The sequence below is a fragment of the Homarus americanus genome, unplaced genomic scaffold, assembly GCF_018991925.1.
Source record: "Homarus americanus isolate GMGI-L3 unplaced genomic scaffold, GMGI_Hamer_2.0 scaffold48681, whole genome shotgun sequence".
NCBI lineage: Eukaryota > Metazoa > Arthropoda > Malacostraca > Decapoda > Nephropidae > Homarus > Homarus americanus.
The window spans coordinates 13405-157583 of record NW_024743462.1 but is presented as its reverse complement, the minus strand read 5'-3'; the positions used below and the strand labels follow the sequence as shown (position 1 = coordinate 157583).

Here is a 144179-nt window from a genome sequence, read left to right as displayed (position 1 = left end):
GGCCCGCGGGATTGGTAATAATGCAACAGTGTCGGTATGGCTACTGTGGCTGGCATGTTGACGACGACCACAAAAACAAACGTACGTGTGTGTGTGTGTGTGTGTGTGTGTGTCGCCTGGACGATGAACCAGAAGGCGAGGGTCATATAGGTGTGGCGACCAAGGAAAGGATTTAGCTACTGTACTCACCTGATGTACTCACTTGTACTCACTTGGACTCACCTATGTACTCACCCCCACAACACTCACCTGAATCACACCTGATCCCTTGTACTCAGACCAAATTTGACCTCATGTACTCATACTTGACCTATACCTGATATCCCTCAGTCTTACACCTGATCTCAAACACTGTCCAGTATTTAATTAAAGTATTCTACCTGTATATGTTATCACTAATTGGCTTCTCATGTCTTCAAGTGCACACAGTGTTAACAGCAAACTTCACCATGTACCATAAATGCATCACGAATATAAAAACAAATTATTTAAAATGAAAATTATAATCGATAATTTATATAAAAAAAAAAGAAGTTGAATATTAAGCAATTATATTTACATTAGCTTAACCAACGTATTGAATACCTGAGTACCTGAATACCTGTCTCAATATACCCTTAAGGTAAACCTATCTAAAGAACGATTCATTAACCACATTAACAGAATATCTTTAAAAAAAAAATACAGTAAAAAAAATAAACGATAATGAACGCTAATTTGGGTTGGTTCAATAATGTAAGATAATAAGAAGTTAGTATCACCGTCATCACTGCATTAACTTCACCGTGAATGGAGTTTTATTTTCGCGTTGGCAGAGACTGAATCAACGAATTAAGAGAAGGTTAAAGCTGCTTCTTTATTATGACTGGATACAATGAGTGAGTGGGTGGGTGAGTGAGTGAGTGGGTGGGTGGGTGAGTGAGTGAGTGAGTGAGTGAGTGGGTGAGTGAGTGGGTGGGTGTGAGTGGGTGAGTGAGTGGGTGGGTGGGTGGGTGGGTGAGTGAATGGGTGAGTGGGTGGGTGAATGGGTGGGTGGGGTGAATGGGTGGGTGAGTGAGTGGGTGGGTGAGTGAGTGGGTGGGTGAATGGGTGGGTGAGTGAGTGGGTGGGTGAGTATTTCTGATTTTAACCTGGGATATAAGTTGATATTTGAAGTATATAGATGTAGAGAGGGTGGTATAGAGGGGGTGTTGGGGGGTGTAGGGAGTAGGTGTAGGGGGTGTAGAGTGGGTGTAGAGGGGGTGTAGATCGGATGTAGAGGGGGTGTAGCGGTGTAGAAATGGGTGTAGCGGTGTAGAAATGTAGAAATGGGTGTAGCGGTGTAGAAAGGGTGTGGGTTATGATTAAATGGTAGGTAGCAAAATATGATATGTTTATTTTCCTTATATATCTCATTTCCTCGTTTTCCTGTACTTGAGAGAGAGAGAGAGAGAGAGAGAGAGAGAGAGAGAGAGAGAGAGAGACAAAACTACAAATCACAAAAAATAAATAAATAAAAAAACCAGAGGCATCACCCCACACTAGCGCTCACTGAAGGAGAGTTTGTCAGGGGGCGCCATTAAGGTCGTGTTATCACTTACCTCCCATCTTATACTCGACCATATTTCCACTTATTGTCTTGTATTGATCAGATAAAACACACTGGCCCGCCCCTTAAATCTCATTATTTCCAGCTCTCGATACCTACTCTCCCCTGTATCTATCAACCCACTGATACCAGGTACCATTCCCAGTAACATAGAGCATTATATTAAAACCCAGTGAGTCAAAATTATGCTGTAGATTGTGATATAAATTCGCCCCGAGGGATGGACGAGCATGAATCAAAGCTAAACCGTATGGCAACACCCCTGCTTAGAGATAGACGTTCCTTAGTGTGACAGTGAACGAAATTTATTTATTTTTTTCATCAACTTTTCGCATATTTTCTTCACAATATCACTTTCTATCCTAATTATACTTGTTTAAATAATTAATTAACCTCATAACCGCTAAAAGACATCTAGAATCACTTAATAGAAGGGATTTTCGATACAGATTAAAAATTCTTGTTCGTTTCTGTCAGGGGAAGAGACGGCAACAGAGGGAGACGGGTAAAGGACGGGGGTATACAGTATATCCCTTTTGTAATTAAATCCGTTGGCGGCCAGACCAAAAGACAAATTGCTAATCCTTTATTCGAGTCTATGTGGGAACGATTAGTTGGTGGTACTCTAGCATAGTACTCTAGGCTAGTAATTTTATGTAGTACTCTAGATCTAGATTGGTACTCTTATATAATACTTTAAGTTAGTATTCTTATAGTACTCTAGGTTATTAATTTTATATTATACTCTGGTTAGTATCCTTATATAGTACTCTAGGTTAGTACTCTTATATAGTACTCTACATTAGTACTCTTATAGTACTCTAGGCTATGAATCTAAAAAAAAAGCTTACTGTAAGCCTAAACATTTTATTTATCGAACAGTTGTCTAAACTATCTGTAATATGTCTTTGTATACCTAACAAACCTACCCTAACCTACCATACCCTACCCTACCCTAACCTACCCTGCCCTACAAGACTTTCAACACGTAAAAAAAAAATCAGTCACAAATTCAACTCTGAGACTTCCATGACAAAAAATAATAATAATTCACCTTGTCGACAAATCAGACGTTTATTTAAATAGACGTCACTGGTGGACTACACAGAGTAATAACCATTATACTATCTATTTGCCCTGTGAATATCCTTCCTCCCATAGAATTTCTACAATAATTCCATGTTCTGGTACAGTACCGTGGGAACTTTGTGGATCCACTTCTTGTTGCGACAATTCAAGCTGAAGAAAGCGATTTTCCGAGGTTGATTTGGGAACGGGTCGAGAGGAAGAAAGCAATTGGTGGCGTGACAGTATCGAGTGAATTAAATTGAAGAAATGAAACGGTATGTGTGAGTGTAATAATAATAATAATAATAATAATTAACGGTTTATTGAAAGAGCTTGGCAGCCAGAAGGCTGAAAATATACAGTTACATATTTGGGGAATGGGTTACGAATTACAAATAATATACAAGTGACATAAGTGACACAAATAAGACATATAGTAACTTAGATGGGGATCAGCTCAAAATACAGTGTGTGTGTGTGTGTGTGTGTGTGTGTGTCCATTATAAATCTGCTCCCGTTCACTTCAATTAACAATCCCCTTCCCCATCCCCCCTTCCCTTCCTCCCCTCCCTCCCTTCATCACATCAATGAACTATCCCCACCATCTCCCCTTCTACCACTACCTCCTCCCCCCCTCTAACGATGCCACTTCCCCAGGAGGACAGTCAACCCCTTAGATAATTTCCCCCTACCTCGTCACATTCCCTTTATCCTAGTGAAGAAAGGGAGGGGGAGTGGGAAGGAGGGGATAATGGAATGGGGAAGAAGGGGGGAATAGGGGCTAAGGAGGGGAAGGAAAATGGAGGAGGAGGAGGAAGGGTGGGGGGTTGAGGAATAGGGAGGGTGAAGGAGAGGGGAGAGGGAAGGGGGGGAGGGGGAGAGGGGAGAGAAAGGGGATGGAGAATAGAGAGAGAAGAGAGGGAGAGAGATAGACAGAGAGAGATTGACAGACACAGAGATAGACCAATAGAGACAGAGACAGACAGATGTATATAGAGACAGACAGACAGACACAGAATGGGAGGAGAAAATTAAGGAATAGGAGAGAAGAAAAACGAGAGAAGAGACAGACAAAGGAAAAAAAGTATGAGAGGGAGAAAGGAAGGAAGATGGGGAGGGAGGAGAAAGACAGAAGAAAGGTAGATGAGGAAGAGGAGAAGATGGAGGAGAAGAAGAAGAAGGACGAGGAGTGGGAAAAGGAAAGGCATTAAAAAAAATAAAAAATAGAAGTAAAAATAATATAAACAAAATCCTAACCTCACAACAAAATATAATCAATACCTCACTGAAAGACATTATCAGTCAGGTCAGTAACAATGGGTTGAGCAAACACAGCCAAGAGGTTTTTTAGGGTTCAATATGTTGTTAGGTAGGGGGGGGGGTTGTTTGTTTACGTTTATTTCACCCCAAAGTTACAAACAAATATTATTTTTTTAACTGGTAATAATATTCTCATATATCATAAAATTCTCACAAGAACAAGAATTTACTTATGAATACTATACATGTATATCAAAATGCATATATGATAAAAAAGTATGTACATTGGTCAAGAAATATGTCACCTATACACAATGGCTAGACGAGGCCAAACAAGCCATCAGGGTCAGTCTGTCTACACACACAGCCCAAACAGGTCAATTAATCACCGCGTCACTTGACCTAAACACAGAAACATCCCGACAGAACCGCAAATGGAAATCCTCTATTGAAAATCTTAACTCGGGGACGTATCCTTAGGTTTAGATTCCCTTTGTGTTGTGTGAGGGGGAGGTTTTGATGCGAGGCTCGTATGGCAAAAAGTCGCAACCAGTAGATCCTTTTAAATGGGGAAGGGGAGGGATTCAGTCATCTATTGTGTGTGTGTGTGTGTGTGTGTGTGTGTGTGTGTGTGTGTGTGTAATTACGAAATGTATAGTATTAGATAAACAGATAATAATAATAATAATAATAGTAATAATAACCAACACACACACACACACACAGGTTAACAAGGAGAGGTAGACATTAGATAAATTAAATAGACAGGTAGATGTTGTAGACTTAAACAGGGAAGAATGTCAACGACCGTCATGGAAGGATTAACTAAATATAATCACCCTCTCAATCACGCCTCTTTAATACTTCGGTGTCTCCTCTCTGGTGATTAACTGCCCAATCCAAGGAGCTAACTACCTTCCGTGGGTTGTTAGGTGGAGCAGGGGTGAGGAGATAGATGCAGGTGTGTGTGTGTGTGTGTGTGTGTGTGTGTGTGTGTGTGTGTGTGTGTGTGTGAGTGTGTGTGTGTGTATACAGGTGTGTTTGCGTGTATATTATGTTAGTACTTGTATATATGTACTGTATAATATGCGTTCGTGTATGCCAAATTATATCTATCTACCTATATTTAACTCTCTATCTCCGGAGAATGTGACACACACACATACACACACTTAAAGAGACAACATCTGCAGTTGAGAGCTCATGAAGGCAGGTCCCTAATCACCCTTCCCTCCCTCCCTCCCTAAACTCCCTAGAGGGTCAACGAGCGAAGGTCAGGTAAGGTCAAATAGGGTCAAGGAAGTGGGTGTGAGAATCTCAGCAAATCGCCTTAGTTGACTCAGAATATAATCAGGGAGTGTATGGTGTTTTGTTTACGGTTCTTCGGGGTGGGGGGGTAATAGTGTTAATCATAGTGGTGTTAATACTACTACTCTAATACTACTACTACTACTACTACTACTACTTAAATAAAACGTGGCCTCCAGCCTCCCCCAATAGCCACACCTTCGCCACCATTTAATTACCTTAACATTAAATATCCTAATACATAAGAAGCTATCCTATCTGTGTTAAATTAGTTGAGCCGCAGATCTATGCGGCATTCAGTGACAGTAGTCTCATAGTCAATATCTGCAGCAGTTGTTGGAGTTGGGGCAGAAGCTCTCGTTCCCCTGAGGCAGAGCAAAGCCGACCGAAGGAGAGAGAAAGACAGTCGACATCTCATCCAGGCTGTAACATAACTTCTGGGCTGCTGCTTCTGTTCGGAGATCAACTCCGCGAGTCTGGCGTAGAAACATCTTGCACTTGGTCCCATCCCACCAGAGGTTGTGAACACTAGAGGAATGAAGCTGCCTTGATCAACGTTTTGAATTCTCTCCCCATATGCCCTTCTCTTGTCGTTCTCGTTCCTCCTATGTGCAGCATCGAGAGCTAGGTTACGGTGACATGCGGCCATGGAATCAAAAATCCTGTCGAAGAAAGCTCGCTGTCCCGGCGTCCAGAATCCTGGAGCACTGACGTCCACACGGGCTTCGTTAGATGTGTTTGAAGTCCTGTGTTGGAAGATCTCACCATCCAATGGAAGGAGGGTCGGTTCTACAATGACATCCCGGCAGATTTCCTTCAACATATTTGCTGTGAGATCCCTTACCTCGTCATGCCTCATGCATATGAAGCCCCCCTTCTTGCACACCATGGCGTGGTCGCCATCATAAGAAGAGCCACACACGCATTGGGAGGGCAAACCTTCTACTGGCCGACCGTACCTTAGAGCAATGGCATCTGTCAATTCTTGTTTACTAAGACTGAAACCATTTGCCCTTATCGGTAACGTAGTTAACTAGTTCGAGGCGCCCACCTCCTGCACTATAGCTACTTTTTTTTTCAATTTTCTGGTACCTGCAGCAATAGTTCCTGCAACTTTTCATTTTGGCAGTGCTGTCGATCTGTCGTAATGGACCTACGAATCTTATTTACTTTGCTGGTATCCACTTCCCTTGTTGCATTCTGGGCTATTATGTGGTCCATGAGGGCTGCCGTGAGCTTAAGTGAATTTTGATGTTCAGTGGCAGCAATCTCCTCTGGATTTGTTAGTCCCATCCCTCCCAGTCTTGATGGAAGTGCAAGAAGTGCTCTTTCTGCTGGGGTTAAGTCAGGGTGTTTCACTAATTTGGGAATGAACTTGACACTGATAGCTTCTTCCAGAGGGTGAAGGAGGGGTCCGATATCAGGGATAGTACGCATCAGGTAGTTCCAACGATGTTTGACTCCATGGGTGAATGCAGCAAAGGCCGCATGTGGCTCTGTGTTTGCAATCTCAGACAGAGCTTGGATTTCACTAACCCACTCATTCACCTTTCCCGCTACGTCCTCGGTCTTGAAGTCCGCAATGCCAATTACTGCGCCTAGATGTCTTTGGCCGTCTTTAGTTATTTTGACCTCACTTCCGCCAAAAACCTCCATTGCCCGTTCATAATGTTCTGGCTTCACGATGAGGAAGGACTTGCTGGCGTTTGGGTGGTACCCTATTTGTGGGCCTCGTGATGTTACCAAGTCCCACCACTTTTTGATGCCCTCCACTTTTCCTGCTCCTGTAAGGTCATCAGCATATGCCCCTTGTTTGATCCCAGTTGTTTCAAATTATATTTCTTGTTGGAGCACTGATAGGCCAGCCTGGTGGCCAGCACACACTTGTAGGTTCCCGGCTGCTGCCCTGACATCGTCCTTTACCACCTCCATTATGCATTTTCCGATGATCCGCCTCAGCACTTCCCCCACCCCTAAAGGTCTACATCCTGGTTTCTTTTCCAGAGGAATAAGGCGGCAGGCCGTCAGGGCCTGGAGGTGATGGCAGCAAGAGGATGCAAGCTACTACTACTACTGCTACTCTAATAATAATAATATCATAAAATAGCTAAACCTTCATCAAAGACAACACCCTCACAACCCACCCTCCACACACACACACACTTAACCCACCTTCCACACCCTCACACCCACTTACCCCAATCACCAAACCCATTCTCCACACCCACGTAACCCACCCTCCACACCCACCAGCCACACCTTAATCCCCCCACCCCCACTTGGTATAGCCTCCACTCATTCACCCACCAAACTGCCTCCTGACCCCAGGTAAATGGCCCGTCCATCCCTGAATAATTAAGGGATTAAGGGATGAACTGGACGATGTTTGGGGGAGATAAAGATGCCCTGTGTGTGTGTGTGTGTGTGTGTGTGTCCTCTCCCCCTCTGTCGACACTAGCACCCAAACGTACACCTGACCCCGCCCCCCAGGTCATGTCGGGTCAAAGGTCAAACAATCACCACACATTAATCTCGTACCATTATAATCCTATCCGTCATAAATACCTACTTAGCAACAACAAGGAAGGTTAAAGCAATATGTGTGATGATAATAATAATAATAATAATAATAATAATAATAATAATATATGCATGTAGGTTGTTCTTCATATTATTATTATTATTATTATTATTATTATTATTATTATTATATTTTTATATTATTATTGTTATTATGAATTTATATACGATATTTATTTAACATATATTTTTAACAATTATAAAAGGAAGAAGATATGAAAGGGAGAGGAGTCGGGAATCAATTGAATAAAAGAGAGGAATGAGGGGGAGAAAGAGAGGGAAGGAGAGAAGAGAGGGAGTGAGAAGAGAGACAATGAGGCTCCCGGGGTCAATTGGGGTCACAGAAGACGAGCTGACCTTAATTAGAGGTAATTAGCTAGTCGAAAAACTATGGTATTTCCTGTCATATATATTGATGTTAACTTGTTGGGGACTATTGTTGTTGTTTTTGTTTTGTTGTTGTTTTATTTTGCTGTTGATTTTGGTGTTTTTGTTGTCGATTTTGTCATTGTTTTTGTTGATGCTTTTGTGACTATTATTATACATCCATGGTTGTAAGTTCTTAATTACTTACTCTAAATTATACAGTATGTAAATTATACTGGTTACATGTGTGTGTGTGTGTGTGTGTGTGTGTGTGTGTGTGTGTGTGTGTGTGTGTGTGTGTGTGTGTGTGTGTATAAGTGCCTGTGTTTGAGGTTGCTGATATAGTACGTGCTTGAAGAACGTTTGTGTATAAATATATGTTTGCATGTGTAAGCTGGCGCGTGTGTGTTCGTGCCCGTGTGCGTGTTAACAAGTCCAGCGTTAGCAGCAGTGCATGTCGCCTCAGAGTACAACACCTACTACTAATACAGATCAACGTAAGAAACATTCGGTTATAGACACTATCGAAACGTCCGGTATAAGAAACACAAAGCGGGTCAAAACGTTTATACTGGCTCTTGAAACAAAAGAAAGTCGTAAGGTTCGGTAATCAACAGATTTTAGGTATCATTAGAAACGTATATTAATAAATAATGTATATTTTGTTGATCACGAAAGATAATAGGGATTTTCAGACTCTTTCGTGTATAAACGCCATCAAAATTAGAAGCTACTGTTGACGATTTACCTTCTCCTGAAAAAAAAAACGAATTGAACAAACAAAAGAACATCGGACACCATCATCTTGAGCGTGAGAATACGAGACGGAGAGGATTCCAAGGGGGTAATTTGTTGGTGCCCCCTCCTGTTGTGTCGAATGGTGAGGTACCTCTACCTGTCTACCAACCTCCACACACACACACACACCTCTTGCCATCCAGGGAGTCCTTCTTTACGCCTCCTTCTTCTTTTTATCCCCTATTAAATCGACTCTCAAACCCTCTGTTGTTCGCGGTCCATAATGCTACACTTCATTTGTTTTGGTCGAGGAGAAAGTATTGACGCCTCGTGTAGAAAAAAAACAAAAGAGTGTGGGAGAAATGCTCTTGGAGACACTAAAGATATCTTGAGTATAAATAGAGAAGGTAAAGCAGGGGAGGGTAGGGGGGAGGTAAGGGTGAGGAAGGGAGTATAAGTAGCAAGGGTTAAGACAAGGAGTAAGGCAGGTAGGTAAGAGAGGTAAGTTAGGTCGGGAAACTGACCCACCACCCACCTGCTTATTACACCTCTCCCTTCACTATGAACACCGACCATCACCTCGTTCCTACTGTAGTGATTGTTGACGCCGGCGACCACTGCAGCGCCCTCCCTGCTCCCTCGCCCCGAACTTCGTCAGGAGGTGGACGCATTAGATGTGTCAAAAGGTGTTAAATGAGTCCAGAGTTGCTATCTGAGTCCATAGCTGCCAAGTGAGTCTAAACGTGCTAGGCAAGTCCAGAAGTGCTAGGTGATTCCAGAGGTACTAGGTAAGTCCATAGGGAACCACAGGAGTCAGGTGTGCTCACTAGATGATTCCACACTGTTAAAATAATCAAATCCTGCTGGGTACTAAGGTGAATCAAGAACCCACAGATGAAGGAACTCGGGTGGTATATCGATGGTTAGTTGTCAAGGAAGGGTACTGTCACAACCCTTACAGCAGGCGAGTCGTGAGAACCCCTTTGTCCTTCCTCCAACATCAGCCTCTCACCCACCGCCAGAAGCACTTTTCCCTCCGACCCTTTGATTCCTACCCCCCCTTATTTTATTATTATAATTTTTTTTTTGGCCCCAATGCTAATGAAGGGGAAGAAAGTAAGGGTTTGTTTGACAGGTGGATGATTCATGGGGTGTCTGTTGTCCCCTGTTTCAAAGTGTGTTACGAGGTGTGTTGTGTAGTGTTGTGTTGAGTTGTGTCTCTGGTGTTCTGAGCTGAGAGAGAGAGAGAGAGAGAGAGAGAGAGAGACACTCACTTTTAACAGACATCTACATTCTTTCTTCTGTATCTATCTATTTAGATATCTAATCAAACCAACGATCTTTTAATATATCTATCTATCTATCTATCTATCTATCCACATCCGGAATACCTCAGTACACCTAGACGAGTGTTTAAGATGGATGAGTTGTGGTAGTAGGGGAAGGGGTGGTGGGGATGGGGTGGGGAGGTGGTGGAAGGGGTGGGGATGGGGTGGTGTAGGAGGAGGGGTGGTGGGGATGGGGTGGTGGGGGATGGGGTGGGAGGGGGTGGTGAGGAGGTGGGGGAGAGCTGGAGTGGTGGGGAACAGACATAATAGGGGAGGTGAGCGGTAATTGACAACATCTTGGAATTTGGGTGATATGACGTCCACTGAGGGCCAGCAGCTCCGCCTATATATAATTAGGTGGGCCACTCAGGCGCATTAGTCCCTTCCCCCAAAAAAAAAAAAAAATATACGAACGTTTTCTTAAGAGGATTTGTTTTCCTACAGTTAAACACAATAAGTAAAATATTAGCAAAATTATATCATATTTGGTAAAGTATTTTTTTTTTGAAGAGGAAATATCGATTTCATGCTTAGCTAAGGGCCACAATAGCACCATCACGCTCAGTTAAGGGCCACAATAGCACCATCACGCTCAGTTACAGGCCACAATAGCACCATCACGCCTCAAGTTACAGGCCACAATTGCACCACCATGCTCAGTTAAGGGCCACAATAGCACCATCACGCTTAATTAAGGGCCACAATAGCACCATCATGCTCAGTTAAGGGCCACCATAGCACCATCATGCTCAGTTAAGGGCCACCATAGCACCATCACGCTCAGTTAAGGGCCACAATAGCACCATCAAGCTTAGTTAAGGGCCGCCAATAGCACCATCACGCTTAGTTGGGCCACAATAGCACCATCATGCTCAGTTAAGGCCACCATAGCACCATCATGCTCAGTTGGGCCACCATAGCACCATCACGCTCAGTTAAGGGCCACAATAGCACCACCATGCTCAGTTAAGGGCCACCATAGCACCATCATGCTCAGTTAAGGGCCACAATAGCACCACCATGCTCAGTTAAGGGCCACCATAGCACCATCATGCTCAGTTAAGGGCCACAATAGCGCCTTGATGCTCAGTTAAGGGCCACAATAGCACCACCATGCTCAGTTAAGGGCCACAATAGCACCATCACGCTCAGTTAAGGGCCACAATAGCACCATCATGCTTAGTTAAGGGCCACATCCATCAGTGTTTCCCTCCCTGGGTTCATTTGTAAGGTGTGATGGGAGGAAAACCAGACAAGGTACAGGGGAGGCGGACAAGTCCCTCACTAACACAGCTATTTCCCTCCAGATGTGTGAACGACGATGATGTTTATCCATTAGTCATTTTTTCTTCTTCTTGTAGTTGTTGTGAAGAGTAGATGTGACTTAAATACTAAGAAAAGTGAATATATTTCTCTAAGTTAATAATTTCAACTAATTATCCATACTCAAACATCAGTTGCCACTTACAAATATCATAAACGTAGGTATTTTTCTTTTAATGTAAGTAGTTATTAAATACCAGTTGAATAAAAGAGAAATCAGTAACATAACCCCGGACCGAGGTGGTAAAATTCAGCAGTGACACTCTCTCCCAACACCCGAGGCTGATGGCCAGACAAACATGAGGTGAGTTAAGAATCCCTGGCCATCTGATAATTACCCCCGTCTGTCCCACCCTCTGTCTATCTGTCTGTTCGTCGAATTCGTCACCTTGGAGAGCTTAAGGTGTAAACAGACGGTGGTAATGGGGGGTTTTGCTTATTGTTTACCTCTACTTGTGTGTGTGTGTGCGTGTGTGTGTGTGTGTAGTCAAATTCCTACATGTGTATGTCTGTACGTTTTTATTATCAATAGACAACAATTCGGCACACACACACACACACACACACTGCTGGGAACGACAATGACGATAATACAGGAAATAATAACATTGAACAGGAAACAGGAAACAAGTAAAGGAACACAAAACATGAGACCTCTACCCCTGAGAGAGAGAGAGAGAGAGAGAGATGTATAATTCCCTTACCTTCTTTGCTGTTATCGTATACTCAATGTTCTGAAGCACAGAGCAACATTAGGAGGAGGAGGAGGAGGAGAAGGAAGAAGTGGAGGAGGAGGAGACGACAAAGGAAAAGAAGGAGATGGAAGAGAATGAGAAAGAGGAGAAGAAGAAAAAGAAGAAGGAGGAGAAGGAAGAAGAGGAGGAAGAAGAGGATGAAGATGAGAAAAATACGAAGCAAAAGAAGATGAAAGAAGAAGGAAGAGGAGGAAGACGAAAACATAACCAGAACAGAAAGAATTGGAGGTGGAAGGGAGAGTCAGGGGGAACACGGTAGCCTTATCTTAGAGAAGAAGAAGAAGGAGGAAAATAAAGGAGTGAGTGAGTGAGTGAAGGAGAGACTGAAGTAGAGATGAGGGAAGGAGAGAGGGGGGTGGTCTTATCGTGGGTATCTGTTAAAGATGTTTACGCGGCACACCCGGCTACCCCTGGCGACACCCTCACTAAGAGAAGGAGGGCAGCCAACTTCCTCAACCGTATATTGATAAACTCAGGATAGTGAGAGAGAGAGAGAGAGAGAGAGAGAGAGAGAGAGAGAGAGAGATGCCATTGTTCTCTCTCTCCATTTCATAATCGGAATTTACGCCATAATCCACACGGTACGTACAGTAATTTACACCTGTTTACAATCCAATTAACCAGTTACCTTACACAGTGATCCAATTAACCAGTTACCTTACACAGTGCTCCAATTAACCAGTTACCTTACACAGTGCTCCAATTAACCAGTTACCTTACACAGTGCTCCAATTAACCAGTTACCTTACACAGTGCTCCAATTAACCAGTTACCTTACACAGTGCTCCAATTAACCAGTTACCTTACACAGTGCTCCAATTAACCAGTTACCTTACACAGTACTCCAATTAACCAGTTACCTTACACAGTACTCCAATTAACCAGTTACCTTACACAGTGATCCAATTAACCAGTTACCTTACACAGTGATCCAATTAACCAGTTACCTTACACAGTGCTCCAATTAAGCAGTTACCTTACACAGTACTCCAATTACCCAGTTACCTTACACAGTGATCCAATTAACCAGTTACCTTACACAGTGCTCCAATTAACCAGTTACCTTACACAGTACTCCAATTACCCAGTTACCTTACACAGTGATCCAATTAACCAGTTACCTTACACAGTGATCCAATTAACCAGTTACCTTACACATTACCCAGTTACCTTACACAGTGATCCAATTAACCAGTTACCTTACACAGTGCTCCAATTAAGCAGTTACCTTACACAGTGCTCCAATTAACCAGTTACCTTACACAGTGCTCCAATTAACCAGTTACCTTACACAGTGCTCCAATTAACCAGTTACCTTACACAGTGCTCCAATTAACCAGTTACCTTACACAGTGCTCCAATTAACCAGTTACCTTACACAGTGATCCAATTAACCAGTTACCTTACATAGTACTCCAATTAACCAGTTACCTTACACAGTACTCCAATTAACCAGTTACCTTACACAGTACTCCAATTAACCAGTTACCTTACACAGTACTCCAATTAACCAGTTACCTTACACAATGCTCCAATTAACCAGTTACCTTACACAGTGCTCCAATTAACCAGTTATCTTACACAGTGCTCCAATTAACCAGTTACCTTACACAGTGCTCCAATTAACCAGTTACCCTACACAGTGCTCCAATTAACCAGTTACCTTACACAGTACTCCAATTAACCAGTTACCTTACATAATGCTCCAATTAACCAGTTACCTTACATAATGTCCTAATTAACCAATAATTTTTTCTTAAGGGATAATTTTGTCATTAATATACCGGTCCAATTACCCATTTACCCAACCTCAGTAATACTCCAATAACCTCAATGGCTGTGTCCCTATTATCCGGAGGGTCGATTAGCCATACACAAGGAAAATGTTTGTTGGGGCAGTAATGGATTAATGGGTAATGGGATGGGTTTTATGGGCACCTAACTTTATATACTGTGCTAGTGGTCCTGTGAGAGAGAGAGAGAGAGAGAGAGAGAGACCTGCCAATGTTTACATCACCAAAACCAAAAAAAAATGAGTTATCTTTCTCCACAAACAACAAAACGAGTCTCAACTTAGAATTCCTTCCTTGCGGTCTGAACGCACGCGATCTAAAAAAAACCCGCCGTAACTGCACACCCAAACGAGCCTTAACTACCCAATAAAGACTAAATCACCGCCTTTAACACAAAGTTGACCGTCCAGTGGCTGTCTCGCGTGTGTGTGTGTGTGTGTGTGTGTGTGTGTGTGTGTGTGTGTGTGTGTCACCTTGAAACCTCCCTGTCCTGATTCTACTGTACATTCCTGTCTAACCGTTCCTATCTGTCTGTGCCTGTCTAATTGGTAGGTTCCTGTCTAATTTTAATACATTCCTGTCAATGAAATTCGTTCTTGTCTGACTCAACGTTCCCGTCTAAGTGACAATAACCAATTACCTGTCTAACTGTACCACTTTCCCGTCTAACCAACACAGTCCGATCCCTGTCTAAGTGAGATATTAACAGTCCACGTTATCCGTATAGCCCGTCTAAGTAAAACGTTCGTGTCTTACTCAACTACCTTGTTCCCGTACAACCCTTTAACGAGCGGCAGATCTGCAGACCACCTCATTTTGTGGCCTAACTACAGGGTTTAGTCTCTTCACTGGCGGAGTCCTGAGGCTAATGGTAGTTGTTGAGAGTCGTGACAGATGTGGCGGGGTGGTCAGCCTCGTGTTGTCGTGGTGTGGTGGTTATGTTTTGAGAGGGGTGGTTGTTGTCGTGTTAAGAGGAAGGGGGTGGCGGTGGTGGTGGTTGTTGTCGTGTTAGGAGGAAGGGGGTGGTGGTGGTGGTGGTTGTTGTCGTGTTAAGAGGAAGGGGGTGGTGGTGGCGGTGGTTGTTGTCGTGTTAGGGGGAAGGAATGGTGGTGGTGTTGTCGTGTTAGGGGGAAGGAAGGTGGTATGAGGTAATGGTTGTTGTTGTCGTTGTGTTGGGTGGTGGTGGTTGTCGTTAGGAGGAGAGGTGGTATGAGGTAATGGTTGTTGTTGTTGTCGTCGTCGTGTAGGAGGAAGGGTTGGTGGTGGTGGTGGTTGTCGTGTTAGGAGGGAGGGTGGTATGAGGTAATGGTTGTTGTTGTTGTTGTCGTTGTGTTGGGTGGTGGTGGTCGTGTTAGGTGGGAGAATTGGTATGAGGTAATGGTTGTTGTTGTTGTCGTCGTGTAGGAGGAAGGATTGGTGGTGGTGGTGGTGGTTGTCGTGTTGGGAGGGGTGGTATGAGATAATGTGTTGCTGTCGTTGTGTTGGGTGGTGGTGGTTGTCGTGGGGGGAGGGTAGTTAGGTAATGGTTGTTGTTGTCGTTGTGTTGGGTGGTGGTGGCTGTCGTGTTAGAGTGTGGTGGTGGTTGTCGTGTTAGGGGGAGTGGGTATGAGTGTGGTTGTTGTTGTTGTGTTGTGGTGGTGGTTGTCGTGTTAGGAGGAGGTGGTATGAGGTAATGGTTGTTGTTGTTGTTGTCGTTGTGTTGGGTGGTGGTGGTTGTCGTGTTGGGGAGGTGGTATGGGTAATGGTTGTTGTTGTTGCTGTCGTTGTGTTGGGTGGTGGTGGTTGTCGTGTTAGGAGGGAGGGGGTAAGGGTAATGGTTGTTGTTGTTGTTGTCGTTGTGTTGGGTGGTGGTGGTTGTCGTGTTAGGGAGGGTGGTGGTGGTGGTTGTCGTGTTGGGAGGAGGGGTATGAGGTAATGGTTGTTGTTGTCGTTGTGTTGGGTGGTGGTTGTCGTTGTGGTGGTGGTGGTTGTCGTGTTAGGAGGGGGGGGTGGTATGAGGGTAATGGTTGTTGCTGTCGTTGTGTTGGGTGGTGGTGGTTGTCGTGTTAGGGGATGGTATGGGGTAATGGTTGTTGTTGTTGTTGTCGTTGTGTTGGGTGGTGGTGGTTGTCGTGTTAGGAGGGAGAATTGGTGGTGGTGGTTGTCGTGTTAGGAAGGAGGGGTATGAGGTAATGGTTGTTGTTGTCGTTGTGTTGGGTGGTGGTGGTTGTCGTGTTAGGGAGGAGGTGGTATGAGGTAATGGTTGTTGTTGTTGTTGTCGTTGTGTTGGGTGGTGGTGGTTGTCGTGTTAGGGAGTGGAGGGTGGTATGAGGTAATGGTTGTTGTTGTTGCTGTCGTTGTGTTGGGTGGTAGGTTTGTCGTGTTAGGAGGGAGGGGTGGTGGTGGTTGTCGTGTTAGGAGGGTGGTAGGAGGTAATGGTTGTTGTTGTCGTTGTGTTGGGTGGTGGTGGTCGTCGTGTTAGGAGGGAGGGGTGGTATGAGGTAATGGTTGTTGCTGTCGTTTGTGTTGGGTGGTGGTGGTTGTCGTGTTAGGGAGGGGGTGGTATGAGGTAATGGTTGTTGTTGTTGTTGTCGTTGTGTTGGGTGGTGGTGGTTGTCGTGTTAGGAGGAGGGGGTGGTGGTGGTGGTCGTGTTAGGAGGGAGTATGAGGTAATGGTTGTTGTTGTCGTTGTGTTGGGTGGTGGTGGTTGTCGTGTTAGGAAGGAGGGGGTATGATTAATGGTTGTTGTTGTTGTTGTCGTTGTGTTGGGTGGTGGTGGTTGTCGTTGGGTGGTGGTGGTTGTCGTGTTAGGGTGGTATGAGGTAATGGTTGTTGTTGTTGTCGTTGTGTTGGGTGGTGGTGGTTGTCGTGTTAGGAAGGAGGGGGTGGTATGAGGTAATGGTTGTTGTTGTTGTTGTCGTTGTGTTGGGTGGTGGTGGTTGTCGTGTTAGGAAGGGAGGGTGGTATGGGTAATGGTTGTTGTTGTTGTTGTCGTTGTGTTGGGTGGTGGTGGTTGTCGTGTTAGGAGGAGGGTGGTATGGAGTAATGGTTGTTGTTGGTGTGTTGGGTGGTGGTGTTGTCGTGTTAGAGGGAGGGGGTGGTGGTGGTGGTTGTCGTGTTAGGAGGGTGAGTAGGAGTGGTATGAGGTAATGGTTGTTGTTGTCGTTGTGTTGGGTGGTGGTGGTCGTCGTTTGGGAGGAGAGTAATGGTTGTTGCTGTCGTTGTGTTGGGTGGTGGTGGTTGGTCGTGTTAGGGAGGGGTGGTATGAGGTAATGGTTGTTGTTGTTGTTGTCGTTGTGTTGGGTGGTGGTTGTCGTGTTAGGAGGGAGGTGGTGGTGGTTGTCGTGTTGGTGGTTGTTGTCGTTGTGTTGTGGTGGTGTTAGGAGGAGGGTGGTATGAGGTAATGTTGTTGTTGTTGTCGTTGTGTTGGGTGGTGGTGGTTGTCGTGTTAGGAGGGAGGGGTGGTATGAGGTAATGGTTGTTGTTGTTGCTGTCGTTGTGTTGGGTGGTGGTGGTTGTCGTGTTAGGAGGGAGGGGGGTGGTGGTGGTGGTTGTCGTGTTAGGAGGGAGGGTGGTATGAGGTAATGGTTGTTGTTGTCGTTGTGTTGGGTGGTGGTGGTTGTCGTGTTAGGAGGGGGGTGGTATGAGGTAATGGTTGTTGTTGTTGTTGTCGTTGTGTTGGGTGGTGGTGGTTGTCGTGTTAGGGGGGGTGGTATGAGGTAATGGTTGTTGTTGTTGTCGTCGTGTGGGATGGTGGTGGTGGTTGTCGTGTTAGGAGGGAGGGTGGTATGAGGTAATGGTTGTTGCTGTCGTTTGTGTGGTGGTGGTTGTCGTGTTAGGGGGGTGGTATGAGGTAATGGTTGTTGTTGTTGTTGTCGTTGTGTTGGGTGGTGGTGTTGTCGTGTTTAGGGGAGGGGGAGGGGGGTGGTGGTGGTGGTTGTTGTCGTGTTCTGAGAGGGAGGAGAGGGTGATTGCTGTCTTATAGCAAATCCTCTCCCTCCCTCCCTCCCTCTTTCCCTCCCACACACTCTTCCACTTTCTCTCTCTCCCATCCACCATCTCTCCCCTTCCCACCCTCACTCCCTTCCACCATTCCTCCCTCTCTCCCTTATCTCCCCACTAGCCTCCCCAAGCCATATTTACCCCAAAGCTTCCCTTAGTATTTACCTAACGCCCACTGCCTGTGAGTGACACTCTACCCCGCCCACCAGGAGGCACTCATAACACACTTAGCTGGGGCAATCACGCAGGTGGCTTGTGAGAGGGGAAGAGAGGGAAGGGGGGGGGAGGGTGAGGGAGAGGGGGGAGAGGGGAGACGGGGAGAGAGAAGAAACGGGAGAGATAGTGGGAGAGAGGAGATAGGGGGGGAGATATGAAATGAGAGAAGGAAGAGAGAAAGAGGCGAGTAAGGGAGAAAGGGGGATAGAGAACGAGGGGAATGAGAGAGAGATGAAAAGAGGAATAACAGTAAGGATTCCACAAATGTTAATAACCATAACAATGACGAAAATAATAATAATAATAAAAACAACAAAAGGAGCAACGAAGAATAACAAAGGCCCCTCAGTAAGCATAATCACAGCCTGACCAACACGACAAACACCCACACACCACAACGACAGAAGGGTGATAATGGCGTCTCTCACACCTCCTCTCACACCATTAACCATGCTCATTGATGGGTTAAGTAGCGTTTCCCTGTCTCCCGCCACTGTAAAATATAACCTTATTTGACTCACATAATGAACACACGAGTTATGAGTCTGGTCATATGAGAAGGGGTGGGTGGGTGGGTGTGGTGGGTGTGTGTGTGTGTGTGGGGTGGGTGTGGGATGGGTTTGGGGTGGGCTCTCACACAGGAAGGGCCTAATGATGTAAGGTCTCATCATAGGACTGCCCTAGAGTAGTCGTCTGGAAGTCTTGTCCTAATGTATTGGGGGAGGGAGGGAGGAGGGGAGGGAGGGAGGGAGGAGGGGGAGAGGGAGGGAGGGTCATGTATGTATGTAGGGCGATGGAGAGAAATGTGGTAAATGGACAGATTAGACAGGCAAAAACTGATAGACAGAAAGGGTAGAAAGAGAAAAGAGATAGAAAGAAAGACAGGAATAGATAAATAAATAAATATATAGATAGAAGTGTTATTGAATTTTTGGATGGGGTTACGTCATATTAACACGTGGTTTTTGTTTACTTAATGACGTCATATTAACACGTGGTTTTTGTTTACTCAATAACGTCATATTAACACGTGGTTTTTGTTTACTTAATGACGTCATATTAACACGTGGTTTTTGTTTACTTAATGACGTCATATTAACACGTGGTTTTTGTTTACTCAATAACGTCATATTAACACGTGGTTTTTGTTTACTTAATGACGTCATATTAACACGTGGTTTTTGTTTACTTAATGACGTCATATTAACACGTGGTTCCTCATACTGTACTGCCTCCTCTATTGCTTTATCAACTTATCTCCCTCTCTTCTTCTTCTCCTTTTTCTCTCTTTCTCTTTATCCCTTTTCATCTTTCTCTACCCTTTTTATTCATCCTCTTCATTATTCCTTCCCTCCCTCTTTCCTTCATTCCCCATCCTCCCACTTCTCTCTCGTTATCCTCACCTTCCTTCTATGTTTCTCCCTTCATCCTTCCCTCTCCACATTTTCCTCTCTCTTTCCTCCTATCCTCCTCCCCCATCTCTTTTTCCCCTTTTCCTCTACTTGTTCCCCCTCCCATCTCCCTCCCCTTCTCTCTCTTCTGCACCTTGTCTCACACACACAGACCCTCCCTCCCTCCCTCCCAGCCACTGTTGCCTCACCAAACAGAACTGCTGTATCAACCAACCACTGGCATTCATACGGATACACTCATTATCTCTTCCTATGTACGTCTTTCCCTCTCATTCCTATCCTCTTTCCCTTTCCCATCTTCTCTACGTTCCATTTATTCATGTCATTTCTCTATTCCCTTCTCGCTAATTCTTCTGTTCTTCTTCTCCTCCTATCCTTTCTTTTGTGCGTTTGTGGTCCTCTCTCTCTCTCTCTCCAACCTTACCAATCCCTCCTCTTTCTTTCTTTCTCTAACTCTTCCAATTATCCCTCTCTCTATATGTCTGGGATGGGAAGGAGTCTGAAAGATGGAATGGGATGGATGCTTGTGGAGAGAGAAACGATGGCACTGTGGGATGAACGGGTGCCAGTGTCATTCTAATCCCGCTAATGGCACTCTTCCGCTAGAGTCGACGGGAGTGCCACTGTTGCTGTCTGTGAGCCGGGTTGAAGGGGGAGAGAGAGAGAGAGAGAGAGAGAGAGAGAGAGAGAGAGAGAGAGAGAGAGAGAGACCACAAAGAAACACAAAACCAATAGATAGAAAGACAGACAGACAGACGGGCACGCAGACAGACAGACGGGCAGACAGAGAGTAACCAGCTTAAACCCTTCGTTCACTCGGCCGTAACAACCAGTACCAAGAACTACAATGAATAGGTCTGTGTGCGTCCCACCAATCAACGACCAGCTTACGAACTCCTCCCCACCAATCAACGACCAGTTTACGACCTCCTCCCCACCAATCAACAACCAGCGTACGACCTCCTCCCCACCAATCAACGATCAGCGTCCGATCTCCTCCCCACCAATCAACGACCAGCTCCTCTCCCCACCAATCAACGATCAGCGTCCGATATCCTCCCCACCAATCAACGACGACCTCCTCCTCACTAATCAACGACCAGGGTACGACCTCCCCACCAATCAACGACCAGCGTACGATCTCCTCCCCACCAATCAACGACCAGCTTATGACCTCCTCCCCACCAATCAACAGACTAGTTTATGAAGTCCTGTAGACCAATCAACAACCAGCTAGTTAACTCCCTCTCCCGCCCAATCAAAGAACACCTTGTTGACTCCCGACCAATCAAAGAGCAGGTTGTTGACTCCCGACCACCAATTAACACGGGGAAAGGCTCTGAATGATGCTTATTATGAGGTGTCTAATACGGTAATGAAAGAGTCTATGTCATTCTTTGAAGGGTTGCTCCACTTTTTTTTTTGGAGGGGGGAGCGGGGAGGGGGAGGAGGAAGGGGGGGGAGGGGGTGTTAGACAAGAGTTGCTTTAATGTTGCTCATTCGTCTTACACTCTCTCTCTCTCTCTCTCTCACACTACCTCCCACATAACCCCCCCACCCGAGGTTGTGTAAAGTTGGAGTTTGTCTTCTTGATCTTCTTCTTCACAAACTCTATGGTGTAATACCAACTCTATACATACTTGCTTCACTCACCCACAGGAAAAAAATATACCTGTTTTATTATATTACCGTTCTGAAATCTTATCGTGTGTGTGTGTGTATCTGTCTAATCTATCTATCTATCTATCTATCTATCTATCTTTCCATCCAACATATATCTATCACTATCTATCTATCTCTATATTTATCTATCTATCTATCTATCTATCTTTCCATCCATCTATATATCTATCACTCTATCCATCTATCTATCTATCTTTCCATCCATCTATATATCTATCACTATATCCATCTATCTATCTATCTATCTATGTATCTATCTATCTCCACCTTAGCGTGTCTCTCAAACGCCATAATAGCCGCCACACCTGTAATCAAGGTGGACACGAACGAAGATCAGGAAATTCCATAACAACTATGTAGGTAATTCCTCCCTCACAATGGAGGAAATCTCTCCCTCACATTATACCATCACCCTCACAGATCAGCGATGGAGCGATAGAGATTATTGAACCATTTCCTGCCTGCCGGAAATCACTGTATGGATAATGCCATAGTAACATAACCTAACCTAACCAAATATAGAATAACCTAATCTAACCTAACCTAACCTAACCCAATCCAATCAAACCTAACCAAACAATACAGCATAACCTAACCTAACCAAACAATACAGCATAACCTAACCTAACCTAACCTAACCAAACAATACAGCATAACCTAACCTAACCTAACCTAAACTATATAGGAAATTTATCATCAATTATTATTTCTCACTTAAGTTATAACAATAAAGTGTTGTCTCTTATAACTGACGACCCGGGAGACTCACTTGTAAACAGATACCCTGGCACTCACCCAACCAGAGTCCAGTGTCACAGTGCCACCTCCACGACCACACTACACGACCACCTCCACGACCACCTCCACGACCACACTACACGACCACCTCCACGACCACACTACACGACCACTTCCACGACCACACTACACGACCACCTCCACGACCACCTCCACGACCACACTACACGACCACCTCCACGACCACACTACACGACCACTTCCACGACCACACTACACGACCACACTACATGACTGCCTACAGGACCACATTCATGACCACACTACACCACCTCCACGACCACACTACACGACCACCTCTGCGACCACACTACATGACTGCCTACAGGACCACCTCCACGACCACACTACACGACCACATCCACGACCACACTACACCATATACTTCCCCCACGAAAACAAATATTAACCCCCCTTAAAAAAATTATAGATAACAAGGAAAATACATTGGCTTCACAACTAAACATTCCAAAAGTTATCAAAATGTTGTGTAAATATTTAAGTGAAAGTGACGAGTGAAAGTGACAAGCGAAAGTGGCGAGTGAAAGTGACAAGTGAAAGTGACAAGATAAAGACAGTCACTTACGTTCATTTTCGCAACTTAAATCAGGTATAATTGCCCTTTACACACCATGGTCGACTGTGGGTACCTCGAGTGTCAACAAACCATCTATGAGGCATGAAGTGAGTGCTATATCCCTTGTCTATAGATAGGTCAATGATGATGATGATGGTGATGATGGTGATTGATGATGGTGATTTATGATGGTGATGATGATGATTGATGATGGTGATAATTGATTATTACTAATATTATTATTGTTGGGGAGAGTGATATTGGTCGAAACAGCTCATTGTTGACATTAGTTAGTAGGGACAAGAGACCAGGGGGTGAGGGGGTGGAGGAAAGGGGTGAGGGGTGAAGGGAAATAAGAGGGAGGAGGGAGACGAATGGGCGGGGTGGGGGTGGAGGGGGAGGGGAGGGGTTGAATATGTTTATTTTCACATGTCTATTATCAGGAGAGAGGAAGATCAGAAGGGATCATTGTGTGGGAGAGGAACAACGCCCAGTGTGTTGTATGTATACGACCCTCCTGTATGTATACTGCCCACTGCCCTTGTATGTGTTGCGTGTATACATTGTCTTGTGTTGCATATATACTCTACCAAGGTGTGTGTGTGTGTGGTCACTCAGCGGTACCAACCAGCGAGCCATTTGTGGTTTCTGGTAGTGTATGGTGAACGGTGTTGTGGTAGAGGTAGTGCTGGTGGTGGTGTTGGTAGTGGTGGTAGTGGTGGGTGTAGTGGTGGTGGTAGTGGTGGTGTGGTAGTGGTGTTGGTGGTGGTGGTAGGGTGGTGTGTGTGGTATGGTGGTGGTGTGTGGTAGTGGTGGTGGTGGTGTTGATGGTGGTGGTGTTGGTAGTGGTGGTAGTGGTGTTGTTGGTGATGGTGGTAGTAGTGGTGGTAGTGGTGGTAGTGGTGTTGTTGGTAATGGTGGTGGTAGTGGTGAAAGTGGTGGTAGTGGTAGTGGTGTGGTAGTGGTGGTGTTGATGGTGGTGTTGATGGCGGTGGTGTTGATGGGTGGGAGGTCAGAGAGTGTCGCCAGCCTCCCGCTGTCGTCACCAGGCTTGGGCATCAGGTGTCGCACCCTCTCACATCCCTCCCCTAGTTCTTCCGGAGGACGCCAGGCTCATGTTCCACCACCCTCCCCCACCACACACACTAAGACCTGTTGCTCCTGATAGGACTCACTAAAGACCTATAATTACTAAATAAGACCTACTAGTAACATTCATCACACGAGCCTTTGAGAATGTAGTCCCAAACTCAGTAAACTTATTCAGAAAAAACAAAACATCAGTATAACATCGGGTCAACCAGCTGCTGCAGTCATACCCACAAAGTGACAGAAGCATATGAGAGGCGTCTTATTCACCTCGACCTGAGAGAGAACCGTACCACCAGACCCCGCTAGAATTAAGTCGTAAACGCATTGTAATGAGACAAACCTGCTCTGTCATCATCTTACACACAAAAGAAACCTGAATCATTTATGCCCTGAACCTGATTATAGCTCCGTGTACTCTTTAAGCTCTAAAAACCCGTTAAAATATGCCTGCAACTCTGGTTTTATCGAGTTGCCCATCTTTAAGGAGGCATCGTGTCAATAATTTGTTTGAGAAGAGTGTTTAGGGGTGGTCTGGGGAGAGTGTCAGGGGGGTCGCGTCTCAAACCTTCTGTTGGTGAGTTAAGATGTTTGGGAAACGTTTTCTCAAGGCCCTGAGTTGTTTACTTTTGAATACGAGGAACGAGAACACACACACACACACACACACACACACACACACACACACACACAGGGTGATTTCCGCCCTCATCCAGATGCACGAACATATAATATCCTTCCACATATGCCGACTGTCTTCATTTTAGCTACATTTTCCTCTCTCTCTCTCTCTCTCTCTCTCTCTCTCTCTCTCTCTCTCCCCATATATATCTTTATTATTATACAAACTGTAAAATTACTTTTCAAGGAATTTAATTTAGTATAATCAGATCACGTGAAGATTAGACACTCCAGCTTATTTCACCAGATGATTGCGGCCTCTAACGCTATCTGGGAGGTATAGATTTAGGTTAGGTTAGGTTAGGGCGGTTAATCTTAATTTGAAATAAACTGGGGTGTTTATTCTTCAGGTGATCTCTTCCCCGCCCTAAGAGAGTGCTTAAGCTTAACTCACAACCCTATATGACTATTGTATTTCCTGGTCTTAAACGAACACACATGATATCACTAAAAGGTCAAGGCGTCCCTCCGTGTTTCTTCTCTAGCCCTCTCACCGCCGGAAACCAGACTATCACCCCTCCTCCTCCTTCCACCCCGTCCTAAATACCCCCTAACACACACACACAGACACACACACACTCACACCGTCGCTAAAGATTTAGTTTAGGCGACACCCGAGCCTTGTAGCACGTCAGGCAGTAAGACGCCACCGAGTCACTACCACCATCTCCCTAATCCTGACAAATTCCGAGAGTGGTAACAAAAACCGGATTCCCTTAGACTCGTAAATCAAGTTTTTTCTCCTTAACTAAGAAACTGAGAATGTACATAACTAGTTAACTCAGTCTATGACACAAAAAAATGAAGCCACAGTACATTAATATGGCATTAAGACTGCTTTGAGACTCTACCATAACAAGAAACCTTCTGTGACATCCCCCATTTAAGGTGAGGAAGTTAACTTATAAATTTATAACTCACTTACGACAAATAATGACTTACAAAACTTTAAGAATACGAAGAAAGGGAAAGGAATGTACAGAAGCGGGAGGGGGGGTGGTGTGAGAGGGGGGGTTGGGGGTTTGAGAGGGTGTTCGCTGTCAAGTTTGCCGGGTTGACAGTAGACGGTTGTGACGGTCAAATAGCCTCCTTCCCTCCCCCTCCTCACCACAACTAAACCATCCCGGGTGACTGGTGACAGGGGAGTTAAGTGGTGCTCCAGTGGTGATATTGGTGACACCTTCCTGGCGGTCTGCCCCTGTGAAGTGTGACCACCTCATTGGTTTGTTCTTGTTGGTTCTGTGAGCGTTTATGATTATTATTATTATTATTAGAAGTAGTAGGAGGATATTTAGGTAATAAAATGGTGGCGAAGGTGAGGCTACAGTCACTGAATGCCGCATAGATCTGCGGCTCAACTAATTCAACACAGATAGGATAACTACTTATGTATTAGGATATTTAATATTAAGGTAATAAAATGGCGGCGAAGGTGTGGCTATTGGGGGAAGCTGGAGGCCATTGTAGTAGTAATAATAGTAGTAGTAGTAAATGCCGAATTGTACTGTTGTTTCTGAATTAATGGGCAGAAATAAATAATACTTATGAGATTACTGACACCTTTGAATCTGTTCGTATATCTACACTTATGTCTAAACCACTTGTATTTGTACCTGCACCTCCTCTCATTCTCTCCACCTTTCCTCTCTCCTGTTTCCTTTCCCCTCATTCTAGTTTCTATCCTTCTCACGCTCCCCCTTTTTTTCATTCTCTTCACCACCTTCCTTTTCTCTTTCTTCCACTTCCTCTCACTCTCCCCTCACCGGCTACTTGAGGGAGAGTGATGACCAGCTTCCTGAGGGGAGAGACCCAGGCTCTGAGGGGAACACTGAACAAATAAACAACAACATCAGGAGTGCAGTCTCTCTCTCTCTCTCTCTCTCCCTCTCTCTCTCTCTCTCTCTCTCTCTCTCTTTACTCTGTCTCTCGTTCTATCTTTGTCTCACTCTGTTTTGGTTCAGACACAAGAGCAGAAGTAAAGAAATGAATACATTAACTCTTTCTGTAGGTCAGTCATTCTGTCTCTCTGTTACTGCATCTGTCTTTCAGTCTATCTCTATCCTCTCTCTATTTCAGAAACATGGGAATAAGTAGTGAATTTGATGGCTTTCTCGGCTATCCTTGATCAAATTGCCTTACTGTTTACTCTTGCTGGATACCTACACCGCCAAGGTACAACTATATACTGTACACAATATACCTACATTGTTTATATACATACTGAGTTGCATACCTGCCTTGTCTATATACATGCCAAACCAATTGTAAACTTGTGTGATGATAATTTTACTGAATTATTATGATTAATATTATTATTATTATTATTAGTTTTATTATTCTTGTTATTATTGTGTATACGAAAACTTTAAAGGAAAAACTCACTGAAAATCTGCTCGTGTGAGGACTCCTTAAGCCGTTGTTGATTATGGAAGCTCAAGTAATTAGTGTTCATGACTAATTGAATTAAAATCACCTACAGTACTTTGAAATGCTAGTTATATCATTGTTGTAAATCTTAATTACTGTTATTATGACTTTGTGTTGTTGATTACTAAATATCTAGTTTAACTGAGGAAGGCTATAAGCATATAATCTCCTTGCATTGTTTACTATAGATTCCCCAAGAAGTCTTTACGTTTTCTATGGTGATTTTTTTTAACGTTCTCTCTTACATTCGTATCACCCCCAAGAGTCACACCTGCCCCCGACCCCACACACAGCTTGTTTCACGCAGATCACAGGGTCAAGCATTTATGTCTGGTTAGATGAGGTGAGGTTAGGAGAGGTAAGGTTAGGTTAAGTGTTCACTCTTGCTAGGAGGACCACACTGGGCCGTAGAGTTTAGCTGGTCATGGACGCCAGGAGCCGACCTTCTTGACAGCTTCACTCGTCGGTCTCTCCTTCAGGCGGTTCCTGACGGCCAGACCTCCATCGTGCTCTCTCTCCTGACTCATCGCGTGTGGATGTTATTGTTAGGTGTTGCTGACGAGAGAGAGAGAGAGAGAGAGAGAGAGGATGAATGGCAAAACGTAAAGACGAATTAAAACTAAACAATGGGAAATACATAAGAAACGTAAATTAAAATGACATACGACAGAAGAGAGCGAGATAACTCCCCCCCCCCCACACACACACACACGCTTAGGCATGCACGCACAGACAGACAGACAGACAGACAGACAAACGCCACCGACCCCTTGTTTGTCGGCGGCGCCTCCAGAGTTATTATGATATAATTAGACTCCCGACACTCTGGGGTCTGATCCATCATAATATTCCCACTTGCCCTCGGTCCCCCTCCCTCACTTCCTGCCTCCCTCTCTCTCCCTCTCCTCCCCCCCTCATCCACCTCACCGCTGTCATCACTCGCCTCTCTTCCCACCCCTCATTTAAACTAACCTCCCTCACTTTTCTACCCGACATTTCCCCTATCCTTTCCCATCGCTGTCATCACTCCTCTCTCCTCCCTCCATTCCCTTCTTCATTATTTTTTTTCACGTTTGTCTTCCCTCTGTTCCCCTCCTTTCATCCCCTTAGCCTATCTTCCTCCCCCTATACCATCTCTTCCCTCCCTTCTTCCCTCTCCTTTACCTCCCTATCCCTCCCTTCCTCCCTCTAATTCTCTCCTTTACCCCCCCCTCCTCCCCTCCATTACCTCATTACTGTCATCACTCCCTCACACACACACACACCCATAACTCAAGCGCCCACACACTCCCTTATACACGCAATTTTACATAAGCGTTCACACACACACACACACACACACACAACCTGACCCACAACCTATTTACTAATATTGCAGTTTCCTGAAGGCATCCTAAAACCCTTAATATATATTTCAACACCACACAAAATATCACAGAACCTGATCCTATTAACAGCTTTAGGAATCTATGGAATTATGAATGAGGAAATAGAAATTCTGATTAAATAACAATGGGCCAGTAATCACCATGGTTGAGGTCACAGTATTCCTCCTCAACTGCTTTATATTAAGTTTCTCTCCTTTTAAGAGAAAAATGCTCTTTTTAACGTGGCCTCCAGCCTCCCCCAATAGTCACACCTTCGCCACCATTTTTCTTACCTTAATATTAAGTCTCCTAATACATAAGTAGCTATCCTAGGAATGTTGAATTAGTTGAGCCGCAGGTCTATGCGGCATTCAGTGACTGTAGCCTCATAGTCAATATCTGCAGCTGTTGTCGGCTTTGAGGCAGAAGCTCTCGTTCCCCTGAGGCAAAGCAAAGCCGACCGTAGGAGAGAGGAATACAGTCGACATCTCATCCAGGCTGTAACGTAGCTTCTGGGCTGCTGCTTCTGTTCGGAGATCACCTCACTTGGTCCCATCCCCCCAGAGGTTGTGAACACTAGAGGAGTGAAGCTGCCTTGATCAACGTTCTGAATTCTCTCCCAGTTTGCCCTTATCTTCTCGTTCTCGTTCCTCCTGTGTGCAGCATCGAGAGCTAAGTTACGGTGACATGCGGCCATGGGATAAAAAATCCTGATTTCGAAGAAGGCTCGCTGTCCCCGCGTCCAGAATCCTCGAGCACTGACGTCAACACGGGCTTCGTTGGATGTGTTTGAAGTCCTATGTTGGAAAGTCTCACCGTCCTACTACTACTACTACTACTTACAATACTACTACGACTAATGCTAATAATAATAATAATAATAATAATAATAATAAGTCTCTTCAATTCACATAATTAATGGAAAGATCCCTTGTAAAAATAGCCTTATATAACGCGACTGTCAACAATAATATTAAGGAATAATTAGGAAAAATGAGAAACAGATGAAGAGAGAAAGGGGATACAAACTACTATAGTATATAATGAAACAGAATGAGACTCAAAAAGAGAAAAACGGATAAGAAGAGTGACTCCAGTGAGGAAGGATAGAGTAGATTATAAAGTAAAGTGATTAAAACTACAACAGTACGAGTGAAGGATAGAAAACTTTCACCCTGCATCCTTCCCCCTCTCCACCATCTCCTTTCTTTATAAATAATTCCTATCATGTATAAAATGAATGACATTGAGCAAATGAAGCAGTTTATGGTTACACACCGATGCGTTTTCTTTGAATCCCTTATATTTTTAGGGGCTAACTACAGTATTGTGCCACGCCATAGGCCTACCACAATCCGCATATTTATTATTTAATGCCTCTTACGGTCTGTATACTATGATTATCGGTTTCCCACGAGTATAATAAAATTCGCGGCTAAGATTCGGCTTATGCCAGAACAGGAAATTTATAAAACTGTCAAATTTGACGCATATTGTTACGCCGTCTCTTAATTTACTTAAATATCCAGGTTCTAGGCGTAACCAAACAAAAAGTGAAGTAAATTAAGAGAGAATAAAAATAAATATAGTAAACCTTTAAGAATTTAATTGATTAAATATTAACACAATAAAGAGCCTCATAGGCTGTCACAACAAATTGATTCACCATCGAAACTTTTAAGACACAAGTGATACAAAACATCGAAACATCAAAAGAATAAAAATAAAGCATTGGATTACGTTAACACTGCATAAACATATAAAAACTATCACTGAAATTAACTAACGTGAAACAACACTGAATTACTTGAATACAACTAAGCAAATACTGATGGACACAAACAGAGACACAAATAGGTACTCACATAGATATACCACATTGGTGGCGACAGAAACAACACAAATAAATTAAGTATAAGTAACAGGTGACAAGTGTCACTCAAAGGATGTGAACTGTATGACAAGAGGGCTGAACTCACTACGTTAGTTGGTGGGTCCTAAATATAAGGTCGGCTCCCGCCACGCGACCCGCCGGTGGGTCGTTTAACGATGCAGATGGTCGTTAGAGAACAAAGAATGCTGGTTACAATACAAAATAAAGAAACAAGATGGGCTTGAACAAATAATGACAGTTAAAACCTTAACAACACAGGGTAAGGTGACTAGAATATATAATAGTAAATTTAACACATCATTACAGGAATAATATGGAACATGGGAGCACGTTATATATATAAAAAAATAGAAAATACGACACGGTCGTAACAATATACAGTATACCAAGTGACTTTTAAGGGAAGCGTAAAAAAAGTATTGGAAAACGTAACAAGGCAATCTCTTATATCCCATGATCTATTTCGACTGTCATTATATGCATACACATAAACTCAAGTTAGTTGGGGTAGTATTTATAACCAATTGCAAGTGTTTAAGGCCAACTATTTAGCGCACATTGTTACATCGATGTACAGTAATTAGTTTTAGAGCTATAAAAAGCTTATCTTATTCGTGTTTTCATTGTTTAGTATGAAATGGAAGACTTTAGCATGAAAGCTGGTTTGCGCGTGTGTGTTTAGTTGGATTCATACTTCATTTCTAAGTCATGTGCTAAAACACTTATATATTAATATTAACTTACCTTTATTTCATCTCTGGGAAAACAATGGAATTTCAGATGGTTGTAATTCCTCTTGTCTTTTCCACACGTAACAATCAGAACCAGTGGCGGCTCGTGAAAAATAAAATGGAGGAACTGGCGTGTATATTCTTTGTTCCTGCTTGTACTGTTCTGTTCAATGGATAAAACTGGTGTAGGTCTTCCTCTTGCTTTGATTTCAGTCTTTTCATTTAATGTCAGCTGGGAAAAGTTGATGTTTTGCAAATACTTCACTCGATTTTCCATCGTCAAAGGGTAATTAAAGAAAGCACGATTTAACCACACCGTCCACACGCAATGTAAACACGAGACTGAGCGGCGCCAATTAATAACAAACATGAATCGTACAGCATTGACAGCAACTATGAAAGTAACTTAAATTTTGGTCTGATTTTAATGAAAATTCACTTAGCAACGTATTGAAAATAATTAAATAACATATAAAATGATATATTTGTTGGTAGTGTATTATTCAGCTCTCTCTCTAAAGGAATCATACGCCTGGCAGTGAGTGTCTGGGGGGACTGCAGCCCTATGCACGAGCCGCCACTGATCAGAACTATTTTTCTTTTTTTTTTTACACATGACAGATTAAACATGTCGGCGTCTTCTTCCCAATTGTCATCCAACAGCTGACAGTGCCGATGAGCAGCTCGGATCAGCGCCCGTACTCCGAGGCAGCTACACTGATATGCGGGAGTTATAGTTCCTTCCACTTTTTTGTTGTGTGTGTGTGTAATGCTAATGAAACACGCCCCAGGAGGAGTGATTATTTAACACGCCAAAGAGTCGCGAATTTTCTAATACCTCGTAATAAATTATATTATAAAATTGACAAACCTGTAACATAGCGCTCGGTAGTTTCCTGCTATACGGTAGGGGGTGGTGGAGGAATACGAAACAAATAAAATAAATTAATATATAAATTTATAAATATATAAAGTACTATACTGCTCCAGCAAAATTCTCATATTTTCTACAAAATTGCGGTGGGGACATGAAAGCTTATTCAGACATCGAATGTTACAATGAAAAAATTTTGAAAATGAAAATTCAAATTTCAACATGATCAGCATCTTGCATATATTTACTTATTATATGTGCCTTCAAAGTGGGATCAAATTTATTTTGAATGATATATAACAATTTTCGTTTATAAAAGCCATTGTTAAGGAACACATTACTGTCGTGTAGTCACACACAAAAATGCTTTTAGAATAGGCGACTAATAACTATAGTCATCCACGAAATAAATATCTACCTGATTCATTTTCTATGAGGCTCACGCTCCAGTGTTGCCATAGTAATATTAACTTGGTTCAATAACATTAGCAGAAAACACTGCTACGGAAATAATAGTAATATCATTATTCCAAGTATAAAACTGAGAAATAAATAAAAAATAAATCCCAATAAATACTAATATATATTCAGAGCTTAAGTCATAAGCACTTTACTGCCAAAGTAGCAAAACTTGCTATAACATTTAGGTATATATATCTTTAGTTGATGAGTGTATTTCATTAATTCAGTCTTCAGAATTTATCTTAAGACACGGATAAGAAGGCAACAATATGTTTATGCTCACCCCGTAGCGTAATAATACTCGCTGTGTTCGCTTTAAGGTGTCGTCTTCAGGATGTAGTTGGCAACACCAGCCGCCATAACTTTTGTTTACGTTTGGATCTGTCAAGGTAATTGGGATGCTGTAGGCTGTTGCTCTCCCAGGTAATAGTTAACAAGCATGGGCATCTTAGCCACTTTTTCACCGTGACATGTCAAATTTACGGTATAGCATCTTAAAGAAAGGATAAACTTAAGCTGCCAGGGTTTTTTTGACTGGAAAGTTTAACTTGAGAAAATCCTTGGCTTGGTTGCATCAGGTGAGCAGCCGTATACGAGTGTATTACAAATGAGTAAAAAAATCAATAACAGCCGTGACCTTGGAATTCACATAGGCATGGTCACAGAGTATGAGGCATAGTTAATCACAGGTCCAGTTTGGTATCTCAGGCAGTCATTTACCTTGATGAATGATCTTAACACATTTTGAGGATGTTATGACATACCGATAAAGTCAAAGGTAGTTTACTAATGTAGGTCGTGTGTAGCGTTACTTAATAACTGTGTTAAAATTTAGTTTTGAGGTAAGGTTGATGACTTTCTTACAACACTGAGAACAGCAACACAAGACATGGGTTAGGTTACAGACCATGGTTGTGTTTCTTTACAGTAACATCAAAGAAGCCTGTAATATTACCTTGGTTCTCGCCCATGAGCTATAAAATGTGAGATTAAATTATTGAAAACGGCTATTTTTTTCTGGAGGGGGGGGGAGGGCATCATCTTGACCTCTAGGTTTTCAACTAACCTAGCCTAAATTCCTAAGCTTCCTCGAATGACCGAAACTAAAATAATACCAATGAAAGAAATCACTGATCTTTGCAGGAATGAACAAAATCATATATACTGATCACTACATAGTTTGTTTCTGCTAAAGTCATATATTTCAGGTATGGTTTTGAAATATAACTGAAGGTACTTAGGTAGTGACATAAGTGAATTTGTCAATTACAAATACTGTACGGTAGAATTAAATTACTTACATTAAAATATGATTCCAAACCAATTACAGTACCAGTACTGTAGTTATTTATGATGCAATGTGGCAGTTTATCTAAGAGTTCCCTCCCGTAATGTGTGATAGACTGAAAATGTTAATGAGAACCTGCTAATTGTGTGGCTACAGTAAAATGGGGCTTCAAATTAGCCCATTTCTTAATCGATATTAGACTGACATAGAGTTCGAACATTCACTCGGACACTCAACACAGTGAATACTCGAACTCAAAGTACTGTATATGTTTCCTATATTATTTGTTGCTATATATGTAGAAACAACTGAAAACTGTCCATTTGGGCTGGAAAATGCTGTACAGATGCCATAGCTACTTCACTCCTGAGCAGTTGCTTCAGGTTTATAAGGGATTCATTCGCCCTAACTTGGAGTACTGCTCTCATATCTAGGTTGGCTCTCCTTCTGTCCAACTGTTAGATAGGGTGGAATCAAAGGTATTTTGTCTTATTAACTCTCCTCCTTTAGTTGATAACCTTTCTTCCCTTTCTCTTCCCTGCAATGTTGCTTCACTCTCTCTCTTTTACAGGTACTTTAACTGGCAATGTTCAGTGGATTTGGCATCCTGTGTACCGCCGGCAAGGCCGTGGGCTCATAACACTCGTCTTGGCCGCTGTGCCTACAGTTTCTCTGTGGATGTCGGTCACACTAGAATAACCCGTTATAGTACATCCTTCTTTCCTCACACAGCCAACCTGTGGAATGCGGTGCCTTCTTCTGTGTTTCCATTCTCATACAATGTCTCACCTCAAAAAGCTGGTTTTCCTGCATCTTCGTGGTGTAGATTAATATAATCTTCTTTTCTATTTTTAATTTCTTTTTACTCTTATTTTTTTGCCCCCTAGGCCCCGTTGTGGGTCGATGACCTGTGCCCAGATGGGCTATTCCCTGTAAAAACAACAAAAACAAAACTGTCCGTTCCAGCCAAAAAATGCTGTATACTGTACTGGGACTGTTCCATTATGGCAGTTCTGTAATTGCACTGTACAGCATAACATTCTTAATTGCCCTACAAAGATTTTCAAATTTTTCTGTTGTTTTCTGGAGAGCTGTTCTTAGACATTTTTAATAAGAATAAAAATGGAATTCAATTTCAATTTCAATTGTTTATCTAAAAATGGAATTGGTGAAGTTTTGCTACGGCTGCTACTGGGTTGAGGTAAGGGACTTGTATATAAATGCTTCTCTTCTCAAGTCACTACAGTACTGTACTTTGATGTTGCATTGTTTTACAGTAGATTTTAATGATGATAAATTAATGTGCCTGTATATTGTTTAATAACTCCTAGGGTATAATAACTCCTGGCCAGCTGCTTTTCCATTTACGGCACTGTATAGTCAGGCCGAGATGTAAAAATGTTTCCACTTACATATTGACTCCACATGATACATTTAGACCCCAAGGCAATTTTTAATGAAATATTTGAGCCCCAGCAATAACTGTACCTCCCTCCTAAACTCTAGATAAAAGTAGGATATTATGAGACAACCTTTGAATCTCCATCTTTAAGTTCCAAAATAAATACCTGGTAAGTGAATCAGTTTTGGTTAGGTATAATTTTGTGGTTAGGAAGCAATGGCTTTATTGTTTTGATAGTTTTCAGTTTGCACAACTAATTATACAGTAAACCCCAGCCACATCATAGTTACGTATCCTGATAATTGATTTAGTTTTAATTATTTAGTGCAATTAATTTTTTTTTATGGTAACCTGTATTTATTTCAAATCAGAATTCATTATGTTACAATTTTAGTTATTTAACAAATGTTCAGGATATTTAGCTGTGATCATGGTCAAAAATCCACAGGCAGTTAGGACTGTAACTGATAGTTGTTAAAACATCCATAATTCGGAGAGTGGAGCAGCAAGGTAACACGTGTCTTGGTGGCCTTCCATAGATCACAGTAATATGAGAACTCCACTTAGATAAGTTCTAAAATTAGTCTGCAATGAAATAGTTAACTCTGATAGTCATGGCTGTGATGTAATGAGGGCCTACTGTACCGCACTGTACTTTATATTGTTAAATAAAATACTGTACTGTATTGTGACCTGACCCAATAAAGCACTACAGAGTTAAAATATTTCAGAATTATTAGTGTTAGGGATCAAACTCAGTTTCCTTTGTTGCATGTGATGCGAGCCTCTATAAATCCTTCACAAGACTACCCCAGTAGCACCCAGACTAAAGTTTTTAGTGCCTGGACATAAACATCCTCAACCCTGCAGGAAGGTCTTATAAGCTAAAACAAAAATATTGATACAGTGCAGAGTACATATTTGACTTTGCACTTTTTGACATAGGTTTTGTACCATAATCACTTGATTGTCACACAATATTGAGATCTTAGACATCAGTCATAGCTCAAATATTACAATAACATTCTTTTCAGATCTTTCTGTTCAAAATCACTTAAAAAAATCTTGAAGTGATGCCGAGAGCTTGTTATGGTGAATAATCTAGTTGATTAAATGAAAAAAAAAAGCAGCACCGGTAACACCAGTCACCAATAATGACAATACACATTACACAGTCGAAGAGATGTCTAATCACATTCCCTGTTCAATTGAAACTATAGTACCAGAGTAACTGCTCTGATGCACTACATACAATAGGGCCACTACTTCACACCTATCATCACCGTATGTGGGTGCCTGGGAGAGCCCATGCCTTTTTTTTTTTCAACAATCTGTCCTTCAGAACCCGAGCCTACCAAAGTTCATTTAGTAATACAGTACATAATGTGATTTAGCTAATATGATATGTTTGATATATTTATACTGGTTGGCTCAATTAGTTAAGCCTAGCTGTTATCCTGAGAGGTCTAGTGGGGCCATCCTTCATAGGTCCAGTGCCTGTGGCAATGCAAGTTGGACAGTGTTTTACGTACATCATATAACTTAAAACGGCTCAAAATTTCCTGTTGCAGATATATTTTGTGTCTGGGAAGGATCACTCTTCATGAACAGAATTGGCAATAATGTTTGTCTGGTTTCTTTTCACACCATTTGAAAGATAACAAATGAAAGGTATTAAGATGTATGTTAATTAATAACCTACATATCTTAAATCCATTCAAATAATACTCATCAACTTTATAAAGTTCCATATTGTCATTTACATTTATATAATGAAATAAATACTGCAATTAAAACAAGCCTCTATGTGGTGTGTCTGGCTTGAGTGCATGAAACAAGTGATGACTTACCATATTGTATAGCATTTTCGACTTTCAATACCCAGTTTGGAAGCTGTATGTTAGATTTTAATATAAAAACTAATGTTACATTGGAGACTGAGAATTAGCTTGCATGTAAACAAATAAAAAAGTGACAAAGCAATTATCATTGATCACTGGTCTCGTGATTGGACAGTGTACGAGAACAGAAAAATGTAATAAAAATCATTTGTATAAAACAGTGTGGGAAGTATTATACTGTATGCAGTTGTATACCGAGTGTTTTTATACCCTTTTAGATTGCATTTAGGAGTACGTACAGTATAAATTGGAAATTTAACTTTAAAGTATTTGAAAACAACTTAAAAGAAATGTTTTTTTATAAGATAATGCTGTATATTACTGTAATTAGAATTAAGTGGAAAATACAAAGCTATGTTAATATTTTTTAAATTTTGTATATCACTACTGTACAGTATAGTATTTGCACATTGTTTATCTGGTATTTTCTCCATTTTCAGGTGACCATGGACTCTTCTCAGTATCATTAGCTGTGACCGTCAGTTGGTAAGTACTGTACTGTGTACTGTATTTATTTTTAATAAAAAATCCAAGGTGTTTGCTAAATAATTAGTTTTAAGACCCAAAGAGGGTCACCAAATAAATGAGACAAAAAATACCAACTCTGAGTAGAGAGATGAATGCAGATACTGTATGCTTTAAGATTAACTGTGGCTGAGTCAGCTTTATGTCCAGCTGTACACCATTAGGCAGCTTGAGTATAATGTCACAACCTAGGTGACCTGACATTAGTGGTTAGGACTAATTTAAATAATTATGACACCTCCCCATTGCAACCAACGGTCCAATACCCTTTAATAAAGTGAGATTTTAAAAGCAAAGGTTTACCATTTAAAGTATGAGGCTGAGTGAACATACCCACTGTAAACCTTTATTTACTCCATCTACTGGTCCCAAGTTAGTAATGTAATTTAGCAATTAGGTGCTTTGGTTGCTCCATTGAGTTTTTACTGTTAAGATAATGTACAGTACAGTATACTGTATTTTATTACGATACTGTATATCTTTACATACAGAGTGTTGTTTTTCATTTTCCAGTAATCCAACTACTGTAGTACACTAGTTTGGGGCCAGTGTGTCAGTTGGGGTCAATACCATCTGCCTGTGTTAAGGCTTCACCCAACTCCATGGTGAATAACTAACCTGTAGTTTATTTCATGGTACAGTAGTTGTTTCTTAAAGACTCTGCTTGTGGTTAAGAGAAAATTCTCTGGTGTACTTAGAAACAGAATTTCTGTACAGTATTTAATATTTTATAAATGGTTTGTGTAATTCTGAGTTTTCTGCATCAGGGTTATATACCGGGTACGGGTATGGATAAGCATGTTATATTATACTGTACTGGTATTTTCTTTTGAGAGAATATTCCATGTATTTCCTTGTACAAGACAGTACTATAAAACAAGAGGATCTGTTAGCTGGTTGGTATTATATTGGTGTTACAGTACTATATACGGGCCACCCACTACACCCATGGCCGCTTACATATAATCACCAACCGCCTACACCCATAACATACTAGTTCCCACAGGCTGGCACTCCTGTCAAACTTAATTGCTCCAAAATTTGTCATGCTAACTTAACCGTCCCTTCAGTAGATTAGGTAAGGTGATTTTGGTAGGGGTAGGGGTATGTGAATTAAGTTATCCGTACATATTTGACCTCCTGTGGATATCATTGGGAAGGGTGGTTCAAGTTGTTTGTATGTGGAAACAGATTCAGACACCTGATGACTCTTCTTGATTGTTAACTTTTTTGGCCCAGACCAACACTTTGAGGAAGCAATTTTTACTCTGTTGAATGCATTTTCTGAACATTTTGGGTAAGAGCTTCAGTAAGTAGTGGATGACGATTTGTTGAAAGTACCAGTGTGTTCTACTTCCTCTTCCTGTGGTTTGTTTAGGTTACCAGCTTGGAATGAAGATTTTTTTGCAGTCCAGTGCTTTTAATCTAGAGGTGCAAACCTTATTTATGAAAGCATAGTACATTATAGGATAGTAACATGATACTGTACAAGGTACAGTAAATTTATTCAGTACTGTACCCTACACTGTAGTGTCATCAATTAAAGAAGTAATATAGGTATGCAGTATGAATATGAATTTCCCAAAAGTAAATAAAAGTGACTGATGGGGTCTTTTAGCACACCCTAAATTAAAACATGCTTCAATCCCAGTTTTGTGGATGGCACTAGAAAATGTCACCCGTAATTTGATTTCATAAGGGATTTAATTTGCATTGTAATTGGTGAATTTGTTAGAACTGGACAGACTTTGTGCGTGATAACTGGATGCACTGTAGGAGTGGCTGATCTTGATGTATGGTATAATAGACTAACTGGGAGAATGATGGAGTGACGTTTTACGTGGTGTAGGGTCTGATGAGGTAGGGGTTTGGGGGGGAGGGTGATGAGAACGCCAAGCAGAGTTTGGTTATTGGTTGATTGTGTGTTTGGCCGAGTAGGAATGGTAAGTGATGCTGTAGCTCTGCTGAATAAACAATTGATAGGTGTTAGATTAATGTAGAGTTAGGATTTTGAAGAGTATGGGTGTAGTTGTGTTTGGGTTAGTATGGGATTACTACAGTGGTGACCTACACTACTTGATTTGTGACCTGGCAGTCTGTGTTTAATTTATTTTGGGGCTTGATAGAGGAACGAAGCAGTTTATTGAACTGGGGCAGATTTTCAACAGAATGGGTCTTCACAGAGTACTGTATGTGTGGGTAAATAGGGTAGGAGTGTCGTGACACTATAGGGGCTTAGTAGAACAGGGTTAAAGCTTAAGAGAATTTGGGCTTAATATTACTGTATCAGAGATTAGTGGAGAGGATGCATATATGAGTTGGACCTTAGTAGTGTGAGGCTTGACAAAGTACAAGTAGGAGCATAACAGATTAATTTCATTGTGATGCACCGTATTTGACGAACTCGGCACACTTTTACTTGAATGTTTTAAGTGATACAAAACAGTACAGTAATGACATTTGTGATATTCTTGTTCATAGGGAAAGACTTCTTAGTTTTCACAATTTGCACTGAAGACAAGAATGTACAACAGGTATACTCTGGTTAAGTTTTTACGTCACTCATTTCTGCAGGAGTACAGTACAGTTACTAGACAGGCTTTCTCTCCATTCAAGGGGAGTCTTTTAATGCTGACTACAGCTGAAAGATACTATTATGTTAAGTGCTAATGTGTGTACAGTCACCCACAAAACTTCTGTTGCCTCTTCCCCTGAACCACGAACCCCGAGATTCAGACTCGTGAATCTGAATCAGTCTATTGCTTCAGGTTGACAAGTCTGGATCTCGTGGTTCGTGGAACAGCAGGAGAGGCAACAGGACTTTTGTGGGTGACTGTACATTTATTACATTGTTTTTATTGCTAGGTAAAGTCCCCAGCTTCGCACAAGTTGCAGTAATAATTTTTTAACAATAATATTTTATCCATCTTTCCCTCTACTAATAAACTGTGATCTTGTGTTAGTTTTTACCCTATCTTGCACACTGTACATGATGCAGCCTAAAACTCTGAGCTTTTTATCATACCAAAATCCCATGAAAGTTGAGCATTTAAACATTTAAAAAATAATAATTTTGAGCTTCTATGAGGTCTAACCAAACTCACTTAATGTAATATGATATACCCTTCCATAACCTAACTTAACCTAACCTAACCTAATCTAATCTAAATCTAAACTAAACTAAACTAAACTAAACTAAACTAAACTAAACTAAACTAAACTAACCTAACCTAACCCGAACCAAACTCGACCTGAAGTAACCCAACCTAACCTAATACCTAAATTAACCCAAACTAACCCACCTGAACTAACCCACCCCTACCCAACCTGACTAACCTAACCCAAACTGACCTAACCTAACCAAACAACTATATTTTACTTGGTGGATCAGCATTCATGTAAGGCTTCCGTGATGTGATGACTGCTACTGTTTTTTTTTTTACGTTTTCTCATTGTTTGAGGAGTTATGCACCTATTTTAATGGTATTTTAGGGGTTATGTACCTATTTTAATGGTGTTTTAGGGGTTATTTACCTATTTTTAATGGTGTTTTAGGGGTTATGTACCTATTTTGATGGTATTTTAGGGGTTATGTACCTATTTTAATGGTATTTTAGGAGTTATGTACCTATTTTAATGGTGTTTTAGGGGTTATGTACCTATTTTAATGGTATTTTAGGAGTTATGTACCTATTTTAATGGTATTTTAGGGTTATGTACCTATTTTAATGGTGTTTTAGGGGTTATTTACCTATTTTTAATGGTGTTTTGGGGTTATGTACCTATTTTGATATTTTAGGGGTTATGTACCTATTTTAATGGTATTTTAGGAGTTATGTACCTATTTTAATGGTGTTTTAGGGGTTATGTACCTATTTTAATGGTATTTTAGGAGTTATGTACCTATTTTAATGGTATTTTAGGAGTTATGTACCTATTTTAATGGTTTTTAGGGGTTATTTACCTATTTTTAATGGTGTTTGGGTTTAATATTATGAAAGTTTTAATTTACAGTGGTGGTTATAAACTGTTGAGGTGGTGGGAATGATTTATTTTTGGTGGGAGGTAAGTGCTGGTGGTGCAGTTGGAAGTGTTTCTATGTTTTAAAGGTAACACTCAAGTTCCCCTAAGTATATAAGACAAGGTTTAATTATCTAGCTTTCATAGTCTTGGAGATACGATACACACACACACACACACACACACACACACATAGATCCAACGTGTCAGTGATCAATGAATAACCTGGCCAACTTATAACTTACAGTATTTAAGTTGATGGAGGTAAAGTTATTTATAATATGTTGACCGAGGGCTCTTCCATCACTTGTGTTTATCTACGTGTTTGATTGTTGGTTGTTTCTGGTGTAATGAAACAGACGTAACCCTCAGAGTACCAGAGACAATAATATGCGGAGCTGTTGTTGTTTTAATTATAACTGTAATTTTTGTTATGTAATGAACCTGTTAATAAGGATACTGGTAGAATAGTTGAATTATTAGTCATTTGTTCTATCCCAGTGTATTGGTAACGTGTGTGTGTGTGAAATCTTGTGTATATTTGTGTAATGTTTCCTCCCAACCAAAGTGTGTAAATTTGTGGGTAATATTTTGTTGCACTCCGTTGGATGAGCTGCTCTCTCTCCCTCACCTCCTAACCCCAAGAGAAAATATTTTTTTGGGTTACAACCGACCACTCGTATATTTCCCTCCATAAGCTCTGTTTTTTATATCTATCAATTTCATCCATCATTTTAGACAATCAGATGTAGTTTGGATCAAGTTAAACCGCAATATATTTTTCGGGCACTTTTCTTCAATTTCATTACATTCATTAACTAAAGTATATAACTCTACCTCCACTATTTTATACGACTGATCATATATGTTAAGAATTACATAGATTACAGCGATGTTACGAGACGCAGTAAACTATTCAACTAGGTTATGCTACTCTAAGCCGTCGTGTGTGTGTGTGTGTAAAACAAACATTTGTATGTGGGGTGGCTATAAGGGAGAAAATAGAAAAGTGCTTGCATGCATACGTGTGCTTGGATATGTGCCATCGTACTGTATGCTTGCTATAGTGTGACTTGAGGCAGACATGACTTTTAAAATGACGCTGAAAATGTCGGGGTTCCGGCATGGATGGATAGTTTTCGCGGAAATTCCCGATAGACATTCTTAAACCCGAGCCGCTCAAGTCTTTCCCAATACTCTGTTGGCTTTTGCAGTATATCCCTGGCTATAACAAATATATATCTATACGTATATACTGTATATATTTTTTACCCAGAAATCCTGAATGCATGAACTCGATTTTTATTTAACGTGTTGGACTTAAAAACAAAAAACCTGCCAGTTATTTTTCAACTGCATTTTATCAAACTTTAACCGGATGGGTTTGTGTGTGTTGGTAACTAATGTATTACAAGACACGTCACCCACCTACCTACCATACCTAATTCGCCATCCAGTCACCCACCTATTCACTACCCAGTCACCCACCCACCTACCTAATTCACCACACCCACTCACCCACTGACCCACTTAATTCACCTAAAGCACCCGGCCAAATTGGACATGTATCTACGTGTGTGTGTGTGTGTGTGCGCGCGCGCGGTGTTATCATCTGAAATTGCTTAGTTTGTGTGTTTAGGGCTGGAGGGTTGAAAGTCATCTGTTAATTGAAGGATCCAGGATTTTCCACTGAGGGAGAAACTCATTAATGAAGGAGGTGTACTCGTCAGTGCTCGTTAATGAGGGTGAGGGCTCGTCAATGAAGGAAAAGAACTCGTTAATGAGGGTGTTCGTTCGCAGATCCAGCTTATAGTAGACGATGGTGAATGGGGAAGGGGAAATGTCGACGCGGGTGATGGTCGCTTAATATCACTCATTAACTGCCGTATATATATATTAAGAGGGAGGAACGTGTGGGGGAGATGAGGTGATAATGGTGGTGGTTGATGTGAGTTGCTGCTGGCCACACGGGTACATTTAACACACACGGGGGAAGGTTGGCAATGTCCAATGAGTATAAGCAAGGGTGTATTAAGAGGAATATCATTGGTTATTAGATGGTGACGTAGACCAGGGAGTATAGTGAAAGTAATATAATTGGTTATCAGTGACGTCATAAGATCAGAGTGTTATCGTCTTGGTTGTTAAATTTAGACTAGTTTAGGTATCCTCCCAGGCGTTAATAATCCGATATCGTAATGTTATCCTTTGTTAATATTACGGCGATGAGGTTGAAACGCCGATAACTACCAAGAGATGTTTTGTAATCGGGTTCCAAGTCGTTAATGCTCCGATATCGTAACGTTATATCCAATGGGCCTCCTTTTTTTTCCTATACAGAGAGACGGTGTTGATTTAAGGCTGTCCGTCCGTCCGTTCGTTCATATTTTGTGCTTATGTCCGTGTTTTTCGCTTCACCAACATTTATTAGCGAAAACAATAAGTACTTAACGTAAATCAATGACATTATTTAGCCTTTTATTAGGTATGTCTTTGCAGAACCTGATTAAATTTGTCAAGATATTTAATTATTTTAATTTTTTGTTTTTTATAATTTTTATGCAAGTTTTGGGTTTAGATTTTAGTAGCCTCTGTAGTCATTGCCCCCCCTTGAGTACAATGCATTAATCTGTTGAGTACGATGACTTATCCACTTGAGGACAATGAATTAATTCTTGCAACATAGAGATTAAATCGTCACATTCAAGGGGGATAAGCTCCGCCAATCACATCTCTGGGTGGACTAACAGAGCTACAATCATTGGCTGGAAGGAGGGGAGGGGGACGTCGCTATACATCTGAAGCCTTCACGAGTTCAGTTCTCCCAACCAATGATAATATCTTTGATAATCACTCAGGGATTTGATTGGCGGAGGTTACATACCCCCTTCCACCCCCCCCCATGGCTTATCTACGCAGTTGATTGGTTAGTTTATACTGATTGATGCCACTTTATAAAGAGGGAGGAAAGTTAGGGTGGACAGTTGATCGGCATTACTGAAGGATTGTTTTTGATGATCAGGGTGTAATTTGGTTTTACTGTACCCTCTTCTCTTCTCCCTCCTCTTCTCTTCTCCCTCTCTTCTCCCTTTCTCCTACTCTCTTCCCTCTCTTTCCCTCCAGCATCTCGTCTTCTCCCCAGTAAAGGTTTGGTTAGGTTAAGTTTGGTTAGATTAGGTTACTTGAAAGTGAGGTGCACAAGTTATAACATTGTTCTCTCTCCCGGTGCATAAGTTATGGCAGTGTTCTCCTTGGTAGGGAACATATAACAATGTTCTGGGCCCCTCTACTCTATGCACAAGTTACGAAGCAGTTGGAAGTTTGGGAGAATTCTCTGGAGGGGTGAGGGGTGAGAGGATGGGGTGAGGGGTGAGAGGATGGGGTGAGGGTGAGGATGGGGTGACGGGGTGAGAGGATGGGGTGACGGGGTGAGAGGATGGGGTGACGGGGTGGGGGGAGGGGATTCTCGGCTTAACTTTGACGCCTTTTCAGTATTTGTTTTTATTTTGAGTCGTGTTTTAGGTAATTAGTTCAGTGCCCTGTCGACTTATGTGGGTTATGACGTCACCACCACGATGATGCGGGTTATGACGTCACCACCACGATGATGCGGGTTATGACGTCACCACCACGATGATGCGGGTTATGACGTCACCACCACGATGATGCGGGTTATGACGTCACCACCACGATGATGCGGGTTGCGTCACCACCACGATGATGCGGGTTATGACGTCACCACCACGATGATGCGGGTTATGACGTCACCACCACGATGATGCGGGTTATGACGTCACCACCACGATGATGCGGGTTATGACGTCACCACCACGATGATGCGGGTTATGACGTCACCACCACGATGATGCGGGTTATGACGTCACCACCACGATGATGCGGGTTATGACGTCACCTCCACGATGGCGTAGACATTCGACCTTTAGCTGTGCCAGTTGATTGGTTGATTAAATGTGATCCGTGAAGAGGAGCTTTTAATTGGTTGAATGATTGGTTGGTTGGGCGGGGAGGAATAGGAGGAAAACGAGGAGGAGAGGGGAAGAAGGAAGACAAGGAGGAGGAGGAGGAGGAGGTAAGAGCCAGGTGATAATCAGGTTACTATCGGCTCTCAGGTAACCAAGTACACTCACCATTGCTCCCTCACCATTGCTCCCTCATCACCACCCTCACCATAGCTCCCTCATCACCACCCTTACCATAGCTCCCTCATCACCACCCTCACCATAGCTCCCCTTACCATAGCTCCCTCATCACCACCCTCACCATAGCTCCCTCATCACCACCCTCACCATAGCTCCCTCATCACCACCCTTACCTCCCAGCAACCGGATAGTAATGACCAATTAGTGTTTATTTGATTCATTTTTTAAAGATTATTTTGTCCTCTCGAAATAATAGCGCCGGTGTAAGCACAGGTAAAAGTACAGGTGTAGGCGATTATGTTCATGTACAGGTAGAGACGCAAATACAGTCACAGAAGTACATTCATACACAGGTACATGTACGTGGTTTGGTATTACGCAGAGAGAGAGAGAGAGAGAGAGAGAGAGAGAGAGAGAGAGAGAGAGAGATTAAATGGGAACCTGGTGGGGTCACTTTGTTCCCTGTCCACCGCAGGAAACCCTCTTATTATTTATTCCTTTGTCCGCTACATCAACATTCACTCGTGTCCCATGTGTGTGTGTATCTCTCTCTGACATACTCGTTGGGGCGGGGGCGGGGACAGGGGGGTTTTGGTTTATGTGGTGAAGGAGGAGGGGGGGAAGAAGAGAGGGAAGAATAGAAATAAGAGGGAAGGGGAAAATGAGAGGGGAAAATAGTAAGATGTGGAAAGAGGAATAGTAAAGGGAAAGAAAGAGGAGGAAAAGAGGAAAGTAAGAAGAAAAGGAGGGGGAATGAGGAATGGGAAAGGGATGGGGCAGAAAGAGGAGTAAGAGGAAAAGGAGAGAGGAGGAGGAGGTGCAGGTAATGAAGTAGGAGACAGTTGTTACATGCAGAGATCAGGGATATGTCGTGTCTATCTAAAGCCCTTCAACCTGACCTACAACTTAAGAAGAGGAAGAAGGAAGAGGAGGAGATACACTTCAGGTACATAGTGACCACACCTGGAGGAGAGAGAGAGAGAGAGAGAGAGAGAGAGAGAGTTAAATAATTGTTGATAATCTAGTTAAATATGAAATGTCTTTTTTATGTGACTATAGAGAGGGAGGGGGAGGGAGTTAAGGGGTATTGAAGGAAGACATTTGATGGTCATTCTCCAACGCCTTTATGTTCGTATATTTGGTTTTGGAGGAGTAAAATGAGGAAGAGAGAGAGAGGGAGTTGATGATGAAGTAGGGACATTGAGGAGTTCCCACGTGGTCCACAGTAGCTATAAAAGGGGAAGAAGAGGAGGACGAGTGGTCAGGTGGGTTAAAACAAAAGGAGGAATTGATAATGTGTTTACATGTTTCCTGAATCACAACCAAGAAGGAGGAAGAACACCAGCAGGAGGATGACAGACCAGGAAGGCACTGGTAACCTTTCCAAACCTCACGAGCTCTACACGTGACTTCGAATGAGGGAGACGCGGAAGAGGAGGAAGACGAGAGGGAGGAAGAGCAAGAGGAGAAGAAGGAAGATGAGAGGTTGGTTGGGTAGGAGGGATGGGCGTGTTGTAGACAAAGCCCTGGCTAAGCTGACCATCCTCCTCCACGGTCCTTCACCACCACACTTGACACACTCACCATTGTGAAAATCGTTACCATGTGATCGAGAGTTGGGCGTCGATAGTCTCGTGTGGATTACCAGACGTTCGCACGATTCTATTTTCTCTCCTGTGCTGGAGACGTGAGAATTGGTCTAAACTGGTCCGCAGAGAATCAAACGTTCATTTGTTTATATTTGGAAATCTGATAACTCATCTAAATGGCTGCCTTGAGTTGAGAAACACCGTGGATTTCTCAAATATTTCCACGTTAAATTTTCTTAATAACTGGAGATGTAAAAACACAACTAGCTCACGTAAGTCAAGGCACACAGATGGCACTTCAAAGACTTTTACAAAACAAAAAAATCCTCATAACTAAAGGTGTAAAGAAGACCTCTTACAGACTCGCTCAAGCCAGTGCACAAAAGAAAAGAAAATTCCCAATGGTCCCAACTTCGAAATTCCTTCAACTTTTACCACGAGATGTGAGAATGCATATAGCTGGACTCGTTAATCCACCACACCAAAAATAGCTTACCAAATTGTCATCGGAATTGCCTTGGGACTCGACCCCCTAAACTGGAAGTGTTCTCTTAACCCAGCAGGAGAGAAGAAGATCAACACACGAAACTTCTGCTGAGAATTTGAACCCTCGGTGAGTGTTGGCGAGTTTCAGAGAGTCACGATGAAGGTTTCCCGCCTCAAGTTGGCACGATATTGGACATTAGGATCTTCACACGACGTATATCTGACCCCCAGTACCTACCTTCCTACCTACCCCCTCCCTAAGTCATTTCTTTGATTCAACATAAGTAGGGGGGAAGTGGGGAGGGATTTAGGGGAAGGGGGTGATTGAGGAGGGGGAAGGGAGATGTGGATGAGGGATTAGATGGAGGGGAAGAGGTGTGTGATGGGTGAACAGAGGGTTGGTGTTGATTTAGTTACAGCAACACCATGAGTAACCACAACTCTCTCTCTCTCTCTCTCTCTCTCTCTCTCTCTCTTAAAGTTACAGTTCCATTTAAAATTGCCTCGACACCTGGCTATGATCTGACCTGAACTGGTTTATAGCTGACGTCTGTGTAGTCAGAATAACACGAAGAAAAAAGAAAAACACTGAATTATATAAAATGAGTGAATGTTAATAGATGTTCAAATCCCTGCGTACAATTTTTTAACATTAAGACTCTCAAGTATAAGATGCCAGATATTACCAAAAGTGTCCGGGGAATTACGTTCGGATGTTGTGTGTTTCCAGTTCTGTACTCTAGCTCTTCGCTAAACTTTACGAGAATTAAAAGTTAGCGAGGTTTATTTTTTTTTGCGTGTTATCCTCCGCGAAAAAGAGAACGTGTTATTATGTGTTTTCTCTAGAATTAATGGCGGAAATACAAAAGTCGATATAAATGTTTGGTTTACTCTTAGTGGTTTTTTAAGAAGTTAACTTAAAGGATATATTTGGAATCCGGGTAATTGAAATGTAACTCTTGAAAAAAATCACCTCTCAGAATCCGGTTAAAGGAAACATTACCTTGGAGTATCTCTGTATGTGTGTGTTGCGTCACCTCACCTCACCTGTTCCAGCGAGCAAGTGTTTGGGCGTTGGCGGTAATGTTAGCACTCTGTCTTGCTCGCGGGCTTAATGCTTCCACTTTGTTCTGCCTCAACGCGCCATTGTGCTGGTGGGCCGCTGTGCCGTGTACGCAAATTAGCTCCCCAGACAAGGATCCCGCGACCGTTTACATCGCGCCGGAATTACTCTCGATTTTAGGTTAAAGTGAAATATTTAAAGATCAGGAAACAGTGAAGTAAATTTTATGTAATATTATGGAAGTGCAGGTTTATTAAGAATGAAAACAAACGATAGAAGAGGTTAGTATTAGTGTGTGTGTGTGTGTGTGTGTGTACACTTCCCAGCAGATGCAACATTAGGCATTAATAAGTGGTTCATTAGTTACAGGCATAATGGTAGAGAGAGATAATGAGCCCCTCTCTCTCTCTCTCTCTCTCTCCACACACACACACCAGGAACAAAAAAAGTGAACAATTAACTTTAGAGAGAGAGAGAGAGAGAGAGAGAGAGAGAGGAAGTGATAGATGCGGCCTATAAACTGGACAACACAGGAAGCTAGTGAGAAGGGGGGGGGGACCTGCCTCGCCCTCTCACTGTGTTTACTCTAGCCAGTCTCTCCCCTCTCACTCACCCACTCACCTTGTTTACTCTCCTCTCACTCACTCATATAGTCATTTATTCACTTATTTCCTCCCCCTCACTCTTGCTCACTCGTTCACTCGCTTACCATAGATTGGGTTGGTTAAGTTAGGTTTCTGTAGGCTTTACTAGGGGTAGATTAAGTTTAGTTTGGTTACAGTTAGGTTAGGTTGGACTAGGTTAGGTTAGATTGGACTAGGTTAGGTTAATTATGTGGTTAGGTTAAGTTATTTACCCCCTTTTTATTTCCTTTATAAATGTTTTGGTTTTTGGTTTTTATGTCGTTTTCGTCGTCTCATTGGTTCGGAAATTTAATAACGAACGTTCAGACATTTTGCTACTAGTACGGAAACGAACGCTTATTGGTTGAGCGAACGTGACGTCATTTCTCTCTCTCTCTCTCTCTCTCTCTCTCTCTCTCTCTCTCTCTCTCTTTTGTCAGTACCGATTTCCATGTTCTGGTCACCTCTCCAGCCTTTGCTTCTTCCTTCTTTATTCTCTCCTCTTCATCTGCTTCTTCTTCTTCTTTCCCTTGATCTTCGTCTCCTTCATCATCTTCCTCGTTATCTTTATTTTCGTCTTCGCCATTTTTGTCTTTTCTTCATCCTTTCTCTCTCTTTCTAATCTCTCCCTTATCCTCATTCCTTCTTTTTATTCTCCTTTCCTCCTCGTCTTCCTTGACTATCCCTCCTCCTCCATCGCTTCTCTTCCGTCCTTCTGTCCCATCGTCTCTCTTCTTCCTCCTCCTCCTTTTCCTTTCCTCTTATCCTCCTTACTTACAACATCTTTCCTCCTTTCTCTCTCCCTCCTTTCCTCCTCCTCCTCTTTCGGCTGAACTAAAGGGTTTAAGACAGGAGGGTAGGTGAAAGGCTGGGTGGAGGGATAGGTGGCACTGTGGAGGGATAGGTGAGGGGTAGGTGAGGAATAGGTGGGTAGCGGTGTTGGTGGGTAATGAAGACACAGAGAGAGGTTAGGATCTGGGTGCTGGGTATGCAAATGAGGAAGGTGGGGAGGGAGAGAGGAGGTGAGAGGGGGGAGGGGAGGTGAGAGGGGAGGTAGAGAGGTGAGAGGGGGGAGGGGAAGTAGGGAGGTGAGAGGGGGGAGGGGAGGGGAGGTAGAGGAAGGGAGGAGGAGTGAGAGATTCAAGGTTTGGTTTTGGAAGGGAAGGAGGGTGTATAAATTTGATCTCGACAACATCAACAATAATAATAACAACAACAACAATAAACAAATAAATAAACAAATTCTCAAAATGAACCCCAGACGCAAACACCAGATTTACATAATGCAAACACTCAAAAGTAAACAATCTTTTGGTGGGAAATAATTTTTAGGCTCTGAATCATTAATATATTACACACTATTAATGGAGTGAATACGGCGTTAAAGGCGGGTTATATTCTGTTAATAATTAGGGTAACTGTGAGAAGGGGGCGGGGGTATAGTTTGAGATATGAGTATAAATATGTTTGGTGTTTGTGCTTGATTGTGTGTTTGTGTGTTTGGGAGAGATAGATATAGTTGGATGGGCAGGCAGGCAGGTACACGTAGGTTCAGGTATATAGACACAAGAGAGAGAGAGAGAGAGAGAGAGAGAGAGAGAGAGAGAGAGTCTATATCCTCGAATAAAACGACGACTGTAACAACAAGAGATGATGATAAACAAGGCTTCCCCACACACACACACACACACACACACACACACACACTACAGAATACAATAATCACTAATACACTATAAACTATCTTTTCACGGCTCTTATTTCAACCTTCCCCGGGGCTGCAGTGTGTGTGGGGGTGGGGCATGGGCGGGGGTGGGGCATGGGTGGGGGTGGGGCATGGGTTGGGGTGGGGCATGGGCGGGGGTGTATTCAGTGCAGGCAGGGAAGAAAGGAGGAAAAAAATCGGTGATGATGGCGTAAAAAAGCACTTTGGACACCTCGACTGGAATGTAATCCAATATTGCCTTACGGTTGCGTGACCTTACAGTTGCGTGACCTTACAGTTACTTGACCTTACATCTACGTGACCTTACATCTGCGTGACCTTACATCTCTGCATGACCTTACAGCTGCATGACATTTCGACCCAGGATAAAATTGTTCACCCAAAAATTATTCAGAAAAACATTTAAGCTTTGTATTTAATTCCACCAAAGGCCGCTATACTGAGAATGATTCTGTGTGTGTGTGTGTGTGTGTGTGTGTGTGTGTGTGTCAGAATATTACTACAGGGACGAGGGCGTGAGAAATGCCTGATTGAATAACACGATAAGGATCATTTAAACTTTGGTGTCTAATTTACAATACGTTAATAATAATAATAATAATAATAATAATAATAATACGTGGGAGACTTTTTAGGTAGTTTAGAAATAAGTATATATTAGATTACGAGATTATGAAGTATTAGGTTAGGTTAGGTTGTCTTCAGTATAATTAGAGAATTTGTTTTTATCATAGAAAGACCAGGGACTATTCTTAAGAAACCTTGGCCCAGTGTTGTTTAAGAAAGCTTGACAATGTCCCTCTGTAAATGTACTAAAGCAGTTTGAGTGTAATAGCTGGACACACACACACACACACACACACACACACATACACATACACATAAAGAAATAATCCATCTTTCTTTTAACTCCTTCCCCTGAACACGAAACAGTGAACCTTGGCTTGACATATCCGTAGACTGGCTCTGGGGGTTTTGGCTTATACGCGAGTCGAGGAGAACTCTTGGTTGGTATGTCAGGCTAGGACACAGGCTTAGTAGTGTCACCCCTCTTTGTTTTATACCCACAGTTGGTACATCATTTAAGACTATAGTGAGAGATATTAAAGTACAGCCACTAGTATAAGAGTTGTAGAAAGCAACATTATCTGGGCCAAAGTTATAACCACCAGTGAAGGTTGTTAGAAAGGGACGGTAAAATGGCAAAAGATAATCACAGCCTGGTTGTGTCTTTTCACTGTCCCTCTCACACACTCTTTTAGTCATTTTCTGAACGCTAGCAGGGTCGTAGCGTCGGTTAATGGAGCTATTTCTGTATATGTCGTCTATTGTGTTCTCTTTGCTGGTGACCTTTTGACCTCGGGCGATGGTGACCTTTTGACCTCGGGTGATGGTGACCTTTGGCGAAGAGCTTGGGTAATGTAACAAGCGTGGGAAGATCATTGTGTACATTCTCTTAAAGGTCAGCTTTTTTGTGCTCCTGTGTGGACGTTTACTTACTGACGCGCATATACATCTCTCTCTCTCTCTCTCTCTCTCTCTCTCTCTCTCCATACCCCCTGCCTCACCCTTTCTAACCCCCCCCTCTCCCCTTGCTGTGGGCTCCTCAGGCGACGTGGAGGCAGCAGCTGGACCCCGGGATTGCAATGGTAAATATTTGCCCAGGAAATTACCTTGGACGCCATGGGTGAGCCAGCGAGATCTGGTTCATGAGAGAGAGAGAGAGAGAGAGAGAGAGAGAGAGAGAGAGAGAGAGCTATGTCAACAGCCTCCTCATACGCGCCGTTGTCGAGTTTAATTGCTTCTTGTTGAAACTTGGGGAAAGCTAATGTCAGAAACTTGTATGTCACGGCTAAGTCACAGGGACACGAATAACAAGAACATTACGTCACTGATAAGTCATAGGAATCGCCTAGGTCAGCGCTAAGTCGCAATAACGCTTGTCAGATGAAGATGTCTTCAGGTCATGGGAACAGTTGCCTGAACATCGTGTACATAACAGGTAAATCTCAGGTAAATCACAACTATTCCACATTTAATCACAGGCAAATTAAAGATATATAAAAAATATAGATAAATTACAGCTATATTTTTGTTTTAAATCACAGGTATAATTTATTTAAATCACAATTAAATCACGGGTAAAAGTATTGGTGGTTGGGCCGAGAGTCTTAGGGGGCAGATAGACCGTGGTGGCCAGCCCTCCTGAGTGTCGGCTTTGTCCTGACATGTCACGTGGACTTCCGGATGCTGGTTTTGGGTAAGATAGCGAGGTGATAGCGCACGGTGGTCCTCCTCGACTCACTGGGTGGGAGAGGGAGGAGGAGAGAGGGACGTGCGCATCACCTGGTGGAGGTAGGAGGTTAGGTGAGGTAGGCAAGAGGACGCGTTCCCAGTACCCACCGGTTCTCCGGGTCGAGGCGAGTCGATAACTGCAGCTCTGGCCGCCTGCGGTGTTCTGTGAGGTCCTCCCGCGCTACCTCTTGGCCCCCCTCGCTCATCCACGTGTCAGCACCCAGACTCCTGCTGTGTGGCCGCCTTCTGGCCCACACCGCCCCCTTCCCCCCAGGGCGAGGGTAATTTACTCTCGTAAACGGCGGCCATGACTCTTTATGGTACAGCCGCTAAAACACATAGACATACTCCTTTGTAAGGAGACAGACTCGGCTCGCTTCAAGTTGACGGAAGTGCTTGAGACTTTAAGAGTGGAGAAAAAATCAAGTTAAAAAGAAAGGAGGTTAATGATGTGGCAGTTGCAGCAAGAATGACGGAAGCAGCAGAAGTGTAAGCAGTAAGCAGCGCCATTTTTATCTTCAAAAACAACAGAAACGGGAGGAGCATTATCAGGCATTGACAAAGGTGAGGAGCAGCAGCAGCAGTAGGCAACACCGACCTTAGCAACAGAAACAGCAGTAGAAGGAGGAGGAGGAGAAGAGAGAGAGAGTAACTGTGTGGAGGGAACATTAGATAATCTGTTACGTCTTGTCATGGTGACCGCGACACGTGAAGGCTGTAGCCAGTCATAGAAGAGGTGACCCACAACTAATGTGGCGGCGGCCGACACATGATCAGAAGACTGTCGTAATCCACCTGCACAAAATGTTCTCCTCCCGACGCAAGAGTCTCCCGGACCCCTCTACCATCTCGACCACCACTACCAACCGCACCAGCAAGAGACGTGCCTCCAATGGCTTCCTCAACCCAGGTATGTCACCATAAGTACCTCACCCTGCCTCTCTCTCAACCCAAGTACCTCACCCTGCCTCTATCTCAACCCAAGTACCTCACCCTGCCTCTATCTCAACCCAAGTACCTCACCCTGCCTCTCTCTCAACCCAAGTACCTCACCCTGCTTCTATCTCAACCCAAGTACCTCACCCTGCCTCTACCTTACTCTCTCTATCTCACCCAAGTACTTCACCCTGCCTCTATCTCCTCTATCTCACCCTGCCTCTATCTCAAAGCAACCCAACCCTCTCTATCTAAGCCTCCTCACCCTGCCTCTATCTCAACCCTTCACCCTGCCTCTATCTCAAGTACTTCACCCTGTCTCTATCTCAACCCAAGTACCTCACCCTGCCTCTATCTCAACCCAAGTACCTCACCCTGCCTCTATCTCAACCCAAGTACTTCACCCTGCCTCTATCTCAACCCAAGTACTTCACCCTGCCTCTATCTCAACCCAAATCGTCGTGGGGCATCACAGAGCCACACCTACGTTACCCCCCACTACATTCAATTCAAGTTGGATTTTAGGAACGCAATCTTCCCTTCTTTCATTTAATTTATTCTTGATTATGATATTTGTTATTCTTTTAGGTTTTTAAACACAAGATCTTCAATTACCGTAATGTCCCCTTTTTCGCGTGATATTAGCATTATTTTCAAAGGTGATTGGTGGAACTATTAGTAAATTGGTAATGATCTTATTGGTCCTCACAGGAACAGCTATACACACACACACACACACACACACACACACACACACACACACACACACACACACACACACACACACACACACACACACACACACGAAGATAAGTAAAACCATGAGTGGATGGTTTAAGAAATGGATAGAGTTTGGTTTAGGTTTAGAAACAGGTCTTATGTGCATTACATTCTCGTTGCTGAAGAAAAAACCCTGAAGAAATTGGAATACGTTTATACTCATGAATTAACGTGAAGTTTTTTTGTCCCAGATCGTGAAAGACGGAAGAAATTAATTGAAAAATGTCTAATTGGGATTTGGCAGAGTTGGCTAGAGTTTAAAATGTTTGAGTGTTTTATAAGGATATTTTTGTGTAAAGAGAGAGAGAGATGCATAGAGGAAGAGAAACAGAAGAGAAAGGATAGGGGAGAGATACAGAGAGGACGAAAAAGAATGGAAGGGATACAGATAGTGTAAAGGAAGAGAGAAAGAAATTGGGGTTAATGAGTCGAGGGCGAGATATAATGAGGTCCTTAAGGGCTGAGACTAGACGATATTACAAGAAGCCTTATACTTGACAAGGTGTTGGAACATGATTGGATTGACAAGTTGTCCTTAGTCAGTTTACCTTCACATTTTATATTTTTCTTTGGCCTACATATGTTGTCACTATACCACCAACTGCCACCAATTACCACCTCTGCCATCATCAGCCGCCATATCACCACCTTCTGTACCTGCCATCACTACCACTACCTTCCGTACTTGCCATCACTACCACCACCATCACCTCCTTACCGGCCACTACAACTACCAGCACCTCCCGTATCTGCCACCACCACTACCTGCACCTTCCTTAACCACCATAACAACCACCGCCATCATCACCTTTCAAGCTACTACTACCTCCACCCACAGATCACCAACCACTAACTTCACCACAACTAATACCACTTCCATCAACCACCACCATCAACTGGCGATCTCTACAACCATAACTACCACCACAACCACCACCTTCACAAACCACAATCCATTACCAAGCACCAACACCCCCACCCCCCCACCCACCCAACACCACAATAACCACCCTCACTAACCACAATCCATTACCAATTACCCACTCCCCCACCCTACCAAACACCACATTTACCACAACCACCACACGGAACCAAACTTTCTATGCTGCACACAGCCCTTTAAACACGCCCCGAAACACAATGAAAAAAATATAAAAAAAAGGGTTCGGTTTCCATTCCAGTTGATGTGCCGAAGCTTGAAAACAATGTTGCATATATATCAACGAATTTGTGTTCTATAAGTTTTATGCTAGTGAAATATTTATATATATTTTTGGGTACAGATAACACTTATTTTATATGTAGGAAAATAAGGCTTATTTCCCATTTCCTGAATGTTGTGAACGTGTTTTAAGGTTATTGTGCTTAAGGCTGACAAAGATTTATTATTTTAGGTTGGTAGGCGCCCTGTAGTCTTCCATTTTTGTGTTTACGTAAGGTTAGGAGGTCCAAGTTGGTATGGTGTTGATTTTGATAAACTGTTAGACATTGAATTTTTTTTTTTTTTGGGGGGGTCAGGGTTTAAAGATACGAGGGTTGATTTTTAGGTTTATAGACACTGTAAACGTTTCCTTTATACACACACACACACACACCTATCTCATTCTCTCTTTGAACCCTTCTTTCCCTTTCTCTTTGGACCCCAGATATGACCCTTCATGAACTTAAGAGCATAGTTCAGGGAGAAGGAGGGGTATTTGTTATTATATTCAGTATACATAAGCAAAGGTTTGTACCAACACCCCACATTTCGGCGAATTAAATTTTAAAAGCACTCCTTTAATATTACCTTCAGGGAGTATTACAGTACTTATAAATAGCACAGTCTCTTTAATTTTTCACTGAATATATTTATTTTACTATTAATATAATGCGAGTTGGTTGAATAGTTCAGTGAATTCATGGAGGCTGTTACGTTACTTACCGTTTTTATATTTCAGTTAATCCGTCTACTGAACGTATTATTGCCTGATTTTACTTCTATTTCTGTGGATAAGTTGTAATAGCAACTCACTTTCTGGCTTTAGCGAATTACTTTGTTTAAAAAATGAGGTCTTTTTAATGTGTAATGATTATCCGTATTTAAAAGTCGATCATTTTTTTTTTACAATTAATGATTATTCGTGCTTAAAATATCAATTTTATGCATAGTGAATAAGTCCTTAGACAACATTTTAGTGGGATATAAATTGTCAAATCCGTTGTTGTGATACACTCCGGGCACATAGGTCGTTCTTACATTGTCGGTGTGTTGGGGAAAATAAACGCACCGAATTATTTTAATAATCAATGATCGTTCGTGCTTAAAAGAACGTACTTATATTTTCTGGTGAATTAAGTCCATGAAACACATCTGCCGAGTATAACGTGTAAAGCAGGGACTTGACTAAGTATATTTCTAACATACGGAATATTTTTGTGTATCACGGAATTCCGACTCATAAACACACAAGATATTCAATAATTATTTGTACTCCAAACATTATTAATAATTTATATATAAAGGAAAACACTATCATCAAGTTCTATATGAAGGAACAGTCGTATTAAACATAAAGTTCTGGTACGCGCAAGTGAGGAGTGAAGGGTACTGTATATTATTTTCGCTCCAACACTCGACTCTCTGCGGTGTAAAACTTTTCATTTCCGCCTTCCAACTCCTGTGACAGTAGACGCCGTCGAGCGGATGTAAAACCGTAGGCACTCGACTTTACTCGTCTCCTCCCTTAAAGCATTATATAGTACCATTAATTAGTGATCATTGACTGCGCTATACTCTGCATTAGATGACGAAATATAAATAAATAAATCACTCACAACGGGAAGAACGCAATAACTCATATCAGTAAAGATAGTTAGTTCATTGGGTTAATTAACTTAGCCCCTAAAAATATATATTAATTAGGCAGATATGAGCTTTTTATTATTGACTGAGTTATTTATTACCGATAACAATTAATTATACACTGTAGCGAATATGAATCTGATTACGGGAAGGAATTTAAATTCCCTGAGGTTAATGACAATCCCATGAGTATGATGACTTAAACACTTTGAGTATGATGACTTAAACCCTTTGAGTGTGATGTCTTAACCCTTTGAATACAATGACCTATAAGCCTCGAGTACGATGATGTTATATTTAAGGGGTTAAGTTATCGTATTCAAGAGGTTAAGTCATCGTACTCAGGCAGGGTTAAAAAAGAAGTGTCTAACAAACGGACAGACAGACGGATTAAGCCCTTTGCAACCACCATACCTGTTAAAAGTTATTGCTTCACCGGAGAAGTATCATAGACAGACAATATTCTCTTCCCCCTACGCCTCCCCTACCTTCATCCCCTCCCTATCCCCCTTCCTGGTGATGGTAGGGCGTTGAGAGATCTAGAGATAGAGAGAAAGATAAATAAAGAAAGGAATAGATAAATAAATAACCCGAGACACATGAGACAGTAACAGACAGACAGCCAGAATAGACAATGAGAGATTAAATAAGGAGAATAGACGAACAGAAGCAAAGATGGAGAGAAAGATAGGAAAGAGAGAGTGCAGATGGGCAGAAACAAATATTGATTGAGAAAGAGAGAGAGATAAAACAGTTAAAAAAATTCAACATTTTACTCACTGGATTCTTCTGACAATAATCTTATACCTACGCATGATATTAGAGCCGCTCGTCTCTTTGTCTGAGAGTTCTCCCACCATCGACTATCGGAGAGATAGAGAGAGAACACCAAGAGATATGCTCATTCACTGGGAGCTGCTGGTATCACTCCATGTATTAGTTATGAGAGACAGATAGAGACAGATATGCAGGGGAGAAGAGAAGAGAGACGCAGGTACAGAGTGACACATAAAGATACGCAGAGAGAGAGAGAGAGAGGCGATACATCATCCACCACAGGCCCCATCCTCTTTACACCCCACCACTACCTCCTCACTCTTACCTCCCCCTCTCTCCTTGCCCCCTTGCAATGTGATATTTTTAAACCTCTTGGGTACGAGGGCCAAGTTACCCCTTGGGAGTATCATGGATTCCCCCTCCCCTGAGAACTTTACCCCCTAAGTATGATGGATTTACTCACTGGAGAACTTTGCCCTTTTGGGTATGATGGATTTACCCCTTGAGTATGGTGGATTAACCCCTTAGGATGGATTTACCCCTTGAGTATGATGGATTAACCTCTTAGGATGGATTTACCCCTTGAGCATGGTGGATTAACCCCTTAGGATGGATTTACCCCTTGAGTATGATGGATTAACCCCTTAGGATGGATTTACCCTTTGAGTATGATGGATTTCACTACTAAAACACAATGATCCTTCCTGGAGTACCCTTTGAATACGATGTCATTCAAGTATGGCGCCAATTTACAACTCTCGATTTACAACACTTCTAGTCTACAACACCCTTCCAATTTACAAGTCCCAATTTACAACACTCATGATTTACACCACCTCCAATTTACAATACTACCACAATTAACAGTTCTATATCAACTTAATTTATAGGTCCTTTATCACTCTGTTTATAGCTCCTTATGAGTCTGATTTACACTCTATATAACTTAAGTTTACAGCTATATAAATTAGAATTACAGCTATATAACCTCAATTTACACCTCCACGGAAGTTCAGTTTTACGGCTGTGTAAACAATATACACCTCCCCGGAAGGTAAACAATTTACAGCTTCCAGGAATTGCAATTTACTGCTGTGTGTAAGCTGCATTTTTTCGGCGACTTTATCACTCACGGTTTTAATAAATAGAACAAACGGTTTTGGAAAATGAATTGTGTGAGATGCGTCCTTTATGAGATTATTGCACCTGTCTATTGAAACTATTGCACCTGTCTAAATTATTATACCTGTCCAAATTATTACACCTGCCCAAATTATTACATCTGTCCATATTATTACACCTGCCCAAATTATTACACCTGTCCATATTATTACACCTGCCCAAATTATTACATCTGTCCATATTATTACACCTGTCCAAATTAATGAAAGAAGGTAATGTATTTTCGGCCTGACGGATACAACACACTGCATACTAAACCTTCAGTATTCAAGTAGGCAATATGGCTGGCACTGGGTTTGACTCCTCAATTACCCAACTGTAAAGATAAGTACCCATTCAGACCAGGGTAAACCAGGAATCATAAGGACAGAAGTGAACACAGTTTAATCAGGCTCCGCACCCCTCTCACATTATTGCACCTGTTCAAATAATCACACCTGTCCTATGGTTGACTGGCCCAACTTTGAAATTACCACACGTTTGCAGCAGCTAATTGGCTGATCAGTGAGGGAATCACACCTGTCTCGGAAATCTAATTAACTTCACGTTGAAATTTACATCACCTGTCCGCTTATACCCCGTGTCTAAGCAACAACACCAAGGAGTTCATGTTTTAACAGGTGTCTGATGGCGGGAACAACAGTTGTAGGGGAAATTTGAGTAAGTTTAAAGTTGCCCTGCTGAGAGAGGCCGGTGTATGCTGAGTCTACCCCGGGCGCTGCTCTAGGTCCCCCCCACCACCGACCCATGACACATGTATCAATCAATCCGGGGGGAGTCTACTGCCATGACCTGTGTGGGGGGGACTAACTGTTTGTAGGGCCTGGTTGTGTTACTTTTGAGAGAGAGGATTGCCTTCATGCCCGGAGCTGGGAAATAACATTCTTTTTAAAGCCTGGTTGTGTCATCATTGAGAGAGGGAGAGAGACTTGTATTGGCAACTTCTCCCCAGGTGATGTGACCAAGTGGCACTGTGCCAGAGAGAGAGAGAGAGAGAGAGAGAGAGAGAGAACTTGGGTGAATGAGATAGAAAGAGACATTGTAAGAAGTAAAGATAGAAAGAGAAAGATGAACCACAGATAGAGATAATAACCGAAATAGAAAATGGGAGACACCAAGAGGCAGGCGGTCCTTGCCACCCATCTTGTTTAAGTAATCAGGGTTATTAGTGAAGCTGAAGGTGGAGGAAGCCGCCGTGATTAGTTTGGTCTTGATGTGTGTGTGTTTGTCTATGGTTTATTTATGTATTATGTTCATATGTTTTGTATATATTTGTGTTTATGTATAAATTTTGGCACGTGTGTGTGTGTGTGTGTGTGTGTGTGTGTGTGTGTGTGTGTGTTCTTTACTCATGTTTGTGTATGTTATTTGAAGTATTATTGTGCACGTGTGCCTGCCTGCATACATGTATGTATGTATGTATGTATGTATGTACAGGAGTATGTATGTATGTGCCAGGATGGGTCTAATGGCTCCCAAAATGCTAGCTACATGTAACTCGTGATGTCATGACAGGGTCGGTATGTGTGGCTCTGTGACATACTGTTCCTACTATATTTGGTAACCGAACATCATATTTAATTATGCCGAAATAACTAACCATTGCATTATTTATTTTGAACTACAGTACTATACCAAAGTAAATGCATGTCCCACTATCTATCATTTATGGTCTCATTGTTTCACACCAAGTGTTGACAGATACAGTACTTTTTTTTTAAATACTGTACCTTCACCCAAAAAGCATCGTTAGTAGTGGGGTCGATGTGATTCAAGGCTTTCTGAGCAATGTTACTCGACCTGTTTTTGAACCGGTGGTAGTTCTACATCCTCGACCATTGAGCATGAATGAGTATAGTTCGAAAACGTATACATACTGTATACGTTTTCGAACTATACATACATTTATATATAGTAGCTTAATGGATTTCTTGTTATAGTGTATTGAAGTATCTAGTATGGCAAACAAGGACGACTCTCCCCCAATCCTACTGTACATACAGTATGTATGTACAGTACCATATTTTCTGTGTACAGTATATATATTCTGTCTACAGTATACATCCACTTATGTATATGTGTACAATGTTTATGTATCTACTGTATATGTTTACACTACCATCAATCTGTGTACTGTATCTGTATATATACGAAAACATGTGGGCTACTGTACATTAGAATACAAAAATGAATACCGGTACCTGTATTATCTGTTTGCAATGCTGTACTGCAATCTTCAGGAATCTATGCAATAGAGAAAAATATTGTACGTACTCACAATTTTGAAACTCCACAACAAAATTCCAATGAATTGGATACCAAGTCATTGAAATCATATTTTACATATTGTATATAAAATTTAGATTGATAAGTAAATAAATGCTGTAATGACCATGTCAATTTTCACTATACCAGAGGAAGAGTTTAATAGTATTTTTGGGCATTATTACCATTGTAATTATTTATGCTAAATTATGGTGGTCATATTTATAATGAGGTATATTTCAATTAATTACTTTTAGAAGAAACGGACTAATCTGTAGAATATCAGCTTGGTAACATGAACTATTGAATACAGTAGTTGTTTGATGAAGAGCAACATTTAGCGTATTGATTTTTTTTAAAGTAAATGCTCTAGAATAATATTGCTTATCTCCAAAAATTTTGCTACATGATAGAACTGTATTCTTAATTAAAAAAAAATAAAATAAAATAAAAATCCTGACCGACATTTTTGGTCAGCATTTAACCGCAACCTGCAGGTATATATTTTTGTTTGGGTGAACTGCTTTCAGTGAGCCATTCTATTTTTGGTTTATAATTGTACAGGCTGATGCTGCTCCCGGGGCTGAGTTTGTCCTCCTTTATATTCACCAATTAAATTTTATACATTCATGGCTGTTGGTATTGTGCATTGTGAGGCACTGATGAAAAACTTACTTTACATTTACTATGATTGGAACTGGAGAGGTTGATACATAAATAGCAATAGAAGAAGATAAAGACACTTCAGAAAACTAAAGTTGAAGATACAAGGAAACCGAGAAAACAGAGCAGAAGATAACTTTAAATAACTTTGCACCCAACTCTCCTCCATGGAAGTATTACTATCTTACAGTTAGCTGCACAAGCCAGGCAGTGTCTCCTATCAGGGCCTCACTTGTTTTACTCAGTTCACAACAAAAAAATTATCAGTGACGTCCAGTCACTGCAAGAGCGGCAGCTGATAGTGGTGGTGTGGGAGTGTGTCATCACATATTACATAATTACTGTATATTGGTGGGATACCTCAGAATTAATTTTCTTGTACAAACACACACACACACACACACACACACACACACTCACAGTATGTATAGAGTATACTGTACTGGTATACAGTATATGTTTGCTTTTCATGCTATATACATACAGTAATGTTCAATGCTTGTGTATTGCATTATATTCTGGTATAAGTACCCTCAAGATAAGACACTTCAGCTAAATATTTATTTTAATAGAGTAAAGCAAGTTTCATCATTTAATCTTTGAACTCTGTAATTGTTTTATTGCATTTTCAAAGCAACGGCCTCAAATACACAGTACACAACAGTGTACCGTATTTTAAGAAATATTTTAATTTTATTTCATTTGGTGGACTTCCACCTTCACTGCTATACATTTGTTAAAAAAAAATATTTAGGATTAAATTTCATGTCCTTTTTTGGAGCATTAACTGTTCCAAAAGGCCTCTTTACAGACCTTTAGCCATCCCATTAAAAATTGTCAAGAACATTCATGTCAACACCTGTGTCTTCAGGCAATGGCAAGAAAAGTGTTACTGTACTTCTTTCGCATATTTCATGAATACTGTACTTTATTATTGAAGGGTCAGTAATAGTGCACAGTGTACTTTGGAATAGAGAATAAAAAAGATACTTATTTTTTTTGGTGTTGGTAGTCCTTTATAATGAAGACAGTGAAATTTTGTGGAGTAAGATATACATTAATAGCAGATTTTCTTGGACAGATTAAAAAAAATTAAAGTGATATTGTTCTTTAGTGAGACAATTTATTTAGAAAAGATTAAGATGAGAACCTGTAAGAATGTTGAATGAGACTGACAAATGTTGTTGTTTCAGAGGTGATGGCGGTGCCTGGTGAAGGGGGACCGGCAGGGATGGGTGGTGGTGGTGTTAGTGGTGGTTTGGGTGATGGTCGGCTGCTTGTGGCCGACCTCAGGCACCACAACTTTGATGCCATCCGCTTCGCCTCCTATCGCACTGCTGCCAAACTCCGATTTGTACAGAAGAAGACAAATAGTAAGTGCTTCACTCAATAATTCTGGTGATCCATATATCTATGAATTTACCCATAGAGTATATGCAATACAGTACAGTACAATATACACAATGTATTAAATGTACACGTAATTTACTAAATATTTTTCTTTCACAGTGCACCGTGTTGACATATGGAACATTATTGAAGCTTTCCGGGAAAATGGACTCAACACTCTGGAGCCATACACCGAGGTCAAGGTTTGTACAGTACTGTACTGTATAGTGAAAGGGATTATCAAAAGTTCCCAGAAAATGTTTGTACAGTACAGGGAGGTACAGGGTATCAATAAGTACTACTGTATGTGCATCTTTTTATTAGGTTCATGTAACCTGAAGGTCAATGATGCTTCGGAACGGGCATAAGAATTCAAGAAAAATATAGTAACACATTGCCAAGTAAATTCTGTGGAGATAGGAAAAAAGATGCTAAGTGTCTGTGTTAATTTCAAATTTGAGCTGCTATAATATAGTGTATCTTAAATTATAACTTCTCCAGAGTATTTGATATTTTCTTTAGGTTTTGTTTCACCTGTTGTGAGATGGTCTTTGGTTATCTACGAATGATTGTCTTGTGGATTATTACCAACCCACAAAATATGATAGTCTTCCAGTACAATATTGTGGAGTGTTAGAGCTTTTATATAATGTACTGTAATATTGTGACCTTCCATATTGTTCAGCAAAACTATATCTCTGAGCAGGTATTTTAGAGACAGTAGATATATCCATTTTTACTTTATTTCTTCTCTAATGACAGGTTTCTCGGCTGGAGACGCTAATATCAACTCTGTATCATAGCTTAAACAAAAGACTTCCAGTGGGACAACATGTGGTTATTGAGTCATCTACCTCTATTCTTCTAAACTGGTTGTTGTCTGCATATGACAAGTAAGTATGAATCATCACAGGTTTATATACAGTGAACCCTCACTTTACGCGGTTAATTCAAACCCACGGCGGCCCGCGTAAAGTGAACAACATAACATATGGGATTAATTGAAATAGAGACCGGGCCGACCCCCAAACTCCACTTTTTCAGACACAATACCTACGTTGTAGTAAAAATAACTTCTTAATTTTATGATGGTATGCACACACAATTAATAATTAAGAGAAATATCAATAATATTAGGTTTTTTAACACTTACATTAGTAGAAAAGATGGCTGGGCACACGGGGATGGGGGGTTGGTTCCGAGGCAGAGGGCAGATTATTGGCCCTCACCTGTATCACTTGTATCAATTGTATCACTATCCACCACAGAGGCTTGCAGGGCCTCTTTGTCAAACCCCTCAAAGTCCATATAAGTCCATATCCTCACTATCATTATCACTATCACTGACTTGGGCCGGCTGTGGCGGGTGAAGAACTCGGTAATGTTTTGATGACTGGGCGACCTTGTGCGCACCCTGCTCGCGCCGCTCTCCGCATAAAAGGGTACACACACCGCGGAAAGTGAGCATTCCAGTTTCGGCAGGGTACCGCGTAAACGTGGAAACGCGTAAAGTGGGACCGCGTAAAGCGAGGGTTGACTGTATATATATACTGTACAGAAGTTACTTTGGTATAGGAACCAACTAAGTTAAAGATAGAGAACAACTAAGGCCAATATTCCAAATTAAGAGCATCTGTTTTTTATTGTTAGCAATCCAGTTTACAAATACAGTAATACCTCGGTTTATGCGTTTCCACATTTATGCGGTCCCCGCCAGAACCGGAATGCCCAAATTTACGCGGTGCATCTACTCATATACGCGGGTGAAGTATAATTTTTTTATTTAGCTCATAAAATTCGTACAAATTACCAGGCCAGAATATAATTTACATTGCTGGAATTCTTACAATATGATGATCATTTTAAATATAAACATCATGGATTTTGCATTAGACATACAAATTTTAGATCTAATGTAAGAATTTTGTTTACACAGAGCAAATATGTTATCTTTTGTGCAAAATATATGACGTGTATATTCAAAATATTCCTGGTCTTGCAAGGAATCCAGCATGTCAATTATATTATCCTAACTTTAGTCTGAATGGACATTAACCTGGCAACTGTATTTCTCTTAAATATTACTTGTGTGTGCATACCATCATAAAATTAAGATGTTATTTTTACTAAAACATAGGTATTGTGTTGGTATTGTCGGAAAAAGTGGAGTTTGGGAGTCGGCCCAGTCTCTATTTCAATTAATCCCATATGTTCTGTTATTCCATTTACGCGTTTCTCGTTTTACGCGGACCTCCGCGGGTTCAATTGACCGCCTAAATCGGGGTATTGCTGTAGTAGTTTAAATGATTTAGTTACTTGTAAACCTTCACTTACTGCTATTCTGTACAGTAACTATGTAAATATTGGACTCGCATATACCAGTACAACAGTTGAAAAATAATGTGTTTATGTGTACAATCAAAGACAAAAGTCGTGTTGCGGTTTTGTCCGAAGATTAAATATAACTCGTGAAACATCATGAGAGCCCCCCTACCACAAGGCAGAGCGCACCAGAAGTTTAGCCCTTCGGCATATGTTCTCACCAAATTTCACGACACGACTTTTGTGTTTCATTGTACACAAAAAATCAGAGAGAACACATAATTCATATAATTTGCAGATAACCATTAAGAGCAAAAATGAAAAGATCCAAGGATGTGAATAATCATGAGCGTCCTTTGATCTTGTTGTGCTTCTGTTCCCTATTGGTTACAGTACTGTACTTGCATGGTGTGCATGCATGTGTGTGTGTACACAAATAGAGTATATAACATAATGAACATAAACTAACACATTGAGTTGCTTTAACAATAATGCTGTAAAACTTTTATTAGTGTACTCAACTGTTTCAGGGACGATGAAGGAAAACTGCGTGTGTTCAGTGTGAAGGTTGCGTTGGCTACACTATGTAGTAGCAAACCTCTCGACAAGCTCAGGTGTAAGTACAGTACAGTACTTGGTTTTTTAACTTTCAAATACTGAACAAGAATGGAATAGACCTTTGTGTTTTTTAAAGTTGCTAATTTTTAATAATCCTATATACTGTATATGTATAAAGTGTAGTGGTTTATGTATTATGATAAGCAGAGGAAGATATTGCCATGGTAGAAGATATACTTTTACAGGTACCTGTGAATATTTTTACAGTACAGTACGTGGTATATAGTATCTGTATGTTCTATATGTGAAATAATTTTTGCCTTATGGGGGGGATACTGTTTATTATTTGTCCTTTGTTTATATATCTGAGTATGTAGTAAGTAACAATATTTTTCAACAGATATATTCTCACAAATATCTGACGGTAATGGGCATCTTTCACTAACTCGCTTCTCTGAGTACCTGAAGGAAGTCCTTGCACTCCCGGCTGCTGTTTTTGAATCTCCAAGTTTCTCTTACTCAGAAAACTTAGTTACCCACATTTTTGATGGGGTAAGTCAAAGACAAAACATTCATCGTTATATTGTACAGTGTAAACCCTCTCATGTTAAAAATATCCCATGACTTTTCAAGGAATCAAATTACAGTATACTGTATATTACTTTCACTATTTTAGGGAGTAAGTATTTTAGCACATATTACAATACAATACAATACAATACAATGAGAGAGAGAGAGAGAGAGAGAGAGAGAGAGAGAGAGAGAGATGTAGTTATAGAATAGTTTGTGTATGAGTTACAGTATAATATTATATGAGAAAAATTCTTTTTGGAAATATAATAATGATTTATTTGAACTTAATTTGCAGATAAAACAGATTAACGTCAATGACTTCTTAGAGGTTGTTTTGGAGGACCCCGGCCCAGAGTGTCTAGCGTGGTTACCCCTTCTACATCGTCTAGCTGCCTCTGAGTCCGGTATGGCTTAAGAAATATCTAAGAATTTACCTGTAAATGTATGCATATAAATGGCTGAGCTTTGCTTCTTTTCAAACAACAACAACAACAACAATATTCCTGTGAAATGAGAATCCAGAGCATTTTATTTATTTTTTGTAGAATTTACTTGTCTCTTGCTTTCTCAATTTATTTTCAGGTTGGCTTCAAACATGCTTCATACTCTAGCTATTAATATTGGATTATTATTTCAAGCTGAAGTTAACTTGTTAGTGGGAAGACGGAGAGTGCAAATGTACTAATAGTGTTTGTCAGTAGGTCCCTGAATGTTTACTGAGACTTCTTGTGGTATTCAAGTCACTACAGCAGAGAAATTGTACTTAATAAATCAATGACATGGATTAAATTTGCTTATCTCGATATATTTTGAATTATAGATGCTCTGTGGGCTGTTGAACTGATTGACGATGACTATGTTGATGAGTGTAAGTGCATTAAAACTTTCACTGTTCTTGGAGAGTACTGTAGTCACTACGATTGTCAACATATCATTTGGAGGGAGCAGTTGTAGTAAGATATTCCTTGATACCATGACAGTAAATACAGTACAGTATGTTAGTTATCATGGTCTTGGATTTATGATGACTTGCGATGTAATGTATCTAAGTTGTAAAAAGTCTCATGTCCGTTGTCTTCAAAAATGTATTCTGCTAGGGTACACTGATTGATTACCACCTGCTTTCATAATGCCCTAAAATAAGCTAATCTTCTCAAATTCTGATAATAAAAGGAAAACTGAATGTTTTAAAAGTTCAGAGAAGCTGGAAAATTACCTGACACTATGGTACAGTATATGGAAATGTTTGAGGCAGGGAATAAGAAGTGAAAAAAACCCTCTGTGGTCAAGAATGGATTAGAGATTGAGATATGCAGAAGGGAGGCACTGAGCATGCATGAAAGGAAAGTGGAAATTTTGTAAAAGAATCTCTAATGAGAAATTCTGCAACCTATTAGGTATTGCTACAAATATGAGTTAGTAAACTTAGATGTGTACAGGAGCAGTATAAATAGCAACAAATAGTTGTAAAAAGAGTAAAGATGACTGAGAAGCAAATAATCAAAAGTGTGTGACTCTTAAAAGATGCTCACGTGTTGTGATCTAAATGTTTGGATAGGCAATATGAAAATTGGATATTGATTAAACATTATACTGTATACAAGTTTGATGATCTTCCAATTTGTTATATTAAGTGAAATGTGTTTTTAATACATTAAAATCTGTACTTAAATTATCTGGGGAGATTATTTTCACTTAACAGGAAACATTCTTTTATGAACATTGTGCTTTTATTAGCTTGGAGGCTGTACTGTACAACCAATAGTAATACAGTACAATACAGTAGTGTACTTACAACACTGAAGCACACAAGTAAACTGATTACATTGACATTGACCCTTGATGCAGTAGGGTCCAGAGTTATGCAAAATGTCACCATTGCAATGGTTTGGGTGAAATATAGTAAAAAAGTGGAAAAATGGCAAAATTACGATGTTTCAAAATCATATCATTATAACTAATGACTTTATTTACATGAAAAAAGTGATAAATTGATAAGATTTCAAAGATTGTCATGCCGTGACTGCAGTGCTCTCCAACACAAAATACTTTGTGATTACCTTGAGAAATGTACAGCTTGAACAGTCTTTCCCATATATACTAAAACAGTGACCCAACTAGCAGTTTGGAATGTAAGATAGTTTTGTAGTGAAACATATTCTCCCTCCCTGTTGCCCTCCAAATTAGTCAAGTGTGAGCCAGTAGCTAATATATCTAGTGAGGACAATTTTGTTTTGAAAGTAAATTTTTTATATTAGACACACTGTAGTATGATACAGTCTAGTTGAATTTTATCACCTAGTTTTATCTATAAGAAAGCTTTTATTTTATTTTTTTAGTCTGCATTAAAGATATTTGCAATTAGATACTTGGTACTCATAATACTAATACTGTTACCTTCTCTCATCGAGTTACCATGTTTGTGTTTACTTATTTGCCTCAGTGTACAGTATATTGTTTGCCATGCTTCAGTGCCTTAATGTCTTCTTTTTCAGGCTCACTTTTGTTTTTCATTCTATGGATATGTATATGTACTCTATGTTACCAGTGTGAATTCATGTATCAGGATTGTTCCAACACTTCAATTAAATATCGGATGCTATCTTTATTGACGTTACTTATCTTTGACAAATATTCAATCAATAAAATTTTAAGTCCCACATGTGTATCATCAAAGGAGCTTTATTATATTGTACTCTCTTCTCTGTAGCGGGAAAGTGTAAGTAGAATTTCTTTATACAGTATTCCTAATTTATTGACCATTTTCATACCCTCAAGTACCAAAGACTGACCAACAAAGATCATGTCACTAACTTAAGACTTTGATTTTTTATTTGAAATTTGATTTTGAATTATGGAGGCAATTATTAGTTGTCTTACTTGTACCAACACATAAAATATGTATGGTAAAAAGAATAATGGTGGCCTAAATATGCAATGTTTTATCATTAATTTTAAAGTACAAAGCATTACAGCAAGGATGTTATCCTTCTTTCTCCCATTTAAACATCAAATACTTAAAAATTATAGGTATTTCTGGTGTCCACTTTACCATTGATTTCTGATTTTTTTTTCTTTTAAACTCCAGAATATGAACTGCTGTATTTTATTGTATGTATAAGAGTCCTTGAGTTATAAATGTGTTATGTTCCTGGAGCCCTTTCGTAAGATGTTCTGTTCCTAAGTCGGAACAGTGATAATTCCATAGGTTAGGTTAGGTTAGGTTAAAACACAACCCTGTACATACAAAACAATGTTAATATCTCATACATAACAAATAATGTAAAAACTGTACTGTAAACAAAGTTTTGTTAAACAATATACTATAAAGTAATATAAAAAAAAAATTTAATTACAGATTTTTGTGATGAATACAGTATATTGGGATCCCATTCATAAGTATGGTTCTTTTGTTAGTTTGGCATTTGTAACTCAGCGACTGCCTGGCCCAGTACAATACTGTAAAGATCACTTTTTTGCAGTCGGCGGTAAACTTAACGAATATGAAATTTGATCCGAGGTTGTTGGCAAATTTCCCGATACATGGACTCATGTTTTGGATCCACTTGTTACAGTGATGAAAATGATTTAAATTTATTCTTAAAGCTTGAACATACTATATGTAAAATTCCTCTTGTGTTAAATGGTTATTGTATTTGTAAAATATTTTGCACTACCAATTTTGCTCTGTATTAAAAAATAGCATATTTTGTTTTCGTATAAGAAATTGATGTTTCCCCTTAAAATTTCCACTAACTTCCTCTTCGTTGAATGAATTTTATTGATAAAGTTATCAAACTATATGTGAGATGGTGACCTTTAGTGACATGGAAAAAGATTAGGGAAAATTATAAATGTTTATCAAGATGCTTTTGGTGTTTGTTAATAAATTTCCAAATAATAATTGCCTCTTTCTAGTGGAAGATGACGTGGCCTCCAGATACCTAGGTGTAAAAATATTACCTCTGGAGCTAAAATACCTGACAATTGGGTTTATGATCTATATATGTTGAGGAAATGATATATACAGTATACTGTACATGTACTGATTAATGTCAATACAGTACAGTAGGAATCTATATACTTCCTTCCATGGCTAGGAAAAATTTACTCCTGAGGTTTTCTTTATTCTCTTAAGGCTATTTATGCTTAATGCTTGTTGGCCAGAAACACGTGTTATTTCTCTCATTTTTCACCCTAAATTCATTATTCCTGCTGAAATGACGTGTTTTAGTCTGGCTCTTCCCTGCCACGGTGAAGCTCCAAACATGGTTCCACATGTTAAAAGAGTAAAAAGAAAAAATTCATAGACGTACTCGACACACGTATATAGTATTGGATTTTTTATTTTTACTCTTGAAACTATTTTGCTGCTTCATGCTGTGTGATCAGAAGCTAGGTCAAATACACAGACATGTTCTCTTATTTGCTGTCATTTGGTATTTATGTTCCCTTCATGCCAAGGAATATGTAAAAGATCAGAGTATATATCAGAAAATATTTAATTAAACTCAAAAGTCTGTGCACAATCTACCGTAGGCAAATTATTATACATTTTTAAATGTTAACAAGAACTTTTTTAACAGAGGTTTATTATTTCTAGTTATACATCAGACCATGTGTGATGGCTGTCGGCGAGAGAACTTCAGTGGGTTGCGGTACAAATGTGAAAAGTGCCACAATTACAGTATGTGCCAAGAGTGCTTCTGGTTGGGACGCTTCTCTCCCCCTCACTCCATACATCACCAAGTGAAAGAATACACTTCATTTGTATGTTGAGGATCTCTTGTGTTTGTACTCTTATTCATGCAAGCTTTAGCTTCAACGGACAGTATAACATTTTATTTTATTGTTTGTGTAAAATTATTTTCTTTCATACCTCAAGTTAGCTGATTATCTTCTTTTATTTTTTAAACTTTATGGAAATGTAATCATCTTTTTTTATTTTATAATTATATCGATAATCTTCTGATTAAATACTCTAAGAAATGTTAAACTTACCGGTAGTGATAATAATAATAAGTTCATCTTTTCATGATTTTGATGCAATTTCAATTGGTTAAAGATGTGTGCTTTGATAATAAATATTTGTATAATAGTTAGGAAAGTACAGACTTCTCAAAGAGGTTTTGGCAGAAAATTTATTTTAATTTTCCTTAGTAGGAGATGCACACATAAGAGGGTGTACCAGACAATATGACCTTTACTCAAGCTAGGGTTATCTAGTACACCAAGGTATTTACATAGCTACCCAAGGCATCTGTTGTGTGGGCCTGACATCAAAACATCACAAGACAGTAGAGAGATAGTATGGGTATGACTGAGCCCCCCTCCTATGATCTAGATATTTTGGGTATTTGTGAACAGTTGGGTAAATAACATATCATACATGATATTAGATATACAGTTATGCTCACACATAAAATGGTGTTAACATTTTCCATTGTTTGGATTTTTTAATCAATGTGCATGACTGCTAACCTTTATATTGTGATAGTATTGCTGATTAAATTGCTTTAAATATGAGAATGACACATTGAAAGAGTTGGCAATATTATTATACAAGTACTGTATATTGTTATAAAGGTACAGGATATTGAATAAGAAATATTAGGTTTTGTAATAGTTTGGGACATAGAGATACGAACATAAGACTTAATATAGTGCCACCATGTATCAGGTGTTGCAAAAACTTTTTACTTTGGTGAAATAATTTAGTTAATAAGTTGACATTAGAGAATCAGGTATGTACCAATATATTCTACAGAAAATAGATGGTAGAGGCTTTTGGCAAGTTACCCTACTGAAACCCATGATTTTTATTGATAAATAAAAAGAAACTAATAATTCTAATGTTTATTCATTAGTTGTACAGTAGTGGTAACTAATGATTTGATTGTTACCAGGTTGATGAAAATATAAAAGTAATGATCACTATAGCCATCCCATTATATATGGATATAATGTACTGAGCATTGTAGTCATCCTCTGGTACAGTGCAAAGAGACGTGCAAAAGGTTGATAGGTTTATACAGTAAATCTTTCTCCTGAATTTGTACAGTATTTGGGATTTCTTGCACAGAAAATACTGAAAGTGTTAAATCATATACAGAAATTTGCTTCAACAGTTGTCTTTGGTTTACTGTACTGAATCTAGTAAAAGCTAATGTTCTCTATATTTCAGACACCGACTCGTCATTCTTTCCGCCGAAGCTTACGCTGTGTGCCAGACAGGCCTTCAGTTGACAGACCAAGGTTTCCTGAACTTCCAGAAAAAACTTTAAATCTCTCCCACATAGTGTAAGTATAAATTGGAAAGTAAGGTAAAATATTATTCTTGGCCATAGTATTGACAAATTATTATTTTCATATTGAACTCTTGGCATATGTCATTCCATTTACCAGTAAACACCCCTGTAACAGAGCTCTTCATGCACACCCTTCATTACAGTTCACTCAAGTTTGAAAAAAATGAAAAAAGGTGGATTAATTTACCATGAATTACTGGTAGTACAAGTATCTAATATACTATAGGACTAGGCATGTGTCTGTGTGTGTGTGTGTGTGTGTGTCTCTGTTCTGGGCAGCCGAAACGGCACAATCGTTTTTCATCAAACTTGGTGGAAAAATCGCAAAAAATTCGTAGAGTGGAACAAACCTGGTCCCATATTGATGGTTTCTTTAGGAAGCCATTACATAACCATTTTATTTACACTGGAAAATGATGCAAGTCTACGGACTCGGCGCACCCTCATTCGCTGTACGCTGTCAGCCCACGATTGCAGTTATCGTACGGCTCCCTCCTCCTCCCCCCACTTTTTTTCTTAGCCTACTTTTTTTTTAATGTTGTTTGGATTAGTAAAGGAAGGAAGATGAATAAATAGAAGAATAAAGAAGGGGAAACAGAAAATAGAGATAACAGGTGGGGGGGGGGGAGAGCCAAGTTTTATCATGCATCTGGATGCGCAGTTTCAACGTTACCAGACGACCTTACAGCTCCAGTGTACGTATACTTATTCCTGTGGGTGACTGTACATGGAAAAAGAGAAGAGATCAAAAGATAATAACAGGAATGCATGGAGAAGATGACTACAATAGACACAGGGTGAATATAGACTGTGAAACAGACAGGAGGTTGACAAAAATAGACAGATTCATACATGCACAAATAGACAATATGGCAATTAACATGACAGACAGACAGCTGACTGACTGGTTCACATTAGACAAATAGGCAGACACACGCCAACAACGGATAAGACAGACAGATTTGACAACACAGAGTACAGACGGGCTTACATTCAAACACCACGCAGACGAACAGACAGTTGGGATGGCAATAGACAGGACGGATAGACTTGAGGCAGTTTAGAAGGCATTTATAAACAAGAATAACACCAAATTGACCATAGCTGCGTCAGTGAGGGTAGGAGGACTTACATCCATCAGCGTAAATAATAAGACGCATTGAAAACTAACACCCTCGCCCGGGAAGAACATCGATGGTCGGTCAGTCATGTGAGATGGGCCTAAAACTGACTAACGTACATGATGACTATGATGACTTAACACAGGTGATGACTTAAGCAGATGGTGACTAATCTAACCAGAATCAAGGTCACTTCTCTTCATAATATAATTTATCTCGGAATGATCATCGGTGATTCATAATATTTTTTTTTTTATATGATTTTAACCTCTCCTTATGGCGAATATTTCTTTTAACTAATTATTCTAACCTTTATTCTATTCCTTCTTATAGTATATTAGATACTGTAAGTATCACGACCATGATTATAACAACCACGACCGTGATTATAACAACCACGACCGTGATTATAACAACCAGGACCATGATTATAACAACCATGACCATGATTATAACAACCAGGACCATGATTATAACAACCACGACCATGATTATAACAACCACGACCATGATTATAACAACCACGAACATGATTATAACAACCTCGAATATATGATTATAACAACCTCGAATATGATTATAACAACCACGACTAATCATAACCACGACCTTGATTATAACAACCACGACCTTGATTATAACAACCACGACCTTGATTATAACAACCACGACAATGAATATAACAACCACGACCATGATTATAACATCCTCAAATATGATTATAACAACCACGACTATGATCATAACCACGAATATGATTATAACCACGACCATGATTATAACACTCACGACCATGATTATAATAACCACGACCGTGATTATAACAACCACGACTATGATTATAACAACCACTACTATGATCATAACCACGACTATGATTATAACAACCACGACCGTGATTATAACAACCACGACCATGATTATAACAGCCACGACCATCTGGAAAACGACGTCGCTGTACGCTGTCAGCCGGACGGCGGTTGCGCACTTGCCAAGCACGAGCGTTCGAACTTTCACGCCTCGGTAAACTGTACCACTGGACTCGCCACCGGGCACGAAGGGCCCACGATCACTTGTAACAACTACAGTATAGACTTTCCTGATTTACAAAAGGGTTTCATTACTGACAACCTTTCCTAAATAATTTTTTTTTAATTTGTCTCACATTTTACCATTTCAAAAGCCAAGACACATTCCTACTAAAAAAATATCCCAAAGCATCTTAAAATGCTACAAAACCAAGTTTTAATGTGAAGAAGAAATGTTAAATATATCCACTTTGTGAGTATCTTGCCACTGCTTCATGTAGTGATCCTGTGAGCCATGATAACTAAAACATAACACATTTTATTTTTAGCTTAGTTAACCACTCTTAATACAGTACGGTACTGTATATTGTTTTTAATTTAATTAACTTTACAAATCTTATGACCAGGTTAGGTATAGGAAGCCCTGAGATGCTTGTGTCAGCACCTCACCATCTACTGATACTGTAAAAAGCTATGACAAAGAAAAACGTAACTGGATTTTTCGTATACCCGGTATAAAACAAAACATGGACAATATTTTTTTTTTGCAACTTTGGATTTTTGTAAACTGGATCCTTGTGAATCAGAGATGGCCTGTATTAGAAAATTTAGGCCATGACTAACATCAGTTTATGTGTTGAGGGTCCATCATGTCTTTTTTGCATTATGTCATTCTGTTAAGTAAAACTGACATTACAGTGCTGTACTATACTGTACAGATAAGATATTTAAGTTATGTTTCAGACCACCTTCACCTCTGCCCACACACAATGGTTTTGAAGGAGGAGGAGCTACGGCCCCCCTTCCTGCCTCCCTGGAGAGTCGCTCATCCAGTAGAAGGTGAGTTCTGCTCTTAAAATTTGAAAATATGTTGAGTTTGCTTTTATTAACATTTCCTTTCTTCTACTAATCTCATTGTGGTGTATTTTAAGAATAAAAGTTTCAATTATATTCTTCATTTAAGATTGTGCATTACTAAAACATCTTTCATAAGATCTTACTGGTGTTACTAACCTCTTTAATTCTCTGCAAGTTGTATTAGCAGTTTACCAGACTGGAGTCAGTTGGATGAAGAGCATCGGCTCATTGCCCACTATGCTGCCCGTCTTGCTAACCAAACGTCACATTCAGTAAGTCCTCCCCAACATAATCATCCCTCTTAACACACACACATGGACCTACATCCTCCCTTCTTATATCTTTGCCATGCACAAAATTTTTAAGTCTGTCTTATATCAACCTTACTCCATTCACAATTGAAAATAATAATTTGGTGGACCTAATTTCCAGATGATATTTTTTCCATTTTGCAAAAATTAATTTATTGTTGTGTGTGTGTGTGTGTGATGCATCACAGTAAGATTTTCTCCTCAGCCAGTCACTCCTATCACAGTGTGCTCATGACTGTGGTATTATTCTGCTTCTTTAGATAGTACTTTTGTGCCTAATACTGTACAGTACAGTCATCTAGCTTTTGTTGGATGGTGCTCTTAATTCTTCCTCCTTACCATTTTTTTTATTATATAATATTTGCTGCTGTGCTCTAAATATGGACATTTCTGGACTGTAGATATGATGTAAATCTTGATATGAAAAGAATCTTGTGTGATATAGCCATACATAGAACAGTGATAATGATAAACACTTGGAAATTATGGCATTATACAGAAACTACTGTAATGCTAAGTGTGCAAATTTAATTTCTTGCTAATTTATAATACAGTGAAATTTTTCCTGTATTATAAATAAACCTGCAGTTATTTTTCTGACATTATACAATGAATCACTTTAAAATGAGATGTATGATCCCAACCACTTAAGGACAGCAGGAGTGGTACTGTATATCATATTCAGTCTGTGGGATCAGTGCCATTCTTGCAGCTTTCTATTGGTCATAGCCACAGAGATATAGCAAAAAATGGAGGAATGAAGCATGAAATCCCAGTTTATAATCGAGGGTATGAAATGTGTGACCTTTGAGATTCCCCTGCAACACCCTATGCCTCATCCAGGGGGCTTGACTTGTTTACTCACAGGCTGCACCGATAAGTAGAACTGCATCACAGTTCCTTTACCCATCAAACCAGGGTTGAATCAATAAATTGAGACCCTTATTACTATGGTTAACTTTGATGGTTAATTTTCATCTACAGTAAGTATTCCAGACAGCTAGATTAAACTGCTTTGTATTTCACTTGTCTCTGCACCTCAGCTATAAAATGGTATTATAGCTTCTGGTCATCAACGAGTGAGACGTAGGATTCCAAACTAACAAGAAATAGAGATCGTGTCATATGAACCAATCAATAACACTTCCCAATCTCCCACACACTCTTTATGCAGGTACATTATAGTAAATACCTTCAGAGGAACAGGTTCATCATTTCAGGAACACTTTTATGTCTAATTTAGTTGTAAAAAAATTAACAAAAATAATGTTATTTTTTTACCTGTTTTTGGTAAATACTTCTGTACCTGTACTTTGAAAATTGATGTTTCATTCTTGTCTAGGAACTTGAGGTCTTAACTGAACCCAGTCTTAAAGATTTCCCAGTGGTCCATAAGGCAAAATAATTTGCCAGTAGACAAAGTCATTTGACCCCCCTGGACAAAACAGACCCTTCCAGGGAGTGTTCTAGTGAGTGGAATCTCATATCAATGACCAATAGACTATAAAGCAAAATTATTATATTTTTGATCTTCAAACTGGAACTACACAGTATTTTTAATTGTGAACCATACTTATTAAGAGCCAGAACATTTTGTGGTGTTTATTTCTTCATGGGATTTATAAAAAGAAAAGAAAAAAAAGTTAATTGATAAAGTCCATCAAACTGGTACACACAAGTTTTCTGGGATGGCAGTTTGAATTATACATTACTGTATATTGATGTATCACAGAATTCTTTGGTTTAAAACATGGGCTACCTTGGTCATCTTATTTATCCAAAAGCTCCAGATCCTAAGCTCATTTGGTTATGTTATTCATTCACTTGAGTTGTATGTGTGTCACCCTGTTCATACACAGTGCTGTGTTTGTGATGATCTGTCTACACATTAATAGGAGCTAGCTATTCCCCTTTTTCTATCAGTTCTTATTAAAAAAAAATATTAATTTCCCTTTAATCAATTTCATTCAAATCATTCTATAAAATTTTTTTTAACTGCTTGGATCTACTGCCCTTTGTCAGATAATCTGTTTAAAGATTATTTTGGAAAGTTCTGTATTTCTTTTTTCATCAGAAGAAACCTATTTTAAATTCAGGCCATTTAAGTCTTGAATGATGACGCTTTTCATTATTTCACAAACTAGTTTCACTTATATATATATATATATATATATATATATATATATATATATATATATATATATATATATATATATATATATATATATATATATATATATATATATATATATATATATATATATATATATATATATATATTATATATATATTATATATATATATATATATATATATATATATATATATATATATATATATATATATATATATATATATATATATATATATATATATATATATATATATATATATATATATATATATATATATATGTGTGTGTACAGTGAACCCTCACTTTACGAGGTCAATTCAACCCACGGAGGCCCGCGTAAAGCGAGAAACGCGTAAAGTGAACAACATAACATATGGGATTAAATGAAATAGAGACCGGCTGACCCCCAAACTCCACTTTTTCCGACACAATACCAATATTCTAGTAAAAATAACATCTTAATTTTATGATGGTACATGCACACAATTAATACTTAAGAGAAATACAGTCGCCAAGTTAATGTCCATTCAAATAATGGACTCAACTCCCTCCCCCTCTTCTCACACTACACTCGCTGGCTCTTCCCTCTCTGAGAAATTTTTGAGGGAAAACCACTAGATTTTAAGGTATAGTAATAAATAATACCTCAAACTAAAGTTAGGTTAATATAATTGACATTGCTGGATTCCTTGTAAGACCAGGAATATTTTGAATATAAATGTCATATATTTTGCACAAAAGATAACATATTTACTCAGAGTAAACAAAATACTTACATTAGATCTAAAATTTGTATGTCTAATGATGTTTATATTCAAAATGATCATCAAATTGTAAGAATTCCAGCAATGTAAATAATATTCTGGCTGGGTAATTTGTATGAATTTTATGAGCTAAAACAAATATCTACAGTTAATAAAAAAAAAATATTCTTCAAGACACTATCTGTCAATCAAAGTACCCCACCTTGCCTCTCCCAACCGTGCCAGATGGTCGGTCGGTCGGTCCCTCCCTACCAGAGAAATGTGTGGGAGAAACCAGAATATTTGTCTTTTTAGTAATAAATAATACCTCAGACTAAAGTTAGGATAATATAATTGACATTGTTGGATTCCTTGTAAGACCAGGAATATTTTGAATATAAATGTCATATATTTTGTACAAAAGATAACATATTTACTCAGAGTAAACAAAATACTTTCATTAGATCTAAAATTTGTATATCTAATGCAAAATCTACGATGTTTATATTCAAAATGATCATCAAATTGTAAGAATTCCAGCAATGTAAATTATATTCTGGCCGGATAATTTGTATGAATTTTATGAGCTAAATAAAAAATTATACTTCACCCGCGTATATGAGTAGATGCACTGCGTAAAGTGGGAATTCCGGTTCTGGTAGGGTACCGTCTAAATGTAGAAAGCGGCGTAAGTGAAACCGTAAAAGCGAGGTTAAAAAAAAAAAATTATATATACAGTATTGTATATATATATATATATATATATATATATATATATATATATATATATATATATATATATATATATATATATATATATATATATATATATATATATATATATATATATATATATATATATATATATATATATATATATATATATATATATATATATATATGCAAATGTGTGTCCCTAGGTATGTGCTGATACAAGGAAGTTCCCCAAAGGCGCTTTAGGTGTGATTTCCAGGGTGTGCTCACCCTGAGATATATATATATATATAAAACTACACCACCTTCTCTATAACCCCTCTATATGTTCAGTGTTTATTCGACCTACTTAACTCAATTATCTAACCTCATCATCATCGTCATAGTTTTATGGCCATTTTCAATTTTTTTTTTTGCCTAACCAAACCAAATGCTTAACCTTTGTTGTTAAGAAACATTTGATTGCTTAGCTCACATAATTTAAGTACAGTACTGTATACTATGTTCCATTTTTATTTCCAAGTTTGTATGTAATCTCATAATTTTTTTTTTTTTTTTTTATCTCTTTCAGGGCAGCGAGAGTGTCGACTCCAGTCCGGGGTTTGATGCCTCTTCAGCACAGCGTGATCTTATCCAATCACTGGAGGCAAAGAACAGGGATATAATGAGAGAGATCAATGCTTTAAGGTAAAACATCAGTTCCATGATTACTCTTGGTTGTTTAACACCAAATTCACAAATTTTTCTTGAATAGGAATCATTCAGGAATTAAGTTGTATTGGGTTGAAATGTGAATAGCAAATTTTGGTAAATGGGATACTGTGTATGAAATGTTATGGAATGTAAGGCTAACCAGATATCAGAAGGTTGAAAAATCTGAAGGCCAGAGATTTATATTTGATGCACTTTGTTACATTAATAAAAAAAATGGAGAAATATGTGGATGGAGCACTCATAGATCAGAAACAGTGCATAGAATCAGTAGGAGAGAATGTATAGTGCTAGAGGCATGTTTTTTTTTTTTTACACTTACAGAAATCTGTACAGAATGTATAAATTGCTTTAAATTTGTAGAGATTATTTCGTTATATTTCATGCTCAGATTTGCTACTGTCAAATGTGTGTTGTATCACCACCACTGTTTAAAATAAATGGTATATGATTAAAGAGGTCGATGTTTGGGGAAAATATGTTTGCTTATGGTATGCACATAGAAGCCTGGATTCTTAGTGTTCACATCGCTGCCTTAATGGCTAATGAACATAAAACACCATAAGCCTTTGAATTCAGCTGTAAGTGATTGATCACATCCAACATTAGGAACATTGTGGATGTACTTGATCAGTTACTTATCTCTCAGTTTGTTTGGTTTAGACTCTAAAGATATTATCTTTAGAGTCATCATTGTACCGGTTAATGCTCACAGTTACATGTGTTTGCTACTTTTAAACAAAGGAGAACTTTTTGTTGTTCTTCTACACCCCTGAACTAACACCTTTCTGTTGTGTCCTCTTGTTCTTCCCTGCATATAGGCATAACCTAGAGAGTTTTATATCTAATAATTTTTATTTGTTGATGGAATAGTGTAATTACTAACCTTGTTACGAGTATTAACATTATAACAACAGGCATATGAGGCATTACATGTACATTATCGTTAGAATTGCTGAATAGTTTGACAAATTTCTGTCATATCAATGTGCAGATGATGATGTACTAGGTAAGCTAATTTCAACTTTCCTTCCCTTTCATCAAAGTTTTTTTTTTTTTACAGTGGAAACCAGGCATGTGACACAGACATATTTTCTATGAGTAATAGAGAATTAAAAGAGTAGAGGCAAGTGGAGAAGTTTAGGTGATAGGAACATGGTGCAAAAATATGAAATTGATGTGATGAAAACATAGGTTAGTGTAACCATAACAAGTCAGTGACTGGAATGGACTTCTACTATGAAATCCGTTATCTAGGTAGAAAAGTCATTGGGGATGAAGTGATACAGTGAATGTATTTAAGAGCATGACTCATCAGAGAACATATAAAAAAAAATAAAATAAATGGAAAAGAATTTCCATTACCCCGGTACTTCACCTTCATTTGAAATGCCCCATAATCACCAGAACAACGTGCATCCAAGAGACTCCTCAACAACTGATGTGCCTGCCAAAGATTTAACAACCATGGTTGTTCTGTGATAATTTTCTTCCTTGATATTTAAGTTCTAAGGAAAGTATCATTGCCCATAGAGACAGCACACCTTTACAAACAAAGTTGGGTTTCAGGAACAGAGTGTATGTTTGCAGGCGGCAGCAGGAACGAGTAGAGGGCAGCAGTAACCCGACGTTGGTGGCAGAGTTAAGGGCCCTACGCTCACACCGTCATGAGTTGGAGTCAAACCTTTCCTACCTCCAAGACTCACGCAAGCAGCTGATGCAGCAGCTAGAAAGTCTTATGAAAATGCTCAAAGTATGTTTTATGGTCTTTTAACAGTCTTTTTTATGTCACCATTACTGTATATAGTAAATCCTTAACTTTTTATAACCATGTAACAGAGTATTATGGAATAATGTACAAAGGAGGTGACATTTAAAGGAAAATCAGCTTAAGTTATTGTTCTTTACGGTAGAAATTGGCATATATATATATATATATATATATATATATATATATATATATATATATATATATATATATATATATATATATATATATATATATATATATATATATATATATATATATATACAGTGACCCCTCGTTTAACGAACACCTCGGTTAACGTAATTTCGATTAACGAACTGCCTTCCATAAGGATCTTCAATTCGGTTAACGAAAAAAAATTCGGTTAACGAAGTTCTTACGAACCGACCTCAACATGTTTTCGCTTGCACTGACCGGGCAACCAGCTTTAGTATCAGTCCGCCAATACATTAATCGGTTCTAGGGCTTAAATTCCTTACTATTTTAGTAAATATCAAGAAGTTTATACTATTCAATAATTTTAAAAGTTTAATATTAAATTTTGTAGTCATTTTAACAATTATTGAACATAATTGAAGGTAAAGTGACTAGTTTAATGTGCAGCATGCAGCCTCTTAACACAGCAAACAGGAGTTAGTCTCTCTGTTTTCACTGGAGGTAACATCTTGCTTGAGACTCTCTTCAACTAAACGCTTTTTTTCTGTGTTTCCAAGCAAATTATTGGTCATTTTAAAATATATTTTACATATTGACAATATATAATGCAGTGCAGTGTTGATTTAAAGAAAATAATCTTGAATTACACCAAGAGAGCTAAAATTTTATGGGTGAAATGGTGCCATGGGGTGACTTCTCTTCCACCCCAATGCCTTCTCTTCTCCTTTCTCCTCCACCCCCATTCTAAATCCCATCATCATCATCATCATCATCCAGGAGCCTTCTACATACTCACCTCAAAGTAAGTGAACTTTTCTACCATTTTTGTTGAATTTAGGAAATTTTCGGTGAGCTGGAACCAATTACCCAAAAACCCATTGAAACAATGGTTTTAGGTTAACGAACTTTTAGTTAGCAGTGACCTTCTGGAACAGGATTGAGTTAGATTAGCGGAGGGTAATGTAGATAATGTATGTATGTATGTATATATATATATATATATATATATATATATATATATATATATATATATATATATATATATATATATATATATATATATATATATATATATATATATATATATATATATATATATATATAAAATCAACGACCTCACCAGCAAGGAATCGAACCCTCGACCTACTGGGTGTGACTAGGGAACGCTTACCGGCTAGGCCACAAGGACACTAAAAGCAGTTCTAGACTCTGTTATATTTCACACAAAGCCTGTTCATCGAGCTGATGGCGCCGTGAACCTCAATGGGTCGTTGATTATATGTTCAAAGTCCGCTGTACATTCAATTTCATGTTCAAGAATCCTTCAGGGATAACCTCAAATTTGTTGCAACAAGTGGCAACTGTATATTTGTGACTAGAGTACAGTCATGCGCCGGTTAACGTCCAACCAAACAACGTCCGATCGCATATACCCTCTGTGCCCCCAAAAAACTTCTGTGACGCCTGCTGGACCACCACTCCACGACCCCCTGACAGAAGACACGATGATCCTTCCCATACTGGCCAGATATTATGTGTTAAAGGAATATCCTTCCTTAGGCTTTAGTAAGCATTTGCCTCCAGGTGTAATGTTAACCTACATCTATTGAGGATAAAATCTTTCACCTACAAATTGACAATAACACATTTGCTGTAATCAGACATATCTAGTTGCCTCAACAATTGCAACCCCAGTTGCAATTGGGGTTGCAATTTCAGTGTCATTACTCAGGAATAATGATGTTTCTGGTGCACTCTAAGATTGCGAGAAAACGGAGGACTCAGGCGTCCTGAAGCGAGAGAAAACGGACTCCTGTGATGGGGGACACAAGCACTCATACTGACAGACTTGACACTCACTTACTTGACACGTTTTACCAACCATTAGTTGTGTACGTTATCTAGTGAATTTAGTCAATATTGTACAGTACAAGTACACTGCAATACAGTGGTCCCTCGGTTAACAATGGACCTAAGTGCAAACCTGTACTGTACATGTACTAAATGATTACGGTATTAAAATTATGTCTTTTGCAAATATAGCTTGTTTATACAGGTATTCAAATTAATCACTTATCTTACAAGAATCCCAGCAATGTAAGTTATATTCACCAAGGTCGTTTAGGTGGCAAATTATGAGAAGAGCTTAGTCACTCTTAAAGAATGATTAATAAACACCCAGGCCTTCAGCGCCAACTGTCAAATCATATTGCCTCACCTCCCGCTCCGCCCCACGCTCCCTTGCGTGGGGGGTTTTAGGCCTTAAGTTTTTCATATAATATCTCAGACTATAGGAGAATATAATTTGCATTACTGAAATCCTTACAAGACAGCGATTAATTTGAATATAAATGTCATATATTTTGCTCAAGAGATAAAAATTGTAGTAAATTAGTGTACATTTTATAATACTGTATAAAGTTTTCCAACTGTATTTTTGGGTAGATTTACATAAATTTCTTCATTTATTTTCATCCATTTACATGCACACACCATACTACAAGAAACGTAAAAGAAATAAATGACCTTAGTGCAAAGCTGGAGTGCACATGTACTAATTTGATTACGGTCCTAAAATCGTTATGTCTAGTGCAAATTATAGCATGTTTATATTTAAAAATAATCACCATCTTACAAGACTCCCAGCAATGTAAATTATATTCACCCAGGTCATTTCACTGACTTTTTTTAAGAGAGAATCTTAGTCACTTAAGAATTGATAAATAAACACACGTTAGACCTTGGGCTGGTGCTAACTGTCCAACGTACCACCTCAACTCCCGCTCCCCTCCCCCCACGCTTGCTCCCTCTCCCCCATCTGCCCAGCATTGCTGGAATCCTTGTAAGACAGTGAATAATTTTAATATAAATGTCATGTATTTTGCACAAGAGATAAAAATTAATCACCTGTATCACATTACAGTAGTGATTTAAGAGTAAGAGTGTATATGTACGTATATAGTATTCCACACACACGTAAGTATAAAGACAACGTTTATGTGATGATCCGACAACGTCCATTTCGGTTAATGTCACATTTCCAAGAACGTATCTAGGACGTTAACTGGCACATGACTGTACAATACAGTTGTTATTAATGGCGACTGAAAAATTTTAAGTTACATCATATTTGAAATATCTTTTACTGTTACCGATTCGATTGAAAAGGGATGATGCTGTACTATTATAGATATTTTCATGGTAAGTCATCAGTACACTTTACGTCACCAGTAAGCAGCAGAAAAAAAGTGATTGTTCATATAAGTAATACAGTAATCACATTGAATTTCTTTCCATTTTGAATGAAAACTTATATCTGGATTATCATCACCCTCAGAATCATCAAACATCACCCACAACACCCAATGGATCACCCAAGTCACCACCATTTTCCACAAGTGGAACTCTTGGAAGCAGTGTGATGTCAAATCTTCCTAGTGGAACTCAAGGGTCCACAGCTTCATCACGCTCTGCTCCACCAACACCATCTCATACAGCTCAAGTATCAACTCTAGATTCTCTCTCTTCATTACATGTTGATGGTCTACAATCAGCAGTTTCCTCAGGCATGTTATCAATTTCATAGTTTATTATATTAAGATGTTTACTTACTTTTTTGTATTAACACTTGTCACTAACATTCTTGCTGTTCACAACACAGAAAATCCCCTTGTCACAGAGTAGTTAGTTTTGTATTTTATCCGAAAGGAGTATGGTATATCTTTTGACAGGAAGGCCTTAGATGTATATTCAGGAAGTGCTCTGTTGATCGTAGAAGAGCACAAAAAAAAAAAAAGTCTTGCTGGATGGCTAATAGTGCAAAAGATAAATTTGGGAAGTGTGATTTAAAGTTTTGGATGTAGGAGGAAGAGAGCTAAGTGTTGTTCTGTCAATACAACTCTTGGACACTCTTTAGGTTGACTATCAAACTAATTTATGATCAGCCAGTAGTGTTACAGTACTATAAGATTACAAACTGAAGCCTTCATAATGCTAAAAAAAAAATTTAAGGATTTTTTTTTTTCTGAGCTCATTTTGGTGTGATATCTTAGTCAGTTGTTCATCATGTGATACTTAAGAGTGACAAATTTTATGAATTTTCACCTGATATGTGTACAGTAATTATTCCTTATAATGGAATTCCTTTTAGCGAAAGTTCAATTTAGTGGAACGAATTTTACTAATACAGTATTTTGCTTCTCCATCTAGTGGAGTTTTTGGTAATGTCCAAGTGGGTTCGCATCATTGTTTTGGTGTGATCATTCAGTTTTCTGCTGCGCCTTGCCACAAATTGTTGTGGTTCCAGGTTTTTTTATTCTCCCAGTGTGTGCTAACATCCTGTACAGTAGCTAAAACAACTATCTGTGCAGGTGGGGTCGATATGCTCCAAAATTTTATGGTCTCATATTGTTTTCCACAAAGTATGCACAGATAATTGTTTTAGCTACTGTACATACACTACTGTATAATTATGTGCAATACTGTACAGTATATGCAAAATCATAAGAAGTGTACACTTGGATATTTGGGAATGTTAAAACTGGGTCCGTGGCCTCATTGGGCATTTTTGCCAGTTTCAACAGTTGATGGCTGGTACAGGTACTGATAAAACAATTTTTTACTTTTTCAGTTACACAACCATTGCCTTTAAAAAAGGGAAATCAAGAGGCAACAACTGCCATTGAAGGTTGTGAAAAGGAAAATCAGAGACCCCCCACCCATGTTTCCAATGTGTTTCTTTTTCTTATGAAGGTGAACTGAACTGAGGTTATTTTTGGAATACATATTAGTTACAGTACACAAGATGGCCAACAGTGAACAAAGGAAGGCAAGGTTCTGTGGACTACTGTGTAGGATTTTTTTTTCAGGTCTCAGCCTTCAGTGGTAGCTGTCACTTCTGATAGCCCCTTTAAAAGGGTGATGGTTGTTTAATATCTACCAGACATCAATGTTGAAGTTTTGCCTGAGTTGTAACCTGTATATATGATGAGTTCTAAACAGGAATTTCCTTTTTACCGACTCATTCATAATATTTCCAGGATCAATCCATCAATTATGTTTTTTTGTTTAATCTTATGAGTGGGGTTAATAAAAATTCTCTCCCTCTGAAGTAGGGAATTTAACACTTAATTTCATTTGCAGTTTTCTCAAGTGCTGGCTCAAATTGTACTCCCGACAACTCCCCTGATGATAGTCTAGCCTCTCGCAGTTTAAGAAATGATCTCTTAGTGGCAGCTGATTCTGTTACAAATGCCATGTCCAGCCTTGTCCGGGAGTTAAACTCAGGTTAGTATAAACAACTTTGTTTTTTTTTAATTTAATTAAACATGAAAAGGGGTAAATTACCATGATACAATGCAGCCCTTTAATTCCCCAGTTAAAGATTGGAAAATATTACACTGTGCTACAGTACTGTACATGTTATGGTGTTTTTATAGTGTCCTAGTCATTTATATCAGACTCATAGATAGTCTGTTGGATTCTTACTTCATTGTAGAGAAAGAATAAGAATTAAATGTACTGTATTTTTTTTTTTTTTTTTACACAGTTGACCAACTAAACTCTGCCAACTTTTAGCCACCTTATACATCCTTATAATATGTATAAGTTGCCGAGCTTAGTTTCCACCTGAAATTTTAACATTAATAAACAGTGAAAAGAGAATTATGGCCATAAATGTGCTGAAGTGGCATTGTAACTCACATATTAACCAGCAACTAATTAACTTATATGAAATGCAAAGCTGCCAAGGTAGGCAAAAGTGGACAGGGCTTAGACAGTTGATTATATAATATGATTTTATTAAGAGCAGATGGTGGCTATACAGTATAGAAGTGTGTTATGTACTAATGTTGGCTGATAATTAAGAGAAGTTACTAGTGGGTGTGAGTGTATTTTATTCCCCCAAAAAGTGAAGAATGACCAGGTTTAAAGTGGGAACAGCGAGCTATGAATTTTGTCATTGTAGCAGAGATTGACATTAGCAATCACCCAATTAACTCTGAAGAAGTTATTATGTAAGCGATCTTGATTGTTTTCTGGATACACTATTGTAAATCTAGAGTGGATGCTGCAAAATCTTACAAGTCAGCTGTCAACTGTGTGTCAGAGTTTAAAGTTTTTGTGACTCACACTGACAGTATCCAACTTTGGTATGAATTTATCAGTACAGTACTGTAGAATCAAGTTATTTTTCATTTTCCAGTGATTTTTTTATTTGTTGAGTAAACCTTGAGTTTCATACAAACTAAACATATACTGTAGTTTCTTTTTTATTGGCAGTAGGAAAAAGCCGTTTAAAGTTTTACATAAGTGCACTCAGTATTTTTTATTTAAAATTTATTTTTATTCATGGAAGTCAAGATTTATGATTTAATACCCATCCCTGCTTTGTATCATATCAACGAAATCATAAGTGTTTGAAATTGGTTATTCAAAAGAAATTATTGTAGTCTGTGCCCCACAGATCTTTTCCAATTGTACTGTGAACAACAAGATGAACAAATGAATTCTCCTACCACCTTCACCATCTATGTAAACAACCCTCCCCTTACCCATACAATATCTACTTCTCTGGAATAGGAATTACATTATTAAAATGAATCATGCTTCTAGGAAATGGTAATACTAATGTCATACAGTATATTCCATAGTAAGGACTAAACAGTTGAAGGCTCAGGTCATACACTATTGCATAGAAAGGAACAAAACACTTGGACAAATATTGTTCCACAATATAAACAATGAATAATGTAGTCAAAGTGCAACTCTGGTGTGTGTAAGTGTGCGCTGGATTCCTGTTGTGTATCACTGGTGTGAAGAATAGTGTGAGTGCATAAGTGGTACCGAACTTATGTCTAAAATTTACATTCACTCACTACCAGTGCGTGAATAAGGATAAATCCGGAGGCGGAGTACAGAGATGGGTGGATTTGAGCATCTTAGGAGTCATCAAAGGAATTCCACCAATGAGCATCTGGGATGTGGAGGAGGTCTGTTTATTAATCCTTCAAAATATTATAAATTATGACAGAGCCATCAGGCCTCATGTTGTAATGGAAGAAACAGCAGCAAGCACAGCTAGACCAAAGGAGGCCACAATATTAAGGCACCAGCAATCTTACAGCCAGTAGAACAACTTGGCCAGCAGGAACACCATTAGGGTCTACCATATATGTTAGTGTAGTGTGTCAATGATAGGTACAGCAGCCAAAACAGCAAGTTGACTGATAGAAATATTGCGAGGATATGATAGACTCCAATAACAGAGAACTAAGCAGTAGCCATCAAAAAATCCCTTAGACTCTTAGAGGGTACCATAGAAGACAGACGGCAGGCTGCCATTAGGACAGAAGACACATTATTAAGAGATAGGGAGGATATTGTGTATTATAGGTCATGACAGGATTGCATTTTGCTGCAGGAGATCATGGGGTAAACAATCCTTTTAACAAAGATTATGAGACTGGGAATAAAGCTTGACTCTGGCTGATCCTTGCAGTTTGTCCTTGTGATTTTATGTGGGTCTTCAACAAAATTATCATACAGGTAATATTGTCATGGATACAGATGCAATGTGGCAAAATGTCTGGTTATAGTCAAATAAGTTAATTTAACAATAATTGTATTTGTGTAGTAACTTTATGATGATACATTGTGTGTAAAGGGGAAGACCTATTACAATTTGAACTCCCTAAGCATTTGTTGAAAGATTCAAGCTTATACTTCAGTACATGAGTGATACTGTAACCCATGAGTAAAAATTTTAATTAGAAATGTTGGACTGTGTTTTCCTGATCCTGTATCAGTGTAGTTATGGGAGTAAATCTACTGTCTCAATTTTCAAAATATTGTAAATTATTTTTTTACAGTCATCCACATTACTTACATGAAAGTATAAATATTAAAACTGTATTGTGATAACCCCAGCACAGTATATTCAGTAACCTAAAAGTACCTTACAGCGCTAAATGGCCTATTGGCTTTGAGCCCAATTTCCATAATCAATCATCTAAAGTAATCACAACTTGATATGTACTCATTCTAGTGTAAACCTAAGAATATATATCATTATACAGTAATAGTTAGTAAGTCAAACTTCAAGTACTGTACTGTACATATCAAATTAAAAGAAGAATTATACAAAATCCTCAGTCTAGTGATATTAGGGAAGATTGTCATGTTATACAGTTAGTATTAGCTTACTTCACCAAACAGGACAACATAAATGAATGAAAATAGAGACTGGTTGAATTAATTACACTAAATGAGTTAATGTGTTTATAGAAATAAAAAGCATGAATTTATTGAAAATATATGTTAGCAGCACATTATGATTTTTGTTTATTTCATGGAAGCCCCTTCCTACTGTAACGAAGGTTGCCCAGAACCAAAATGTAAACACAAACACACTCTTCATTTGATGCCTTAACATCTACCATTTTTTTTGTCATTCAGGTACTGTACACCAGTGTTACCTTGACATACACCCCTTAATTCTTCTAGTTTATCATTCTAGAATTCTTATATTTTGTTATCATTACCAGTACCTGATTTATACCTTGTTTACAGAGTATAGTGCTTCTATGAGTCTGGGGGCTTTTCTTTATTTTTCTCATTGTTATTCCATTACCTTTGCCAATATTCAAAAAGTACCTGATATATTTCCCAGACAAGCATGCAAGACTGAAAACAGACAAACAAATGAAGCAAACACTGAGTACCCACCCCCTTTCTGCATGACCTGAACCACCCAGGCTTATCTGTTACAAATGTCAGTTTCAGCATCCCTCCCACCTCCACCACAGCCTTAACCATCACCAAAGCTGCTAATCCCCAAGAAGACTGAGAAGTAGAGAGCAGCATTTGGAGCTGAAGACAGGGGTAGCATTCCCAATGACTCCCTAGATATGCCCCTGCATTGCTTCTTTCAAAATGCTATCACAGTGGAACTCTCTCCCTGCATGTATCTTTTTATTATATAACCTGTACAGTACAGTACAGGCATAAAACATGTCATCTACTGGTCAAAGTTTGTGTCTTTCTCTTCTTCAAAACATTTCTGTGTAAATGTGGTTGACTTCATCAGTGTGCAGTTGCTGTCTTGCGCACATGTAGCTTATCTACTGTTTCTCTTAGTAAGATGAAAATAAAATAATAACCACAGCACAAAACAAAATTTCTTAATGATTCTACTTGCTGGTTTAGGCATTACGCTATGAAGTACAGGAATCTTTACTTGTGGTATTTGGCTCTTGAGAAACAAATGTGTGGAAAAGATGTGGAGTGCTTTAGCAAGCAAATATATTGCATGTGGGAAAGAAGAATATACCAGAAAATGTAGAAATGCACAAATACCATAGGAGAAAAAAGCATTGTGAGTTAATGGGAAAGTAGCAGTCAGAAATGGGACTATACAGTATTTGGAGGTTACAAGAGTGAGGTCAACCACTGAGTGATGATGTGGTGTGATGCTTTTAATAAAAGGTACAGAACTTTCAATGAAAAAAGGTACCTCCTCAAGACCTCCCTTAGTACAGTAACTCTAAAATGGTCGACTAAGACCAACTGCTCTAATACTGTACCACAATTGAGGCGCTCCACATCAGAAGGGGGGTGAAGCGTTAAATTAGAAAAAGCTGATAAAAACGCGTTTAAGGTTTTTCGAATTTCAAACAACCATAACTTTTTTCTTTTTTAAGCTAGAGGGCTCTTTTTTTTTATCGTGCAGCTCAATCCATCTCCTAGCGAACTGTGAAAATTGGAAGTTAGTACTGTGAATAGTTCTTATTTTATCGTGAGTTGAATGAGAATAACTACCTGTGACGTACAGTTGTTTGAGCTTCAAATCAACAATAGTCGCATTTTTCTGCAAAATTTTCTTATCATTGTGGGCTGATACTGTAAAACAAGTTAATGATCACCAAAAACAGCACTCGTCTTAACCCCCCGTCCCTATTATTAGCCAATGACTTATAATATTGTTAAGTATAATGTGTGTAATAATAAGGAAACACCACGACACTCTCCCCCCCAACATAATTAACATACAAATACAAAGGTGGAGAAAGTTTGCATAATCTTTAGTAAAAACAGTATTATGACAATAGTATTACAATCATACTTTGTTTAGTTTCTTCGTTTTATTATCCCTGAAGATCGTAGCAACTTGAAGTTACATAAACCCTGAGGAGTGCGTATAACTTTAATGGCCTCATCATAATCAATCAAGTACTGATCAAAGTCTTTCTCTGTCCTCTCTAAAAATCGCTACACAGATTCTTCCTCAACTAAATCATGGATTATTGATGCTGGCAACAGTTCAGTTTCATTATAAGACTGAGGTATGGGCTCAATTTCACTAGCATTCGTTGGGTCAGGCTCACTTTCATCACTATCAAGGTCAATGCATGTCTCGTCACTGTACACTTCTACCTCCTCACAGTCTGGATGTTCTTGTTGTGATACATTAGTGTTACTGTTTGTGTTACCATTAGACTCGCTTTCATCATTTTCATCTTCATTATTGCCGTCAGTGCATGTCACATAACTCTGTACTGGATCACTGTCTGCAAAAAGGTCTTGTGATGCATAGCAGTCACTTTTTGTATTACGAGTATACTCAGTTTCATCTATTTCACTTTCACCGTCATTATCATCGTCAATGCATGCCAAATTGTCTTTTAACTCGTCATAGTCGGCAAAAAGATCTTTGGATGCTTTGTAGCACGCTAAAAAGTTATTCTGTGCGTTCAAAGTGTTATTGTCATTATGATAAGCACTTTCATCATGTTGTGAGTCACTTTCATTGTCGACAGGTAAGTCATCATAGTCTCTGCAATCATGCATGTCACCTGCACCATTGCCAGTAGCACTTGTATCACCATAATCAACACTAAATTCACCACCAAAATCACTATCACCAAGCATTACTGGGGTGTCCACATGAGCACTGGCGTCAAACACATGCTCAGGAATAGTGGGCTCCTGAACCCACACCAGAAGGCCTGGCCTCATTCGAGTCTTGCTTTAATATCGGACAGATATTGCACAGCACTTCTCACACCCGTGGAACATGAATAATGTCGAAAAGTTATCAAAAACAGCAGTAGAACGTACACTTAACCTCCCGATGCGCCAAAACTAAGGAGGAGGCAGCATCTGGGCGCGCGGATTGGCCGAGGAGCTGTGACGTAGCAAGGGGAAATCCATTTTGATTGGCTGCCTCGGGAGGTATGGTTCAAGGGAGGCGCGCTGTCATTGGCTCACGCTCCTCTCACTCTGAACGGGATGTTGCCACTTTCTGGAACTGAGCGCACAGCCAGATACGTAGCTCCAGGCCCGAGGCGAAATCACCCCTTATTTTTGAAGGACTTTCCACCTTATTTCTATTCTAGCTAGAGGGTTACATCCAATGCCAACATGTAGAGGAAGGAAAAAATAGTGATATCCATCAAAAAACGCATTTTTGCCGGGGTGTCGCTTCACCCCTTCTGACGCAGATCACCTCAATTAATCCTACCACCTAGCCATTTCAGTACTGTATTTGCAAATAATTTTTAATTTTACCTTAAGTTCCCCAAGTAATTTCCTTAACCTTCAAGCTCTGATGTCATAGACCACAGTTATTAAACTCGTATGTAAAAAGTATTGTTTCTCATTATTATCTAAATAATCCATCTTTTGTAGTGTGATTTTTCCTTCTGAATGTGTATACTGTACTGTACTGTATCTCAATTTATGTTCTTATTTTCATATTTTACTTGACTGAATAAGATTCACCATCACCATTGCAAGTAGAGGTAGTTCATACCTCTGTCAAGATTGTATCAAACTCAAAGTACATCTCAAAATTTCACTTCTTTCTTTACTCTCCTATCTCTACATGTGCACCCACAGTGAAGGTTTCAACCTGCTTCACTGTCCTATTTTATAGAAAGCTTAAAACATTCATGGCACAAGCATTTGCATGTAAATTCAATTCAAACAAATACAAGTGAAGATGGCTGAGCTTGGGAATGAGAATTAGAAGTTAATTGTGGTTGAACTGACAAGAGATGTTAATTTTACAAAAGTTTAAATAGAAGTTTGAGAAATCTTGTAGGGTGACTGATGTGAGGGGTAATGTATTAAAGCAAATTTTGAATCCATTAGATTTTTTAAATTTGTAGAGAGTAATGAAATGGAAGTAGCCTAAGTGAAGTAACTTGTTTGGACAGATGTAATGAAGTTTCTTTAAAAGAGATGGTAGCAAATAGAGTGTAGGCAGGTGAAATAGATAGGTATCCTAAACAGGAATACTGAGATTAGTTACAGGGAAGATAGAGGAAATTTAAACAAGATATGATGTTATAAAGGAAATGGCAACAAAAATACAGATGAAAATATGGAGACAGTCTTAGTAGAGTACTTGGGTAATGTGAAAATGCAGTGCAGTTGAAACATGATGGAGCAATGGAGATGGACTGTGTGAGTGAGAGACATCAGTATCGAGGAACATCAGCTGATATTCAGTAACCACAGCGATTAGGAGGATCTGTCCAGGAAGACATGAACTGGGTATAGAGGAAGAAGATATAGAGAGTTATTATAAGTGTAGGAGAAATTATTTTATATTATAAAAGTTAAATGAATAGAAAATGTCATAAAATTAAAAGAAATTCAAGTTATAAACTTCTTGATAGTTATTTGACATACAATACCCTGTATAATGAAAAGAAGGTACCGGTAAACAAAAATAAAGTACAACAGTATACTGTAGTGGATTAAAGAAGTGTATGTTGGGTAAAGATGACAAAGTTGTTTTGTACAGTTTATGCTTAGTTTATATAACGACTTGAACTGAATATAGGGAAGCTAATGTGATAACCTTGATAATAATATGTGAAATTTGAAGAGGTACCTGTACTATAATTACTGGGCAGTAAGAGTTTAGATGAAGTTATTAGGAACTGATTCTGAAATGTAATTCAATGTCCGAGCCTAAATAAAGCATTTCATTCAACTACTGTACTGTACAGAACTACTTATTGTACCAAAATTTATGGATCAATAGTTCAAATCCAAGCCTTGGTACTGTAGTTGGAACTAAGGAAATAATTAGTGTAGGATCTTCTCATTGCAAGCTCATTCCTTAAAAACAAAAGTTTTAGAGGCAAAGAAATACCACTTCTGACATATTATGCTTGAGGAAAACAGATATTGAATGATAAACCCATCACCTTGCTGCCTGTACAATTGGATATGAGAATTTATGTTAAGTGAGGGTAAAGGGAACAAAAGGGAGAGGAGACTATCAGTGAAGAGGAAGTGGAGAGTGAGTGAGTGTATGGCGAAATTGAGTAGTGTAGAGAATTGTCAAGATATAATGATACAAAGATAATGTGTGGTCTCCATTGATTAGTGAGGAATGATTTATTTGCTGTATGAATCTTAGACAGAACCTTGCTGCAGTAGTTGGAAAGGCTTCAGTATGTATTAGATGTATAATAGCAAGAAATTAAATTACAGCTAATTAAGACGTCAAACAATATTTTGGATTTAGCACTTTTTGAATAGATGAGCTATTGGGTGATAGACATTACTGTAGTCTAAAGAGAATTATTGAGATTCAGAAGGTAAGGAAACAGTGAGAACACCATCTGGTAAAGTAATGAATTAAAGAGAAAAGTAAAAATGATACCTGTACTGCATTATACAGGTAATTTCAATAACTTCTGAAACTTGTATACTGTATAATGAAATGAATTGCTGTATTGTACAATAAACTTATAAAATGTAAAAGTCCTCAAAAATTTTTCACAATTTATTGTATTAAAAATACACTATGAAATTACAGAAAGTTCAGATGATGACTCGCTGCTAACCAGACCACTGCCTGACAGAGGTAAGTTTTTTGTAGCTAAGCATTTTATAGCTACAGGAAGATTTTTAGCTCGTACTGTTTTTTGTATGGGGTGCAGTGGCTGAGTGGATATAGCACTTGCCTCTTGACTAATGGTTGTCAGTTCATATCTCACAGTGGGCAACTAAGTGGGTTTCCTCTAATTCACCCAGCTGCTACAGAATGGGTACTTAACTTTACCGTTGGGTAGGTTAAGGGCAGTCTTCAGTGTGCTGTATCCACACTGCTTGTAATGCTTTCATATTTGTGTAATATTTTACATCATTTAATTTTTATCCACAAATTAATGTTCTAATTACTGTACTGCATAAGTATTTATCTTTTATGTTATTTCCATGTACAGTACTGTAACAGTTTGACCTTAATGAAGGTTCTTAGAATATCAGTTGTAGTTGAATGTTTTTTTTTTGTGTGTTGTCAGTACTAAACTTAAATCTTATTTTTTTTAATGACTTTTGCTGTGTTCTTGTTTTCTGATAAATCTGTTTCTAGTTACCTACAAATCACAGTTATAATACTACGGTAGATTACAGTACCAGAGTTTTTCAGTAGGTGTGCATGCCATAATAGAATGATGGTACAACTCTACACTATTTGGAAATCAAACCCACATTAAACCCTTATGTTTTAAGCATCGGTCATGTGATATATTGGAAGAGAAATAAATTGTACAAATGTGATAATGTAACAAACACAGGACTGTAGCATCACCTTTCATTAAGAAATATAGAAATCTCAATTTAAGGTACACACATGTGATTTTGACAACCTTAACAAGACAACAGGAGTCACAGTGTTCATTTTGAAATTCATCGGACCCTAAAGATACTTTTTGGAGGGTGTATACTGACCAAACATATAAACTAAACTACAAAAATTAGCTGTTTTTCTTGATACTGAAAGCATTACACCTGCTAAGCCTACATCACCACACTTGGGTTGGGTTACCAGCACAGTTTACCTCACTCATGGTGCTACCATATAATATACAGTACAGTATACTACTGTATGTGTATATTTGTGCTTTGTGGCTGCTCTCTTGTTACTCTCAACTGAAGTTGATGTTAGTGAGCATCAAAACTGTATTGCTTTAACCCCTTCACTATGTTCATGCCACATTTTTAAAGTAATTTATTTGGCAAATGCCAAATAATTTTATTCTGTCTTTAAATGTGAGTTTGATTCTCACAGTGGACATTGATGCTGTGGTGGACCTTTCCAAGTACAGTCTAGGAATACCCTAGTTATCACAAGGGATGTGTTCCTAAAAGTCATCATGAATAAAGAATTTCTGAATATCGGGGGAATTTTTTTCCCATAAGAATTAACATAAATGCGTTCCCAGTCGGAAACTTTCACCCAATATTTTTCAATACAGCTCCTCCCCGACTTACGACCTACTCGACTTACGACCACTCGCACTTACGACCTGCCTCATTCGTACCAAAATTTTGTCAAATTACGTCAGTAAACAGAGAAAATTTTTGTTTGTAATTCACTTTAAAATGGCTGGCAAGCTTAAAAGTGAAAGTTTTGTGGTGCTGAGAAGAAAAAGAGACACCCATTTTAGATTTTCTATGTATTATTTAAGCATTTTCGACTTACGACCTGGATTTGGGTCCCTAACCCCGTCGTAAGTTGGGGAGGAGCTGTATACAGTACAGTACACTCCTCATTATCCAAGGCTATTAGGGACAAGGGTTGTGTGTATACTGTGACACCAGTAAATGTCAGGAATAAATAAAAATTATATAGTACTAATAAATAAAATAAAATAAAATAAAAGATACAGGCATCCCCCACGTTACGGAAGCCTGGGTTACAGAATTTCGCTCTTACGGAATTTGTAAATTATGACCAATAATTTCGCATTACGGCCCGTAAATCCGCCCTTACGGAAATTGGGGTAAATTTTAACAAACACAAGGCCTCACACATGCCATTCAGACTGAGAGACTTGACATACCTAAGTTGCCTCAACAATTGCAACCCCAGTTGCAATATCAAATACTGTGTCACTACTAAAAAATAATATTCTCTGGTGCACTTTTAAGATTAAGAGAAAACGGACGACTCAGGAGTGCTGAAGTGAGAGAAAATGGACTCCTATGACGGGGCACTCAAATAAACATACACATAGCTGTATAATGCAATATTATGCAATATTAACCCTTAAATTGGTGTTTTAAGAAGGTATATCATAAAATATTTAATGTACTGTATTGTATGTGTTTATAAATGTTGATTTTCATTAATAAAAGTGCTTGAATTACTTTTTTGGGGCCGAAAAAATTCCTTAGGAACGCATCTCCAGTTTTATAATGGAAGTCAATGGGAAAATAGGTTTCGCGTTACAGAATTTCGCGTTACGGTCAATTTTCCGGGAACGGAACCCTTCCGTAACACGGGGGATGCCTATACTACATTGCCAGTTGGTGATAGCTTTACTACACGCGGGAGACTGGAGCGGCTGAGACTCTCCAACACTGCTCCCTCCTCCCACAATCCATAAACTACTGTACTGCGCACTTAAAAAATATTTATTCCCTTTAAGTTTGTGACCTTATGATCATCATTTCTTTAATTTTTATTTTTTCAACATTCTGTATGAACGATTGTGTAAGCGAGTAACACAGTTAAAAAAAAAAATAATATAAAATACTGTACATATACTGTAGTGTAAAGTATCTACTCAAAATTACAAGTTAGAAATGAAATTAACATAGCTTTGCCTGGTAGGAGGAGGGCTAGGGGAATGTAGCTACAGGCACAATCTAATTTAGCTACATATTTCCACACACACGTTAAATTCACACACATACACACCTAGTATGCTCTTCATATTTCTTATTTTTTAGCAACACTAGCCCGAGTGGGCTAATGCCCTTAAAAAAAAACACACTCCATACACAGTAATGCAATAGAATAACTACATTAACATAAAAACAATACAAAAGAACACTGTGTACTGTACTGTATATGGTCCCTTTGAACTTAATTAATTTCCATGCATACGGATACGCATGGTCCGTAAGCATAGAAAAAAAGTTAGTGTGAAGTGGACCTTACACCGGAATAAAAGAGCTGCAGCTAGCCCGCCCAGTTTTAAATATTACTGTGGGATATCATAATTTTTCATTTTGAATAAGTGGGATGTGTTTTGTGAGTATCAAACGGGTGTTAAAATATTAATTGTGGATAAGTGGGGTTACGAATAACGAGGTATTCCTGATACAATACAGATCAATTATGTTTGTATTCTTTCTTGACAATTTTTTAGGATAATCACCACTCCTTTCTTAAATTATAATACAGTCAACCCTCACTTTACGCGATCCCACATTCCGCGTTTCCACGTTTACACGGTGCCCTGCCAGAACCCAGGATGCTCACATTCCGCGGTGGGTGTACCCCTTTACTCGGGTGAAGTATAATTTTTTTATTTAGCTCATAAAATTCATACAAATTATCCGGCCAGAATATAATTTATATTGCTGGAATTCTTACAATTTGATGATCATTTTGAATATAAATATCATAGATTTTGCATTAGACATACAAATTTTAGATATAATGTTTACTCTGAGTAAATATGTTATCTTTTGTGCAAAATATATGACATTTATATTCAAAATATTCCTGGTCTTACAGGGAATCCAGCAATGTCAATTATATTATCCTAACTTTAGTCTGATTTATTATTTATTACTAAAAAGGTAAACAGTCTGGTATTCCCACACATTCATCTGGTAGGGAGGGTTGGTGGGGGGTGGGAGGGAGGGAGGGACCGGCGACCGACCACCTGGCACCACGGTGTGAAGAATATTTTTTTTTTTTTATTAACTGAAGATATTTGTTTTAGCTCATAAAATTCATACAAACTACCCGGCCAGAATATAATTTACATTGCTGGAATTCTTACAATTTGATGATCATTTTGAATATAAACATCATATATTTTGCATTAGACATACAAATTTTAGATATAAGGTTTACTCTGAGTAAATATGTTATCTTTTGTGCAAAATATATGACATTTATATTCAAAATATTCCTGGTTTTACAAGGAATCCAGCAATGTCAATTATATTATCCTAACTTTAATCTGAGGTATTATTTAATACTAAATGTTAAAATCTAGTTCTTTCACCCAACCTTTCTCTTGAAGGGAAGATTGGTGGGGGGTGGGGGGGAGGGTTGGGACGGACCGACCATCTGGCCCGGTTGGAAGAGGGGGGGAGGCAAGGTGGGGTACTTTGATTGACAGATAGTGTAGTGAAGAATATATATTTTTTTTTTAACTGAAGATATTTGTTTTAGCTCATAAAATTCATACAAATTACCCGGCCAGAATATAATTTACATTGCTGGAATTCTTACAATTTGATGATCATTTTGAATATAAACATCATAGATTTTGCATTAGACATACAAATTTTAGATATAATGTTTACTCTGAGTAAATATGTTATCTTTTGTGCAAAATATATGACATTTGTATTCAAAATATTCCTGGTCTTACAAGGAATCCAGCAATGTCAATTATATTATCCTAACTTTAGTTTGAGGTATTATTTATTACTATACCTGGTTTTCCCCCCAAAATTTCTCAGAGAGGGAAGAGCCAGCGAGTGTAGTGTGAGAAGAGGGGGAGGGAGTTGAGTCCATTATTTGAATGGACATTAACTTGGCGACTGTATTTCTCTTAAGTATTAATTGTGTGCATGTACCATCATAAAATTAAGATGTTATTTTTACTAGAACATAGGTATTGTGTTGGAAAAAGTGGAGTTTGGGGGTCAGCTGGTCTCTATTTCATTTAATCCCATATGTTATGTTATTCACTTTACGCGTTTCTCACTTTCCGCGGTACCGTGGGTTACATTAACCGCGTAAAGTGAGGGTTGACTGTACTGTACAGTACCTGTAGTTTTTTATACAATATTGTAAAGATTTCAAAGTCACTGTAGATGGTTGTAGTTTTTAGTTTAGATTTGTGAAATTAATATTCTTATTTCTATATAAAATACAAGAGTACAATCAGTGTTCCCAATTGTTTAACTTTTTTCTTTTCTGGAAGCCAAAATTGTCAACCCCCCCCCCCCTTGAATATTTTATTTCTTTTTTCATATAAATTTACAATCCTTCCCAGTCTATGAGTAGTTCCGAGTTTTAGAAAATGTGAGGTTTCTGATTTCTAGCAATGAGAAGCTAAAAAGAATAATTAATTAATAAGGCTTTCTAAGGAAAATATTTCTTACCGATAGTCTAGGCTTTAAATTTTATGTTGAATGATGGAAACAAATGGATTTCTTCACAGACAGTACCTGTACGTATATATATATATATATATATATATATATATATATATATATATATATATATATATATATATATATATATATATATATATATATATATATATATATATATATATATATATATATATATATTACTTTGTTTATTCCCCTCCACATAAAAGCTGAGGTAATCCTTTTCATTTAAACATCAATATGTCTTGGTACAGTACAGTAAAAAATGTGCCAAAAGTACAAGCAGAATTCTTTGCTAATAAACAGTGGAAATAAGCTTTTAATGTTTCTTTGGTTGTCTTTACTTTAACCAAATTATAGACTTTATACCTACACCTTCTATGTACTATATGCAAAAATAATGTAAACTTGTATGACGATTTTACTAACTATTTTTCTGTCTGTCTCAATCTACTTTTGGGTCTCAGATGTTTAGAGATGTGGGGATGACCAATAACTAAAATCTTTGGGAAGAATCTGAATACAGGTATTGTCAGAACACAGAGATGGCAAGCTACATCAGGATTATAAACCCTCAAAATAGATATTTGAAAGACTTGAAATAAATAGAGTTGAATTATACAACAATAGAAAGAAAAACTGTGAGGTTATGCAGGAGAATGATAAGACTTTGGGGTACTAAATATATTCAGTACTGTGCTATGTAATCCAGAACAGTAAAGAAATAGGATAAAAGAAGAATCTCTTGGGAAAACTTAAAATAAGCTACTATCTCACAGAATCCAATTTTTCATTTTTAATAGTAATATCATCTGCATCTTTGGCCATATTGGCCAACAATATGTAAAGAGTTTTATTGAGACTTTCAGTGGAATTTTATATACTTTTAGAGAAGGACTAGCTGGGGTACCCAGGGTTTGCTTTTGATGATGTAAAGTTAACCAGAATAAGTGCAGCTTATGGTCTTCCTTGGCCAAAATTTAGTGCACATGCTAAAGATAACCATACCAAATTTCAGCTCTATGTTAAAGACTGTGGTCATGCACTGTGGGGGGGGGAGGGGGCATCTTTAAGTTGGGGTCATCCCTTGCAGGGCCAACCCTCTCCCACAACTGAGTTGTTCTTGAGCATTATCAGGGTTATTTACATGAGCATATCCAGTTTCAAATCTCTATCTTAAAAAATGTAGCTATTCAAAGCAAAGAAATGCTATAGAATACAGTAGTAATATGTTTTGAAATGAGGGGTTTGGAGTTGGCCACAGGGCTAACCCCCAAAACTCTACCACCATAACACTTCTGGGGTGAATGTGCATCTTGACACCAAATTTCAGCTTTCTGTTTTCAAACTTTGGCTGGGCATTGTGAACACACACACACACACATCTTTACAATACAGTATACTGTACAGTGTGTGTACTGTATGTAGATAGATAGATAGAGACCTACAATGGCTTGGGTTGGTACATTTCACAGTATAGATTATGTTTACCTTGCATTTCATTTAATACTTAAGTACCTAAAACTGTGAAACTCTCTCTAGCAAGTGGGTTATGTGTAAAGTATCTGGTGTGCTTCTTTTCAAGTACTGTACTGTACATAATTCTGATTTTTTATTGCAGTAGAACCTGTCTTAATTTGCTGCATCTGAGAATAGGTTTAGTATACTTAGGGTGATCTTTTTATATTTGAGAACCCCAAATAATTCCCATACACTTAAAACAATATCAGTGAAAAATCTAATTTTTTGCATAAATGTAGCTTCATGTTACAGAAAGACGTAACATGATCCTGCGAGCTATCAAGTACAGTGGTCCCTCGGTTAACGAGCACAATCCGTTCTAGAAGGTTGCTCGTTAACCGAAAAACTCGTTAACCGAAACCATTGTTTCAATGGGTTTTGGGGTAATTGGTTCCAGCTCACCGAAAATTGCCTAAATTCAACAAAAAAGGTAGAAAAGTACACTTACTTTGAGGTGTGTATGTAGAAGGCTCCTGGATAATGATGATGATGATGATGGGAATTAGAATGGGGGTGGAGGAGAAGGGAGAAGAGAAGGCAGTGGGGTGGAAGAGAAGTCACCCCATGGCGCCATTTCACCCATAAAATTTTTGTTCTCTTGGTGTAATTCAAGATTATGTTCTTTAAATCAACACTGCACTGCATTATATATTGTCAATATGTATGGAGTGTTGGCAGGCTGGATGGCATGTTCAATAATTGTTAAAATTACTAAAAAAATTTAATATTAAACTTTTAAAATTATTGAATAGTATAAACTTCTTGATATTTACTAAAATGTTAAGGAATTTAAGCCCTAGAACCGATTACTGTACTGGCGGACTAATACTACAGCTGGTGGACCGCCAAATGCAAGCGAAAACATGTTCAGGTCGGCTCGTAAGAAACTCGTTAATCGAGGGATTGCTCGTTAACCAAAGTTAAGAATCTTATGGAAGGTAACTAGTTAACCGAAATCTCGTTAACCGAGGCGCTCGTTAACCGAGGGACCACTGATTTATCACCTGACCCATCAGTGGTGTTTAATGGTTTTTACTCAGTCATGCCATGTCGCTCACTGTGGAAGAACGAGTCTTTCTCGTCGAACATTACATTGTAGGGTTAGTGAGATGTTTCTCCTCCATCCTGTGTGAGTGCGTCATTCCAGGGTCACCATTTGTAGGGTTTCGTGATGTTATGCTGTCTAGCACTCAGGATGGATGGATGGAGACTCTAGGTGGTGGTTTTCTTATATAAAATATATTATATGCCGTGTGGTGGGAAGCTTGCTCAAGAGACACGCTCAGTGAGTAGCGTCCTTGAGGAGGTATCTGTGCAGGAGCTTCGTTAGAAGAGATGTTGCGTGTTGCTGTCCTCCAGGTTGAATGAGAGCTGGAGGACAGCGAGGAGCTTGCTCGGAGGAGGTGTTGCGTGTTCAGGAACGTAGGGTAGAATGCCTCTCAATGGAGAGACTGAGAGCTTATATACACAGCAGCCGGAAGTAAACCGGTGGGAACTCGCCGGTTGATGGGCTCCGTTGCTAGGGCAAACATCGCAGGTGGCAACCCCCCCATGAGCAGCTTGCTGGATGCTAGGATACCGTCGCATTGGAATGCGGCTACGCAGTTGTAGGGGAGAGATCCACTACAACATCAACAATGCCTCCTTTAGGGATCTTAAACTGCCAGATTTCTTTTTGTGGGAAATTAAAAACAATAATCAGTGACAATCAGCAATACAGTGTTCCTCAAGAAATGCTACAATGTGATGGAGAGCATGATGCGAAGAACAAATTTGTTCCTGCAACATGGTGAACACTTTCAGCACTTTATTTCAGGTAATCAATTGTGTGGAACACATCACATCTTTCTGTAACATTAGGCTATAGTTATGCAAAATATTAGGTTCTTAACTGATATTTTTTTTTGTGTATGGGAATTATTCCGGGTTCTCAAATTATAAAATTCACCCTAGTACAATACTGTACAGGCATCCCCCGCGTTAAGGAAGGGTTCCGTCCCTGGAAAATTTTACCTTATCACGAAATTCCGTAACGCGAAACCTATTTTCCCATTGACTTCCATTATAAAACTGGAGATGCGTTCCTACGGAATTTTTTTAGGCCCCAAAAACATAATTCAAGCACTTTTATGAATGAAAATAAACATTTATAAACACATACAATACAGTATATTAAATAATTCATGATATACATGTAATATGAAGAGAAATACAGTTGGAATAAATAAAAATATTGTACTGTACTTACCACAAAAGATGTTGACTGCTGCGTGAGGATTGGTGGTGCAAAGGAAGTTATTGGGAGGGAGAGGGAAGGGCACTACTCTTTTCTGCCCTGCCCTGTAAATCATCATCTGCTTCATCATCTGCTTTCAGCTTTTTTCTGAATAACTCATCCAAAGTTGTTTGACGTTTACGGCGCACCTTCTCCTTGTACAGCTCAGTGTAGGAACTGAGAGCATTGTTAACTGCTCTTGCAATCTTGATGTTCCTTTCACGGTTGGGGTCGTTATCAGCAAAGATTTGCAGACCTTCCTGTATTAGTGCAAACGCTTTAGACATATCCTTTGTTGTCAACTAAAGTGGGGTGGGTGGAGATTCTATATCCTCTTCTTGTCCTGCAGCTCGCTCTTGTTCCAGCGTCATCAGATCTTCATTAGTCAAATCTTCTCTATGGGACTCTAGCAACTCAACCACATCATTTTCTATGACTTCTTCAAAGCCTACATTATTTGCAAGTGTCACAATGTCTTGTTAAACTTTCTGTAGACTTTCAGCTTGTGAAAAACCTTGAAATTCATGGACACACTCTGGCCATATGTTTTTCCATGAACTATTCATAGCTGAGGTTTTCACTTCATCCCATGACTCGGCTATATTATCCACAGCATCCAAGATGTTGAACTTTTTCCAGAAGTCCTTAATTGTAGGTTTATCCTCCCCATCAATTGCTTTTATGAGCTGCAAAAAAGTTTTCCAAAGATAATATGCCTTAAAGTTAGCTATCACACCTTGATCCATTGGCTGGAGCAAGGAAGTTGTGTTCTTGGGGATGTACTCCACTCTCACATTATCAGAAAGATCATTTAAATTTACTGGGTGGCTTGGTGCATTGTCTAAGAGGAGCAATGCTTTATTAGATATGTTACTCCTGGCATTATATCTTTCTACAGCAGGGCAAAAATAGTTAGTGAACCAGTCTTGGAAAAGGGTCATAGTCATCTAAGCCTTCTTATTGGAACGCCAAATCACAGGTAGATTAGACTTGGCATAGCCCTTGAGAGCCCTTGGATTTTCTGAGTGATACACAAGTAGGGGCTTTAATTTCATGTCACCTGAAGCATGTCTTCCCAGAAGAAGTGTTAAACGATCTTTGGATGCTTTAAAGCCTGGTGCTGATTTTTCTTCAGTGGAAATAAAAGTTCTAGCAGGCATGCGCTTCCAGAAAAGCCCAGTTTCATCAACATTGTACACTTGTTCTGGTGTGTAACCTCCTTCATCAATAATTTTCTTCAGTTCAGCAGGATATTTATTAGCAGAATCTGTATCAGCACTGGCAGCTTCACCGCTCATTTTTATGTTGTGTAAATTAAGGCGCTTCTTAAACCTTTCAAACCAGCCTTTACTAGCCAGAAAAGGTTTAACCTCAGAAGATGCACCTTCCTCTTCCTGCAAATCATTATATAAACTTATGGCTTTCTGTTGAATAACCATAGTGTTTAGTGGCACATTGCATTTAGTCTGATCTTCAATCCAGACACTCAGGAGTCATTCCATATTTAGCATCACATCACTTCTATGAAAATACAAGTTTCGAGCAGTTAATGGAGTAGCAGCTTGAGCACTCGACCTAATTTTGTCCTTATTATCACGGATTGTTCCCACTGTTGAAGTAGCAAGACCTAATGTTTTTGCAATCTGGCTAAGGTTTTCTCCAGCATCAAACCTTCTTAAAACGCCAAGTTTAATATCCAATGTAATGCCTTTGCGGCTTCTTTTTGCACTACTGCGGTCACTTCCACTTGATGGCCTCTTTCCAGTCATCTTGAATAAGGGTAATGCACTGTACTGTACTTACTGTATGTTTGTAAAAGTTAAATCAAACTGCTGGGGCTTGAAAAATGCACGCACACTGGATGTAAACAATGGACTGACTCCTCGTGGCGACGCCACGCTTGGCGGTAGCAAACGCCAAGAAATCCACACCAAACAAATTATCATTTTTAACAAAAAAATTTAATTTTATATTGTGATTTTTTTTTAATTGTTAAAATTTACCCCAATTTCCGTAAGGGCGGATTACGGGCCGTAACGCGAAATTATTGGTCATAATTTACAAATTCCGTGAGAGCGAAATTCCGTAACCCGGGCTTCCGTAACGCGGGGGATGCCTGTATACAGAAAATGAAAGTAATTTTCATATTTACTAACGGGTTTGACGGTATTAATGATAGCTACAGGTAGTAAATATTTGTAAATCCTATGACTCCAAATGCATGCATGCTTTCATGCACATATGCATAAAAAAGCAAACACTTCATGCCCTCTTAGAAAGGCACTGAAGCATTGGATATACTGTATCTGTGATCCACTTAAGAATTAGTGACAAGATTCAGGCTTCTCACTGGTTGCACAAACACTTTTTGGAGATGCAACCTGCACAACCTTAATCCTCACCTAAAGTCTAAGGCGATGCACTAGCTAAACTTGCTTTATTTTCCATAAATTTCATGGAGTGTATTTCTTGAGGAGACTCCAAACAATCTGAAGAATAATTTTCAAGGACATAATTAAACATACCTGTAGAGTTATATTATGGATTTCTTTTACCTTGCCTTCAAAGTACACTGGCAACACAGTGCATTTTGGCCTATGATGAAAATTTTTATTATTATTATTATTTTTTTTTTTTTTAGTTTTAGACTACAGTACTAGGTTGTTGTTTTTTGTGATTCAACATTTCTTTATTACACTGTACAGTATATGGGCAAACTATATGAATTAATAACTGTACTGTATAAGTTAAGCAAGGAGAGAAGTATTCACCTTTATCAGTAGAGTACAGCACTGTACCGTACTCTACTACAGTTTTATTTCACAGAAAACAACATTCAGTTATGAATTCTTAAAAGACTGAAAACTGTACTAAGTAATTTCTCTACTAGATACATGCTGTACAATTGAAAACTTAATTAAAAATCTTTGACGGAAAAATAGAGTAACTGCATTTTTTAACTCATTGTACTGTACTGTATACTGTATTACTTTAATACTACAGTATTTATTAAAAATGAGTTATACACTCATTGCCAATACTGTACACATATTCATGTAACCAATGCTTATACAGTATTGTAAAATGGACATTTTGGATAATAAATAAAACTATTGTTTACAGACTACGACTTCAAGGGTTTATATGAAAGCCCAGCTTGGCGTAGCATGACACATGGGACTTACAGTGAGGATGAGGGACCATTAACTCATCTACATATTCGCAAATCTAGTGGGGATGTGCCTCTGTCTAACACGCAGGTGAGATATGCTAAGAGATGATACATTCTTATCTCTGATGCATTTACACACTACGTGTGAGATGGTTCAGCATTCTTCCCAAAATACCATAATTTTCTTAGCTTCCACAATTAGCAAGATATGTATGCAGTATATGGTAATCTCCCCAATTCTATGTGATAAATTCACATTATTCGACTTTTTCTTGCTTTTTCTTGTGTTATTTCATTTACCTTTATTTTTGTATGATATATTATCACCTATAAAACTTTTATTCTGAAACTTTTGTAATACAGTACTCTTTAATGTATTCATATGTTAATGCTCAGTACTGTGTGTTACTGCTATCACAGCTGATTTTTTCGATCAGATGAAAGTGATCACAGCTGATTTTTTCGATCAGATGAAAGTGATCACAGCTGATTTTTTCGATCAGATAAAAGCTAACTGGATACTGTTCAAAGGATGGCAGAAATCTAACTAACCCAGTTGCACAAAAGGATCAATTATCCCTTCTGCATATACCAACCCAAACTAACACTTTACAACCTCTATGTCAGGTTCTTCATTCCAAATATCACCATTTGATAAAGCGTCCTATCCGAGTTATAAAGCCTGACTTCAGTAGGCTTCCTGAGAGTTTCACAGTGCTCCCAGGATTTTCTTGTGTTGTTTTAGAGATGTAAGTCCCAGCACAATACGACTGAATCTTAAGAATGTTCCTTCGTGATCAGCTGAGATTCACCAGTAAAGAATGAAGGTACAGTATTCCCAAAACTGTTCATGTCATCTCTTAATAACAAAAATGCAACGTGCTCTGATCCATGATGTTGTGGGAGTGCAAAGGCCTCTTACTCCATTTGCCTAGAATATAATCACGTCTTTCACTACATATGCAAACTTGCATTACATCCATGACTCTTTAAACCTAGAATTAGGATCTTTTGTTATTTGAAACTCATTCCTGTTTCCTTCTTGTCTATTAGAGTTGGTCTAGCAAGCAGCCTTAAAAAGTCCACCTGTTATTGTATTAACAGATCAGAGTTTGTCTGTCCAGCAGGTTCACAATGGATGCAACGTTGTGCAATACCCTACGTGGGTTAGATTTCAAATGAATGTACAGTACCTGTAGCTTCTATTTCTAAAATATATATTAATTATGCCAATTTTAGTGCATAAGAAGGTTTCCAACTCCAGTATAACATCATTGCCATAGGGGAAAAGTTCCATTTTTTACAACATTGTTCTTTTGCATTAAACTTACAGGCTGGAATGATGGGGAACAACAAGTGGCATAACAGCTTGGGAGGCAATGAGCAGGATGACAATGTCTCAAGAAAAGAAAGTAATACTCCTGACTGGGAGGAGGCCGGTATGGGATGGGTCAACAGGTAAACAAATGCTGTATCCATTACACTTATACCAATTCATCCACATCTTCAGTAACACCTGCCATGGCTGTTGACAAGTTTACATCCGTAAACTGCTCTACTGTATGAATTTATACTTACAGAGGATAGGAAACTTGGGAAAATGAAAATTGGTACTTCTATGTATGAATTAATGAGATTGTGTAATGAAAATGTGAAATCAGGATGTAGAATCAATTATTACTTAAAACTGATATCACAGAAAATTAATGAAATTATCTGAAAAGCATTTGAACACACCACGGGTAGATACCTCATTGATATGAAGGACTAATATTGAATTGTAAAACTAAAAACTATTGTAGTATTAGACTAATTGGTGTACAGGTATTCCTAATCTGTGAGTTTTCTGCAATTGGTAATTATTCAGCAAATACAACATATTTCTGTCATTTTGTTCTACTCAAAAACTGTGTTAACTTGATATAATTGTAGATTTGATGTTCCTTACTTTGTATCAACTTTTTTTTTTATAATTTTATCACTGGCATGGTTTGCCTCGTTCAGTTTTGATTGTTTATCACAGCTAACAACATGAACATGACAGTTTATATTTGTTTGTTATGTATTAACGGGAGAATATTTCATGTGCTATTTTTTTCCACGATTAGTTGATGTCTATAACTGTTGCAATGATTCTGGTCTGTGTATTCTAGTCACATAATAAAGAACTGTTTTGCACCAAGAGCACCTGTCAGTGTTGTCAGAAACATGCATGCATGGGGGGGAAATCAGTTGGGACAAACAAGTTACAAAAGAATCTGTGGAATAAATCTCCATTTTGTTTGTGTACTTATGGTGTGTGCTTACCAAACAATTGGTTGAATAACAAACAGCAACAGCTGAGACTGCAAGTTACCCAGAAACAGCAGTGATCACTGGTGGTGGTGGAACTAGTTTTACTATATTCATACAAGTATTTCTAATTCTGAACAATTTATATATATTACAGTTCTGTATTCTCTGCTCAGGGTTACAAAAGATTGTACTTGTCAGTTTATGAGTTCACCAAACAATGTTTCACCATAGAATGGAAAGTATTTTTGAGACTTATAACTGAAATTGTGAGGAAGATTTTCTCACTTTCATGTCAAATCAAAACTTTCTTTTCTTAGAAATTTCAGCAAGAAATAATGTTCTTTGAATATTAAGACTTTGCTCTTATGAATTAAATCAGCTACAATCAAATTATAAGGTCAAATTTATTGGCTTCCGTTAAGTAAATAAAGTTTTTACTAAGTAAGTGATGTAATACAGTACTAGTTTTTGAAGCCCAATTTAGTGTGCCAGTAAGTGTGTGTGTTTGTGTTATACTCAAGGTTGTATGCATCTATCGTACTGTATACTGTATAGGTATGTCTAATTTCCTATACATATGCTCATTTGTGTACTGGTATCTGCATTATTTTAATTTTCCTCCTTTATCCAATATTTAAAAAGGCTTCTACTACTGTATCCATGAAGAAGACACAGATATTGACAAGGCACGATAATGTGATAACAGCTCCTCTAGGCTGGGGGAGCAACTAGTCTCCTCGAGTTTGACCCAGCTGACTCAACTCCCACTTGTGATCACAGTAGTTTGCACTTAACTTTGAGACTGAACTTTACTATATGTCGAACATTTTTTAAAAAGAGTCTGATTTATATATTTATTTCATTGTATGATCACTATGTTTTGTTGGATACTGTATTGTGAAAGAATAAAAGATGCATTATCAAAATAGGCTAATATGTTAATTTAAGCTAATCATTAAGTTTGACTCTTTCCTCAGAATTTTTTTGTTCTAGCCAAGGATACTCATAGGTATTTAATATATTCAACTCAATGTTTCCTGTTTCACCCCCTAAGCTTGTGATTATTGAAGTCTAATCTTCTTTATAAGCTATGTGAGTGTAGGTAATGAAGTTGTGATGGGAGACAGATGGGAGCCTGATCTATGGAATTATATAGATAATGAACTTAATATGTTATCAGTTTAGTTTTGTTCAAGGCAGTTTTAAAATAAGTTATCATTGTAATAGTGAATAGATTAGACTCTACTGTTATATCATTCTGAAGTAGAGAAAATCATTCTAAATATGGACAATTTGGGCTGTGACTTCTGGTCAGTGAGCACAAATGCTCTTACAATGTTAGATTGATTAAATATTAGATTCTTCACATGCTGCCTTTAAAAATAAATTTAAAGTTTAGTTTGATAAATTCTTAAACTAACATGGCTCTTGCTAGTCTTTAATGAATTAATTCTATGTTCCATGAGGCAGCATCTGCAATTCTTAACTTGGAAATGCTACAAACTTAACTTTCACCTTTTGTTAACTATAGCTACATACTTCATGTATTAGAAATTTAACTAAAATAAATTTTTTAACATGTTGTGTGTTTTTAGACTACACAAATTAATTCCAATTAAATTAGTATGCTTAAGAGTTTTAAATGAAGAAGATATATGATGCCTCCACCAAATTTGGAGACCTGCATAAATTATACAACCCTACCAGTAGTGTAAAATAATACAGTGGTCCCTCAGTTAACGAGCGCCTCGGTTAACGAGATTTCGGTTAACGAGTTACCTTCCATAAGATTCTTAACTTCGGTTAACGAGCAATCTCTCGATTAACGAGTTTCTTACGAGCCGACCTCAACATGTTTTCGCTTGCATTTGGCGGTCCACCAGCTGTAGTATTAGTCCGCCAATACAGTAATCAGTTCTAGGGCTTATATTCCTTACCATTTTAGTAAATATCAAGAAGTTTATACTATTCAATAATTTTAAAAGTTTAATATTAATTTTTTTAGTAATTTTAACAATTATTGAACATAATTGAGGTAAGGAAACTAGTTTTATGCGCGCCATCCAGCCTGTCAACACACCAAACAGGCGTCAGTCTTTGTGTCTTTTCAGTGGAGGTAACATCTTGCTTGAGACTCTTCAACTAAATGCTTTTTTCTGTGTTTGCAATCAAATTATTGGTCATTTTGAAATTTATTTTACATATTGACAATATATAATGCAGTGCAGTGTTGATTTAAAGAAAATAATCTTGAATAACACCAAGAGAACTAAAATTTTATGGGTGAAATGGCACCATGGGGAGACTTCTCTTCCACCCCAATGCCTTCTCTTCTCCCTTCTCCTCCACCCCCATTCTAATTCCCATCATCATCATCATCACCAGGAACCTTCTACATACACACCTAAAAAGTAAGTGTACTTTTCTACCTTTTTTGTTGAATTTAGGCAATTTTTGGTGAGCTGGAACCAATTACCCAAAAACCCATTGAAACAATGGTTTCAGTTAACGAGTTTTTCGGTTAACGAGCAACCTGCTGGAACGAATTGTGCTCGTTAACCGAGGGACCACTGTAGTCAAATTCCTACAAACTGTGGTAAGTGATAGTGTGTTTTAGGCTTCACATATACTGTATATACCTGTACTGTACAAGATTCATATCACAGTAAAGAATGTTGCATTCTTTATAATCTACATCCATTATCACATACTTTTCAGTTTTTGAATGCATGCTTATGTACTTACAAAATTAAAAAATTTATAAAAATACCTGCACTACAGGTACACTACAGGTATTCTATATAACTGTAGTACTAATTACACATATTTTATTTAGTTCTTATATTAAAATACACATTATCAATTATAATTTTAAACATTGTTGTTATTTATAAATATAGTGTCTGAACTCTTTTATATATATATATATATATATATATATATATATATATATATATATATATATATATATATATATATATATATATATATATATATATATATATATATATATATATATATATATATATATATATATATATATATATATATAATAATAATAATAATAATAATAATAATAATAATAATAATGATGTTAATTACTCATAGTAAATAAATTTTGTAATAAAAAATGCAAAATTGAAAATAAAATTATAATAATAATAACTACTGTACACTGTAATAATAATGTGGGTTTAGCCCAAAAACATATTCAAGAAAAGGAGTAAATGAGAGAGAATAATAATGAAAGAGAAGTACAGTGAGTTCTGCTATAACGCGTGTTTTGATAACGCGAATTTGCTCTAACGCGATTTATGAATTAGGAACGATATTTGTATAACGCGAACGCTTGTTTGCTATAACGCGATTTTTGCTTACTATTTCTCCAATTTTGTGGTACAGTGGGGTATGCTATAACGAATCTAATTGGTTCTAGAACCTTGTTCGTTATAGCATTCGTTCGTTATAGGATTAATCCGTTCCAGGCCCCCAAATACAACCACTTAACACTGAAAAATATAATATAAAATTGTAAAAATTGTAAAAAAGTGCATAAATATGCATCTAAACCCCTGAAATAAAGAATATCATTAATATTTGTAATAATAAAACAATAAATTAGAAAAAAAAAAATTTAAATTATGTTCGTTGTAGGAGTTTCGTTCGTTATAGCATTCTCAATTTTATAGGTAAAACCGTTCGTTATAGGAATATTCGTAGTAGGATCCGTTCGTTATAGCATACCCCACTGTATTAACTGTGAATATAGTAAAGAAGAATATCAACAAGAAGCGTTCTGGTGATAGAATTCCCGGTGATGATCGTAAAAGAAAGGATATAACACTTGAAGAGAAGCTCGATTTTATCAACCTCAAAATCACCCTTCTCCCCCATCAAGTAAAGTGTTACATTTACTGTATGATTTCATTATTAGATATGAATGTAACATTTATTTAGACTGTGCTATCCTTTGTGTTAGGCTAACTACTAAATTTTTTCGATTTCGAGTAATCTGCACCTAACCCTATTTTCTCCATAAGCCCTGTTATTTCTATTACGCGATTTTCTATAACACGATATTTTACAAGAACACAATTATCGCGTTATAGCAGAACTACCTGTACAGGTATACATTGATAACAACAGAAAGGGCTAAAAGAACAAAGGGAACACTTAATACAGTTCATTCCCCTCCACTATAAGCACTACTGTATATACAGTATACATTACCTCATTATCTTGTAATTGCAACACATTGCACAGTATCAATTTGTTGCATATACAGTATAGTCTCCATTTACGCGGTCAATTGAACCCGTGGAGGTCCGCCTAAAACGAGAAACGCGTAAACGAAATAACAGAACATATGGGAATAATTGAAATAGAGACTGGGCTCACGGTTCTAAAATTATTTGTGGAGTGACGATCACCCTTCTTGAAAAAAGGACTCACATAAGCCATTTTCCAATCACTGGGGACCTTTTGCTTATCCAGGCATTAACGGAACGGGATCTTCAGGGACTCGGCAAGCTCATTGCTACAACTCTCTTAGCACTCTGGGATGTACTCTTTGACAATTTATTTCTTATATCCTCTTCTGAGTACACATCATTGTTATCGCCGCTGGCTTCAGCTACAGTGCTGGCGTGTGATGCCATTAAATCTTTCGACCTGTGACCTCGCCAGATGTAGAAGTGTTTACAGACAAGTCCTAGTTCTGCTGAGTGGACTGTCTTAGACTGGTGGCGGGGGCTGCCCTCCCCTCCATGAGACAGATCGCCCTCTCTAGTGATGCTGTGAAGACCAGCCTTCTTCTGTCCGAGAATTTGTGCTGGGACGATTTACGCAATACTGTTTTCTCTTGGAACACCATACTGATCTGCATTGACCCGCACTTGTAAGTACTGTACAGCCTAAGTGATGACATACCCCTCGGTACTGAAATATTGTTGACTAATTACGCCTACTCGTTTCTGCCTAACCTGGAGTAATAAGACAATGCAGAATGAAGCGAAGCTAAGATTAATAGAGTTATGAACTTTGTGTTATGTCAGTATGTTTAATAAATTGTAATTAAGATAAAATTGTGTGAGACTAACTAATTATGTATCAGATGGATCACCTTGTAATATTATGAACGCCTTCTCCTCTGCAGGTTTTGACCACATCAATAAATATTGAATGCGTCAAAAGACGGGTTTCAATCATTCCCTTCGACTTGCCCGGAACCTGAACGTCCTTAAAACTAAGGCGTTTATATCAATGATGACAAATGGCTTGAGATTTATGAGTGGAAGATGTTTTTTTTTTAATTTTTAGCAAACAGAAGAATTTATCCAAGAATTGACAGATTTGTTTGTCATAATGCTCTTGATGTGTCAGCAAGAGAAAGAGGCACTGGTGACAATTCATGACATTGGATTTGTTTGAGGTCAACATGATGACCAGCATCTTTTGAAATTAGTAAACGTTGAAAAAAGCATTATCTGCTTTCACACCTTTTCCTTTCAGTGTTTGATCTTTGCTTTGGTACATATGGTACATGTTTATGAGTGTTGGGCTCTTTGATTGCTTTAGCTTTTTATGAAATCCAACAGTCATTTTGATGAGGCGCAAATTAACGAAATGTTGCATCTTTTCTTTTCAGCGGGTATGTACTGTTAACAAGATTCAATGATATGTTGTGAAGCAATGTCTAAAGTGGCCAGGCAAACAATACTTGGATTTTCATGTCGAAAGATGCCAAACGGAGTGCTGGTGGTAGAGTGGTACCGCTCTTGCCTTCGCAAGCGAGATGTCACGGGTTCGATTCCCGGGCCAGTGGAAGTTGTTTGGACATACTTCCTAGCCCCCCTTAGTCTCTGTTCACCTAGCAGTAAAGTAGGTACCGGGTGTAAATCGAAAGTTGCGAATTCATATTCAGGGACAAGTTGTTGAAGCTTCCAATAACTTGATGACATAAAACCATTGACTCTTCAGGCTTCTATGCCCTTGACTCTTCAGGCTTCTATACCCTTAACTCATGAGACATAAAGGCAAGCATGAACTTAGCATGCTTCCCTGTTGGGCACTGTAAACGCTTCTGCGCTTCACCTTACACAAGGATGTAGGGGAGTGCCCCAAAAAAAAAAAAAAAAAAAAAAAAAAAAAAAAAAAAACCTGGTAGGATGGTCAATAATCTTCTGGACATCGTGCTTTTCACGTTGTATTCTTGATAGTCCCTTCTTTCATATTTGTTTGGAAATAGGCCTCATCTTCTGTGTATATATCACACATATCACCTGTTGCATTAACTAGTCCGCTGTGTTCACTGAAGGGAAGACACTATTGATCTCTTGCCCCTTCTGATCTTGTTATTCCAACTAGACAACCAGCAACTTTCCCTACTTTATTTACATGTTCTAAGGCTTATGCACACCAAATTTCATGAAGTTTGCTTATTTAGTTCAAGAGATATCAGATTTTATCGAACTCTGTCAAATACTTTTTGGGAGGCTATTTAGTTTTTGGTTTAAAAATCTAATAAGAGCTTAAATTAACTGTCATCCACCTGAAATGTGTCCAGTATATTAAATGCCTGACATGGATGACAGTTGCTTACACTCCGTCACCCCTAAAGTGCTTTCTAGAGGCTTCAAGGGCGGATCCGGGGAGGGTGGGGGGTTCCCTGGGGGTCTGGACCCCCTTTTCATCAGAAAATTCCAATACTTCTTCTTTAATGTAATATTGTACTTAAGCATTTTTCTTATTGTAAAAAGTAATTACTATTGACCTCAGAATATCTCCCAATGTCAGGTGCACATAGCTTCAAAACGGTCTCAAAATGCTCAAGATATTGGTCAGATTTAAAAAAAAAAAAAAAAAAATTATGTGAGGGTTTACAGCACCTCCCAAAAAAACAGTTAGGGGCTCGCTTTGCTCGCCATGTTCCCCAACCCAAAACTTCTTGGACCCCCCTCTTTTGATATTCCTGGATCTGCCCCTGGGCATTTTTTTCAGATTTTGTCTTTAGTCTAAAATATGAGAGAAAGCTTGACCTACTGAACCTAAGATAATATTCAAAGGCCCCTCAGTAAGTTTTCATTTAGAATCTAGATGTACTGTCACCCGTCCCGCTTGTCTGTGTATGCATTACGAATATGAAATTGACAACTGGACGAAATTTAAAGTTTTGTTCAAACTGGCCGAGAGATTTACAGTGCTGTGTTCTGTTTTCTTCCACCCTCTCCCATGTTTCTCGCAGGAAACCATGGATGCCTTCGCACCATCTATAACATCTCTGGGTGACTACCGAAAACACAGTCAATTCCTGGAAGCATGGCATTCGTGTTCATACTGTTCAGACAAGGAGCTTTCATTTTTGACCACAATCACATTATTCACAGCCCTTGTTTGTCTTTTGCAGTCACCCGGAAAATGATACAATGTTCAAACATTTCTGGCTTCTCTCAGCCATGGTGGGCTAGTAGACGATCACACTTGACCCCGACAAATTTTTGTATTCAGCAATCAGTGTTTGATAACAAGTGGCAAGATAAAAACAGGAGGTGGATCTGACTACTAGTGACGATCTTTCAGTGCTGTTGGTGAGGTTAGTTCTCGTTCCTGGTCTGTACACGAAGCAAAAACAGCAGTGCATGGGTTGTAGACAATGCTCTCAGTAAAGCTCGTATCCACAGCATGTATGGATCAAGGCCTGGTATGGTTAAGTAACTGTGAGATGACCCGGACTGGTGGGTGCTGTGTCCTCATCTCCCTCCTTATCCTCTCAGCATCAGCTGGTCTCTGATTTCACTTACTGTAAATGGGAATCTGGTGAAATGTAGGGTGCATTATTTGCTCAGTAATGACGCTGGAAGGGTGGCTCGTTGTGTTGCCATTCCTAAATGCGCAAATTATAAAACTACAGTAATGTACTGTAATAAAGTTGTCTATAACTCAACACACACAAACTACAGTATGTGTGTGTGTACAGAATGTGATTCTTCACCAATGTGTATGTGTCATTATGCATGTGTATAAATACTGTATGTGACTTCGTACGTCCTCAGTGCTCCGGCAAATGGAAACAGTTCCTGAAGGCAAGCTGGATGTTTCGCACGCTACTTTGCTCAGTAACCACCCACACGAGACACCCTCCTCATCGCAGAGGACCTCACTATTCCAAGGAATCTACAAGTGCAATTTGAGAAAGTCAACCAGGAACGAGATAGAGAAGATACAACTGATGGGAGGAGAATGAGTTATGAAGGCAACAAAGTGGAGGCTTCCTCCACGTCGTATACCAATTGTCAACAAGACCAATCCTCAGACATGAGCGGTACGCGCCACTGTATCCGTAAATTAAGACTAGATAACTTGCAGCTGCTTCTTGTTGAGTTGTGGATAAGATTTCCTCGACACTTCAGTCAATATCAAGATAAATTAAAATTGGGATTTTAATATCTATCTACTGTACAAAGATTTCCCCTTGCATTATAAGTGTCTCATGTTGTTGTTCTGGCATAATTTATAAGTACAACTAACATTCACTAGCGATAAACCAATCACAATTGACCCCACAAGTAGATGTTAGATATTGCCAAAAGTGGAATAAATTTTGAACTTAACTTTGGGTTAACAGCCTCAAGGACAACACCAATGTTATTCTCACTCAGGATAAAGATCATTATCTGCCCTTCACGTGTGTCTCTATGAGCTCACCGTGTCAATATGTACCTAACTGTCTTGATAACGAGCGATTAGATTCGAGAGACCAGTGAGAATAACATTTTCCCTTAAACCTAAAAAAAAATCTTACACTCGTCCATCTTCAGTATCTTTAAAATATTTTTGTATGTTAGAGGAAAGGCAGTCAGTCATACTGATTTTATGCTCAAATTTAGAAATGAATGTTTATGAGATATGTAAAGGAATGGATATAAAGGCTGGTTCGGACACTCACAGTGATGACACGACACTAGATGGTAGATAAAAATATGTAAATAAAAACGTTTACCTTTGCAGTGCACTTCGGATATGCTGTACATGTTAAGGTTGTTTAATCTGGTTAGGTTTAAATGAGATAAGGTGAATTCAGTTTAGTTTAGGTTAGGTTAGATTAAGTTATAGATTAGGTAAAGTAAAGTTAGGTTAAGGTAAGATGGTTAGGTAAAGTAAAGTTAGGTTAAGGTAAGATGGGTTAGGTTAAGTGAGGTTAGGTTAAGTTAAGCTAATATAGGTTCGGTCAGTTTAGGGTCAGTTAGGATAGATGGAGGTAAGTTGGGCTAGGTCAGGTTAAATTGGATTAAGGTACTTTAGGTTATGTTAAGTTAGTTTAGTTAAAGTTAGGCTAAGTTAAGGTAGTCTAGGTTAAGGAAGGTTAGGTTGGGTTAGATAACGTTAAGTCTATTTAGTTTGTGTTGGTAACGAGCCAATTTCTTCTTAGTTTGCTTTCTGATTAAAACTTAGTAGATACCAAGTGGTTAAGTCGGCAGAGAGGGCTGCCAGAGAGAAACAGAGAAACTAATATGATTTTTTGGTATGTGTGTTGTTGCAGAAGGAGGAGGAGGATGTTGGTGGTCATGCTGGTGGCAGGAGAGACATACGGTGGTGTTGTTGGGTTTCCTGGGGATCACGATAGTGTACATAACTCGCATCAACCTCTCCATCGCTATCGTGGCCATGGTCGGCTCTACGAACACCACCTCTAACCTCTCGAATACCTGCCCCGCCCCCAGCGACAATAGCAGTGATGTGGTTATGGTCAGTGTCTCAAGTGTGTGTGTGAGCTGGTGTAATGTTCCATCTGTATGACTAAGCTTGGGCTGTTTCCCGTCCTGTGTGTTCCAGCTGGTGTGTGTCCCATCTATGCGTCCTTAGCTTTGCATCCTAGCTGTGTGTCCTAGCTAAATGTGTCCTAAATGGTAGAGTTCACTTGGGTGTCTCCTTTTTGATGTAGTACTACGTGTGTGCCTAGCTGGTGTAGTGTCTCACCATTACGAGAAGCTGTCTTCCCCTGTGTCCATACCACGTTGGAAAGACCGCTACTCGTCCGATCAGCGAAGTTAAGTAACGTTGGGTCTGGTTAGTACTTGTATCGATTACCGCCCGACTCGCTCCAAAAAGTATCTTTACGGAGGGGTCTGATGAATTTCAAAATGAACACAGCGACTCCTGTTGTCTTAGAAGGGTTGTCAAAATATTTCGTCCATTGTATCATATTGTCTCACACAGAGTCCCAAAGATACTTTTTTGGGGTGAGTACACTAGATGCTGTTGGCGTTAGGACCCTACTGGAAATAAGCATCTCGTGGTTTTGTCAGCTACCCTAGTCGAAATTAACTAAATGTCACTTATTATTATAAGCTGTTGTAGTACCCCTCGTGTCCTCCAGTATGATTGACCCAGCACCACTCTCACCACCACCACAGGAAGGAGAATTCGATTGGAACGAACAGACTCAGGGGCTCATCCTGGGGGCCTTCTTTTACGGGTATATCCCCTCCAATTTTTTCGGGGGCCGCATGGTTGAGTACCTGGGTCCGCGCCTCATGTTCGGAACGGGCGTGGTGGGTCCGTCCGTCCTGACACTACTCTCCCCGTTGTGTGCCTCAGTGTCCTCCAGCCTCTTCGTCGCCCTCAGGGTAATGGAAGGACTCATACAGGTGAGAATCACAGGTAATGGAGGGCCTGATCTTTTCTTCGATGTGTGACCTGTGTAATCCATGATTGTTGTGATCTATGACCTGTGACTCATGACCTACAGAAATAGATACATGACCACCTGTGTGACTCATGCATGACATGTGTAACACAAGTGACCTGTCTTATGAGAGATTTGTTCGAATCTGTTGTGTGTGACGAAAACATGAATTCTCAGGGTTAGTTAAATTTAAAGTCTGATAGTCTTCGGAGTAGTTGTTGGTAGTTATTATCATTCCATTGTCTCCGCAACGTGTCCTATCTTCTTAATACATCCTACAGGAGTAATTATACCAGAAAAAAGTGTGCACGTTCATCTTGTATTTGATGGTACTGTATATCAGTTGGTAACCAATGCAAAGAGTAATAACATGGTGATGATGATATTGCCATCAACATCTGGGTGATGTTAACTACATCACTCTAACATTGTCAGTTGACCAAGAACTATATAAAGGAAGGTATTTGTGTATGATAGGTATGATTTACCTCTCGTGAGTATGTTTTACTAACCTGACTTATGAATGGGTAACTCCCAGCATGATATATATGATGCGTGAACTGATTGTTCCGTGACCTGTATGATCTACACCAACAGGGAGTGACCTTCCCGTCCATGCACTACATGATGTCTGCTTGGATTCCACCCAAGGAAAAGGCCAAGTTCTCCAGTATGATCTTCTGTGGTAAGCTAGCAGAGGAAAAGGGGTGTAGAAGACAAAGAGGAAGAAAGGGGGAGGGAGAAAGGAAGAAGAGAGGACAAGCAAGGAGAGAGTACTGTTACACACTTATATAGTCGAGAGATTAGTTGACTTGCGCTAATACTGTACTGTACTGTACTGTACTGTACTGTAGTCGAAGATGAGAGACCGTATGTAAGGACATATGTTAAGAGACTCACTTCAATTTCGATATTATTTAGAGCCATTATGAATCAGTTCGATACGTTTTCACATCTACTGAACTGAGAGATTATGTGACCATGTCTCGCAATGATATTTAATAACAAACAGAATCGTTACAAGCTGGTACAAATGATAGTTCAAGTTCAGATCCTTTGATATTTGAGATGATGTGTGTGTGTGTGTTTATCTGTCAGGTATGCAGGTGGGTACGGTGCTGGCTAACGCCGTGGGTGGTTGGCTGTGCAGCACCAACTTCCTTGGAGGGTGGCCGTCGGCGTTCTACCTGCCTGGCATTATCGGTGTGATCTGGGGGATCCCTTGGTTCCTTCTAGCCCGCGACCGACCTGAGTACCACCCAAGGATCTCTCAGAAAGAGCTTACCTACATCCTCACTCACCGAAGCTTTGTCACAGGAAGAAAGGTATAAATAATTAAGTTACTCGGACGGCTAGCTGGTCGTCAAATCATTGATCTGCTCCCCTCCCTTCTATGCTAGTATTTCTTTAACCCCCCTCTGCTTTTCTATCCCGCAGACAGTCACCATCCCCTGGAGATCGTTGGGGAATTCAGTACCGTTCTGGACTCTGATGGTGACGTGTTTCGGCTATTCCTTTGGTTTCAACACACTCCTCACTGAGCTTCCCACCTACCTCAGTAATATGATGCATTTCGACATGGGCAGCGTCAGTATTTACAGTTATTTTCTGCGTACTTTGATTTATATTCTTATGTGGAGTTGAGGAACTAATGTATACAATAATTGGGGCATTCGGGAGTATGGAAAGCCCTGAATGATAAATTATTAGGTGAAAATACTTCCAATTAAAAAAAGTTAGGCTTTATTCTCGGAAATTAAATTCCTTGGACATTGCTATTGTTCATCTTCATTGAAATTTAGATAACAGTCTACTTGAGCTGAGCTGCATGGCGGTCCGTGGGTGACTGTTTATTTCTGGCAGCAGATGAATTGAAACAATCCGTCCTAACCTAATTACAGTACGTGATGTAACCAAAACAATAACCTTAAGATCATTAGTGTAGCTTGGTTAGGTTCAGGTTGGTTGGCTCGTGTCTCCCATCTAGTGTAAACAAACCATGGTGTTCATCGTCTCCCAACTCTCCATATATAAATTTAATTAAGAAATTAAAAGCACTGAACAAATCGAGGAAATTAATTTATTTGTTCATAGGGCGGAAAAATTATATTTAAAAGGGAATTTTCCCAATCAGGCGTTGGTTCTACTTAAATTTCCTTCTATTTATTCCAAAACTTTGCATATTTTTGTTGAAGTTTCTTTTTATAGGAAACAATTTTTTTCTTTTTTTTTTCTTTTTTTACGACTCAATATGCTGGGGGAACCTCTTTATAAAATGAGATTTGGTAAACATAAGAATGAGAGCTTTCCACTTAGGTGTTGTCCAGGGATGTCTGCCTAAAAGTAACAGTAAACGAGGGACATCTCACACTTTTATACGGTTTCCTATTTATGTCCCCGCCCCACTGTAGTATGGAGGGAAGAGACATACATTGCTATCCCTCTTTAACCGTCCGTACCTACAACTGTTTCCGTCCAGCAAATAAAATATTTAAAACTAAATTTGCCGTGCAGCTTCCTATCACGAATGTCGTGATCTATAGTTTAATAATATTTTGCTTCTTCCGTCTTTGTTTACAGGTTACGGCATTTGTTTGATTGAAATTCTAACAGAAGTAAACATAGCCTTCGTGGATTGTTCCTTTTTTTAATCAGTTGAGCAGTGTTGTTTGACACTTACTTTGCAGTTAGTAATTAAACTCGTGGATACCCAGACACATCCTTCTGGTCACTACTTACATAGATCTCGCACATGTAACATTAGTTGTAACAAGGAAAGGTGACTGGTGTTTCTTACTAACCAATCAGACAGAGTAAATTGCCAAATGAAACTAACTTCTTCCCATATAAAGATGAAATAATAAAGATAGCATATTGTACCTATTTTTTCCCTGCTACAGAGTGGTTTGATGGCAGCGCTGCCCTATCTGGTCCAGACGGTGGTGTCAGTGGCGTGGGGGATCGGGGCGGGCTTCCTCACCACCCATAACAAAGTCACCATCAACATCCTCAGGAAAGTCTCTACCGGGTTTGGTAAGTCAAATAAAAACCTCCGTGTCTCCCTCCTACCCCCCGTACAACTGTAATGTGCAGAGTTATCGGAGGAGATAGCAGCCTGGAAGACTTCCTAGTGAAGGAGGAGGAGCTACTTGGCGCTCATCCTTCCTGGTAAAATATTCATTGTTATAAATCACCACAAACAGAGCCACTGTATTTCTTAAGAGCAAACGACACGAATCATCCTATCTTGACCTATCCTAACACCATTAGATATGGCTGGTTTGTGTCACATGGGAGCCACCAGGAATTAGATTAGGTAGTAACGTCCTCCAGCGACCTGGTTTAAAACAGCTTGCTTGACCTTATGTACACCAAATGCACGACTTTATGTACACCAATTGCATGACCTTATGTACACTAATTGCATTACCTAATGTACACCAATTGCATAACCTTATGTACACCAATCGCATGACCTTATATACACTAATTGCATTACCTAATGTGCACCAATTACATAACCTTATGTACACCAATTGCATGACCTTATGTGCACCCAACCCTGATCATGGAGAATGCACTTCATCGTTAATAATGAGTTGCCCTTCCAGCCTTGTACGGGTCCGGATTAGCTCTCTTGGCCATGACACTGGTGGGGTGCGACTCCACACTGGCCTTGGTGTTCATGAGCTTGGGTTTAGGTGCCCAGGGAGCCATCAACAGCGGGTCGGTAATCTCGGAGCAGGATATCGCACCTAACTTAGCGGGAACACTAAAGGGCATCACGAATTCCCTGGGTTCAGTGACGGGTATCCTGGCTCCCTTGATCACTGGTGCCATCATCAACAATAATGTGAGTTGTTTTGTTTAGTGTTTTTCATATCTAATTCAGCTGCTCAAGATACGACCAAAATAGTAGAATAGTTAATTTTAATGGTTTTTGCCCACTTTTCTATACCCATTATGTCAACTCTGAAAATGTCATATGTTCCCAAAATGTTTACTGTCAGTTAATGATGCCCTAGCCTAACGTAACGTAACCTAGCTTAACGTAACCAAACCTAATGGGGAGGAGACACAATGGGATGTTACCACGTTGGAACCTCTGTGGAAATATATTGTCTTGTCTCACACACACACAAACACACACACACACACACACACACACACACACACTACTACTACTACTACTACTTTGATGTCACTCGGCCGAGAATCGAGTATGACGTGCATCCAGCTTTGATACCAGGGCCGGATTAAGCTTAATAGGGGCCTGAGGCACAGATCAACTTGGGACCCCTTACCCTCAATATATATATATATATATATATATATATATATATATATATATATATATATATATATATATATATATATATATATATATATAAAACAAGAACAAAATATACCCAAATTTATCAATGATTTCATCAATATTAAGCTTCTGCAAAATAGCACATTTAATGTTCATAAGAGACAGAAAATTGAGACTTTGCTAGGACATCGTTGAACGAAGTTCATGTTTTATACGCTTCAACTTCGAGAATGTTTGGATTTGGGGGCCCCTTAGAGTCGGGGGGCCTGAGGCCAGTGCCTCAAGTGCCTCATGGTTAATCCGGCACTGTTTGATACAATGTTATGATGTATTAAGGATATCACCTAGGTTGACGAGTTCTGAGGTGACTAAAGAGGCCGATACGGGACCGGCAGGGTCGATCATAGAAGTTGCAGATGTGGGGTACATCTAGTGTTGGAGGGGCGGCGGCAGCGTCTTTCCGGTGTGGAGTAATCGTCTCCCAGGTGAGGGGGTCGATTTGGCACTTTTTCAGGTTTGTCTTAAGACTATCCTTACACCTTTTCAGTTGCCCGCCAGCGTTATGTTTACTATTCGTTATGTGACTGTGAAGTAGCTGCTTTGGCAGTCTACTGTCGTCCATGCAGGTAACATGGCCAGTCCAGCGTAGTTGTTCAGGGATAATGGTAGCCTCGATGATCCTACAGTTGGTGTAAGCAAGACTACAGTCATTTGTTCTCTTGTCTTCTCAGCAAACTGGAAGGATGGAACGTAGACTACGTTGGTGAAAGTTTTCAAGTGCCTTGATGTGCGTCGTGTGTGAGACCCATGTCTCGCTGCCATATAGTAGGGTGGGGAGGACCACTGCTCGATATACGTAACTTTGTAGATAATTTCAGCTCCCTACAGCAGAAGACACGGTTTCGGAGTCTGCCAAAGGCTTGAGATGCACTTCGGATCCGATACTGAATCTCTTCATCAATATCCACGGTGGTGGACAGGTGGGAGCCGAGATACCGAAAATGGGTAACAAAAGTGAGGGTAGTACCATTAAGCTGGATGGATGGTAGTGTGGCTGAACCGGGGCAGGCTGAAAGAGAATCGGAGTCTTGCGTACATTCACCTCAAGGCCAAAGTGGGCATACGCATCTGGGTAGGTGTTCAGGATCTCCTCTAGGTCGCGTTCAGTGTAAGCAACAAGGGTGAGGTCGTCTGCATACTGAAGCTCAGAAATGGAAGCTGCCCCCCCACATAGACACACAAACACACACACCACAGATACGACGGGACAATTAGCCAGAGGAATTACAAGCGGTCCTGAGAAGACATACCGTGTTCGAGATTACTGTGAGGAGTAATGTTGAGGCTTGCGGTCCACCATTACACGCCTTTCAAGCTGTACTATTCAAGGATATTAAATAATCTTGAAATTTAACTTAGGAACATTAATTAACCTTTAAAATTAACCCAGGTATTAATTAACCTTAAAATGAACTTAAAATACTACTTAACATTTAAAATTAACTTAGGGACATTGTTTAAAATTCAAAATAAACTTAGGTACCTAAACCGTCTTATTCAGCTTTATAAACTAAGACTAAATTATCACCCTGTACCTTCACCCCAGCAAACTTTAACCGCTTGGAGGAGCGTCTTCATCATAAGCGCAGTGATCAACTTTATCTGCTGCACCGTCTTTATGATATTTGGCACCAATAAAGTACAACCTTGGAATGAACCCGATAAAACCAAGGTACGTATATTGTTCCTGACAGTTTCTTAATGATACGTTCATATTTCTTTCCATTTAGGGTATTATACCTACTGTATGACAAGTGGCATGCAGTATTTAGAGTTCGTATAGAAGATTCCAATCGTATAAATTATAGATATTTGAAAGGAGAGGTTACAGATATCTATAATCTATGGAGCGTTGGGTTTTATTGCGTACCAAACAATCTCTCTCTGTATTAGCTTCCAATGTATATCGTTGTTGTCAGGAGCTTTTACTTGCTGCTTAGTGAGAATTATAGATAAGAGGTAAAAATAAACACACAGGAAAACGATAATGAACAAGGATTGAAATCCAAGGAACAATAGATAACAAAAGGATTCGAAGGTAGGGAGTTTAATCCCTCTTGCAGAAAGGAAAAAGGTGGGGTATATTAGGCAGTTTGTATTTAAGAAGTGTAGATATTTTACTCCGTGGACTAATTCAATGTCATTAAGGGTTGCACCGTGCTCAAGAAGTTAATATACGAGAAATTTGCCTCACACTATTCGAACACTGAACTCAAGACTAGTAGTAATAGGTGGAGGATCAGCAGGGAGAACAACTCTGTGTCGACGAGTCATCCACATGTGAGACTATGACATAATATTCCCCAACATCTTAACCACCTATCTTATTTTTCTGACTTCATAACTATTAAACAATCTGATTTGATAAAGTCCAAGACAATCATAATTATTAATGTGTAATCTGAGCTTCATTTTACTTTTCGTTCAGATTCCAAAATATTCTAGTGAGAAGAATGAAGGAAATGGTCTGAGGATATAATTCGTGAGATGGTGATTTTGCCTTGTTGGGTCCCCTGGTCCATATGAGCGAGCTGACCTGAGGGCCACAACATACAATGGCGGCCATTTTGAGGCTCATATCCTTCACTCACACAGCGACAGACCCCCGTGAAAGAACTTGTAGTGGAATTCTCCCCTACAAACGCTGTTTGTCGCTGCCTAGCCGACCCCACCAATTCCCCAGTGTATGCCTCCTGGTCTAGGTCAACCAGCGCCGCCATACATCACGGAGCGGGGGTCAACTGCTAAGCCACGCCTACCCCCGCTATTTAAGACCTGACCTCGTGGTGATCTGCCTCTTTCTACCTACAGCCGCAGCCAGCAACACCTCCTCCTCCTCCGCCGCTGCCTGGCGGCCCTCGCTCCTCCGCCGCTGCCTGGCGGCCCTCGCTCCTCCGCCTGCCTGGCGGCCCTCGCACCTCCGTCTGCCTGGCGGTCCTCTCTCCCGCTGGCGAGCATGGCGACCCACAAGCTGTCCTTCTCTGAGCGTCCTCACCAGCAGCGCTCTCTACATCACGCCTGTAACCATGCTGCCTTCCCAGCACCAAGCTGCATTGTACATCCAATACAACATGTATATAGAGAGCACATTGTGAGTTTCCTTTCTCCATTCCATCCTGAGTGCGAACCAAACATCTTGAACCCCACAAACTCCTACACCTTGATAAAATGTCCAGTGACACGGTAACTTCTACTGGTATAGTGCGAACGTCTGCGAGTTATGCATTAAAATTTGCATTTTACCGGGAGATATATACAGGCACATGCATAGTTTTCTTCATACACAAGGAAATAAATTGAGAACTTTGAAGCTGGTACACGAGTACTCACCGTAGTCGACATACAGTACGTGTACTGGCGAGACTGTGGATTGGTCACGCAAGATCTTGTTGGTTGCCACGAAGAGTCCCAGGGTGGGCAAACGTGTTGGCAAAACCTAGTTGAAAGCCTCCATGCATCCTTGAAAATGTGAAAGAAGATACATGTAAAATATATAGAACATTATAATACATTCTGATATTCTTAAACGAGTCTTTTAACATTCGTTTTTATTGTAATTCCACCAATACACATAAAACTATACAATACATACAACACAGTCACTAACAATATTGATGCATCTGATGAGTTACTGAAGCAGCCATGAATCACTTAATATGAGTTCATGATGTATGTCTACAGTCCTGGGTTGTTGATATACCAATTAGTGATCTATATAACAAAAACAATAAAATGATATACTCTACAACACGGTTATTTATTCTACAACAACGACAATAACACGACGATCAATTGAATAACGATAAGACAAAAACATTAACAACACTATCACAGTGATCTATTGAACAACAACAACAACAAGGAAAGTGATCTATCCTAAAACAAAAACACCATCATTATCGTAGGGCTCTAACACAACACAGTAATGTATCCAACAACAACAGGAATAACAATACCAATAGGCAATAGTGCTATACTCAACAACAATTACAAATAACAGTACAGTGATCTGTCCAACAACTACAACGCAATTATATATACTATAGCAAAAACAACAACAAAAAGGAAGTATATTATATACCGTATATAACTATGTCATGTGCTTTTTAACGGGTCCGACTAATTACCCAAATGTACCCAATATAGCCGGAATGAAGTCAAATAATGGTCCTAGATGAATGAATCGGACTGCCAATCACTTCTCGACTAGTATTTGGTGTCACAGTCACAAAAAATTGGTAAACTTAATTTAATCTGAGTTAATAGATCGAGTGCATGTACCTAACCTAACCTAACCTCGACTAGTATTTGGTATCACGCAGTAAAAAAAAAATTGGTAAACTTAATTTAATCTGAGTTAATAGATCAAGTGCATGTACCTAACCTAACCGAATCGAATCTAATCTAATCTAATCTAATCTAATCTAATCTAATCTAACCTAACCTAACCTAACACAACTCAGATTAAAGTAAGTTTTCCAATTTTTTGTGACTTTCTGACACTAAATACTAGTCGAGAAGTGATTAGCAGTCCGATTTTTTCATGTAGGACCATTATTTGACTTCATTGCGGCTACATTTGGGTACATTTGGGTAATTAGTCGGACCGCTTTTTAACTGTTACACCACGGCACATACAAAACCAAATCTGTCGCCTGAAGCAGCTCACGTCGATATCAAGTGATTTTACGTGACTAAATTAAGAATAACCCCACATTTATATATTGAAATTTTTGCAACGTAACTACACTGATACATTTGTGTTGATGTATACTGTAAATTAAGTGAAGGAACAAGAGGAAAAATGAGTGTTAAAACCATTTATATATAAAACAGACGTGAACCAACCATACCAAATCTAACCAACATTGTCATAAGAAATCGAAAGGTTAAATGTTAGGTTAGTTCTGGTCTACTTCACCAATGCACCAAAACAAACGTCGTAATATTGCCGTGGAAAAAAGTATCCACAATCCCGGTCATACCTTTAAATTTAACAGTTTACTTTTAATAACATAAATTTCTTGAAATGTGCTCAAATTAATAAATGTACAGAAGATGAATTAACTTACCTGTCACATATGAAATTACTAGCAAGTGAAGCAGACGAGAATGTGGGAAGTTGTATGTCCGTGACTGTCCTCCTCCCTCCATGGTTCCACCCCCTCTGTTTCCAGGTCAACATCCCGTGCAAACAAACGCACCTGTGATGACATGATAATTATATTTTGTTGCCCAACTTCCGCGATGAAAACGACCAGCCTCGTTTGCAATGTTGTACCTCATGATGTTTATTTGTGCACAAAGTGACTCTAAGTCTTCAACACAAGTACTGAACTGTGCAAGAATTATAGAGAAATAGAGGAAAGAACTATTACTCCCGCAGTATCGGTGTAGATGCCTTGGAGTATGTTGCACTAATTGTAGATGGCGCTGATCAGACTGAGTCGTTTGTTGCGTGTCGGATGTTTGTTTACATTTGGGAAGAAGACTGAGGCATTGTCTATACTCTTTTGTGCTACTTGTTGTTCGCTGTTTTCATTGATATCGCACGATCAATGCAAAAACAATAAAATAAATTAGTCACTCACTATTTGCAACCATTTTCTATGATGCCGCACATATTAAATAGTTATACATATAAAATCAAAACGTTCTTTTTGGTGTTCACCCTCCATAGATGGCGCATCAATCGGAGGCCGCGAATTAAATACGGCAATAGGCTTTAGAGGAATTCAATATTCTTCCCCTATAACCCTTGCCTGTGAGTCTAGAAGTTAATTTTGACTGGGTATATTACGTAAGAGTTAATTAAGTTAAGTATGTACAGTAGAAACTTGTGCTTTAGCTTTATAATCCGTCATATGTTACTGACTATTTTTGTACTTGATTACCAAAACGTTGATGGTACCAACAGAAGGTAGGTACACTGTGCTGGGGGCTGGCGGCGGGGTCAGGGGCAGGGCGGGGATGTTGGGGTCGGTAGGAGACAGTGCGTGGGCAGGAGCAGGAAAAGCAGCAGGCATGGAGGAGCAGAGTTGCTCGAGGGTGTCCATTCTGCGGTGTAGAGACTGTAGCAGGAGCCTCATGTCTTGCTTGTCTGGTGGAATACTACTTCTCTGAGGAGCGTTGATCAGAGTGACGAAACCGGGGCTAAGTGAAGGTGTGACCACGGAGTTGTTTGCGGCAGCATGGCGCACAGCAGTGTATTCGTGGAATACTCTGTCTGCCGTGGCTGCTTAGGTCACCGAGGTAGTAGAGTAGTCCAATGCCGAGAGGACGAGACGAATTTCTGCAGGGAGCTTCTGAGTGTGAAGCTGGCGCAGGATAGTGTCAGGAAGCCTGTCTGTGTGGTGGGAGTTCAGTCTTCGCGTCTCGTCCCAAAGACGTGCAGGCGTTGAGTTGCCGAGGGAGAAGCCGGATAGGTCTCGCAGGAGACTGGTGTGAGGCCGCTGGTAACGCCTCTTGAGAGCATCTCATAGAGCGGCGAATTTGTTGTCAGCTGGAAGGTTGGTGATGACTTCTGCAGCTTGTATGGCGACTTCTGTGGGCAGGGAACAGATCAGGGCGACGTATTTCTGTTTGTCTGTAGCTGTAGAGCCGATGAGAGCTGCCTCAATGTGGATAAGCCAGTCTTCAATGTTGTGATTGAAAACTGGGAGAGTGATCCGTTCCTCCTCCATCCTGTATGAGTGCGTTCTTCCGGGGGTCACCATTTGTAGGGTTTCGTTATATTATGTTGTCTCGCACTCAGGATGGGATGGATGGAAACTCTTGGTTGTGGTTTTCTTATATAAAATATATTATATACAAAACAGTCTGGTGCTGGAGATGCCGTGTGGTGAGAAGCTTGCTCAGAAGACACGTTGGGTGAGTAGCGTGCTGGAGCTTCGTTAGAGGAGATGTTGCGTGTTCAGGAACGTAGGGTAGAATGAGAGCTGGTCAGCGAGGAGCTTGCTCAGAGGAGGTGTAGCGTGTTCAGGAACTTAGGGTAGAATGAGAGCTGGTCAGCGAGGAGCTTGCTCAGAGGAGGTGTTGCGTGTTCAGGAACTTAGGGTAGAATGAGAGCTGGTCAGCGAGGAGCTTGCTCAGAGGAGGTGTTGCCACCAAAGATCATTTAGGTAGACACTTTGGTGTCTAGTCGGGGATAATTATTTGAATAGTTATTCTGGTTAGATTTTAGCAACTCTCAAACATACTAATTTACAATACAGTATTATATTGGGTGAAGCGTCCTGAAATATATGAATGATTTATAACACACAAAACTTGAACAATGTGTCAAAGTCAACCACGACGACAATGATGTCAGCGGCAACGACTAGTACTACAACGAGTGTAACAACAAAAACAACTGCGACAAATACGACAACAACTACGACCACTAACAACGCCTGCGATATGGCATAAGCTTTTCTATCTTTTTTCAGGCAATCTAATAGAAATATTCAGAAACATGAAGATATTAGTTTGCCAACGACATGCCGGAGAGTTGAACCCTTATGTCTGTCTGTGATGAAGAACACTCGCCGAGAACTCGTCTTACCAGAGACAGTAGTTGAGGGAAGTTTTATGAACAATTACTAACAGCTGATGGAAGTTATGTTGACAGTAACAACAGCTGAGAGAAGTTCCTTGTAAATGACGTAAGTGAAGATGTTAGAATACACCTAACTGGCTGATTTAAGCTAAACACACAAACAAGCAAAAATCACAGAAAAAATTATATAAACATTACACAAGATACGTTTACTAGTAAGGAGAGACGATGGTGTTAGAAGATGTCTAATAATTATAAGTTCTGTTTAATGCCAAGTGACCTTATCCAGCTGAAATATGGTCTCGTTATCATTTTTGTTATTATTCCACGATTTGTTTTGTGCTTTAGCTTAAGTAAACAAGCTTGGTATATCCTTATATCTTCAGTTACGAGGAACGCTTATCATACTAACTTTTGAAAACCTAGATTCTAGCTCGTGTAAGATCCCCCATTCTTCACACCGCACGTGTAAACTAATTAAAAAAAAAACTAAACTATTCAACAAAACTCAAACCAACGAGGATCACTTGACACTGGGAATCATTCAAAAACAAATAAGTAGCGAGTTCATTGGGTTCGAATCTAATCTCCCTGACCAATGAAACGTCGAAATAAAAAAAATATTTAAAATTACGAAGATTCTGTATGGATGAATTAAAACTCATTGATGTGATGTTCTTTATTAAACATAAAACTGATTATAAATACACCAAACACTCATGTACGGTGATTGTTAACTGAAAATGTTTACACACAAAGGAAAAAAAGAAGATGAACAGCCGGAAACTAATGGACACTCATAAGAATATTGTATAATCCTCAAGTCCACCCAAATATTTAATTGCATCCACAGGAAAAATTATAACTTCTGATTGGCTGATCTGCTGACCAATGAGAAACAAGTCACAAACAAAACAAAACAGAGTACAAGAGAACACATTATTATTTATGGTAGTTTTTTCTATCACAATTTATCTTGAACATATTTATTCATTTATTTACTTAGTTCTAATTTTACTCACAATCTGTATATGTTAACCGTTTAGTATCATACTGTATAGACAGACGCTGTATTTTCTTATCTTTTTCCCTAACGTACTCGTTTCTTTGTCCTGCTGTACTACTGTAGGGAGTTACAAAAGGCAAACAAACTGCAATAACAGCTGAAAGAACAAACCTTTTAACTCGCCAGTGTCACATACCGTTTGTGTCACACATACACAGTGAATATTACATCACTACCTATTAGTAAGTGTTGTGGTGCTGGTGGTAGTTGTTGAGGTGGTGCTGGTGGTAGTTGTGGTGGAGGTTGTTGTTGTTGTGGAGCTGGTGGTAGTTGTTGAGGTGGTGCTGGTGGTAGTTGTTGAGGTGGTGCTGGTGGTAGTTGTTGAGGTGGTGGTGGAGGTTGTTGTTGTTGTGGTGCTGGTGGTAGTTGTTGAGGTGGTGCTGGTAGTTGTTGTTGAGGTGGTGGTGGAGGTTGTTGTTGTTGTAGTGAGGGGTTGTCAGACCACAGCTTACATCGCGAGGAAAGCCAGACTTGACCCGACATTAGCCGAGGTCAAAAGTATAGGGTAACTCTGCGGTTGACCGGGATTGTAAATCAGCCTAGCTCCCCTCCCATGTGACATGTGGCCCCAACAAAACATGTAAGAAGGCACCAGCCGACTCTCTTCCAATATACAATAACCTACTCTCTGAACAAAGGCCGGACCTGACCTCACAATTAGCCAGGTCAAATGTAACCCTTGGAGCCCAACCCAAGGGGCCACAAATCAACCAGGGCCTCTCGTGTCACACGGCCCCACCTGATGACTTCTCCTTACATCTCAGAAACTCCAGTCTGACCCGACGTTTGGGAGGTCAAGTGTAGGGGAACTCTCACCGTTGCTCTCCCAATATACACACGGCCCCACCTGATGACTTTCCCAGATAGTTCTGAAAAGTCCAGACCTGACCTCACATTTGCGAGGTCAAATGTAAGGAGACCCTTCGCCTCCCAATATATAGGACGTGCTAGTCCTCCCTCGGTGAATTCGCAGAGAGAGAGTTGTCTTGTAACAAGGTGGCCAGCTACTACACCACCAGGCCTGCTCGAGAGAAGTCAAGGGCCGGAGGCAAGTCGCCTCCGGTCAGGACCGAGACTTCCCTCCGGCGCCCAGCTAAGCAGTCTCCCATAGAGACAACCCAGGACTACCTGCTAGGCCTCCCCTAGGTCACGTGAGTGTTTGTCAGAGCTTTCCATGGGATGAGTTACCTACGTGGGAAGTGTATTCATTTCATGTTCGTGTCCGAGAATCAGAGTGTCTAGTAACGTAATATGATGTCCTAGTAACGTAAATATAATGTCCTAGTAACTTCAATAGAAGGTGTTATTAATGTGTCCATGTCATGTTCGTGATTAATAAAGAGTTGTAACGAAACAGTGTTTAAGAAGTCGCCTTTAAGAACGTGATAGATGTGTATTGACGTGTAAGACACGACCAGTGTACGATAAGAGTAAATAACTATCACGGCCACGCTACCAAAGTCTTCCTCTCTTTATACTCCTCTCGCTATAATATTCTATTTATATGTAATCTTTTCATGTGAGATTTTGTCTCATTACATTGTTGTGGAGCTGGTGGTAGTTTGGGAGGTGGTGCTGGTGGTAGTTGTTGAGGTGGTGCTGGTGGTAGCTGTTGGAGGTGGTGGTGGAGGTTGTTGTTGTTGTGGTGCTGGTGGTAGTTGTTGAGGTGGTGCTGGTAGTTGTTGTTGAGGTGGTGCTGGTAGTTGTTGTTGAGGTGGTGGAGGTTGTTGTTGTTGTGGTGCTGGTGGTAGTTGTTGAGGTGGTGCTGGTAGTTGTTGCTGAGGTGGTGGTGGAGGTTGTTGTTGTTGTGGTGCTGGTGGTAGTTGTTGAGGTGGTGCTGGTGGTAGTTGTTGAGGTGGTGCTGGTGGTAGTTGTTGATGTGGTGCTGGTAGTTGTTGTGGTGGAGGTTGTCGTTGTTGTTGTGGTGCTGGTGGTAGTTGTTGAGGTGGTGGTGGAGGCTGTTGTTGTTGTGGTGCTGGTAGTTGTTGAGGTGGTGCTGGTGGTGTTGTTGTGGTAGCTGGTAGTTGTTGTGGTGGGAGGTTGTCGTTGTTGTGTGGTGCTGGTGGTAGTTGTTGAGGTGGTGCTGGTAGTTGTTGAGGTGGTGGTGGTAGTTGTTGAGGTGGTGGAGGTAGTTGTTGTTGTAGTGCTGGTGGTGGTTGTTGAGGTGGTGGTGGTAGTTGTTGAGGTGGTGGAGAAGTTGAGTAGAGTGCTGGTGGTGGTTGTTGAGGTGGTGGTGGAGTTGTTGAGGTGGGGAGTAGTTGTTGTTGTAGTGCTGGTGGTGGTTGTTGGTGGTGGTGGTGGTAGTTGTTGAGGTGGTGGAGGTTGTTGTGGTGCTTGGTGCTGTGGGTGGTGGTAGGTTTTGTTGAGGTGGTGGTGGTAGTTGTTGAGGTGGTGGAGGTTGTTGTTGTGGTGGGATTGTTGTTGTTGTGGTGTTGTAGTTGTTGTTGTAGTGGTGGTGGTAGTAGTAGTTGTTGTAGTGGTGGTAGTTGTTGATGGTAGCTAGCAGTGGTGGTGGTAGTAGCGATGTAGTAAACAGTGGTAGTTGTTGTTGTAGTGGTGGTGGTAGTAGTAGTTGTTGTTGAAGTGGTGGTGGTAGTAGTAGTTGTTGTTGTAGTGGTGGTAGTTGTTGATGTAGAAGTAGTAGTGGTGGTGGTGGTAGTTGATGTAGTGGGGCCAGTGGTAGTTGTTGTTGTAGTGGTAGTGGAAGTAGTAGTTGTTGTTGTAGTGGTGGTGGTAGTAGTTGTTGTTGTTGTAGTGGTGGTGGTGGTAGTAGTTGTTGTTGTTGTAGTGGTGGTAGTAGCTGCAGTAGTGTTGTTGTTGTTGTAGTGGTGGTGGTAGTAGTTGTTGTTGTTGTAGTGGTGGTAGTAGTTGTTGTTGTTGTTGCTATGAGTGGTGGTGTAGTAGTTGTTGTTGTAGTGGTGGTGGTAGTAGTAGTGTGTAGTTGTTGTTGTTGTTGTAGTGGTGGTGGTAGTAGTTGTTGTTGTTGTAGTGGTGGTGGTAGTAGTTGTTAGTAGTTGTTGTTGTAGTGGTGGTGGTAGTAGTTGTTGTTGTTGTAGTGGTGGTGGTAGTAGTTGTTGTTGTAGTGGTGGTGGTAGTAGTTGGAGTGGTGGTGGTGGTAGTAGTTGTTGGAGATGTAGTTGTGGTGGTAGTTGTTGTTGTAGAAGTAGTGGCGGTGGTAGTTGTTGTTGTAGTAGTAGCGGTAGTTGTTGTTGTAGTAGTAGTAGCGGTGGTTGTTGTTGTAGTAGTAGCTGTAGTTGTTGTTGTAGTAGTAGTAGCGGTGGTTGTTGTTGTAGTAGTACCGGTAGTTGTTGTCGTAGAAGTAGTGGAGGTGGTAGTTGTTGGAGTGGGGCCGGTAGGAGTTGTTGTAGCGGGGCCGGTAGGAGTTGTTGTAGCGGGACCGGTAGGAGTCATTGTAGTGGGGCCGGTAGGAGTCATTGTAGTGGGGCCGGTAAGGGTTGAGTCATTGTAGTGGGGCGGTGAGTTATTGTAGTGGGGCCGGTAGGAGTCATTGTAGCGGGGCCGGTAGGAGTTATTGTAGTGGGGCCGGTAGGAGTCATTGTAGTGGGGCCGGTAGGAGTCATTGTAGCGGGGCCGGTAGGAGTCATTGTAGTGGGGCCGGTAGGAGTCATTGTAGTGGGGCCGGTAGGAGTCATTGTAGTGGGGCCGGTAGGAGTTATTGTAGTGGCAGTAGTCCCTGGGGTTACTACTCCATCTTCTGAAATGTAAAAATCTCTTATGGTTACAAACGCTCATCCACCCATTCATCTATGTTCTGGTGTTCGAAGAAATCTGGTTTTTTCTTAACCTAAATCCTGAGCTCACCTGGGTCTGATTTAGAAATCCAGTGAAGACAAATCCTCACCTCAGCCCACATCTTTACACCTACAGAGGACTAGAAAACTGCAGCCTTCGGTTCACTCCGCACAGCCTAATCCAGAGGAATGTGGATCAAGCTGACTCTATGTGACAGTCTATTTCTCGACGGAGTAAACATAAAATAACTTTATTTCTAACTACTGCACACAGCAACACAAAAATCTATTACTTATAAAAACAAAAAACAAACAAACAGAACTGTCATCTTTCACTCCAATCTTGGTGTGTCTCTTTCCTCTTCGTAACCTGAGAGACATCTTGACAAGGTAACTTTCCCTAAAACCAGTACTAGTTCCTTCTGAACTCTTAAAAAAACTTAATCTTTAATACTGGCCTCTCCACCTTTAGCCTGCTTGTTTCTTTTCTTTTTCTGCAGTTGATGTGAGAGCGATTCCTTGTGTGAGTCATCGCTCTCTCTTCTAAGACCAGTTCTCTAGCCTCCACCACTCCTTAAACTAATTGATTAAATATCATCACATCCTGTTACCTCACCTTGACCCTTCCTAGGATTCATGCAAACATCCCTGCATAACATACACTGTTCAGTGTACTGTATACCTGTATTGACAAATCGGAGCGCCAATCAAAGGTAGGCATCCTTGAACATAAGGGCTTGAATATGGTGGAAACCTACTGTCGCTAGGGACTTGATTTCGCTCTCCTTTACTGTATATATTAGCCCTGTTAGTAACTACTCCTTAGTCTGTACTCACCCCTCAAGAGTGAATTACAGAAAAGCGCTTGGGAACCTCGTGTTTTCTTTTTTCCCATGTGGTTATCAGCATATATCATGGATCAAGCGCACCAAATACTTCTAAGCTTTTTCCCAAGCAATGGGATGATTATTATTCCTAACATGAAAAAGGCTTAGAAGTATTTAAATCATCTTGTGTCACAGAAAGACTTCTGGTTGAAGCTAGTTTGATTAAGGAATTAAAATCAATAAACCTTAGTGATGGTCAGTTCAAAACTGATAATATGTTACATAAATTTATTTGTCAGTGGCCCAAGGTTAAAAATGCTTTGAAAACCTTTGATCTAGATGTATGATAGTTATTTAGTGGGTCCCTTATTTTTGACCTGACCTGACTAGTCACGTCACCCCCCTTCTCTTAAGCTCCTCTACGTGTGTGTTGGTGTGGGGATTAGTGGATGACATCATTATGACCTGACCTCATGTTTTTAAGGTCACCCTGTATATTTAAGCCTCTCTCTGTCCATGAAATCCAGTTGCCTCTGAAGATGTCTGGATTGTGATTTATATATATATATATATATATATATATATATATATATATATATATATATATATATATATATATATATATATATATATATATATATATTATAAAGGTTATGTTGAGATTAAATACCCAACACATCCCATGACTACTTACCCTGGCAACAGGTACAATCATAACCTGAACAGTAGTAATACGTCAGGGGTTTGATACAGTTTTGTTTCTCTACACAGATGCCGGGACAGTCAGCTGTGGCAGGACAGGTAGGTGGGCGCCGGGTACAACATTTGCAGCTGGACCCGTGGCAGCCTCCGGGCACCTCACGTTCCTCGTTCTGGCACGAGGATCTGCACACTGCATGGCCTTGGTCGCACGACGACAGAGCAGTGCACTCTGTTGAAACATATTTGTACATCATGAGACGTCCAGGAGGTGATCAAGACTGAAGATTTACGTATATTCAGCCATTCTCCACTTATTTGCGTTGTCTCTACACCGTCATGAGGAACTCTCTTGCCAGACACAGGTCAGTGGATCAGACTGCACAAGCCACTCAACACTTCCAACACATTTACTCATTCACGACGTTCTCAAGAATATCTCGCATTGCCTACAAGTTCTCTGCTGAGATCTACTGTAGGTCTTATGTAGTTACCCGTCAAGGAACTTTTGTTTATCCTGAATACGACAGTGAACTTAAGTCACCAGCAGTGACAACGCTGTCAGTGACACATGCACGCTACTGTTTCTTTTACAACATAACCTATTCAATTATTCCCTGTTGTATTCTACACAACCCATAGCTTACTGCATGCTATTGTAAACTATTATACTGTAGATTGAAATATGCCAAATTATACCGCTGTATCTATCACTATATACTGGTGTACAGTCGCCAGCAAATGTCCTGTCGCCTCTTCTCCTGCTCCACGAGCCCGAAGATTCAGACTCGTAAATCCGAAGCAGCCTTGGACAGAACAATGCATCAGTGTCTACAGGTGACATTAAAAGTCGTGTGAATAATGTTATCATCACATAAATACAATTCTAAAACGACCAAATGGAAAACACTTGGAACCAACATACACTTGTTAAATGCAAACTTAAATAGCTTTCAAAAACAGCACTTTTACCCCTCTCTAGTGGCAATACTCACGGTCCTCGGGTGGGGCACAGCACCAGCAGTTGGGACCGCGACAGCCTCGGGGGATCTCACGTTCACCGTATGAACACTGGCTAGTCTGGCAGACGCCATTATTTTGCGTGCATTTCTTCTTGGACTGACAACCTATAAATATATTATTTGCCTTATTACAACTGTATCACTCCGCTAAAACAAAATGTCAACACAACAAACTTTACATCAATGTTTTTGCTATGATTTATCGCAAATTATAAAATCAAATGAAGTTTGAGTGTCATTATTGAACTTAAGTTAACATTCCAAGCTTAGAGCATATACGTGTACATTTAAAGTAAGGTAAATACGTAATGTATTTTAGTGCATACAGGAACATAATTGATCTTCATTCGTATCCCATCAACAGGACGATCAACGTTTATGCATTGCTAAATTTGAGATTTCATTCAACTCTGTGACTCAATACTGTTAGTTGGTGAAAATTCCTGGTAACCAGAGACGTAAGAACGCAGTTAAGAGTTTGACTTACGCTAAAGCACAAAAATGAACGTTCTAAAATAACACAAAACTCATACTGGAATTCTGTCTTAACTATATAAGCTGTCATAACCCCAATTAGGAGACAAAATTATAGCAGTGAATATTTAGGAAGATGGTAACTCTAAAAAAATGTGGTTGCCAGAATAAAACATGTGTAAATATTTAAGTAAACTTCTCAGCATATCTCTCAGGATACAATAAACAGACGTGGTACTGTACACTCACCTTGCTTGGGAGGAACGCAGCACCAGCAGCCTTTGCCCCCACAACCTTTGTTTATCTCACGTTCACCGTCAGAACACTCATTAGTCTTGCAGGTACCACCACGTTTCTTGCATTTTTTTTTTATTTTACACTCTGTAGGGGAGTGAACGTTAGCGTTACTACAACCATATGTTATTTACTGCAGTCCAATCATAAACGACACTATAAGAGCGGCTGCTATCACGGTCTAAGGGATGAGTCTACCTTGTAAAACAGAGGAGTTTTAACAGATAGTTTTCAGTACCGACTATAGCCTTACATCATAAAAGAAACATCGCGCGGTCCTTCAAGCTTCGGCAAACAGTCTTTCATACGCGGTGTTTGAGGTTTACTTCAAGGGTACATGGTTTAAGTTGTGGATGGTATAGTAAGCTCTAACTATGTAGGTCTGTATAGTAAAACACTTCAGACGTGAGGTTTACTTACTGAGCGGAACACAACACCAGCATTTGGGTCCATGACATCCCTTGATTAGCTCACGTTCCTCATCCTCCAGAAATTATCATCTTTTACATTTTCAGTGAATAATAAATCCAACTCTACTTTATTCACCACCTATGTTAATTTAAGTGTTAATTTCAGGGTTTAACAACGAGAATGGTAACTTAAAGTATAAGACTGTTGACTGTCATATAAACTTTTCTTTCAATTATATAGAAAGAAACTGTTTACTGAAGGATACAGTTACTGAGGATACTAATAATACACGCAGGTAAACAACAAGTGTGACCTTACCTCTACCTTCTGGGACACAACACTTGCAACGTTTGCCTTTACAACCCTTCACCATCTCCGTCTCCCTTTTCGAGCACGACCCTTTGCAAGAACCTCCAGCTTTTTTGCACTTTTTCTTTTGTTTACATTCTGATGGAGGAACAGAATGATTAAGTGTGTGTGTGTAAAAATTACACATTTGCGGAGAGTTACATATGATTTTTTTCAGTCTTCATTATAACATTGTACACACACACACACACACACACACACACACACACACACACACACACGGCGTATAGAAACTTAAGGCACCTGAACATTGGTACGTAACAGGAAGGCGGTACTGTACTCACTCCTTGAAGGTTTTTCTCCATACATTTTGCCCTTGTCTTTAGAGCGCTGTCCACTGTTCTTTATCGACGCTGGAAAATAGATATATACAAAAGAGGTAAATAGATGAATAGAGAGAGAGAGAGTGTGTGTGTCTGGGATCTTTGCTTCACGTTCCCTATCTCTAATTACCAAATTTATGCACGTAAACCTACTATGTGGGATCATTATCACGTTCTTCAGTCTCTCTCTCCCAGTTCATAGCCTGTGGACTGTGTCAGTAAATTAAGAACGACAGTACTCCAGGGGTCAGCAAGTTAAAAGGACAGTACTCCAAGTGTCAGTAAGTAAGAACGACAGTACTCCATGTGTCAGCAAGTTAAGAACGACAGTACTCCATGTGTCAGCAAGTTAAGAACGACAGTACTCCATGTGTCAGCAAGTTAA

The 144179-nt window shown here is 39.5% G+C and overlaps 3 protein-coding genes across 12 annotated transcripts in view; 2 read left to right on the top strand and 1 right to left on the bottom strand.

Annotated features, from left to right (window-relative positions):
• Positions 1-32644: 32644 nt before the first annotated feature.
• Positions 32645-113540, top strand: LOC121877168 (dystrobrevin beta-like). 10 transcript variants are annotated; one of them, XM_042382784.1, is made up of 20 exons: positions 32645-32722; positions 37331-37376; positions 64019-64198; positions 64335-64417; positions 64977-65107; positions 67049-67152; positions 67495-67646; positions 67963-68071; positions 68488-68535; positions 72271-72437; positions 73852-73967; positions 76869-76964; positions 77158-77254; positions 81456-81571; positions 83165-83348; positions 86857-87085; positions 88662-88805; positions 97357-97404; positions 109615-109751; positions 110997-113540. In XM_042382784.1, the coding sequence occupies exons 3-20, from the start codon at positions 64024-64026 to the stop codon at positions 111123-111125; spliced, it is 2265 nt and encodes a 754-aa protein (XP_042238718.1). In that variant the 5' UTR covers positions 32645-32722; positions 37331-37376; positions 64019-64023; the 3' UTR covers positions 111126-113540. The 10 variants fall into 10 exon arrangements, with proteins under 10 accessions (XP_042238718.1, XP_042238719.1, XP_042238714.1 ...); XM_042382780.1 differs by lacking the exons at positions 32645-32722; positions 37331-37376 and adding an exon at positions 53466-54287 and having other exon boundaries at positions 83186-83348; XM_042382778.1 differs by lacking the exons at positions 32645-32722; positions 37331-37376 and adding an exon at positions 53466-54287.
• Positions 113541-119479: 5939 nt separating this feature from the next.
• Positions 119480-129710, top strand: LOC121877170 (putative inorganic phosphate cotransporter). Its single transcript, XM_042382789.1, has 11 exons — positions 119480-119549; positions 120010-120278; positions 121497-121702; positions 122371-122604; positions 123240-123327; positions 123741-123967; positions 124080-124229; positions 125543-125675; positions 126254-126495; positions 128564-128689; positions 129446-129710. The coding sequence occupies exons 2-11, from the start codon at positions 120197-120199 to the stop codon at positions 129494-129496; spliced, it is 1539 nt and encodes a 512-aa protein (XP_042238723.1). The 5' UTR covers positions 119480-119549; positions 120010-120196; the 3' UTR covers positions 129497-129710.
• A 9344-nt stretch (positions 129711-139054) lies between these two features.
• Positions 139055-144179, bottom strand: part of LOC121877171 (axoneme-associated protein mst101(2)-like) — an 8377-nt gene continuing 3252 nt past the window's right edge. Inside the window, exons 4-9 of the mRNA XM_042382790.1 lie at positions 143756-143824; positions 143421-143549; positions 142647-142778; positions 141897-142028; positions 140897-141133; positions 139055-139338 (exon numbers count right to left, since the gene is read on the bottom strand). Of these exons, the coding sequence (XP_042238724.1) occupies positions 139055-139338; positions 140897-141133; positions 141897-142028; positions 142647-142778; positions 143421-143549; positions 143756-143824 (983 nt within the window). The remainder of the gene's footprint in view (positions 139339-140896; positions 141134-141896; positions 142029-142646; positions 142779-143420; positions 143550-143755; positions 143825-144179) is intronic.

What these genes read in the sequence shown, in the direction of transcription:
- LOC121877170 (XM_042382789.1), top strand. Translation starts at nt 120,197, where the DNA reads ATGAGTTATGAAGGCAACAAAGTGGAGGCTTCCTCCACGTCGTATACC. An exon ending in GCTTTGTCACAGGAAGAAAG is followed by an intron (nt 123,968 to 124,079) that starts GTATAAATAATT and finishes TCTATCCCGCAG; the next exon opens with ACAGTCACCATCCCCTGGAG. An exon ending in GAAAGTCTCTACCGGGTTTG is followed by an intron (nt 125,676 to 126,253) that starts GTAAGTCAAATA and finishes TTGCCCTTCCAG; the next exon opens with CCTTGTACGGGTCCGGATTA.
- LOC121877168 (XM_042382778.1), top strand. Translation starts at nt 54,128, where the DNA reads ATGTGGCGGCGGCCGACACATGATCAGAAGACTGTCGTAATCCACCTG. An exon ending in CGATGACTATGTTGATGAGT is followed by an intron (nt 68,536 to 72,270) that starts GTAAGTGCATTA and finishes TATTATTTCTAG; the next exon opens with TTATACATCAGACCATGTGT. An exon ending in GTCTTATGAAAATGCTCAAA is followed by an intron (nt 83,349 to 86,856) that starts GTATGTTTTATG and finishes CATCACCCTCAG; the next exon opens with AATCATCAAACATCACCCAC.